We start from the raw sequence: 143167 nt of genomic DNA, 5'->3' as shown, positions 1-143167 counted from the left end.
CATGGTCTAAGGAAAAGATACTTTGACATTGAAAAAACTGTAGCAAACGAACTATACGATCTTGTGCTATGTTTAGGATTGGGTCTTGTCCATCACATCATTCTCCTAATGATGTGATCTCGTTATCAATGACATCCAATGTCCATAGTCAGGAAACCATGACTATCTGTTGATCAACGAGCTAGTCAACTAGAGGCTTACTAGGGACATGTTGGTGTCTGTTATTCACACATGTATTACGATTTCCGGATAACACAATTATAGCATGAATAAAGACAATTATCATGAACAAGGAAATATAATAATAATGCTTTTATTATTGCCTCTAGGGCATATTTCCAACAAGCTGCAGTAGTTACCTTCTTTGTATTGTTTGCATTACCTTCTTTGTATTGTTTGCATTACACACAATTTGCACTACCTTCTTTATGGTTCAGTATGGTTTATTTGTCTCCGCTGGCGATTCGAGCGTCTTTGACCGCTCGGAGTCAAGTTCTTCATCGGCTCCAGCATTGGGCTAAGGCGTACATTGTTCCGCCACCACCGCTCTGTTTTCTATAGGGTTCATTCCACTATGGGGTTCGATGGATGTTGAGTGGCTGACATGGCGGCGACGATAATTTTTGTCGACAACCGAAGGTTTGCATTACACACAGTTTGCCCTGATCGAAATAGTGGATCTTCACATAATGTGATAGCAGGTGATGAAGCTTTGAAATGCATCCTTCCTTGCTATGAAAAATCTAGGCATGCTAGGAACTTTGTGATTCCTTTCTCAAGCTGTATGAGGTCGCGAATAATATGATGTCAGTGTTTACTTGCGATAATACCAAAGGGAAGCGAATGTTCGATCTATTCGGCTGTATACAAATTTTCCGACAATACAATTCGTCTCATCTCCGAAATTAATCCTACTGGTTTTAAATCTTGTCATTGTGGATGTTCTTTTTCTGCTAATATATATTGTCAAGTAAAAACGTCAGTTGTTTGTCCCAAGCAACTGGGCGCTGCTAACTAGGCAAGTTGAGTGAGTAATGTCCTGAACACTATAGAACTGACGTCAGTTCTATATTGACCCTGTGTGAACGCACTCTGCGCCCTCGGATGCATCGCATGGATCTTGGCGCGAGGATCACCATGTGAGGCATGGAAATTGTTCGCGCTAACTGTCGGCTGAGCGAACGTTCCCTATATCCCCCTTCCTTGCTCCACTAACACCAGTCCTCCATCTTTTCCTACCCCGTCTCGCACTCCACCCCGCAAGTTATTCAGTATGGTTTCTTTGTCTCCGCTGGTAATTCGAGCGTCTTCGACCGCTCGGAGTCAAGTTCTTCATCGGCTCCAGCATTGGGCTAAGGCGTACACTGCTCCGCCACCACCGCTCTGTTTTCTGTAGGGTTCATTCCGCCATGGGGTTCGATGGATGTTGAGTGGTTGACATGGCGGCGATGACATTTTTTGTTGACAACCGAAGGTTTATCGACACAGCGTCGCAATTGCAGTCATCGCGGTGGTGATTTGCGGTGTTAGGGTAGGGTTCCCAAGATGTTGGAGTTGTCTCGATGGGGAGGGCCGTAGTGTGCTTGGGATTAAGTGCGGCGAGCATCGTAGCCACGGTCATAGTAGGGTGCAGCGAGCGTCGTGGCCGCGGCCGCAATAGGGCCATGGGCATTGGCGCGTTCGATTTTTGCGATTTTGTTGGGGTTGTGAGGAGTTTGGTTTTTACAATTTACTTTGTTTCTTAATTCTTTTCCAGGCCGCAGCCCAACCACTTATGTTTCTATTTTTTTTTCTGCGTCCCTTCCATTCTCATGGGCCTGCAGAGTGAGAGATTGTTTTCCTTCTCTTCCTCTGCCTTTCTACGCCCTCGCTTACATTGCAGGGGCTGTATCTCGCTTATGCGAGTCTTCCTTCGATCTCACCTAAAGCACGTCTATAGTTTCGGGCCGGCCCATTCACACTAAAATAAATACACAGAAAAAGGGTCACACAGGAATCAATCCCACGATGTCCTAGCTGTAGTGTTGCACTGCTAGCCAATTGTCACGACCTTCTTTAAATAAAAAGCGTTGGATTTTCACTGGTTTTTTTGTTTTTTTCACCGTTTTCTTCGTTTATTTTCTCTATTTTACTCTTTTTTTATTTTGTTAGGTTTTCATTGTTTCTTTTTTCGTTTTTCACTAGCTTCTTTCTTCTCTTTATTTTGTGGGCTTTTGTTTGTTTTTTCCGTTTTTCATTGATTCTCTTTTGTTTTAATCTCAGATTCTCATTGTTTTTCTATACACATTTTCGGTACAAGATTAAGATTTATTGAATACACGGTCAACATTTCATCTAATATGCAGTTAACAAATTTTAAATGCTTGATTAAGATTTTATAAATACCCAATAACATTTTTTAATAGGTCAACGTTTTTTATGTACACATTTTACACTTTCTTTCTTCAAATCCCTGATTAAATTTTTTTAATAGAAGTTTAATATTTTTTTCAATACATGGTCAACACTTTAACTACATACATTTAATTTTTTTTCAAATGCTTGATTAATATTTTTTAAATATATGGTCAATATTTTTTCTGTACAGATTTAACATTTTTCATATGCTTGATTAAAATTTTGCCATGGTCAACATTTTTGTATACACATTTAATAATTTCTAAATGCTTGTCTAACATTTTCTAATTACTTGTTTTTCAAAAAAAATGCTTGGATTAATATTTTTTAATTACATGATCATTTTTACACATGTTATTTTTTTGTATACATTTATAGTATACATTAGAAACTTTTTCTCTATGTACATTTAACATTTTTCAAATGCTTGCTTAGCATTTTTTTAAAAAATTTATGTAAAATAATTTGTAATATATTTATTTAGAATATTCGTTAAGTATAAACGAACATAAAAAATGAAAACAAAAAAAAATGAAAAACATGAAAAAAGAGGCAGTGGCCTCCCGCACTCTGGGCCGGCCCATACGCTCGGGCGAGTCAGAAGGATACCTCACTATAAGTGAGTTATAGCCATGCCCTACTTAGATAAGGGAAACATACATCCATATGATGGAAAACCCTCCTTACTTAGATAAGGGAAACATACATCTATATGATGGAAACCCCTCCTATTACTCCCTTTAATTCGAGTAAATAGCATAAAACTACTACAGTTCGGGCTAGGTTTTCAAAAAACTACTGATTTTATTTTTTCGCTGATAACTACCAACTTTGGGGTCGACTGTTTCAAAACCCCCAAATGACCACGTGCTGCTGGACATGAGCCATCTGAGGCCCCATTGCTGACCGCGCCATGGGGGAGCCGCCGGCCACGCACCCCTAGTCAATGTCCTGGAGCTCAGCCTCTTCAAGTCGCCGGCTGGGGAGGGGATGGAGGGGAGTGGGCGGCGTTTCTAGGGAGAGGACAACGGTCAGTTGCGGGAGAGACGCCGAGATGGATCAGCCCAGGGACCTGATTTACAAGAACTTGGTTGCTTTTTTAAGGAAATTATAGGGACTTGGTTGCTTTTTTGAAAAATATAGGTACTAAATTGCTTTTTATAAATAATTGGGCCCCACCTGTCATAACCAATGATTGATCAACCTAACGGTGTTAACTTTTATGCCATGTGGACCTGACGGGTGGGCCACAGGTGTCAAACAAACAGTTTGAAATTTAAACACTCGGTCATTTGGGTTTTTTGAAACAGCGGACCTCAAAGTTGGTAGTTATTAGCGAAAAAATAAAAATCGGTAGTTTTTTGAAACCCTAGCGTATCTTTTTATTTGATAGAAGAAGAGAGAATGAGTACAAGTGAGATACGACGCATGCACGAACACAAGGCGTGAACATGGTGCCCAAAATAGAAAAAAAGAGAGACAAGGTGCTTGGCCCGAACAAGCAAACGACATAGCTAAGCCCATTGACTAAAGAGGCAGTCCAAACCAACGTAACCATGAATCCAGCACAGGGACGCTGGGAGCACCAGGGGATACTCTAGATCGGACGGCAATGGCGCCACAGCATTTTCCTTCCAATGTAGGAAATCATGCAGTTATTAATTATTACCGACAACTTATTAGCATTGGTTTTTCCCGTCGCAGTTTACACCATATGATGTGTCAGATAATAATTGTACTTTCAGACTTGCAACCCCGGTCCTAGATCATCTTGACTATTCTCACATCACAGCTCCCTGCTCTCCTACCCTACGTCTGCGTTGCACACGCATCTTGGCTTTGCACTGTTGCTCAATGGTGACACGCCAAAGACTCAGCAGGTCAACATATATATTCAGTTCATATAGCCAAGACCCGGTAGGCAGGTCGCGCTGATGCACTGTGTTCAGTTCATATACCACAGGCAACTGATGTAGCTCCTGTAAGTAAGGCCAACTCCAGCGCACGACCCCAAATGGACGTCCGTTTGGGCCGAATTCTGTCCGTTTTGGGCGGGCAATTGGGTCGTGTCCGGACCATTTCTGGGATGCGGTGGCCGTGGCATCCTTCAGCCGCATCCTGTCCGCCTCCTTTTTCAAATGCATGTTTTCGAATAAACCACGCCCTAGTTCATGCCAGCGGCCCTAATTCATGCTGGCAACACAGCTAGCCTTCAAAATGAATAGGTTTCCCGCCGGCACCCATGCACGCCTCCAAAAAGAACGGCCACGACCGAACAGACCACCTAGTTCAGGCGGGGCATCGGCCATGGACGGGGAGGGTGGTGGGCGGGGTGTGGGAGGGTTTGGGGTGGGGGGGGGGCATGGCGCGAAATGGGGTGCCGGGGTGGTGCTTTGTGCCACCGACGGGCGGGCCAGGGGAGGACAAGTGCGCGCGTCCCGCCCGTTCACGCGCTGTCCGTTTCATCTTAAAAGCGGCCCAAACTTGGGTCGGGGATGAGTCGAAAGTGGACATAAAACGGACAAAAGTCCGTTTGCGCCCGCGCGCTGGGCTATCTGGTTTGTCCGTTTTGCCCCAAACATACGCACTCGGACAAGATGAGGTCGCGCGCTGGAGTTGGCCTAAGTGGTGCACCAAGTGTAGCAAGTGTTGCAGCAACTACTATGAGGTAAACTGCTATTTGAACTACAAGTCACAACTAATTGATTTATATGTCAAATTATTTCGTTACTAACTAGTCTCCATTTAAAGAAAAAAGGCACCCAGACCATTCAATTAATCAAGCTGTGGGTGGTTTAATTAATCTATTCCATCTCCCTGTGTTTTCTTATTCATCCTTGGTCTCATCTCAAACCTAATAGACTGAAGTCATGTTTCAAGACATAAGTCATCATTCTGAATTTGGAGAACCTATGCAGCCCACCTTCAGCTTCTCTGGTAGTATTTTTTTTGCGGGTATCTCTTATAGTATTTCATATCAGACAAAAATAGGAGAGTCACTAGGAGAACAATAGCAGAGAAACACATTTGTCTTTATGATCTAATCATAAAGCATTGGTTCATTTGTGAGTGCTATACTCAGAATTTCCAAGGTTTAGGATTATTCAGATGAGAAGAGACTCATTTTTTTTAGTGTGTTTGGTTGCGATTAAAGAAGATGAGATCTATGGTAATGTTTTTTCATATATTTGTTCGTTACATCTCTAGACTATGAAGGTACTATATGTTTTTTACCATTACATTTTTTTTCCTTTCATCATTTTTCACTTATGGTTCCCCTTCTGTATGTTTTACAACTATAGTGAGTAATCATAGTGGAAAATGAGAACTTGTTGGAAGTGAATAAAAAAATGACCTAGACTATATATCCGAAATAGCCATCCGATCTATCGTCCCAGCCAACCGAGGACCTTTGCAATAGCTCCCGAAAAAGAGATAGGGTTTCTGCCTCCCGCCACCGCCGCCGTAGATCCGCTCCTCTCCGGTGGCCCTAAGGCCATGGGGGCATGGTGGATCTCGGCAAGGGCCAGCGGGAAGGCGCCGTTTTTGGTTGTTTCTTTCAGTTTCGCTAGGGTTTGCGTCCTGCTCAGGAAGACGAGACGGCAAAGACCACACGCGTCCATGTGGTCGCCGACGTCGGCATCCTCCGGCGCGAGGACTACACGCGGAGGCGCATGGAGCGCGTGCGCGCCGCGCTGGCGGGCATGATGGCGGAGCTGTGGCCCGAGTACCACGTCGCCATGGAGCTGCGTCTGCCGGAGCCCGTGCACATGCAGTGCGCGGATGAAGCTGAAACCGTCGACGGCGAGGACACGGATTACTGCGAGCGGCTGAAAAAACGAAGGAAGATTGTCACGGAGGAGGGCGCCGAGCAGGAGTGCCCCGTCTGCTTCGATCCGCGTGGCCCGGGGGCTCCTTGCCCCACGTCTTCCATGGCGCGTGCCTTGAGGAGACGCTCAAGGAGAGCGAGAAGTGCCCCATCTGCAGGCGCAGGCTGTCGGCTCTGGATAAACAGGTCTAGGGTTGCAGCCTGGATCATTCTTCATGTTGAGTTCTGTTTGATCTGAAAGGCTGCAAAAGGATTGCATTCTTCTTCAGATTCATGGATCATGCCTGTTCTTTCTGACAGGACTGCATTCTTTGGATTCATGAATTATATGCCTATTCTGCATCGTATTTGGGCTGGAGATACTACATGGACGAAAATTCTTGTGTTTAATCCATGCAGAAATAATGTACGTTGGATTATGCAGCTATGCATCCACTTTTACTTTTGTGGTGATGATGCATGGAAGCATTGCAGTACACACAAGTAAAGGAAGTAGTTCTCGGTCCATAATATTTCCTCCGTCCTCAAATAAGTGAGTCAACTTTGTACAAAGTTAGTGCAAAGTTGAGCCATTTATTTTGTGACGAAGGGAGTATAATATAAGACGTTTTTGGACAATACACTTGTTTCGTAATGGGGTATCGTGTTCAAAGGCTGTCCATGTCACCCAAGTTTACAACATACAACCTCAATTTCAAAATAATTAAAGTTTGAGTTTGTCCTAAGTCAAACTTGTTTAAGGTTGACAAAATCTATAGAAAATATATTAGCAACACCCAATTAGTCTCATGAGATTATTTGTGAAAAAAATTTGGCCATCATGGCTAGCTATATTGAAATCAAAATAAAGTTATATAGTCCGCAAGCTTACTTCATAACAAAGACAGGAGGCTTATCCAACCAACTAAAAAAAGACTTATTACAACAACTATAGTTTTCTAGCACATGAGCCGTCTGATTAGCCGAACAAAAACTATTCTTAAATTTGACACCCAATCATTGTAGTGGTATCCATGCACTCGGTGAATTTAGTCGATGCCGTATCCCACCATCTGGTTTGCCCAATGCAAAAATTAAGCACTTGAAGAGACTTAGATTCTGCTTCAATCCGGTTGTAGCCAAGATAGTTAGCAAGTTTCAGAACATCTCTTATAGCCATTGCTTTTGTGGTAATTACGTCGGCAACATACATGATAAATTTGCATTGAGCAGCCAAGAAATTATCTCTATCATCTCGTAAGGTAGCAGCAGTTGCGCCCACTGCTTCATCCAAAAAGAATGCAGCATCCACATTTAGATTATTTATGAAATACTACCTCCATCTCAAATTAAGTCTTTTATTTGAGGCGGAGGTAGTATATGTTTGTACTATGTGTATTATGTGTCTTACTATATTTTTTATAGAGTTGGTCAAACTGAAATAAGTTTACTTAGGACAACCCTAGAGCTTCGATATTTTGAAACGGAGGAAGCACTACATACACATCATACACAACCCTGGGAGTATATGCAGCCCTGGGCATGTACAAATGAAAGAATGTGATCTGTAAATTGCTAGAAGATCTTTTTTTCAAACCATACAGGAGAGTTGCATGTACTATATTAAAGATAGAGGGAAAGTACATACGGCCGATACAACCAAACAACACGACGATACAAGGACGAATCTCCACAAGAAGTACAACCCCAATTTAACTACACTTAAAGGGACCAAACTCGCTTTGGCCTACTACCTTGCATCAGATTTGACTTAATCTATTACTCGATGTAACTATGTGAAGGAATTGTCCAAGATTCGGCCATTTTTTCCTCCAAATGCTCCAGATGATGAGAGGCGGAAGAGTGTTTAGGGTATTCTTATTATCAGCCTAACATCATGCCATCAATCCTTGAGCGAATAGAAGCATGCTAAACGACCTCGCTCAAGCCAACCCACTGGAGCAGCGTACTTCACGAACTAGAATTGATGTTGTATAGACATATTTTGTCGAGAAAGTTCCTTTAGAATCCCAGAACCAGATCCATTTGTCCTTCACGTCTGGCATAACATGGATTTCAGGGATGATTTTCCACAAAGTCAAAACCTGATAGAAAAAGTGCTAGAGTATCTTTCTTCTAAGAGCATCTCTAACCGATCCTCTATAATTTAAAGGATGGTATGGCCAAGTATCTTTACAGGAGGATAATTACCCTTCTTTAACGGTTGCCAGACCTAACAGATCCCCTGTATTTATAGGAGAATATTTTTTTCTCAATTCTTTTTGCAGAGCCACATACATTTCAAACAATTGCACACTATATAATCAATCATTCAAATATTTCAAAATAAGCATTCACAACATATAAACCACGAACACACATATAGTGCACGGATCGAGTAATTCAAATTAAAACATGCAAATAGTTCATCTAAATGGCATCACATCGATCAAGTTTGATCGAAAATCATCACAACATAGCATGTTTTATGTCACGGATCAAGCCCAACAAAACGCGTGCAACACAAACTCAAACACCGTCCTCACCAAATAAATCATGACCACCTCCATCATCACCACCACCAAGGCCACAACCATCTCCACAGCCACCACCCCCATCTACGCGGCCGCCACCACCACCACCATCACCACCACCACCACCACCACCACCACCATCAACAACATCCACACGGCCACCACCACCACCATTCCGAAGAGAGACCTCTGCGTGGGTCAAGATCTCTCCACAAGTGAGCTCAGAAAACTTTATTGTCGTGCCATCCATTGTGGTTGGGTTGATGAACATAATAGCATGTTCTTCGGCCTTCCTTTCATTCCCATTTTTTAGAGAAAATGCATACACCCGACTTTATAGATAAAGCCACTAGGCAGAGTAACAGCAGAATAGAAGTAGCAACGCCCACAAAAGGACCAAGTTTAAGCGATATTACACAGGCCAACAGGCCAAGATAACCGGCACGTAGGCCAACAACCTAACATGCCTAAAGCAAACTATGAAAACATAAGAGGAACGGAGCCTCATGAAACGTCATGTTGTTGCACCAGAGAAGAAGCCAACGCACGCATCCTTGAGATCGGCTCCTCCAAAGCATCATGATCAGCCTCCTTAGTCAATAATTTCCACGATTGCAAGAAGATCAACATTTTAAACAAGCAGTCAGCCGGCCTATTAGGGAAAATATGCTCAATAGTGAATTTGTTTCTAGTGGTCCACAATGCCCAACAAAGCACCGGGAACCCAACCCAGTAAATCCATTTCCTTTGCCCAAACAGGTCAGAGGCTAGAGGCTGAAGCTCAGAAAAAGAGGATGGGGCCCAAGACACCCCCATCCACTCATGAATACAAGACCACGCCAGCTTAGCCAGGACACGGCGAAAAAAATATATGATTAGAGTTCTCCAGGTCATTACACAGGGTGCAACGATCGGACACCGACCATTCCACTTGCGGATCTGGTCAACTGCCGACAGTCGTCCTCTGGTAGCTTGCCACATAAAGATTTTGATCTTAGGTGGCACCCTAGCAGGCCAAACAGCCTTGAACTTATTCGTGGGACCTCCAGAAATGAGACGGACATATAGCGACTTGACAGAGAATCTACCCGAAGAGGTGTGAGGCCAAACCATAGAATGATCCTCCTCCGAGAGAACAGGGAAACGAGCAGCAAGAAGCTGCCATTCTCCCAACTCTTTAGAGAAAGGGTTCTCCTGAAACCCAAAACCCAACCCACACGAGAGAGCTGAGAGATTGAGATCTCTGAAGACGAGCAGTACAAAAAAAGAGTAGGGAAGGCAACAACTAAGGTTGAATTGCCACACCACCAGTCTAGCCAAAACCAAATAGAAGACCCATTCCCTACGCTTTCGTGGATGTGTTTTCTCTTTTCAGCTACCTTTTCTTGTGTGTCACCAGTTAGTTTGAGAAAAAAAAACTTGGTATTTAGTATTTCTCTTGACGCGAATGCAGTGCATGTTTAATTATTATCTTTCTCATTGATCCCAAATTAATGTCTTAGTCTCTGCTCATTCACCATGCTTCTTCCTTGCATAGTATGGCAGTTGTGAACCATTTTTTAGTGAACTTGTTTCAGTTTTGTAGCATGGGGCTCTAGTAAGTCTGTTTCTAGATTCAGTTCATGACTTTAGACACCTTAAATGGACACATATATATACAGGTAGTCGGTGCATCCTCAGTCCACTGCTCCGTGCCCCATCGACTCTCAACAAACATGGTGCTGAAGAGCAAGGCAATTGCAGAATAATCTTGTATATATTTGTTTCCTTTGAAATGAGGAATCTCTGGAGCATGTTGTGTTGTGTTTATGAATCTTGACACCGTAGCCCTGCGAGATTTCTCTTCAACGAGTCTGTGTTAATTCCGGACGAAGGAAGTAGTATATTATTGTGCTTGCTAGAAAATAAAGCAAACATCAGGTCAGCTTGTGTTTTCATTTGATCAAATGTAGTTTACTAGTATTAAATAACGCATCTTGTAGCTAAGTAAAATGCTATGTTTTAATGGTACAGAAGTTCTTGACCCCATGAAAACATTATGTTTTTTTCTTTACATAAGGCACTTCTAACGATTCATGGGTGATTGAAATTGCCTCTATTCTGGTTAAGCCCAATGGCCTTTGCTCCGTGTGCTCATATCTGCTATTTAGAGTTCCCTGACTTCCAGGAGGACTATAATATCTTCAAAGGTGCCAACAAGGAGAATAAGCCAGAATGAGGGTTATTTTGTTGTCACGACAAGTTTTCTATTTGCATGCACTTGCCTTTTTGAAATTATGAAGTTTGTAGTACTGTAGGATATTGGTCAGTGCAATTTTAGCCACGAAGGCATGTACAAAATGTTTATGTACACCGTAATTAGGCCAACAATAAGATAACAGCTCCATAACTCTTACCTCGAAATAGGCTTTTGTCCTGCTTTATGTATAAAGCAACACCCAAAGAAGTACACAGCGAAACGATATAAGATGGTGAGGTAGCCCTTTTACAAAGCCGATCCCAAGATAGCCGGCACATGTAGATTGCATGCGACTACGCTACCAACAACGAGCACCGGAAGACCTAAACATCCTCACGCTACGACCTCGCTAGCACACCTAAGCTTCACGAAAACGCCCCCAAGAAGGAATACGGCGCAAAACGCCGTCGTTGCCGAGTCCACACCGACGCATAACTCTTATCATTTTAGACTAATTCTATAATTAGATTATTGATTGCTTATGTTCTGGTAGTAGGTTATGTTCTTCACGTACTTAGGATTCGGAGCTCAATTTGTTTTTTCGAAAAGGAGAGCTCGATTTGGTGCTAGCCAATTTAGTGTCCAGTCCACCTGTATTACCTGGGTGTGCAAGTGTGGCTTCTCCATGCTGGCATCGGCGACAAAAGCAATAGAAAGAGTGCTCACCTACCTGGCACCGCAGAAGAACCGACTCAAGCGGCGCATCAGGGGTGCGCCTTAACCACTAGTCAAACATCAAGGAGCAGGTTGCACGACCTACAAAGCATGTTTCCTCGTTGAACTCGCAACTGGAGAGAGAGAGATAGAGAGAGAGAGAGAGAGAGAGAGAGCTTTCGCAAAAAAACAAAATAACCAAGAAAGATGATAAGCCCGATAGTGAGTGAGCGATGTAAAAGGAAGGCGGAGAGTGGACTTTTTATATTAGACCCAACTATTACATAATTACTAATCCTCTCAACACGTTGGTGAAACATTAATCACTACTCCCTCCGTCTGAAACTAGTGAAGTAGTACTTTTTTTTTGTCTCCTACAAGTCTATAAATGGAGATACACAGATGGGTTTTTTCTCTCCAAATTGACCCATTCGTAGCATCTTTCAGCTCGAGCTTGCACTTTAGGTCCGTGAAAACTTGTCCACACCACCACCTTTCTAGTTTGCAAGTGGAAGCAGGAACATGAGGATGAGAAGTAGTAGTACTTGAGCAGCATCGATGTATGTATGAATGGCGCTTGCGCGGAGAAAATACTTGAGAAATAGGATGCATCGAGAAGTTAAGTTAATCCTTAGGATGGCCGCTCCGTGGCATGGCGATGGCTCAGGAGAGATAGCCATAACGGCCGGTGCATGAATGTTGCCACTTGTAGAGTTCAACGTTGGCAGGATGTACTGGAAACGTCAGAAGTGCGGGAAGGGAGCTACGCGGAGAACGGATGTTTCTGCCTTGTGGTGACTCCGATTTTTAGGGGACTGCTGGTTGATCTCTTGGGCTATCTCTGCTTTAGCACCATCAGATTTGTTTGAGAAACCAACTGTTTTTTAACATATACTACTACTAGAATCGTGTATTGTAGAAGTGCATGCTCTAGCCACCCTCAGGCCTAGACGTGGATCGAAAGTGGGCTGCAATTTAATTGCGCCAGCCGGGTCTTGAACTCAAGACCTATTGGCTTTGATACCATGTAGAAATGCATGCTCTAGCCAATGCAACCAAAAGACCGATTTAATGAAAGAGACTATGCATCACATTATACGTCAACATGTATGTTTTTGGACGCAAATGTAGTCTTGGTTTAATTTTGTTCACGTTGATTCCAAACTCATGTATATTTTGTGACGCAAATGCAGTGCAGGTTTGAGAAACCAATTCCTACATGCATGAGCGGCTCTATCCGAGACCGACCAGGAGCCGCTCGCCGTCGCTGGCGCTAAAAACAGAGGCGGCCACACGGGACGGGCCACAGAGCGCAAGATCCTGCCCCGCGGAGACGAAAATTGTTGTCATGCTGTGTTTTCTATTTGCATGCACTTGCATTTTTTTTAAAACAAAGATGCCAGGGGCATCCGGCTTTAAATTAATAAAGCCCTCAACATAGGCAGCGTAGCACAATCACATAACCCATACTTTGCAACAGACCAAAAGCGAAAAAGTCCAGGAGAGCAAACTAAACCGGAGACGGAAATAAGTACGATACAGGGCGCGACCGGCCTAGCGAAACGAGCACGCAGGCTCGGCTGAAAGTAGAACCAAAAGGGGTTGCCCATCCCTATGAGCCAGCAGACGACACGGACGACGGGGCGCGGGACTCGGCGTAGACAGAGCGGAGGCGGTTAATCGCATGACGATGAAGATCAGAGTCCTGTTGCCTTCCCAGCGGTGTCCATTGCTGCAAGAACACGATGCATTTGAAGATAACGTCAGCAGGGTGCGAGGGAAAAACACCCTCAATGATAAATTTGTTACGAATATGCCAGATAGCCCATAACATGGCCGCCGCACACGTCCACATGACCCGTCGCGACGAGCCATGAAGCGAAGATAAGGAAGACACCAGCGCGGCACGGGAGCGGGGGTCCCAATCCACCCCCGCGGCGTCGCGAACCGCACTCCAAGCGAAACGCGACAGAGGGCACCGGAAGAAGGCGTGATCCGCATCTTCCGGCACCCCACACAAAGCGCATGGGCCAGAGGCGGGGCCATTGCGCTTGGCAAGGTTGATCGAGGTAGGAAGGCGATCTTGGCAAAGTTGCCATAAAAAGACTTTGATCTTTAGAGGGATTTTAGCCTTCCATAGCCCCATGGCAGCCGAAGGAACCTGGCCGCGGGTAAGCTCTCTGTATAAGGACTTGACAGAAAATTTGCCAGAGCAAGAAAGCCTCCAAGAGACCGTGTCCGCGGAGTCAGACAGGGGAACATCCGCAATCAGCGCCCGAAGGCGATCCCACTCCGCCATCTCCGGCCCCGTTAGTTCTCTCCGAAAATTGATGTAGGGTGGGGATGAGCTAAGGGCCGAAGCAACCAATTGGTTGGGCTCAACAGCAATGGAGTAGAGTTGGCGAAATTCGGACCAAAGGGGTTGTTGGCCAATCCAAAGGTCAAGCCAAAACCGCGTGGAGCGTCCGTTGTTAACCCCGAACTTCGCACCCCTGGCGAAGAAGGGTTTAAGGGCTTGAATGGAGTTCCAGAAGGGGGACCCACGAGGGGCCGCCTCAAAGAAACTCCCATTCGGGAAGTATTTCGCACGGAGAAGGTCGATCCAGAGGCCAGTCTCACCCTGAGACATCTTCCAGATCCATTTGCACATGAGTGCAATGTTCATCAGTTTGGAGTTGATGATCCCAAGGCCCCCCTGGGCTTTAGGTCTGCAAACGGCCTGCCATTTAACCATATGGTATTTCCGTTTAGACCCGCTCCTTCCCAAAAGAAGCGGGACCGCGGGGTATCCAACTTAATGTGTACCCCGTCCGCCAGCATGAACAAACCCATGGCAAACATAGGTAAGGATGAGAGGCTGGAGTTGGTTAAGATAAGTCTAGCCCCTGAAGACATAAATCTCCCTCTCCACGGACACACCCTATCCGCTACCTTGGAGGTGAGAGGTTCCCAATCAGCGATCGAACACTTCTTCGCCGCGATCGGGAGGCCGAGGTATGTGAACGGAAATTGGCCAAGTTTGCAATTGAGCAAGTTGGCAACCCGCTGGCTCTCAGCCATGTCCATCCCTATGGACATTACTTCACATTTGTGAAAGTTGATTTTTAGCCCCGACATGAGTTCGAAACACAGCAGAATGGCTTTGACCGTTGCAATACTGTGAGTGTCGGGCTCGAAAAGGAGGAGTGTGTCGTCCGCATATTGCAGGTGAGACACCCCCCCCCCCCCCGGGATCAGGTTGCCCACCACTCCCCTGATGTGGTCAGCCCTACGGGCTTTGTCTAGCATGGCGCCCAAGGCGTCAACCACAAAATTAAACAGCAACGGAGAGGCTGGGTCCCCTTGCCGCAGCCCACACTTGTTGCGAAAGAAGTTCCCTACTTCTCCGTTCACCGCAATCGCCGTTTGGCCTCCCGAGACCAATTGCATCATACGGTGAACCCAAACCGACGAGAATCCCCGGTCCAGGAGAACCTGTCGGAGAAACTCCCAGTTCACACAGTCGTAAGCCTTTTCGAAGTCCAGTTTCAGTAGGATCGCGGGCTGACGAGCACGTTTAAGGGAGTGCACAATCTCATTTAAGGCCAGCGGCCCTTCCAAGATGTTGCGCCCCCGAATAAAGGCCGATTGGTTCCTACTAATAATACGGTGAGCTACCGGAGTCAGGCGGGTCGAGCAAGCTTTCGCACAAATTTTAAACGGGACATTAATCAACGCAATAGGACGAAAGAGCCTAATATGATCCGCGCCCGGAACTTTGGGGGTCAGAGAGAGAACCCCAAAGTTTAGGCGAGAGATATCTACCGTTCCCCGCATAAAACCATTGCAAACATCAAAAATAGGCTCTTTGAGCACTTGCCAGAACCGTTTGAACATCGCCACCGGCCACCCATCCGGCCCGGGAGCGGTGTCCGATTTCATTCCCAGCGTCGCCTTGTCAATCTCTTCCGGGGTGAAGGCCAGACCCAGGCCCTCATTTTCCGCATCCGTGACCCGCAACGCAGGGTCCCACACGTCCGCCCTAAGCCGGGCACGGGATTCCTCCCTGGAACCCATGAGATGGATGTAAAAATCGTAAATGTGCCGTACGATATCCTGTTGCCGCAAAATGAGCCCCTGCTCAGATTGCAAGCGCAGGATTGCACATTTGCGACGACGGCCATTTGCATAGGCGTGAAAATACTTGGTATTCGCGTCACCCTTGAGCGTCCACTTGATTCCTCCACGTCTACGCCAGTACTCCTCCTCAGCCCGGAGGAGGGACTCAACCTGGGCCTCAAGTGCGTAGCGCTGAGCCCAATCTTGCTCCGAGAAGGTCTGCACGTCCGCCACAGCGTCCATCTGAGCAAGGTCTACAATCAAACGCGAGCGAAGCAACTTATCGTCGCGCCCTTGGTTAGCCCCCCACCCTTTAAGGGCCGCACGCAGGCCCGCGCCTGCAGCAATCCAGAACTCCATCGGCCCGCGTACGCGCCCGATCCGGGCGACGCAATTCTCCCAATTCGATAGGAAGATTTGCTCAAAGTGCGGAGACTCTAACCACGCGGTTTCAAAGAAGAAACGAGGACTGCGTTTTAGCCTTTCCTCCCCCGAGGAGAGAATGAGGGGGACGTGGTCCGACCCTATCCTCGTTTCGGCGTGCAAGGAGCAAAGAGGAAACAGCGCCTCCCACTCCGGGGACATAAAAACCCTGTCCAAAACCGACCGCACCGGCGTAAGTTGTTTGTTGGTCCAGGTATAGCGTGCCCCCACGCGAACCACTTCCCTGAGGGCCATAGCTGCAATTGCACTATTAAACATGGACACCCTTGTCCAATTAATAATACCATTGTTTTTATCCGCTCCCGAACGGATTAAGTTGAAATCCCCTCCCACAAGCAGAGGAAGGTTTCTCGTGCCCAAAGACGCAACCTTTGCCTGGAGTTCTCCCAAGAACTCGAGCGAGCGCGAGTGATCGGCCGGGCCATAAACCACAATCACCTCCCACTCGCGGAGAGTTGCACGGTGGCGCACGTGGGCCGACAGAAAGAAGCGGCCAGCATCCCATGCCACCACCTCCAGGCAAACTAGGTTGATGCCTAGCAACATGCCTCCCGAGTGCCCGACCGCCGGCACCCAATGCCAAACAAAACACTCCAGCGGGTCAACAGTTAGCAGGTCCCGATGATTGAAATCGGTCTTGATGGTTTCCTGCAAGCCAACTATGTCGATCGCCTCGTTTCGAATGAACTCTTTTAGCTGGGTCCGCCTCCCAGCGTGGCCGAAGCCCCGGATATTCCAAAATATGTAACGCATTAGATAATGCGATTGCGGAGGCGGATACCGCGAGCGGTCACCGCTTTGGCCACGCGCCGTGTCTTGGCAAGACGACGGTTGGAGGGGGACGACGCAGCCCCTGCTGCTCTGTCCTCCTGATCGGGCCGCGCAACAGTCACCAGAGAAGCCCCTGCTTCTTCTGCGACTGGCGCAACGCGGGCCAACGCTGCCTGGGCGAGCGCGGCCTGCGAGATTTCCTTAGCGCGGATAAGAGAAAGAACTTCGCGCGCTTCCCCCTCGTCAGACATCCTAACACCACTATCCGCTCAGATACCCCCCAAGCACTCATCAGAATAATCGTCAAAGATCGTAAAGCGGGGCACGGGATTACCTTCAGTTTCCAGGTTCTTCTGGGCCTGCAGGAGTTGGGCGCGTTGGAGGGCAGGCAGGTTGCCCTTGGCACCCTTCGGGCGGGAGCTCGCCCGCTCCTGCGTCGCCGTGGACGTCACCACCGCCTTGGAGCGCTTGGCCGTAGAAACGGGCGCCACCTTTGCCACCTCCACTCGAAGTGCATCAGAAGCGGGAGGGGAGATGACCGACGGAGAACCACCCACCGGACCCCCTGGAGAGGCCAGCGCCATCACCACCGGCCGCTGCGGGGCAGGCGTGCTCCCACAGCCCGAGGGTGGGCTTGCCGGTGCCACGAAGGGAGTCTTGCGGCCCGCCGGCTTCTTGTGGAGCCGCGTCCCACCGACCCCGAGGCCTGACGGCGCCTTGGGAGAGCGCTCCGCGGTAGCCCGAGGCTCATCCACCACCGTAGCCACCGGGGAGATGAGCATCGAGCGGCCCTCCGAAGCGCAGGACAAGTTGGAGCCGTACTGATTGAAGCCCAACTCGTTGCTGCCCACCACCACCTGCCGTTCCTCCTGGTCCATTGCCGCGCCCGCCGCCGGCGGCGCGTCCTAGGAGTCCTTGTCCTTGAGCCCAAGCTTGTCCCAAGTGGCGGTGTCGATGGAGTCGTCCCCCATGCTCGTGTCGAGGTCCCTGTCCTTGTCGTTCGGACCCTTGTCCACGTTGGCTGGTGGCGGGGGAGGGGGAGCCGCGCCCTGCAACTCGCCCTCCTCGGCCTCCAGGCGAAAGGTGAACCCCTCGCTGTTGAACCAAACTTGAACGTAGCCCTTGAGCTTGGCCGGCGCACGACACGCGAAGCGCATCCGTATCAGGCCGAGCCCCGGCAGCGACGCTGGATCCACCTCCATGGGCCGCCCAATCATCACCGTCCCGGCCATAAGGCGGTCCCCACGGCGGTGTTTGGGTGGCACCCCCCACAACTTGACCCACACATCCGGCATAATCTCGGCCTTGGGTTCCTCCTGGCACTGTTCCTTGATGTCCGCCATGATGTCGTTGAGGGAGAGGTAGAGCTTTTCGCTGCGGGTCGCCATCCATAGCATGGCCTTGTTGGGGAAGACGACCGAGAACTGGTCGATGTCGATGGCCGACACCTGCCAATCCCACTCCCCTTCGAAGAGGTGAGGGAGCTCCGCCTCCAAGATGGGGATCGACAGCGTGCCCGGCGCCGCCGAGATGATCGCCGCGTCCGCCACCAACGGGGCCCGGACCTCCTCGCCCTCCGTCTCCACGAAAGGGAGGCAGAAGAAGCCCTCTCCCGGAATGGCGTTGCCCATGACCTGCAGCATCAGGGGCCGACCCCGCGTGGGGCAGTATGCCGACGCGTGCCCTTCCTCGTGGCAGACGACGCACAGGGGCTTGTATTGGCACGTGTTTTGGTAGTGCCCCACCCTGCCGCACTTGAAGCACTCCGGCCCGTCGGCCTCCTCCACTGGGATCGGGGCGTCAGCCGAGCCCTTCGAAGCCACCGGCTCAGCCACCAGCTGCAGCGGCGCCGAACCCCCCTTGTGCTTCTGCTTCTTGGCCAACGGGTCTCCGCTCCGCTCGCCGCCCGGAAGGGACTGAGACTCCTTCCTCTTGAGCTCTTTCTTCTGCTCCAGCCCCCGGCGCCGGTATTCCTCCTTCTTCTTCTTTTTGCGCTCGCGCTCCTCTTGATGCTTCCGCTCCTGCTCCGCAATCCACCATGGAGGCGGCGGCCCCCAGCCCCCGTCTTCCACGGCCTTCGCCGACGCCTTGGAGAGTGCCTTCGCCCGAAGCTCTTGCTCGCGCTGTCGATCCGCCGCCGGAATCGGGGTGACAGGGGAGGCTTGTCGCTGCGACGGGAGCCCATCTTCACCACAGCGGCGAACGAGCACGAGAGAGGTGGGGGAGGGCAGAGCGGATAAGGCTATGAGCAAGGTGCCCGAAACGCCGCACCTGAGAGTGGGAGGCAGGAAACCCTAGCGTTAGATCTAGGGTTCCTTTTGGCACCCACAGCCACCTATTAATAGGAGCGGGCGCCCGCGCGGCCACCTCCACGTTGGGCCCGGGCCGCTGCGCAGGCTCGCGACAGGTCGTCGGGCCAGGCTGGACAGGCCCAAGCACGGAGGGGAGCCCCTGCACCCCCCCACTCGAAGAAGCGGGCTGAGCCGCCAATGGGCCCCCCGGCCCAATTCCTGGGAGGCTGGGCCACGCCTCCTGGCCCAGCGGGGAAACGGGCCCGTCCGTCCTCTCCCCGGAAACCCTAGCCACAATCTGTGGTTCCCCGACCCGGGCGGCCACGCCGTCGCCGCCGCCGACCCCTGTCAGCTCCGACGAACTCGCCGAGGCCAGAGGAGGCCCCGCCGGCGCCACCTCGCAGCGGCCCACCGCCGCCAGAGTGCACGAACGACCCTCAGGGTCCGCATCCACCCCCCGCGGCGGACGCCAGATCCGCGGCGCCAGGCGGCGACCTCCTTGCCCACCAGGAGCGAAGGCACGCCGGCGTCCGGCCACGAAGGAGCCCCCAAGCTCCTCCGCACGGGCGACAAAGTCACCCACCGAGCACCCCGCCCGGGGCCTCGGCGAACCACCACCATCACTTACCTCGCTACTTACCTCGTCGTCGTCGTCATCGGAGTCGACCCCCTCCAGAGCCCAGAACCTGCTGCCGGAGAGGGGCGGGGCGAGGAGCCGCGCCCCCGCCGGCGCGTTCCGCCACGCGCACCCCTGGTCAAGGCGCACCACCGTCCAGCCATCCGCCTCCGCCGCGGGGCCGCTAGCAACGTCGCCCGCGGAATCCCCTCCCCCCCCCCCCCCCCCCCCCCGAATCGCCTCCCCTCCTAACCATCACAGTCTCTACATCTCGCATGCACTTGCATTTCCGAAATTATGAAGTTTGCAGTACTGTAGGATATTCCTCTTCAACCAAATGCTTCGAGTGAAGTTTTAGCCGCGAAGGCATGTACAAAATGTTCATGTACACTGTGATTATGCCAACAATAAGATAACAGCTCCATAACTCTTATCTTGAAATAACTTTTGTCCCATTTTATATACGAAGCAACACACAAAGAAGTACATAATCAAACAATACAAGATGGTGAGGTAGCCTTATTACAAAACCGATCTTGAGATAACCGACACACGTAGAAAGCACCAGAAGGCCTAAACATCCCCATGCTACGACCTAGCTAGTACACCTAAGCTCCACGATAACGCCCCAAGAGGGAACACCAGCGTGAAACGTCGTTGTTGCTGAGTCCACGCCATCGCAAAACATCGCCGTTGCCGAGTCCACGTTGGCGCGAAACGTCGTCGTTGCTGAGTCCACGCCGGCGCAAAACGTCGTCGTTGCCGAGTCCACACCGGTGCAAACCATCACTGTTGTCGGCGCATAACTCTTATCATCTTAGACTAATTCTATAATTAGATTATTAATGCTTATGCTTTGGTAGTAGGTTATGTTCTTCACATACTTACGATTCATTAGCTGAATTTGGTGCCGGCCAATTCAGTGTCCACCTGTATCATCTGGGCGTGTAAGTGTGACATTTACATGCTAGCATCGACAGCAAAAGCAATAGAAAGAGCGCTCCACCTGCCTCGCATCGCAGAAGAACCGACTCAAGCAACGCGTTAGAGGCGCACCCTAACCACTGGTCAAACATCAAGGAACGGGTTTGTACGACCTACAAAAGCATGTTTCCCCATTGAACTCACAACAGGGAGAGAGAGAGGGGGAGGGGGAGAGCGCTTTCACAAAAAAAGAGGAGCAAGAGAGATGATAAGCCCGACAGCGAGTGACCTATGTAAGGGCGTGTTCTGATCTCATCCGGCTTCACAAAACTTCACAAAACCAGCTTCTCTTTAGCAGCTTCTACTCCATGTAGCGATTCCAGATTCGTTCTGCTGCATCGGCAGCTTCTCCAGCGTTGCAGCCCAACTGGGAAACTGTGGCCTGTTCGGGATAATATTGGGCCGCCTGGAGGCAGCCTAATTAGGCTAGCGAACACACCAATTCGAGGGGAAGTGGGTCAGCGAGACCAGAGGGATCGCTACAGTAACCAAAGGTTCTATTTTACTGAGAGGGAGAAGCGAACCGGTATCTTTGGCAGTGGCATGCTCTCGTAAATAAGGTGAACTCCAGCCTTTTCAATCCGTGAAGCTGGGCCGAGCTCGCTTCAGATTTTTGCACTACGGACTGGCTTCGCTTCGAGAATCCAGCTTCTTGGAGCCCAAGCGTTCGGGTCAAAATCATTTGTGAAGTTTTTGAAGCCTGGAGCTGGAGGAGTTCAGAACAGGCCCTAAGAGGAAGGCGGAGAGTGGACGTTTTATGTTATGTTCAACTATTACATAGTGCTATCTTCGTCTTGGTTTATTAGTCCCCTATGTAATTTATGCTAAATTTTAATCAAAGATTTAACTGACAAAATATTAGTGCGTGTCATAAAAAATTATATCATTCAAAATTATGTTCAAATACGAATCCAACAGTATAATTTTTATTGACATGCACTAACATTTTATCAATTAAATCTTTGATCAAAATTTAGCACAATTACGTAAGGAACCAATAAACCGGGATGAAGGTAATAGTTACTACTCCCTTCATCCCAAATTAGTGAAGTAGTGGTATTCCTTTTGTCTCTTGCTAACTACTACTCCTACAAGTCTATAAATAAAGACATAGAGATGAATTATTATTTTTCTCCAAATCGACCCATTCGTAACATCTTTCAGCTCGAACTTGCACTTTAGACCCGTGCAAACTTCTCCACTCCATCACCTTTCTGGTTTGTAAAAGTGGAAGTAGGAACAAGAGGATGAAAAGTAGTACTTGAGCAGCATCGATGTATGTATGGATGATGCTTGCACGGAGAAAATACTTGAGAAATGGGATGCATCGGGAATTTAAGTTAATCCTCAGGATGGTCTCGTCGTGGCATCGCGATGGTTGAAGAGAGATAGCCATGATGGCTAGTGCATGAATGTTGCCACTTCTAGAGTTTGATCTTGGCAAGACGTAGCGACAAAGTGCATTTTTTTTTTGGAAAAGGAGGTTATCCTCCAGCCTCTGCATTAAAACGATGCATACGACCATATTAGCCATATTATTGATAAACAAAAGATTTGAACAAAATCTTCAAATCTCAAAAAGTAAAAAGTAAAAAAAAAGGCTCATATAGAGCATAAACAAAAAAGCAGGATAGCCACAACCAGCAGGCATAAAAGAAGATAGGAAACTAAACACCTATCATATTACATGACCGCCATCTAAACCGGTTGAAAATAGCCCGTGCTATCGTCTTCCACCGGATAGACCCAGTAAGGCAGTAATCAAACGCTCCCTGGCATCCGTCGGAGTGAATAGCGACCACATACGGATCAGTGCAGTGCCTCGGAAAATAACCTGCAAGAAATGAAAATTTGTTGTTCTGTTAAAAACCAAATCGTTTTTGTAGTTTCAAACTGCCCATAATAAAGCACATACTCCTACACGGATCTATGTCGCCGTTTTTGAATCTATCCCATCTAACCACGTCCCAAATAAGGTGTTGATAGTATTCAGATAAGTAATATTAACTTTCATCTCACCTGATCGGGCTGCTGAGAGAGGTGGACATCCATCAATCTTCTCACAAGATGGAGCCAAACTTCCCAACGATTTCCCGCTAACTGTTGGGGAACGTAGTAATTTTAAAATTTTCCTACGCACACGCAAGATCATGGTGATGCATAGCAACGAGAGGGGAGAGTATCGTCCACGTACCCTCGTAGACCGTAAGCGGAAGCGTTATGAGAACGCGGTTGATGTAGTCGAACATCTTCACGATCAGACCAATCAAAGTACCAAACGCACGGCACCTCCGAGTTCAGCACACGTTCAGCTCGATGACGTCCCACGAACTCCGGTCCAGCAGACCTTCACGGGAGAGCACGACGGCGTGATGACGGTGATGATGTTGCTACCAACGCAGGGCTTCGCCTAAGCACCGCTACGATATGATCGAGATGGATTATGGTGGAGGGGGGCACCGCACACGGCTTGGAACAATCAACTTATGTGTCTTTGGGCCCCCCCGCCCCCGTATATAAAGGAGCAAGGGGGGAGGGTGGCCAGCCTTGGTGCGCCCCAAGGAGAGGAGGAATCCTCTCCCTAGTAGGGAGAGGATTCATCCTTTCCTAGTCCAACTAGGAAGAGGGAAGGGGGAAGGAAAGAGAGGGAGAGGGAGAGGGAAAGAGGGGTTGCGCTCCCTCCCATAGTCCAATTCGGACTCCCCATGGGAGGGGGCACGCCACCTCTTGGGCTGCAGCCCTCTCTCGCCCCTCAGGCCCACTAAGGCCCAATACTTTCCCGGGGGGTTCCGGTAACCCCTCCGGCGCTTCGGTTTTATCCGAAATCATCCGGGACACTTCTGGTGTCCGAATATAGCCGTCCAATATATCAATCTTTACGTATCGACCATTTCGAGACTCCTCGTCATGTCCGTGATCACATCCGGGACTCCGAACTACCTTCGGTACATCAAAACACATAAACTCATAATACTGATCATCACCGAACTTTAAGCGTGCGGACCCTACAGGTTCGAGAACTATGTAGACATGACCGAGACTCGTCTCCGGTCAATAACCAATAGCGGAACCTGGATGCTCATATTGGTTCCTACATATTCTACGAAGATCTTTATCGGTCAAACCGCATAACAACATACGTTGTTCCCTTTGTCATCGGTATGTTACTTGCCCGTGATTCGATCGTCGGTATCTCAATACCTAGTTCAATCTCGTTACTGGAAAGTCTCTTTGCTCGTTTCTGTAATGCGTCATCCTGCAACTAACTCATTAGTTGCATTGCTTGCAAGGCTTATAGTGATGTGCATTACCGAGAGGGCCCAGAGATACCTCTCCGACAATCGAAGTGACAAATCCTAATCTTGATCTATGCCAACTCAACAAGTACCATCGGAGACACCTGTAGAGCACCTTTATAATCACCCAGTTACGTTGTGACGTTTGGTAGCACACAAAGTGTTCCTCCGGTAATTGGGAGTTGCATAATCTCATAGTTATAGGAACATGTACATGAAGAAAGCACTGGCAGTAAACTAAAACGATCAAGTGCTAAGCTAACGGAATGGGTCAAGTCAATCACATCATTCTCCTAATGATGTGATCCCGTTTATCAAATGACAACTCATGTCTATGGTTAGGAAACAAAACCATCTTTAATCAACGAGCTAGTCAAGTAGAAGCATACTAGTGACACTCTGTTTGTATATGTATTCACACATGTATTATGTTTCCGGTTAATACAATTCTAGCATGAATAATAAACATTTATCATGAAGTAAGGAAATAAATAATAACTTTATTATTGCCTCTAGGGCATATTTCCTTCAGTCTCCCACTTGCACTAGAGTCAATAATCTAGATTACACAGTAATGATTCGAACACCCATGGAGCCTTGGTGCTGATCATGTTTTGCTCGTGAGAGAGGCTTAGTCAACGGGTCTGCAACATTCAGATCCGTATGTATCTTGCAAATCTCTATGTCTCCCACTTGGACTTGATCGCGGATGGAATTGAAGTGTCTCTTGATATTTTTGGTTCTCTTGTGAAATCTGGATTCCTTTGCCAAGGCAATTACACCAGTATTGTCACAAAAGATTTTCATTGGACCCGATGCACTAGGTATGACACCTAGATCGGATATGAACTCCTTCATCCAGACTCCTGCATTTGCTGCTTCTGAAGCAGCTATGTACTCCGCTTCACACGTAGATCCCACCATGACGCTTTGTTTAGAACTGCTCCAACTGACAGCTCCACCATTCAATATAAACACGTATCCGGTTTGCGACTTAGAATCGTCCGGATCAGTGTCAAAGCTTGCATCGAAATAAACATTTACGATGAGCTCTTTGTCACCTTCATAAACAAGAAACATATCCTTAGTCCTTTTCAGGTATTTCAGGATGTTCTTGACCGCTGTCCAGTGATCCACTCCTGGATTACTTTGGTACCTCCCTGCTAAACTAATAGCAAGACACACATCAGGTCTGATACACAACATTGCATACATGATAGATCCTATGTCTGAAGCATAGGGAACAATTTTCATTTTCTCTCTATCTTCTGTAGTGGTCGGGCATTGAGTCTTACTCAACTTCACACCTTGTAACACAGGCAAGAACCCTTTCTTAGCTTGATCCATTTTAAACTTCTTCAAAACTTTATCAAGGTATGTGCTTTGTGAAAGTCCAATTAAGCGTATTGATCTATCTCTATAGATCTTGATGCCCAATATATAAGCAGCTTCACCGAGGTCTTTCATTAAAAAACTCTTATTCAAGTATCCTTTTATGCTATCCAGAAATTCTATATCATTTCCAATCAACAATATGTCATCCACATATAATATGAGAAATGCTACGGAGCTCCCACTCACTTTCTTGTAAATACGGGCTTCTCCAAAAGTCTGTATAAAACCATATGCTTTGATCACACAATCAAAATGTTTATTCCAACTTCGAGAGGCTTGCACCAGTCCATAAATGGATCGCTGGAGCTTGCACACTTTGTTAGCACCCTTTGGATCGATAAAACCTTCAGGTTGCATCATATACAACTCTTCTTCCAGAAATCCATTCAGGAATGCAGTCTTTACATCCATTTGCAAATTTCATAATCATAAAATGTGACAATTGCTGACATGATTCAGACAGATTTAAGCATCGCTACGGGTGAGAAGGTCTCATCGTAGTCAACTCCTTAAACTTGTCGAAAACCTTTCGCAACAAGTCGAGCTTTGTAAACAGTAACGTTACCGTCAGTGTCAGTCTTCTTCTTGAAGATCCATTTATTCTCGATGGCTTGCCGATCATCGGGCAAGTCAACCAAAGTCCACACTTTGTTCTCATACATGGACCCCATCTCAGATTTCATGGCCTCAAGCCATTTTGCGGAATCTGGGCTAATCATTGCTTCCTCATAGTTCGTAGGTTCGTCATGGTCAAGTAACATGACCACCAGAACAGGATTACCGTACCACTCTAGTGCAGATCTTACTCTTGTTGACCTACGAGGTTCGGTAGTAACTTGATCTAAAGTTTCATAATCATCATCATTGGCTTCCTCACTAATTGGTGTAGGTGTCACAGAAACCGGTTTCTGTGATGGACTACTTTCCAATAAGGGAGCAGGTACAGTTACCTCATCAAGTTCTACTTTCCTCCCACTCACTTCTTTCGAGAGAAACTCCCTCTCTAGAAAGGATCCATTCTTAGCAACAAATGGCTTGCCTTCAGATCTGTGATAGAAGGTGTACCCAACAGTCTCCTTTGGGTATCCTATGAAGACACATTTCTCCGATTTGGGTTCGAGCTTATCAGGTTGAAATTTTTTCACATAAGCATCGCAACCCCACACTTTAAGAAATGACAACTTTGGTTTCTTGCCAAACCATAGTTCATAAGGCGTCGTCTCAACGGATTTAGATGGTGCCCTATTTAACGTGAATGCAGCTGTCTCTAAAGCGTAACCCCGAAACGATAGCGGTAAATTAGTAAGAGACATCATAGATTGCACCATATCTGGTAAAGTACGATTACGACATTCGGACACACCATTACGTTGTGGTGTTCCGGGTGGCGTGAGTTGTGAAACTATTCCGCATTGTTTCAAATGAAGACCAAACTCATAACTCAAATATTCACCTCCACAATCAGATCATAGAAACTTGATTTTCTTGTTATGATGATTTTCCACTTCACTCTGAAATTCTTTGAACTTTTCAAATGTTTCAAACTTATGTTTCATCAAGTAGATATACCCATATCTGCTCAAATCATCTGTGAAGGTGAGAAAATAATGATACCCGCTGCGAGCCTCAACATTCATCGGACCACATACATCAGTATGTATGACTTCCAACAAATCAGTTGCTCGCTCCATAGTTCCAGAGAATGGCGTTTTAGTCATCTTGCCCATGAGGCATGGTTCGCAAGTACCAAGTGATTCATAATCAAGTGATTCCAAAAGTCCATCAGAATGGAGTTTCTTCGTGCGCTTTACACCAATATGACTGAGGGAGTCCTGGATTAGGGGGTGTCCGGATGGCCGGACTATACCTTCAGCCGGACTCCTAGACTATGAAGATACAAGATTGAAGACTTCGTCCCGTGTCCGGAAGGGACTTTCCTTGGCGTGGAAGGCAAGCTTGGCGATACGGATATGTAGATCTCCTACCATTGTAACCGACTTTGTGTAACCCTAACCCTCTCCGGTGTCTATATAAACCGGAGGGTTTTTGTCTGTAGGACAACATATAGAACAACAATCATACCATAGGCTAGCCTATAGGGTTTAGCCTCTCCGATCTCGTGGTAGATCTACTCTTGTACTACCCATATCATCAATATTAATCAAGCAGGACGTAGGGTTTTACCTCCATCAAGAGGGCCCTAACCTGGATAAAACTTTGTGTCCCTTGCCTCCTGTTACCATCCGGCCTAGACGCACAGTTCGGGACCCCCTACCCGAGATCCACCGGTTTTGACACCGACATTGGTGCTTTCATTGAGAGTTCCTCTGTGTCGTCGCCGTTAGGCTTGATGGCTCCTACGATCATCAATAGCGATGCAGTCCAGGGTGAGACCTTCCTCCCCGGACAGACCTTCATCTTCGGCGGCTTCGCACTACGGGCCAATTCACTTGGCCATCTGGAGCAGATCGAAAGCTATGCCCCTTGCCGTCAGGTCAGATTTGGAAGTTTAAACTACACGGCTGACATCCGCGGGGACTTGATCCTCGACGGATTCGAGCCACTGCCGAGCGCGCCGCACTGCCACGACGAGCATGATCTAGCTCTGCCACCGAACAGTGCCCTGGAGGCCGCACCCGCATCGGCTTCCACCCTTAATTCAGAGCCAACTGCGCCGATCGAGGATGGGTGGTTGGACGCCGCCTCAGGGGCTGCCATCACAATGGCGATCGAGCCGAACACCAGCCCCGCACTCCGTGAGACTCGTGACTCCAAGGAGCCGGACTCCTCTCCGGACTCCGAACCCTCCGCGCCCCTGCCGATCGAATCCGATTGGGCGCCGATCATGGAGTTTACTACCGCGGACATCTTTCAGCACTCGCCTTTCGGCGATATTCTGAAGACACTAAAGTCTCTCTCTTTATCAGGAGAGCCCTGGCCGGACTACGGTCAGCAAGGTTGGGATACGAACGATGAAGAAATTCAAAGCCCACCCACCACCCACTTTGTAGCCACTGTCGACGATTTAACCGACATGCTCGACTTCGACTCCGAAGACATTGACGGTATGGACACCGATGCAGGAGACGATGAAGAACTAGCGCCTATTGGGCCCTGGAAAGCCACCTCGTCGTATGACATATACATGGTGGACACCCCAAAAATACGGTGATTCCAGCACGGGAGATAATAATACTCCGGAGAGTGCCGAAGAAAACCCCCTCCAGCAAGATTCGGCACAGGAGGACGGAGAAGCCAGCCCTCATGAGAGAGCGGCAGACAGAAAGGTCGAGGACGATAATTATATGCCTCCCTCCGAAGACGAGGCAAGCCTCGACGACGACGAATTCGTCGTGCCAGAGGATCCCGTCGAGTAAGAGCGTTTTCAACGCAGGCTTATGGCCACGGCAAGAAGCCTTAAGAAAAAACAGCAACAGCTTAGAGCTGATCAAGATTTGCTAGTTGACAGATGGACTGAAGTCCTTGTGGCCGAAGAGCATAAACTCGAACGCCCCTCCAAGAGCTACCCAAAGCGCATGTTGCTACCCCGATTAGAGGAGGAAGTACTTAAACCTACATCACCAGCACTTGATACGGCCGACCGGCCACCTCGTGGCCGTGACAGAGAGGCCTCTCGGCCCTCCACTCAAGCCGCACCCCATACCAAGGCACAGGAAAATGCGCCAGACCTGCGAGATATGTTGGAGGACAAGGCAAGGCAAACAAGATCGATCTACGAATCGCGTGGGCGCCCCACGACTCGAGACGGTAACCGTCACACCGGACACAAATCCGGTAGGGCCGAACACAGTAGACAAAGCTCATTGGAGCTACGTCGTGATATAGCCCAGTATAGAGGCGCCGCACACCCACTATGCTTCACAGACGAAGTAATGGATCATCAAATCCCCGAGGGTTTCAAACCCATAAACATCGAATCATATGATGGCACAACAGATCCTGCGGTATGGATCGAGGATTATCTCCTTCATATCCACATGGCCCGCAGCGATGATCTCCACGCCATCAAATACCTCCCACTCAAGCTTAAAGGACCAGCTCGGCATTGGCTTAACAGCTTGCCAGCAGGATCAGTCGGTTGTTGGGAGGACTTGGAAGCCGCATTCCTCGAGAATTTCCAGGGCACTTATGTGCGACCACCGGATGCCGATGACCTAAGCCACGTAATTCAGCAGCTAGAGGAATCGGCTAGGCAATTCTGGACATGGTTCCTAACAAAGAAAAATCAAATAGTCGTCTGTCCGGACGCAGAGGCCCTAGCAGCCTTCAAGCACAATATCCGTGACGAGTGGCTTGCCTGGCACCTTGGACAGGAAAAACGAAAATCTATGGTAGCACTCACGACACTCATGGCCCGCTTTTGCACGGGAGAAGACAGCTTGCTTGCTCGTAGCAACAATATGACCAAGAACCCTGGTAATTCGGATACCAGGGACAGTAGTGGCAAGTCGCGTCGCAACAAGCAGAAGCGCCGCATTAACGGCGACAATACTTAGGATACGGCAGTTAATGCCGGATTCAGAGGCTATAAATCCGGTCAGCGGAAAAAGCCATTCAAAAGAAATCCTAGGGGCCCGTCCAGTTTGGACCGAATACTCGATCGCTTGTGCCAGATACATGGCACCCCCGAAAAGCCGGCCAATCACACCAACAGGGATTGTTGGGTGTTCAAGCAGGCAGGCAAGTTAAATGCCAAAAATAAATACACGGGGCCGCATAGCGATGACGACGAAGAGCCCCGGTCGCCGAAAAACAGTGGAGAGAAGGGTTTTCCCCCACAAGTGCGGACGGTGAACATGATATACGCAACCCACATCCCCAAGAGGGAGCGGAAGCGCGCGTTAAGGGATGTATACGCGGTAGAGCCAGTCGCCCCAAAGTTCAACCCATGGTCCTCCTGCTCGATCACCTTTGATCGAAGGGACCATCCCACTAGCACCTATCATGTCGGATTCGCCGCATTGGTTCTAGACCCAATCATTGACGGATTTCATCTCACTAGAGTCCTTATGGACGGCGGCAGCAGCCTGAACCTGCTTTACCAGGATACAGTGCAAAAAATGGGCATAGATCCCTCGAGGATTAAGCCCACCAAAACGACCTTTAAAGGCGTAATACCAGGTGTAGAGGCCAACTGTACAGGCTCAGTCGCACTTGAAGTGGTCTTCGGATCTCCGGATAATTTCCGAAGCGAGGAGTTAATCTTCGACATAGTCCCATTCCGCAGTGGCTATCACGCACTGCTCGGGCGAACCGCATTCGCCAAGTTCAATGCAGTACCGCACTACGCATACCTTAAGCTCATGATGCCAGGCCCTCGAGGAGTAATTATGGTCAATGGAAACATTGAACGCTCTCTCCGAACGGAGGAGCACACGGCGGCCCTTGCAGCGGAAGTACAAAGCAGCCTCTCCAGGCAGTTCTCTAGTCCGGCCATTAAACGTCCGGACACCGTCAAGCGCGCCCGGAGTAACCTACAACAAGACCACCTGGCACGTTCCGAGCAGGCATAGCAATGTGGCCCCAACCCCAGCCCTCGCAAAAATGCGACACTAGTACTTCGCGTACATAACTACGCTCTAGAAATACCATGGGTACAGGGGAGGGGCACCATCACGGCACGCCCGAAACACGGCTTAAACCGCACCAGGGGTTGTCGATTTTTTAATTTTCTCTTACTTTCAGGACTCCACTCTTTGGAAGGCCTGTCCGGCAGTTCAATTGCCGCACAAACGATGCAAGAACCAGGGAAGCAGACAAGCCATGCCGCATCACGGAACTCCCAGGTGGTCTCTATCACGAGCAGTATACCTGTTTCGCATACCATTCCGCAGCCTGCCCCTGGAACTGACATGTTAAATAGTCCAACCTTTTTCTTATCACATTATTTGTATTGTTCTGCTTTGATCGCGGCCCTTTTTAATAAACAATGCATAGCTTTTGTCTCTATTTGCATTACTCTTTTTTTTACAAATATATGTTCCTTAACGACATGTTGCACCCGTACACTTTGGTACGGCCAAAATACGCCAGGGGCTTTAGTACCCCTCAATATGGTGTGAGAAGTCCGAACACTTTAACAAGTGCGGCACCCCGAACTTATAGCATTATATGCATCGGCTCCGAATCATGTCTTGGGTCAATAGTTGGGTTTGCCCGGCTCCTATGTTTTGGTGCCTTACGTTCCGCTGTGTCGGCTAAGGTAGCACTAGGAGAACTACTGCGATTGTGCCCCAGTTGAGCTGGGTCGAGCACCTCAGTAGAGAAAGCTAAAACTGACTGTCATGATGAAGCGAGAGCTGGTCGCTGTTCGAGAGGTTTTTCGAGTCCCTAAAGACTTATGCCGCTTAGAGCGAGGAGTCGGCTCTGTCCGGCCAAGGCGTGGATAGCGCCCCGAACTCGGTCTTCCGAATACTAGGGGCTTCGCCGAAATTTAAAATTATAGAATTCTATGGCTAAGTGAGAGTGTTCACGCATTATAGTCCGATTGCCTTGTTCGCTGTGCTGAGCGCCTCCCTCGAAGGACCCAAACATGGGAAAAAGAGCGCTCAGGTTTATCCCCAAACACCCCAGCACTAGCGGCACGGGGGCAGAAGCCGACGACTCGCCATCTCTCAGAATTGATAAACAGCCGCACAGAAGTTAATATTTTAAATTCCAGCAGCATTGCTTAGCGCATATGAACAAGTTTTCAGCGCACAGGACAAAACGAGCGAGTTTTACTCAAAAATTACATCCCTGGAACATTCATCCACCACAAGGCGGGCACCCTTCAGAACATCCGTATAATAATTCTCGGGCTTGCGATGCTCTTTCCCCGGCGGTGGCCCGTCCTTCACAAGCTTCTCAGCATCCAGCTTGCCCCAGTGCACCTTAGCACGGGCAAGGGCCCTACGGGCACCTTCAATGCAGACGGAGCGCTTGATGACTTTGAGCCTTGGACAGGCCCCCACCAGCCGCCGCACCAGCCCGAAATAGCTCCCAGGCAGAGCCTCTCCAGGCCACAGCCGAACTATGAGGTTCTTCATGGCCTGTTCGGCCGCCTTGTGGAGCTCGACCAGTTGCTTCAGCTGGTCGCTCATGGGCACGGGGTGTCTGGCCTCAGCATACTGAGACCAGAACACCTTCTCTGTCGAGCTGCCCTCCTCGGCTTGATAGAATACGGCGGCATCGGACACGCTACGGGGAAGATCTACGAACGCTCCTGGAGAGCTCCGGGTTTGGGTAAGTAACAAGTAACTCACGTTTATGTGTTTGCTTTGCATAAAGAATGCCTTACCCGCCGCTATCTTTTTCACCTCATCCAACTCCTGGAGGGTCTTCTGGGATTCGGCCTTGGCAGACTTGGCATTTTCAATAGCCATCGTGTGCTCGGACGCTCGCGTCTTTGAGTCAAGCTCCAAACTCTCATGTTTTTTCATGAGAGCCTGGAGCTCTTGCCGCACCTTGCCAACCTGGGCCTCATACTTCTCTCGCTCAGTGCGCTCTGTGGCCGCCCTCTTCTCGGCCTCGGACAGCGCTTGCTTAAGGGTCGCCACCTCAGACGTGGCCCCTACAATAGCCACGATAATCCTGTCATTTTTTGCAATTGCACTTTTTTTATATATATTTAAAACAAGGTATTTCTAACCTTCCTTGTCCTCGAGCTGCTTCTTGGCACGCCCGAGCTCTTGCTTGGACTGCTCGAGGTTCTGCTTTAGCGTGTCCACTTCCGCAGTCAGTGCGGCGGACGCCAGCAGAGAAGCCTGCATACGCATATTGACTCCTTTTTGTTAGACTCCTACGAATTTTATTTGATCCTCTATTCGGCTTTTCTTCCTGAACGCCAAACAGAGCATCAGGGGCTACTATCTATGCGGTAATATTATTTACACATTCTTTACTTACCTCAAAGCCTCTTAAAAGGCTAGCACAAGCTTCAGTCAGTCCGCTCTTGGCGGACTGAACCTTCTGGACCACCGCACTCATAATGGTGCGGTGCTCCTCGTCGATGGAGGCGCCTTTGAGCACCTCCAACAGATTGTCCGGCGCCTCCGGTTGGACGGGGGTCACCGGCACGGTGTGCTTGCTCCTCTTGGAAGGAGGTCGCCCGCCGGACTCTGGAACCCTTGAAGGTTCCGGAGCGGTGTCCGGCCTAGGGCCGGACTTGGAGCCCTGGGGGTTTTTATCCCCTTTACTCCTGGAGTCCGGGAGGTCGCCTTGCGGCGCCTCCAGGACCACCTCCTCCTGGCTTGGAACCTGTTGGGACAATACTTCGGCGTCGTCCGTAGGGCTCGGGGAGGTGGCCGTCGAAAGCGAATTCACATCCGACGAGTCCAGTGAACCGCTTGACGACGCGTCGAGCCGGTCTTTGGGTGGGCTGCATAATCATATTCGACATAAGGGAAAGCTGTGCAATAAAGGAATACTATGAATTACTCCGGTATCTGGATACTTACGATTTCGCCAGGGGCTTGTCCCTGAGCGGCCACTCCTCTCCGCCGTCGTCGGCATCGGTGGAGTAGTCCGAAGGAAGGGTTTTCCCCTTCTTGGACCCATCGGCCTCCCCAGTGAGGGCGGCCTTCCTTTTCTTCTCTCCCCCCGCTGGAGGGGGAGAGGTCTCTTCTTCCTCCTCCTCGTCTTCACGGGAGGAATGCGCCTTGGAGCCGTCGGATGATGAACCCGACACCTCCTGGCGCCGGACACTTTTTCGAGTCCCCGTGGCCTTCTTCATGGCCTTCTTCTCCGGCACCACATAGGGTGCCGGAACCAGCAGCTTCGCCAAGCGGGCATCGGCTGGGTCTTCGGGCAAAGGAGCCGGACAGTCGATCTGTCCGGACTTCGCCTGCCAAACCTGTCAAAGGTAAGGGAGCTTAGATCCCGCATAGAGTTAAACTATGAAAAACTAATACCCTGTAAAAGGTACAAACAACTTACCGTGCTAGCGTGACGCTGCGTGCTGAATCCGCGATCCTCGGTAGCGGATGCGGGAGCCTCGGCGCCCTTGAAAAGCACCTTCCAGGCATCTTCGTACGTCGTGTCGAAGAGCCTGCTCAGAGTTCGGTGTTGCGCCGGGTTGAACTCCCATAGATTGAAGGCCCGTTGTTGACACTGGAGGATCCGGCGGATGAGCATGACCTGGACTACGTTGACAAGCTTGAGCTGCTTGTCCACCAGGGTTTGGATGCATGTTTGCAGTCCAGTCACCTCTCCTTTGCTGCCCCACGACATGCCCGTCTCTTTCCAAGACGTGAGCCGCGTTGGGGGTCCGGACTGGAACTCGGGGGCTGCGACCCACTCAGGGTCGCGCGGCTCAGTGATGTAAAACCACCCCGATTGCCACCCCTTCAGGGTCTCCACAAAGGAGCCCTCGAGCCATAAGACGTTGGGCATCTTGCCCACCATGGCGCCTCCGCACTCCGCGTGGTTGCCGCGCACCACCTTCGGCTTGACATTGAAAGTCTTGAGCCATAGGCCGAAATGGGGGCGGATGCAGAGGAAAGCCTCGCACACGACGATAAACGCCGAGATGTTGAGGATGAATATCAGGGCCAGATCATGGAAATCCAGGCCGTAGTAGAACATGAGTCCTCGGACGAATGGGTGGATAGCAAAGCCCAGTCTGCGGAGGAAGTGGGGAAGTAACACTACCCTCTCATGGGGCCTTGGGCTCTTCGGGAAGCCGGTACGCGATGTCGTTAGACAATATCCGGCCTTCCTCAGTTTTTTGATGTGTCCCTCCGTGACGGAGGAGACCATCCACTTGCCTCCCGCTCCGGACATGGCTGGACAAGGTTGAGGTAGGGAGTGCGGTTTTGGGCGCTGGAGCTCGAGTGCGCGAAAATGGATAGGCAAAGGAGGAGGAAGGCATATGTGAAAAGGTGGATCCTTATCCCCTTATATGGGTGGACGCAACTACGTGTCCCCACCAGCCTGGTAAAACTCGCTTATCTCCAAGCTTCGTAATCAATGGCGCGGTTGGGTTACCCACGCCCGTATTGATGAGAATCCCGGAATAAGGGGATACGATCTCTGCTTTAACAAGACATGCCAAGGAAACCGCCTCGCATGACGTGCTGAGGTGGGATAATAAAAGATTCGAATAAAGGCTTGGCCGTGGTGCGTCACACTACGGAATACGTCAGCAGATTAGATTTGTGTAAATATTATTCTCTCTATGGCAATATGTGGAAACTTATTTTGCAGAGCCAGACACTATCTTTGTGTTCAAATCTTCTATGAAGTACTTGGAGGAGGAACCCGCCTTGCAATGTCGAAGACAATCTGCGCGCCAGACTATACCTTTAGCCGGACTCCTGGACTATGAAGATACAAGATTGTAGACTTTGTCCCGTGTCCGGAAGGGACTTTCCTTGGCGTGGAAGGCAAGCTTGGCGATACGGATATGCAGATCTCCTACCATTGTAACCGACTTTGTGTAACCCTAACCCTCTCCGGTGTCTATATAAACCGGAGGGTTTTAGTTCGTAGGACAACATACAGAACAATAATCATACCATAGGCTAGCTTCTAGGGTTTAGCCTCTCCGATCTCGTGGTAGATCTACTCTTGTACTACCCATATCATCAATATTAATCAAGCAGGACGTAGGGTTTTACCTCCATCAAGAGGGCCCGAACCTGGATAAAACTTTGTGTCCCTTGCCTCCTGTTACCATCCGGCCTAGACGCACAGTTCGGGACCCCTACCTGAGATCCGCCGGTTTTGACACCGACAATGACCTAAACGGCAGTGCCACAAATAAGTTGCACTATCATTATCAACTCTGCATCTTTTGGCTTCAACATTATGAATATGTGTATCACTATTATCGAGATTCATTAAAAATAGACCACTCTTCAAGGGTGCATGACCATAAAAGATATTACTCATATAAATAGAACAACCATTATTCTCTGATTTAAATGAATAACCGTCTCGCAGCAAACAAGATCCAGATATAATGTTCATGCTCAACGCTGGCACCAAATAACAATTATTCAAGTCTAAAACTAATCCCGAAGGTAGATGTAGAGGTCGCGTGCCAACGGCGATCACATCGACTTTGGAACCATTTCCCACGCGCATCGTCACCTCGTCCTTAGCCAATCTTCGCTTAATCCGTAGTCCCTGTTTCGAGTTGCAAATATTAGCAACAGAACCAGTATCAAATACCCAGGTGCTACTGCGAGCTTTAGTAAGGTACGCAGCAGTAACATGTATATCACATATAGCTTTGTTCACTTTGCCATCCTTCTTATCCGCCAAATACTTGGGACAATTCCGCTTCCAGTGACCAGTCCCTTTGCAGTAGAATCACTCAGTCTCAGGCTTAGGTCCAGACTTGGGTTTCTTCTCTTGAGCAGCAACTTGTTTGATGTTCTTCTTGAAGTTCCCTTTCTTCTTCTTCCCTTTACCCTTTTTCTTGAAACTGGTGGTCTTGTTGACCATCAACACTTGATGCTCCTTCTTGATTTCTACCTCCGCAGCTTTTAGCATTGCGAAGATCTCAGGAATCGTCTTATCCATCCCTTGCATATTATAGTTGATACGTCTCCAACATATCTATAATTTTTTATTGTTCCATGCTATTATATTATCAACCTTGGATGTTTTATATGCATTTATATGCTATTTTATATGATTTTTGGGACTAACCTATTAACCTAGAGCCCAATGCCAGTTTTTGTTTTTTCCTTGTTTTAGAGTATCGCAGAAAAGGAAAATCAAACGGAGTCCAATTGACCTGAAACTTCACGGAACTTATTTTTGGAAAGAAAGCAATACAGGAAACTTGGAGTGCACGTCAAGGGATCAACGAGGAAGCCATGAGGTAGGGGGCGCGCCCACCCCCCTGGGCGCGCCCTCCACCCTCGTGGGCCCCTCGTGCCCCCCTGACGTATTTCTTCCGCCTATATATATATCCATATACCCTAAAATGATCGGAGAGCACAATAGATCGGGAGTTCCGCCACCAGAAGCCACTGTAGCCACCGAAAACCAATCTAGACCCGTTCCAGCACCCTGCTGGAGGGGGGATCCCTCTCCGTTGGCCATCTTCATCATCCCGGTGCTCTCCATGATGAGGAGGGAGTAGTTCTCCCTTGGGGCTGAGGGTATGTACCAGTAGCTATGTGTTTGATCTCTCTATCTCTCGTGTTCTTGATTTGGCACGATGTTGATATATCGCGAGCTTTGCTATTATAGTTGGATCTTATGTTTCTTCTCCCCCTCTACTCTCTTGTAATGGATTGAGTTTCCCCTTTGAAGTTATCTTATCGGATTGAGTCTTTAAAGATTTGAGAACACTTGATGTATGTCTTGTCGTGTGTATCTGTGGTGACAATGGGATATCACGTGATTCACTTGATGTATGTTTTGGTGACCAACTTTCGGGTTCCGCCCATGAACTTATGCAGAGGGGTTGGCACATGTTTTCGTCGTGATTCTCCGGTAGAAACTTTGGGGCACTCTTTGAGGTTCTATGTGTTGGTTGAATAGATGAATCTGAGATTGTGTGATGCATATCGTATAATCATACCCATGGATACTTGAGGTGACATTGGAGTATCTAGGTGACATTAGGGTTTTGGTTGATTTGTGTCTTAAGTTGTTATTCTAGTATGAACTCTAGGGCTGTTTGTGACACTTATAGGAATAGCGCAACGGATTGATTGGAAAGAATAACTTTGAGGTGGTTTCGTACCCTACCATAATCTCTTCGTTTGTTCTCCGCTATTAGTGACTTTGGAGTGACTCTTTGTTGCATGTTGAGGGATAGTTATGAGATCCAATTATGTTATTATTGTTGAGAGAACTTGCACTAGTGAAAGTATGAACCCTAGGCCTTGTCTCCTAGCATTGCAATACCGTTTACGCTCACTTTTGTCATTAGTTACCTTGCTGTTTTTATATTTTCAGATTACAAATAGCCATATCTACTATCCATATACCACTTGTATCACCATCTCTTCGCCGAACTAGTGCACCTATACAATTTACCATTGTATTGGGTGTGTTGGGGACACAAGATACTCTTTGTTATTTGGTTGTAGGGTTGCTTGAGAGAGACCATCTTCATCCTACGCCTCCTACGGATTGATAAACTTTAGGTCACCCACTTGAGGGAAATTTGCTACTATCCTACAAACCTCTGCACTTGGAGGCCCAACAACGTCTACAACAAGAAGGTTGTGTAGTAGACATCAAGCTCTTTTCTGGCGCCGTTGCTGGGGAGGTGAGTGCTTGAAGGTATATCTTTAGATCTTGCAATCGAATTTTTTTGTTTCTTGTTTTAGCACTAGTTTAGTTTATAAAAGAAAACTACAAAAAAATGGAATTGAGTTTGTCTCGTATGCTTCACCTTTTTAATATCTTTCGTGAGTATGATGGGAAATAAAATTGTGCCAGTGTTGGAAGAAGAATGCATTAAAATGTTTGGCACTAAATCTTTTAATGATGAGCATGATTGCAATGTTGTTAGTATGAACTCCTTGAATATCCATGGTAGTAATGATGATTGCACTAGTTATGATGAAAATGTCTCCTATAAACATGTCAATTTTTGTGGAGTGCATTGGGTTTGCAACTACACACCAAATAGGGAAGATAGATATTGCAAGAGGCATAAGTACTTAGAAACTAAATTGTTGCAAGAAAGGCTAGATGTTTGTGCTGAAGATTTAAATTTTCTTGGCCGTACTTGTGGACTTTTCAATGAAAGTGGTCGTTTAGCTATCCGATGCAAATTGTTTCATGATCTAATCGTGTCCAAAAATTGTGATGAGTTGATTTCCCTTGCACATTATAATGAACTTAGCTTTCTTATGGGTTGCGAAGAAATGAAACATATAACTAGGCATCTTCCAGAATTTGCCCGTTATAAACTTCTATGTTTTTATCTAGAAGAAATTTATATGTATTGTGCGGTGAATTGCATTGAAAATCCTTATATTGCCAATTACATAAAGAAAAGAAAACAAATAGAAGATGAAGAGAATACTAATGAAAGGGAATAGACTTCCCAATACCATCCTATTATTTCTTATGATGAATCAGGTAACGAGGAGGATCCTCCTATTCAACCAATCTTATTAATAAGGCGCTCCAAAAAGAGGATTGAACCCACACATGATGTGGTGAAGAAGAAGAAAAGAAAAAGGAAGAGAGGTAAAAACATATCTCCCCCAAATAATGCTACTCCTATTACTATTGTGCCCCATGAAAATATAATTGTGGAAGATAATGATAATTCTTATGATCTTGAAAATCTTTTTGGCACTTGCTTGGAAGAATATGATAATTGCTATACTATTGGTGCTATCCATACTATTAATGATGAGAGTGATTATGCTTATGATATGAAAAGGCCCAAGCTTGGGGATGCTATGTTTGATGAAGATGATGTTTTTGAGAATATATTTGCTGCAATTAATGTTTGTCCCAAGCTTGGGTATGCTATGTTTAATGAATATGATATTTTTAGTCTCCCAAGTTTTGATATGCAAATTTATAATGATGATAGCATGGTTCCTACTTATGATGATTATTGTGATGATACTTATGCTATAAAAAGTAGTGATTATATTTATAATACTTGTCATGATTATGATTACCCTTTTTCTGAACATTACTCTTTTAATATGGAAACAATTTATAGTATTTGAGTTTCTTATGATACTCCCACTATTATTTATGAGAAGAATTTTGCTTGTGTTGAGAGTAATAAAATCTCTATGCTTGTAGATCATGAAAAGAATGCTTTAGGTGCTGGTTATATTGTTTAATTCATTCGTGATGCTACTGAAAATTATTATGAGGGAGGAATATATGCTTGTAGGAATTGCAATAATATCAAGTTTCCTCTCTATGTGCTTAAAATTTTGATGTTATGCTTGTTTTACCTTCCTATGCTAATTGATTATTGTTTCCATAAGTTGTTTGCTCACAAAATCCCTATGCATAGGAAGTGGGTTAGACTTAAATGTTCTATTTATATTCTCTCATGATGCTCTCTTTATGTTACAATTCTTATCTTTTATGTGAGCATCGTTGAAATCATCATGCCTAGCTAGGGGCGTTAAGCGATAGCGCTTGTTGGGAGGCAACCCAACTTTATTTTCATTCCTTGATTTTTGTTACTGTTTAGTAATAAATAATTTATCTAGCCTCTGTTATGGTCGTGTTTTTTGTGTTTAATTAGTGTTGGTGCCAAGTAGAACCTTTGGGAAGACTTGGGGAAAGTCTTTGCGATCATGCTGTAAGGAAACAGAAACTTTAGCGCTCACGAGAATTGCTGTCATTTTTTATTGGAGAGTAATATTTAGTTAATTCTTTTTGCAGATGATTAATAGACAAATTACTCACGTCCAAAAATTTATTTGAGAATTTTATGAGTTCCATAAGTATTCGTTTGATCCATATTACTACAGACTGTTCTGTTTTTGACAGATTCTGTTTTTCATGTGTTGTTTACTTATTTTGATGAATCTATGGCTAGTAAAAGAGTTTATAAGCATAGAGAAGTTTGAATACAGTAGGTTTAACACCAATATAAATAAAGAATGAGTTCATTACAGTATATTGAAGTGGTGTTTTGTTTTCTTTCGCTAACAGAGCTTACGAGTTTTCTGTTAAGTTTTGTGTTGTCAAGTTTTCAAGTTTTGGGTAAAGATTCGATGGACTATGGAATAAGGAGTGGCAAGAGCCTAAGCTTGGGGATGCCCAAGGCACTCCAAGGTAATATTCAAGGATTACCAAGAGCCTAAGCTTGGGGATTCCCCGGAAGGCATCCCCTCTTTCGTCTTTGTTCATCGGTAACTTTACTTGGAGCTATATTTTTATTTACCACATGATATGTGTTTTGCTTGGAGCATCATTTTATTTAGTTTTGCTTGCTGTTTGAATAAAATACCAAGATCTGAAATTATTCAATGTTAGAGAGTCTTCACATAGTTGCATAATTATTTGACTACTCATTGATCTTCACTTATATCTTTCAGAGTAGTTTGTTGTTGCTCTAGTGCTTCACTTATATATTTTTAGAGCACGGTGGTGGTTTTATTTTGAAGAAATAGATGAACTCTCATGCTTCACTTATATTATTTTGAGAGTCTTTAGAACAGCATGGTAGTTTGTTTTGGTTATGAAACTAGTCCTAATATGATGGGCATCCAAGAGGGATATAATAAAAACTTTCATATAGAGTGCATTGAATACTAAGAGAAGTTTGATACTTGATGATTGTTTTGAGATATGGAGATAGTGATATCAAAGTTGTGCTAGTTGGGTAGTTGTGAATTTGAGGAATACTTGTATTGAAGTTTGCAAGTCCCGTAGCATGCACGTATGGTAAACGTTGTGTAACAAATTTGAATCATGAGGTGTTATTTGATTATCTTCCTTATGAGTGGCGGTCGGGGACGAGCGATGGTCTTTTCCTACCAACCTATCCCCCTAGGAGCATGCGCGTAATACTTGGTTTTTGATGACTTGTAGATTTTTTCAATAATTATGTGAGTTCTTTATGACTAATGTTGAGTCCATGGATTATATGCACTCTTACCCTTCCATCATTGCTAGCCTCTTCGGTACCGTGCATTGCCCTTTCTCACATTGAGAGTTGGTGCAAACTTCGCCGGTGCATCCAAACCCCGTGATATGATACGTTCTATCACACATAAACCTCGTTATATCTTCCTCAAAACAGCCACCATACCTACCTATTATGGCATTTCCATAGCCATTCCGAGATATATTGCCATGCAACTTTCCACCGTTCCGTTTATTATGACACGCATCATCATTGTCATATTGCTTTGCATGATCATGTAGTTGACATCGTATTTGTGGCAAAGCCACCGTTCATAATTTTTCATACATGTCGCTCTTGATTCATCGCAATCCCGGTACACCGCCGGAGGCATTCATATAGAGTCATATCTTGTTCTAAGTATCAAGTTGTAATTCTTGAGTTGTAAGTAAATAGAAGTGTGATGATCATCATTCATAGAGCATTGTCCCAAAAAAGGCCAAAAAAGGGGCCAAATAAAAAGAAAGGCCAAATGAAAAAAAGGAAAGGCCAAATAAAAAATATTAAAAAATATTAAAAAAATTAAAAGGGACAATGCTACTATCCTTTTTCCACACTTGTGCTTCAAAGTAGCACCATGATCTTCATGATAGAGAGTCTCTTGTTTTGTCACTTTCATATACTAGTGGGAAATTTTCATTATAGAACTTGGCTTGTATATTCCCATAATGGGCCTCCTCAAGTGCCCTAGGTCTTCGTGAGCAAGCAAGTTGGATGCACCCCCACTTAGTTTCTTATGTTGAGATTTCATACATTTATAGCTCTAGTGCATCCGTTGCATGGCAATCCCTACTCCTTGCATTAACATCAATCGATGGGCATCTCCATAGCTCATTGATTAGCCTCGTTGATGTGAGACTTTCTCCTTTTTGTCTTCTCCACATAACCCCCATCATCATATTCTATTCCACCCATAGTGATATATCCATGGCTCGCGCTCATGTATTGCGTGAAGGTTTATAAAGTTTGAGATTACTAAAGTATGAAACAATTGATTGGCTTGTCATTGGGGTTGTGCATGATGAGAGCATTCTTGTGTGACGAAAATGGAGCATGACCAAACTATATGATTTTGTAGGGATGAACTTTCTTTGGCCATGTTATTTTGAGAAGACATGATTGCTTAGTTAGTATGCTTGAAGTATTATTATTTTTATGTCAATATTAAACTTTTGTCTTGAATCTTATGGATCTGAATATTCTTGCCACAATAAATAGAATTATATGGATAAATATGTTAGGTAGCATTCCACATCAAAAATTCTGTTTTTATCATTTACCTACTCGAGGACGAGCAGGAATTAAGCTTGGGGATGCTGATACGTCTCCAACGTATCTATAATATTTGATTGTTCCATGCGATTATATTATCAACCTTGGATGTTTTATATGCATTTATATGCTATTTTATATGATTTTTGGGACTACCTATTAACCTAGAGCCCAGTGCCAGTTTCTGTTTTTTCCTTGTTTTAGAGTATCGCATAAACGGAAAATCAAATGGAGTCCAATTGACCTAAAACTTCACGGAACTTATTTTTGAAAAGAAAGCAATACAGGAGACTTGGAGTGCACGTCAAGGGATCAATGAGGAAGCCACAAGGCAGGGGGCGTGCCCACCCCCCCCCCCCCCGGCGCGCCCTCCACCCTCGTGGGCCCCTCGTGGCCCCCCTGACGTATTTCTTCCGCCTATATATATATCCATATACCCTAAAACGATCAGAGAGCACAATAGATCGGGAGTTCCGGCACCAGAAGCCTCCGTAGCCACCGAAAACCAATATAGACCCGTTCCGGCACCCTGCCGGAGGGGGAATCCCCCTCCGGTGGCCATCTTCATCATCCCAGTGCTCTCCATGACGAGGAGGGAGTAGTTCTCCCTCGGGGCTGAGGGTATGTACCAGTAGCTATGTGTTTGATCTCTCTCTCTCGTGTTCTTGATTTGGCACGATCTTGATATATCGCGAGCTTTGCTATTATATTTGGATCTTATGTTTCTTCTCCCCCTCTACTCTCTTGTAATGGATTGAGTTTCCCCTTTGAAGTTATCTTATCAGATTGAGTCTTTAAAGATTTGAGAACACTTGATGTATGTCTTGCCGTGCGTATCTGTGGTGACAATGGGATCACGTGATTCACTTGATGTATGTTTTGGTGACCAACTTGCGGGTTCCGGCCATGAACTTATGCATAGGGGTTGGCATACGTTTTCGTCGTGATTCTCCGGTAGAAACTTTGGGCACTATTTGAGGTTCTATGTGTTGGTTGAATAGATGAATCTGAGATTGTGTGATGCATATCGTATAATCATACCCACGGATACTTGAGGTGACATTGGAGTATCTAGGTGACATTAGGGTTTTGGTTGATTTGTGTCTTAAGGTGTTATTCTAGTACGAACTTTAGGGCTGTTTGTGACACTTATAGGAATAGCCCAACGGATTGATTGGAAAGAATAACTTTGAGGTGGTTTCGTACCCTACCATAATCTCTTTCTTTGTTCTCCGCTATTAGTGACTTTGGAGTGACTCTTTGTTGCATGTTGAGGGATAGTTATGAGATCCAATTATGTTATTATTGTTGAGAGAACTTGCACTAGTGAAAGTATCACTACAAAAAAAATACACTTCCGTGATGATACGTGTTTGTCACAGTAGGTCGCATTTTCTGTCATGCATGTACATCCATGACGATTTTATGATAGAATCAAGATAGTCATACATGTGTTGTCGTAGAAGTGTTCCATGACATTACCAAAATTATCATCACGGAAGTGTCCACTTCCATGACGATAAATCCCGCGTCACAAAAGTGCTTTCGTCAAGGGTGACCGACACGTGGCATCCACCGTAACAGAACGCCGTTAAGCTATCGGGTCGGGTTTTGGATCCGGTAACCCGTTAACAGCCCCGACCAATGGGGATTTTCCACGTATAAAATCATCATTGGCTGGAGGAAACACGTGTCGGCTCATCGTTGGGACAGATGTCATCCACTCACTAGACAGAAAGCGCCTATGATACGTCGACACATGGCATGGCCCAACAGAGGTCCATTCCTGTGAAAAGGCCGGCCTGTTTGACTTGGTCAAAAGGTGGCGGGTTGGCCTATGTAAAGCCTATTAATGGCTTGTTCGCATATAGCCCATTTACAGCCTGCTAACCCAAGGCCCGTTACGCCCTATCCGAATTAAGCCCAGTAGCGTCATCTGGGCCACCCAATATGATTCCAGCCCATTTTCACTTCTGGCCCATGTATGGCCCATGACGTCTTTCGGTCCATATGAGGCCCTATGTAACCCTTGGCCTATTAACGGCTCGTGGTGAAACTGGCCCGTAATGAACAGTGTATCACTTTACACCCATTAATGGCCCATGGTGAAACTGGCCCGTAATGAACAGTGTATCACTTTATACCCATTAACGGCCCGTTATTCCGTTGGGCCGTTTCCAGCCCATGTTATCTTTCGGACTTCTCAGAGCCCATTTATTCTTGGGCTCATTTCCAGCATTTGTTTACTTACGGCCCATTACTGTCATTTTCTGCTTGTGGGCCAAATTCAGCCCATGGTTACAGTCGGCCCGTTTGTGGTCTGTTAATACGTTGGGCCGTTTTCATAGCATCATCAAATACAGACTATTAACGATGGCCCGTTATGGTTGGCCCATGAACGGACGATTCCAACTCTAGCCCATTTACGGCCATAATGCGGTCTGTTTGGCCCATGTTTGGCCAATCGATCATACGACCCGTATAAGGCCCATTGATGATACGACCCGCAGAAGGCCCATTGTTTCTACGGCCCGTAGAAGGCCCATTGTTTCTATGGCCCGTAGAAGGCCCACTGTTTCTACGGCCAGTAGGAGGCCCAGTGTCACTACAGTAAATATTAGCCCATGGTTATTGTGTCCTAGTTTTAAAAATAGGTTATTGCAGCCACTAGCTAACCGCGGAAAAAGAACTGCAATGACTACAAGCAAACAAATAAACAAGACAACAAGGAAATAAATAAGCAAGCAACTAACACTAGGCTATCATGGCTATTACACATATTACATCCACTGGGCATCAAGGTTCGCCACCAGTGCAAATATAGGGAACAAAGCAGCATATCATATACACCGGTTGTCAAAGTTGGCGACCAGCACAAATAAACGCCACAGCAAAACAAATCCAGAACTAAAACCACTTCAGAAGATCTCAAGAAACAATATCCTGGGTACCCATAATGCTGGCAAGATGCTTAGCAAGCTTATTAACTTTCTCTTGTTTGGCGCTTAAATCCTCCAGCGCTTGCTGTTGCACCAAAAAATATGCATCTGAATTCTGCAGGGACTTCCTCAGTCCTTCAGCTTCCTGTCGCAGCACATCTAATCGATGTCTTTTAACTTGAAGTTGAGACTCAAGAAGACGAACTGATTCAGGTAGCGAGTTCGAAGAGCTTGTGTCAGCAGTATTGGCCAGTAACTCAAACACTACATCAAGACAGGACTTTTGGGTTCCCTCACTGTCGTCAAGAGTTTTTATCAGCTTTCTTGGAGACCAACAGGGATGTCTCACTATCTTGAACCTTATCTGCATTACTTCCTTTACCATTGGATAACGCGGTACTGTTCTCCAATATTTTGTCCGCATTCTAAAAGAGAGACAAGCAGACACATCACGTGTTTACCATGTTGTATATGAAACTCATTTTGGTAAATGAGTTCAGTAGTAAAGTGGACAGGATAACAGTATGAAACAAACATATATCTATGTACCATGGTCACTTTATGGTCTATATCATTCTAGTTTTTGTTGCCAAATCAAGACAGAGACACAGTTCAAATAATATTTGTTCAAGACAAAGAAGAATAGACAGAATATACGTGTGGGTAACTATAGAGCAATAACAACACTTGTAATGTGCATGACATGAGAACATAACTGTTTATTCAATTGAAACTGAAATCAACATAGAGCAGGTTACAACAGCAAACCAGTTAAAGAAACAGGTTTAAAACATACCTATTGCGCCATTGGAGTTTCAATTCCATCCTTCAAATTTGAAAATAGTTTGTATGAGTAAATACAGTAATGCAAGAGCAAAGGAGTATGAACCATAGCTACAGAACCTGACCCGAGAACAAATCTTCTTCTCCTTTAAGCGTTGAGTTGGGATTCAGAGTGGTGGTCCTCGTGCTTTGGTCACTGCAGTTCCCTTACTAACTGCTCGTGTTTGGGTGCTCTGTGGTGGAGACGGTGCTGTGTCAACTGGAACTGGGTTGCTATCTGCCGGGGTTGGGGTTAGAAGGGGTGTAGCTGGTTCTCTGTCCAACTGGGTAGGGGTACAATCTGCGAGAGTCTGGGTTATGTGTGGTGGATCTGGTCCTTGGGCAAGTACAACCATGGTTCTATCTGCATCAACTGGTAGCACTATCTTTTATGAAGACCATGTTGTTACTCCCTTAGATACTGCCATCACGATGTCCAATTCAAATGGCTGATAAACAAGAAAAGTAATTGAAAGTATAGACATTGTATGATAGAAAGGTGCAATGGATAGTGGGGAATAAAAGAGGGCATGAAATAATTCATATTTATGTTGTCTAACCAAACAGGATAGCATGACACAATTTCACATATATGATGGCTAACTAAACAGGATATCATGACACAATTTCACATTATGATGACTAACTAAAAAAGATGGAAAGACATAGTTCAAAATATGAGACTATGTAAATAGGATGACATGACATAACTATATAATGTGTTTATTAAATAGGTTGGCATGCCATAATTCACATACATTCACGGATAGAATGCCATAATTCAAAATATGATGACTGTAAACACTAAACAGGATGAGATGATATAACCATATGATGTCTTTATTAAATGTGTTGCCATGCCATAATTCAGATAGATGATGTGTATGTACTATGTAAACATGATGGCATGATATAATTCAAATATATGATTTATATAGTAAGCAAGTAAGCAGATGGCAATCCATATATGATGTAAAACTAAGCAATGCAAGACACAACATGCATGACATGGGTAATATAACCCTGCCAAGTTTGAGCATAGACCTCAGGGGGGAAATAGGACTGGTCATCAGTCTCTGATTCCTCCTCTGAGGAGCTCTCTGTAACCAGCAAGATGTCTGCTTCAGCAGGTAGCATTGTCTGCTCTGAATACCTTGTTTTCACTCCAGATACTTCCATCACCGCGTCAAATGGCTGATGCACAGGAAGAGTAGTTGAATATACAAACGTTGTCGACAAATGGAACACGTAATACAAAAAAATGATAGCATGATATAATTCACATACATGATGATTGGCTAAATAGCATGGCATTGCATAATTCACATATATAATGCCTTTGCAACAAGATAGCATTGTATAATTCACATATATAATGTCTTGCAACAAGATGGCAATGCATAATTCACATATATGGTAATTAGACACTGAATATGTGGCATTCACACAAAGCATGTCCAAACTAATCAAATGACATAGCAATGTGAGACACCATACGCACGATATGAACAACATAACCCTGCCAAGTTAGAGCATACACCTCGGGGGGAATAGGACTGGTCATCTGTCTCTGAATCCTCCTCTCAGGAGCTATCCGTAACCAGCGAGATATGCGCTTCGTCAGATAGCATAGTCTGCTCTGAAGACCTTGTTTTCACTCCAGAATTTGCCATCGCCGTGTCAAATGGCTAATGCACATGAAGAACAGTTGAATGTACTAAAATTGTTGACAAATGTAATATGTAACGGAAAAAAAGGATGGCCTAATATAATTTACATATAAGATGACTGGCTAAGCAGGATGGCATTGCAAAATTCACATATATGATGTCTGGCTAAACAAGATGGCATTACATAATTCACATAAATTATGAATAAACTAAACAGATGGCATTCGCACAAAGGATGTCTAAACTAAGCAGATGACATATTTGATGTATAAAGTAAGCAATGCAAGACACCATATGCATGATATAACCAACATCAGCATGCCAAGTTAGAGCGAAGACCTCAGGGGGTAAATAGGAGTTGTCTTCTCCTTCTGAATCCCCCTCAGAACAGATATCTTCCTCTCGATTACAATCCGAAATGCGTGGAGGGGGGCTGCCTTTACGCCTACCATGGAGCGACATCTGCATGAAATTTTATTGCCACGCAAGGCTCGTCTCTTTTGCTCTACATGTTCAGTTCCATTGTTTACAATAAGTGTCATGCATAGGAATAAAACATAGTGATATTATGTAAGGAGTGCATGCAGAAATCCAGAGTGATGGTAGCAACCTGTGGATAGAGCCAAAACCAATAATAGCAGGCAGATAATGGCTTCAGTAAAAAAATACAGATAATGGCTTCTTTACTGTTTGTTTCCAACCCAACATGAAACTCTTAGTAGACACCGGAGATTAACCAGATAGTAGATAGATACTATTGATAGCGGCCCCGATATGTACCCCACAACCATTTAAAAATTCAAGTTTGACCATTGGTTTGGAGCTGACTTAGAGTCTAATTGGTGAACAGGACGATAAAGTAGCATGTAATATTAAGCGATGCATAACGTAAGCAGACACGAAAGAGTGCGACCTCTCTTGCAGACCCGTGTGGTCCTCGAGGTCATCTGTTCGGTTGATGATGGTAATGCAGTTTTCATGGCTGCCAGCGGCGGGGAAGAAGATCTGAGGCGGCAAAAGACAGTCTGGAGGCCGGATCCCTGCTGTGCTGGACCCTTCTGTCGTTGGAGCAGCTGAGTTGGGGTGGACGATGGCGCAGCAGGAGCGGGACAAACCACGCAAGGTTTTCTTTGACAACTATCTGCAAGAGAAGTAATTCTGTAAGGGCTTGTTTGAATTGGAGGATTCCAACAATGCATGGATAGGAAATAGACAGGAATAGGATAGGAATGCACGGGCAAAATAGAGAATTTAAAAACACGGGATTTCAGCCAATCTGGGTGTTTGATTCACAACAATTGGAAGATCACAGGATGCAAAGAAGCATGGTGAGATTAAGTCAAACCACAAGAAAATGTACGGTTATAATGCTATTATGCTACTATCTCTTAGTCTTGTGCTTCATGAATAGGAATTTGAAAAGGAGGACAAGTGAAAATTAAAATTCCTACATTTTTTCTTTCAAGGAGACACTAAAGGAACAAATCCGTGTGCTCAATGGACAATATATATAACATGTAGAGTAAAAAGAGATGCAACAAGTGTATGCTACCTCTTGAGCTTGTGTTGGATTTCCCTGAAGAGGAAGGGATGATGCAGAAGAGTAGCGTAAGTATTTCCCTCAGTTTTTAAGAACCAAGGTATCAATCCAGTAGGAGGCCACGCTCAAGTCCCTCGTACCAGCACAAAACGATAGCTACTCGCAACCAACGCGATTAGGGGTTGTCAATCCCTTCACGGTCACTTACGAGAGTGAGATCTGATAGATATAATATTTTTTGGTATTTTTGGTATAGAGATGCAAAGTGAAAAGTAAAAGGCAAAGTAAAAAAGCAAAGCAAGATTAAAGTGATGGAGATTGATATGATGAGAATAGACCCGGGGGCCATAGGTTTCACTAGTGGCTTCTCTCAAGAGCATACGTATTCTACGGTGGGCGAACAAATTACTGTTGATAAATTGACAGAATTGAGCATAGTTATGAGAATATCTAGGCATGATCATGTATATAGGCATCACGTCCGTGACAAGTAGACCGAAATGATTCTGCATCTACTACTATTACTCCACTCATCAACCACTATCCAGCATGCATCTAGAGTATTAAGTTAAAACAGAGTAACGCTTTAAGCAAGATGACATGATGTAGAGAGATAAATTCATGCAATATGAAATAAACCCCATCTTGTTATCCTCGATGGCAACGATACAATACGTGCCTTGCTGCCCCTTCTTTCACTAGGAAAGGACACCGCAAGATCGAACTCAAAGCTAAGCACTTCTCCCATGACAAGAACTATCAATCTAGTTGGCCAAACCAAACGGATAATTCGAAGAGACTTGCAAAGATAACCAATCATACATAAAAGAATTCAGAGAAGATTCAAATACTATTCATAGATAGACTTGATCATAAACCCACAATTCATCGGTCTCAACAAACACACCACAAAAAGAAGAAGATTACATCGAATAGATCTCCACAAGAGAGGGGGAGAACTTTGTATTGAGATCCAAAGAGAGAGAAGAAGCCATCTAGCTACTAACTATGGACCCGAAGGTCTGAGGTAAACTACTCACACTTCATCGGAGAGGCTATGGTGATGTAGAAGCCCTCCGTGATGACGGCCCTCTCCGGCGGTGCTCCGGAACAGGCCCCAAGATGGGATCTCGTGGATACAGAAAGTTGCGGCGGTGGAATTAGGTTTTTGGCTCCTGTTCTGATCATTTGGGGTACGTAGGTATATATAGGAGGAAGGAGTACGTCGGTGGAGCACCGAGGGGCCCACGAGGCAGGGGGCGCGCCCCCCACCCTCGTGACTGCCTCTTTGAATCCTTGGAGTAGGGTCCAAGTCTCCTGGATCACGTTCGGTGAGAAAATCACGTTCCCGAAGGTTTTATTCCGTTTGGACTCCGTTTGATATTCTGTTTCTCCGAAATACTGAAATAGGCAAAAAAATAGCAATTCTGGGCTGGGCCTTCGGTTAATAGGTTAGTCCCAAAAATAATATAAAAGTGGAAAATAAAGTCCAATATAGTCCAAAACAGTAGATAATATAGCATGGAGCAATCAAAAATTATAGATACGTTGGAGACGTATCAGGCATCCCCAAGCTTAATTCCCGCTCGTCCTCGAGTAGGTAAATGATAAAAAGAGAATTTTTGATGCGGAGTGCTACTTGGCATAGTTTCAATGCAAATCTTCTTAATTGTGATATGAATATTCAGATTCAAAAGATTCAAGACAAAAGTTTATATTGACATAAAAATAATAATACTTCAAGCATACTAAGAAAGCAATTATGTCTTCTCAAAATATCATGGCCAAAGAAAGTTATCCCTACAAAATCATATAGTCTGGCTATGCTCTATCTTCACCACACAAAGTATTTAAATCATGCACAACCCCGATGACAAGCCAAGCAATTGTTTCATACTCTAACTTTTTCAAAACCTTTTCAATCTTCATGCAATACATGAGCGTGAGCCATGGATATAGCACTATAGGTGGAATAGAATGGTGGTTGTGGAGAAGACAAAAAGAGGGGAAGATAGTCTCACATCAACTAGGCGTATCAACGGGCTATGGAGATGCCCATTGTCGGTGTCAAAACCGGCGAATCTCGGGTAGTGGGTCCCGAACTGTGCGTCTAGGCCGGATGGTAACAGGAGGCAGGGAACACGATGTTTTACCCAGGTTCGGGCCCTCTTGATGGAGGTAAAACCCTACGTCCTGCTTGATTAATATTGATCATATAGGTAGTACAAGAGTAGATCTACCACGAGATCAAGGAGGCTAAACCCTAGAAGCTAGCCTATGGTATGATTGTTGTATATGGAGTTTATTGCCTACGGACTACAACCCTCCGGTTTATATAAACACCGGATAGGGTTAGGGTTACATAGAGTCGGTTACAATGATAGGAGATCTTGAATATTCGCATCGCCAAGCTTGCCTTCCACGCCAAGGAAAGTCCCATCCGGACACGGAACGAAGTCTTCAATCTTGTATCTTCGTAGTCCTGGAGTCCGGCTGAAGGTATAGTCCGGCTACCCGAACACCCCCTAATCCAGGACTCCCTCAGTAGCCCCTGGACCAGGCTTCAATGACGACGAGTCCGGCGCGCAAATTGTCTTCGGCATTGCAAGGCGGGTTCCTCCTCCAAGTCCTTCATAGAAGATTGTAAACACCAAGAGTAGTGTCCGGCTCTGCAAAATAAGCTTCCACATATTGCCATAGAGAGAATAATATTAACACAAATCAAATCTGCTGACGTATTCCGCAGTGCGTCATCACACTACAGCCAAGTCCTTCACTCGAATCGTTTTCACTTTTCCACCTCAGCGTGTTTTGCGAGGCGGTTTCCTTGGCACGTCTTGTCAAAGCAGAGATCGTGTGCCCCCCTTTTACGGAATTCTCATCAATACGGACATGGGTAACCCAATCGTGCCCGTTAGCATGTTTTCTTGATTAAAGGTGAGTCCCAAACGGTTACGGGGAGGGCTCCCGGTATTCAACCTCTTATAAAGAGACCAGGGCCTTACTCCTTTTCTCCAATCCCAAAACAAGTTCGCCCGTCGCCTCGAGTTCCAACACCCTAGGCTCCAGATTTCGGGCGCCCCAGACCTTCGACAATGTCCGGTTCTGACCTTCAAGGCCGATGGATGCCCTCCTCCGTCACGGAGGAGGACGTGCTAAAGTTGAGAGAGGCTAAGTTCTTGACCGCCGAAATTTCGCACAGGTTGCCTGCTCAAAGGCAGGCTATCCCCAGTCCCCAGCCCGGTGAGAGCGTAGTGTTCGTGTCTCACTTCCTTCGGGGGTTAGGCTTCCCGATGGACCCCTTTGTGAGGGGACTGCTGTTTTATTATGGGCTGGAATTCCACGACTTAGCTCCGGAGTCCATCCTCCATATCTCCTCGTTTATCGTTGTATGCGAAGCGTTCCTCCGTGTTACCCCTCACTTCAGATTATGGCTCAAGACTTTCAAAGTGGAGCCGAAGATGATCAAGGGATGGCACGCAGAGTGCGGAGGCGCTGTTATAAGCAAAAATGCTGATGCTCCATGGCCCGAGGGATCTTTTCAAGAGGAGCTAGGCTTGTGGCAACGAGAGTGGTTTTATATCACCGCTTCCCGGAGCACAAAGTGGGTGGCGCTTCCTGCCTTTCGCTCGGGTCCCCCACCACGGCTAGCGTCATGGGTTAACAGAGGGTTAGATTGGGGTTTGCCCAAAGACGTACCCTTGTTACAGGGCCTAATTAAGGATCTCTTGGAAGGAGACCTCAGCTTGGTCAAGGTGACGCAGGTCATGCTGATTCGCCGAATATTGCCCGGCAAACGTCGCCCCCTTCGCCTGTGGGAGCTTAATCCAGAGGGACCGCGAGCTCTCCAGAACTTTATGGGCGCAACGCCCACGGAGATGTATAAACTGTTCTTCGGATCACAAGAGATGTGTCCGGATTTAACCGAGGACGCAGGCCTAAGCTGCAATCGCCCGAATACTCAAGTAAGCAACCTTGTGCCCGGACCTTCTATCCATATAATTGTCATAAACTTGCCCCAAAAAGAGCCGTCCTTTTAAACAGGAGTGGATAGCGAAGGCGAAGCTGATCAGGTGTCCAGCTCCCCTTCCTGAAACCAGGCCGGATCCCGTGCTGGTCAGGATGCTGGAGATAATGCCTTTGGAGGGAGAGGACAAGGAAGCTATGGCCTCCTCAAAGGAGGCTTCTCCGAAGGGAGGAACCGACAATTCCTCTCCTAAGGGGAAGAAGAGAGCCGCCTCTAACGACCCGGAAACCGTGGCCTCGAAACGGGAGAGAAAATCCTCGTCAGAGGGTCCGACGCCGGGGAGTAACTCGGCCGGACTACGCCCTCAAGGGGATCAGCCCTCTAGCGAGCCGTAAGTGGAGAAAAGATTTTCCTTTTGAGGGATGAGGGAAGTCCTTGATTTATATCTAAGAAGATTAACCAAACCTTTATCTTGTAGCTCGTACCCCAGCCCTTCTCAGCAGAGCTCGTCTTCGGGGGATCTCCTTCCGGAGATGATGGAGAGCGGGACGCCTCCCCCTGCCGTGCCGCCTAGCGAGGCGGGCGACCCTGAGGTGTCGTCGCGGAGGGTTTCTCCAAATCTGGCAGGGGCGGAAGGTGGCTATGCGGCCCCCCGAGGTTCTCCGTGTCCGGCCTTCGAAAGAGGTCATGGGACGAGCCCGGCACCGTCTGGTGCTCGGCCGGAGGAGCTAAAGATTCTGCTGGGGCGAGCTTCTATCTCAGAGGAGCACCGCGCATTGATGGGCACGGTGATTGAAAGGATTTCATCCGTAGAGAGCGGATTGTATGAGGCCGTCAAAAGTTTACTGATGGGTTTCGAGGTACATTAGATAATGTATACTTTTGTCAGTTGCGCGGGAATAAGATGCGCCCTTGTAGATAGTAGCCCCTGAGACTCTGCGCGTCGTCAAGAAATGACGGCACGCGGAGGATCATAATCCCAGGTCTAAGATGTCGCCTTTGAATGTAGGCGGCAGGGTGTCCGGAATCGAGCCGAACTGACGATTTTGCCGAACTAAAGCGGCAACTGGACGTGGCAGATGCCGACATCACGCTTGTCGATAAGCGACTTGATGAGGCTCAAGGTATGTAATTCCTCGGGCGGCATCAGGTAAGAACAGTTTTATGCCTGTGTCTTATGATGTGTGTGCTTGACGCAGATGGTGCGGCCGCCGTGGAGAGTCTTAGGGCAGAACTTGCCCGAGCTAAAGAACAAGCCAGCGAAAGTGATGCGGCCACCAGGAAAGCCCTTGAAGAGCTAAGAGCCGAACAGGCTGCTCATCGCCGAAGCAAAGAAGAGATGGCCGAGATGGCCGAAAAGTTAAAAAGCGCTACAGACCGTTGCAGACTTCTTGAAAAAGAAGACCAGGCGAAACAGACGGACTTAGAGAAGGCCGTTGCCAATGCCAAGGACACGCGCTCTGTGATGAGAGCTGTGAAGGAGGAGCTGCGTCGGGCCGAACAGATTGCGGCTGGAAAGCCCTTTATGCTGCAAAGGAAATTTTGTGATCCGAAGTTTGCTCCGTTGGACCGGATGTGGAGTGTGGAGGATACCTATCTGGACTTGGCAGCGAGTGCTGCTGATGCGACCGAACACTTTCGAGATCAGAAAGATCGCGAAGTGGAAAAGCTTTTCTGGTTGCAATTTCACAATCCAGAGCGTCCACTGGCAGTGGATGATCGTTTGGCTCAATGGGCCGAACTAAATAGGTTGTCTGGACTCGCCATGAAGTACATCATGGGTCACCTGTGGCCGGGGAGATCGGAGCCGAAGAGTTATTTCAGCTTGGTGTAGCAATTCCTTGACGCGGTGCCGCGTATAAATGCAATGAAGAGGTCAGCATGCATAGAGGGCGCTAGGATGGCTCTTGCCTGTGTTAAGACATACTGGGCAGAGATGGAGACCACCGTTGTTGCGTCCCGAGATTCAGACAAAAGCCGAGTACCCTCCGAGCACTATTTTCAGGAAGTTCTTGAAGGCGCTCGTGTAATAGAGATGCAGTGCCCGAAAGATGCTATGTTATGATAGCATATGTAATTATAAAGTAATATTTTGATAAACTGTAGTGGCCTTTATACTTGTGCCTCCAAGTATTGGGAACACCTCCTGTGCGGCCGTTTTAAGATATATATATATATATGTATAGAATCTGAAAGATGGCAGTCGTTGGCTTCAGCCCCCACGCACATAGTGCGGGGGTGCTCGCAAAAGACGCATTTTCACACTTAACCCAACGTCTTGGTCCTACAAAGGAGGTGATAGCGCAGCGGGCCAGGCAACCGGACTATAATGCTTTAACACTTTCACTTAGCCATAGGAGTTTGACAGTGAGACTATTTAGGTAGCCCCTTGGTGGCAACTGCGCTTGTCCGAGTTCGGGCGCGTATGTGCCTGACCGGGAAGCGGCCCTTTGTTAAAGCGGAGGAATCCGATAGATTCCGATAGGTCATCGAGTGGCTGACCAGTCTCACGCTACATCATGACAGTCAGTTTTCGGCTTTCTCTACTGAGGTGCTCACCCGGCCGAACCGGGGCACAATCGCAGTAGTTCTCCTGGTGCTACCTTAGCCGATAGAGCGGAACGTAAGGTAGCCGAACTCAGCAGCCGGGCAACCCAACATTTGACCAAAGACATGATTTGGAGCTGATGCATATAATGCCAAAACTCGCGACGCCGAACACTCCCTAAGGTGTTCGGTCTTTATGAGTGCGAGCGAAACAACACTCTTTATTAAAAAAGCCCCTAGTGTCCAGGTACATGCAAAAATTCTGACGTGGCCACATGCCAAGACGCCAGCCTCCTCCTTGGTTATATCAGAAAGAAAAAAACCAGGGGATGTGTAGCAACAAGAGACAGTAAAAAAGGTTTACGCAGGGTCTTAATCTAAAAAGAATCCTTTAGGACGGGTCCCTACTGCACGTCTGCGCCTGTGTCTTCGTTGTGCCGTATCCTGGACGGGCGCCGCACGACGTTCATCTGTAAAAGAGAGGAACTGAGTTGAAAACGGGTTGTGCCGAAAAAGTTTAAAATAAGCAAAGTATAAAGTAAGATATATAAGATTGAGCTTTATTGTCTCTTATTGTATATGCGTGGAGCCCCTAGTGCGGGGGTATATGGCTTCTAGGCCTGCATCAATGATGATTTTGCACCGAACTCGTCTATCCGCGTTTGTGGTCTTGAATGACCTATTTCAAAGTTTTTTTGGCCAGTGAGGCCATTTTGCTGTGGGGCTGTCAAAGCGGCCGCACAGTCCTCCGCTTGGGGAGACGCACTTTAGTGCTTCCCCTTCAAAGAGATGATGCCTCGTGGACCGGGCATCTTAAGCGTAAGAGATGCATAATGCAGTATTGCGTTAAAGCGAGCGAAAGCTTCGCGTCCCAGTAGTGCTTGATAGCGACTTAAGAACGGGACGACATGGAAGGTCAGCTTTTCGCGGTGGAGGTTATCGGCAGAGCCGAATATGACTTCGAGCCGGAGAAAACCCATACAATGGGTGTCCGGACCAGGTATTACCCCTTGAAAGGAGGTTTTGCTGCGGCGGATTCTTGCTGGGTTTATCCCCATGTGCTGGATTGTATCCTGATATATCAGGTTTAGTCCACTGTCGCCGTCCATAAGGACATTTGAAAACTGGAGTCCACCAATTATTGGATCGAGTATCAAGGCAGTCCAGCCTACATTCTTGATATTCCTAGAATAATCTAGCTGATCGAAGATGATCGGTTTTGACAACCAGTGGCAGGACCCTTTGGGGGTGGGCCGTGTGGTGCGTACCTTTACGGGCACCACACGTTTTGTTATGTGAAGTGAGTTCACTGTTTTTACTTCTTGTGGGATGTTCTTTTGTTTCCTGGTGCTCTGCTTTTGGGGTTCGTCCTCGTCTTCGCTTGGTGTGTCGAGCCCCTTGTGTTCGGCATTGAGTCTGCCGGATTGTTTGAAAACCCAACAGTCTCTGTGGGTATGGTTAGCAGGCTTCCCGGGAGTATTGTGTATCTGACATATCCTGTCCAGGACTTTATTTAGGTTGGATGGATCGTCCCTGTTATCCTGGGGGGGGGGGGGCGATTTTTCCTGATTTTGTCGTGAGCCTTTGAATCCGGCATTGACTGTCGTGCTCTTCGGACTTTTATCCTTAGTCCAGCGACGGTCCTTGTTGCGTCGCGGTTTTCCGTTTCCATCCCTAGTTTCGGATGTACTTGGGTTGCTGGGGCTGCACCTTGCCAACCAGCTGTCCTTCCCTGCACAAAAGCGGGTCATGAGGCTTGTTAGTGCGGCCATTGTTCTTGGCTTTTCTTGGCCGAGGTGTCTGGCGAGCCATTCGTCTCGGACGTTATGCCTAAAAGCTGCTAAGGCTTCGGCGTCCGGACAGTCGACTATCTAATTCTTTTTAGTGAGGAATCTATTCCAGAACTGCCGAGCTGATTCTCCGGGTTGTTGAGTTATGTGACTAAGATCGTCTGCATCCGAAGGGTGGACGTAGGTCCCTTGAAAGTTTGCTCGGAAAGCATCCTCGAGCTCTTCCCAGCTTCCAATTGTGTTTTCGGGAAGGCTTTTAAGCCAATGCCGGGCTGGCCCTTTAAGCTTAAGGGGTAGATATTTTATGGCGTGGAGATCATCTCCTCTAGCCATCTGTATGTGGAGGATATAATCCTCGATCCAAACTCCAGGGTCTGTTGTTCCATCATATGCCTCTATGTTTACGGGTTTGAATCCCTCTGGGAATTCATAGTCTAGGACCTCATCGGTGAAACATAGGGGGTGTGCGGCGCCCCTGTATTTGGGTGTACCGGATTCTGATGATGGCTTCATAGCGTTGCTTACGAGATCTTGCTTTCTTGGCCCATAAATGGACCTGACCGGGCCATGATGCAAGTCCTTAAGTGGGTCTCATGCCGATTTAGGTGCGGCGCCGCTTGCCGCTTTATGGGGTCATCTATCCGACCGTGTGGCTTTTTCATTTTTTGAATATGAGGGCTCTAGGGCCTCTTCGTCGAATTCATGCAGTAGCTTTCTTTTCGGATAGCTTTTAGTGCGGCGACTGTCGCCGTACTTATCTGTGGTATTGATTACTTTGCTCCATCTAATCCGGAGTGCATCTTCCGCTGTTTTTAGTTTCCACTTCTGCTTTTTTAGGCTGCGTGCAGTTGCAACGAGCCTCTCGTGGAGATTCTTCTGCTCCATAGGTTTATTCGGCGTGAGGTCGTCCGGAATGCCGTTTTCGCCGGAGGAGGGATGTTCGGTTTCTCTATCCGTGTTGCCCTGTTCGGATGGTTGCTCTAAGGCCAGCTCGTCGTCTACCGGCTCGTCCTACTCTATGGCTGGGTTTTTGTCGAGGCGGGGCTTGGGTCGGCGTTTACGCCGACGCTTTGATTGCTTTTCGGGGGGGTCGATCTCCCGTCCCATCCCCTTTTTCCTCGTTGTCGCTTCCTTTAGGGGTATCCACCATGTACACATCGTGAGATGAGGTGGCTGTCCAATGCCCTATGGGCATTGGTTCCTCGGTATCTCCTGCATCGTCATCCATGCTGTCGATGTCTCCGGAGTCGAAGTTGAGCACGTCGTTTAAATTGTCGGCAGTGGCTACCAAGTGGGTGGTGGGTGGGCTTTGAATTTCTTCATCGTCCGTATCCCATCCTTGCTGACCGTAGTTCGGCTAGGGCTCTCCTGATAAGGAGAGAGACTTGAGAGAGTTCAGGATATTGCCACAAGGCGAGTGCTGAAAGATGTCTGCGTCGGTGCCCAATCGGATTCGATCGGCAGGGGCGTGGGGGGTTCGGAGTTCGGAAAGGAGTCCGGATCCTCGGAGTCATGGATCATGCAGAGTGCGGGGCTAGCGTTCGGCTCGATCGCCTTTGAGATCGAAGCCCCCGAGGTGACGTCCAACCGCTCATCCTCGATTGGTGCAATAGGATTCGAGTTAGGGGTCGGAACCGATGCGTGTGCGGCCTCCAGGACACTGTTCGGAGGCAGAGCTAGGTCATGCCCCTCGAGATAGTGCGGCGCGCTTGGCCATGGCTCGAACCCGTCGAAGATCAAGTCTCCACGGATGTCAGCCGTGTAGTTTAAGCTTCCAAACCTGACTTGATGGCCAGGGGCGTAGCTTTCGATCTGCTCCAGGTGGCCGAGCGAATTGGCCCGCAGAGCGAAGCCGCCGAAGACGAAGATCTGTCCAGGGAGAAAAAGTCTCACCCTGGACCGTATCGTTGTTGATGATCAAAGGATCCATCGGGCCTAAAGGCGACGACACAGAGGAACTCTCAGTGAAAGCACCAATGTCGGTGTCAAAACCGGCGGATCTCGGGTAGTGGGTCCCGAACTATGCGTCTAGGCCGGATGGTAATAGGAGGCAGGGAACACGATGTTTTACCCAGGTTCGGGCCCTCTTGATGGAGGTAAAACCCTACGTCCTGCTTGATTAATATTGATGATATAGGTAGTACAAGAGTAGATCTACCACGAGATCAAGGAGGCTAAACCCTAGAAGCTAGCCTATGGTATGATTGTTGTATATGGAGTTTATTGCCTACGGACTACAACCCTCCAGTTTATATGGACATCGAATAGGGTTAGGGTTACATAGAGTCGGTTACAATGATAGGAGATCTTGAATATTCGCATCGCCAAGCTTGCCTTCCACGCCAAGCAAAGTCCCATCCGGACACGGAACGAAGTCTTCGATCTTGTACCTTCATAGTCTTGGAGTCCGGCTGAAGGTATAGTCCGGCTACCCGAACACCCCCTAATCCAGGAATCCCTCACCCATCAATATATATCAATGTGAGTGAGTAGGGATTGCCATGCAACGGATGCACTAGAGCTATAAGTATATGAAAGCTCATGAAGAAACTAAGTGGGTGTGCATCCAACTTGCTTGCTCATGAAGACCTAGGGCAATTTGAGGAAGCCCATCATTGGAATATACAAGCCAAGTTCTATAATGAAAGATTCCCACTAGTATATGAAAGTGATAACATGAGAGACTCTTCACTATGAAAATCATGGTGCTACTTTGAAGCACAAGTGTGGTAAAAGGATAGTAACATTGTCCCTTTGCTCTTTTTCTCTCGTTTTTTTATTTGGGCCTTTTCTCTTCCTTTTTTTATGGCCTCTTTTCTTTCTCTTTTTATTTGGGCTTCTTTGGCCGCTTTTATTTATCTTTTGTCCGGAGTCTCATCCCGACTTATGGGGGAATCATAGTCTCCATCATTCTTTCCTCACTTGGGACAATGCTCTAAAAATGATGATCATCACACTTTTATTTTTCTTACAACTCAACAATTACAACTCGATACTTAGAACAAAATATGACTCTATATGAATGCCTCCGACGGTGTGTCTTCGTACGTCGTGTCGAAGAGCCTGCTCAGAGTTCGGTGTTGCGCCGGGTTGAACTCCCATAGATTGAAGGCCCGTTGTTGACACGGGAGGATCCGGCGGATGAGCATGACCTGGACTACGTTGACAAGCTTGAGCTGCTTGTCCACCAGGGTTTGGATGCATGTTTGCAGTCCAGTCACCTCTCCTTTGCTGCCCCACGACATGCCCGTCTCTTTCCAAGACGTGAGCCGCGTTGGGGGTCCGGACCGAAACTCGGGGGCTGCGACCCACTCAGGGTCGCGCGGCTCGGTGATGTAAAACCACCCCGATTGCCACCCCTTCAGGGTCTCCACAAAGGAGCCCTCGAGCCATAAGACGTTGGGCATCTTGCCCACCATGGCGCCTCCGCACTCCGCGTGGTTGCCGCGCACCACCTTCGGCTTGACATTGAAAGTCTTGAGCCATAGGCCGAAATGGGGGCAGATGCAGAGGAAAGCCTCGCACACGACGATAAACGCCGAGATGTTGAGGATGAAGTTCGGGGCCAGATCATGGAAATCCAGGCCGTAGTAGAACATGAGTCCCCGGACGAATGGGTGGATAGGAAAGCCCAGTCTGCGGAGGAAGTGGGGAAGTAACACTACCCTCTCATGGGGCCTTGGGCTCTTCGGGAAGCCGGTACGCGATGTCGTTAGACAATATCCGGCCTTCCTCAGTTTTTTGATGTGTCCCTCCGTGACGGAGGAGACCATCCACTTGCCTCCCGCTCCGGACATGGCTGGACAAGGTTGAGGTAGGGAGTGCGGTTTTGGGCGCTGGAGCTCGAGTGCGCGAAAATGGATAGGCAAAGGAGGAGGAAGGCGTAGGTGAAAAGGTGGATCCTTATCCCCTTATATGGGTGGACGCAACTACGTGTCCCCACCAGCCTGGTAAAACTCGCTTATCTCCAAGATCCGTAATCAATGGCGCGGTTGGGTTACCCACGCCCGTATTGATGAGAATCCCGGAATAAGGGGACACGATCTCTGCTTTAACAAGACGTGCCAAGGAAACCGCCTCGCATGACGTGCTGAGGTGGGATAATAAAACGATTCGAATAAAGGCTTGGCCGTGGTGCGTCACACTACGGAATACGTCAGCAGATTAGATTTGTGTAAATATTATTCTCTCTATGGCAATATGTGGAAACTTATTTTGCAGAGCCAGACACTATCTTTGTGTTCAAAATCTTCTATGAAGTACTTGGAGGAGGAACCCGCCTTGCAATGTCGAAGACAATCTGCGCACCGGACTCGTCGTCATTGAAGCCTGGTTCAGGGGCTACTGAGGGAGTCCTGGATTAGGGGGTGTCCGGATGGCCAGACTATACCTTTAGCCGGACTCCTGGACTATGAAGATACAAGATTGTAGACTTTGTCCCGTGTCCGGAAGGGACTTTCCTTGGCGTGGAAGGCAAGCTTGGCGATACGGATATGCAGATCTCCTACCATTGTAACCGACTTTGTGTAACCCTAACCCTCTCCGGTGTCTATATAAACCGGAGGGTTTTAGTTCGTAGGACAACATACAGAACAATAATCATACCATAGGCTAGCTTCTAGGGTTTAGCCTCTCCGATCTCGTGGTAGATCTACTCTTGTACTACCCATATCATCAATATTAATCAAGCAGGACGTAGGGTTTTACCTCCATCAAGAGGGCCCGAACCTGGATAAAACTTTGTGTCCCTTGCCTCCTGTTACCATCCGGCCTAGACGCACAGTTCGGGACCCCTACCTGAGATCCGCCGGTTTTGACACCGACAATGACCTAAACGGCAGTGCCACAAATAAGTTGCACTATCATTATCAACTCTGCATCTTTTGGCTTCAACATTATGAATATGTGTATCACTATTATCGAGATTCATTAAAAATAGACCACTCTTCAAGGGTGCATGACCATAAAAGATATTACTCATATAAATAGAACAACCATTATTCTCTGATTTAAATGAATAACCGTCTCGCAGCAAACAAGATCCAGATATAATGTTCATGCTCAACGCTGGCACCAAATAACAATTATTCAAGTCTAAAACTAATCCCGAAGGTAGATGTAGAGGTCGCGTGCCAACGGCGATCACATCGACTTTGGAACCATTTCCCACGCGCATCGTCACCTCGTCCTTAGCCAATCTTCGCTTAATCCGTAGTCCCTGTTTCGAGTTGCAAATATTAGCAACAGAACCAGTATCAAATACCCAGGTGCTACTGCGAGCTTTAGTAAGGTACACAGCAGTAACATGTATATCACATATAGCTTTGTTCACTTTGCCATCCTTCTTATCCGCCAAATACTTGGGACAATTCCGCTTCCAGTGACCAGTCCCTTTGCAGTAGAATCACTCAGTCTCAGGCTTAGGTCCAGACTTGGGTTTCTTCTCTTGAGCAGCAACTTGTTTGATGTTCTTCTTGAAGTTCCCTTTCTTCTTCTTCCCTTTACCCTTTTTCTTGAAACTGGTGGTATTGTTGACCATCAACACTTGATGCTCTTTCTTGATTTCTACCTCCGCAGCTTTTAGCATTGCGAAGATCTCAGGAATCGTCTTATCCATCCCTTGCATATTATAGTTGATACGTCTCCAACGTATCTATAATTTTTTATTGTTCCATGCTATTATATTATCAACCTTGGATGTTTTATATGCATTTATATGCTATTTTATATGATTTTTGGGTCTAACCTATTAACCTAGAGCCCAATGCCAGTTTTTGTTTTTTCCTTGTTTTAGAGTATCACAGAAAAGGAAAATCAAACGGAGTCCAATTGACCTGAAACTTCACGGAACTTATTTTTGGAAAGAAAGCAATACGGGAGACTTGGAGTACACGTCAAGGGATCAACGAGGAAGCCACGAGGTAGGGGGCGCGCCCACCCCCCTGGGCGCGCCCCCCACCCTCGTGGGCCCCTCGTGCCCCCCTGTCGTATTTCTTCCGCCTATATATATCCATATACCCTAAAATGATCGGAGAGCACAATAGATCGGGAGTTCCGCCACCAGAAGCCTCCGTAGCCACCGAAAACCAATCTAGACCCGTTCCGGCACCCTGCCGGAGGGGGAATCCCTCTCCGTTGGCCATCTTCATCATCCCGGTGCTCTCCATGATGAGGAGGGAGTAGTTCTCCCTTGGGGCTGAGGGTATGTACCAGTAGCTATGTGTTTGATCTCTCTATCTCTCGTGTTCTTGATTTGGCACGATCTTGATATATCGCGAGCTTTGCTATTATAGTTGGATCTTATGTTTCTTCTCCCCCTCTACTCTCTTGTAATGGATTGAGTTTCCCCTTTGAAGTTATCTTATCGGATTGAGTCTTTAAAGATTTGAGAACACTTGATGTATGTCTTGTCGTGTGTATCTGTGGTGACAATGGGATATCACGTGATTCACTTGATGTATGTTTTGGTGACCAACTTGCGGGTTCCGCCCATGAACTTATGCAGAGGGGTTGGCACACGTTTTCGTCGTGATTCTCCGGTAGAAACTTTGGGGCACTCTTTGAGGTTCTATGTGTTGGTTGAATAGATGAATCTGAGATTATGTGATGCATATTGTATAATCATACCCATGGATACTTGAGGTGACATTGGAGTATCTAGGTGACATTAGGGTTTTGGTTGATTTTTGTCTTAAGGTGTTATTCTAGTATGAACTCTAGGGCTGTTTGTGACACTTATAGGAATAGCGCAACGGATTGATTGGAAAGAATAACTTTGAGGTGGTTTCGTACCCTACCATAATCTCTTCGTTTGTTCTCCGCTATTAGTGACTTTCGAGTGACTCTTTGTTGCATGTTGAGGGATAGTTATGAGATCCAATTATGTTATTATTGTTGAGAGAACTTGCACTAGTGAAAGTATGAACCCTAGGCCTTGTATCCTAGCATTGCAATACCGTTTACGCTCACTTTTATCATTAGTTACCTTGCTGTTTTTATATTTTCAGATTACAAATAGCCATATCTACTATCCATATACCACTTGTATCACCATCTCTTCGCCGAACTAGTGCACCTATACAATTTACCATTGTATTGGGTGTGTTGGGGACACAAGATACTCTTTGTTATTTGGTTGTAGGGTTGCTTGAGAGAGACCATCTTCATCCTACGCCTCCTACGGATTGATAAACTTTAGGTCACCCACTTGAGGGAAATTTGCTACTGTCCTACAAACCTCTGCACTTGGAGGCCCAACAACGTCTACAAGAAGAAGGTTGTGTAGTAGACATCAAGCTCTTTTCTGGCGCCGTTGCTGGGGAGGTGAGTACTTGAAGGTATATCTTTAGATCTTGCAATCGAATTTTTTTTGTTTCTTGTTTTAGCACTAGTGGGTACCAAGTGGGTGGTGGGTGGGATTTGAATTTCTTCATCATCTGTATCCCATCCTTGCTGACCGTAGTTCGGCCAGGGCTCTCCTGATAAGGAGAGAGACTTAAGAGAGTTCAGGATATCGCCACAAGGCGAGTGCTGAAAGATGTCTGCGGCGGTGAACTCTATTATCGGCGCCCAATCGGATTCGATCGGCAGGGGCGTGGGGGGTTCGGAGTTCGGAAAGGAGTCCGGATCCTCGGAGTCACGGATCATGCAGAGTGCGGGGCTAGCGTTCGGCTCGATCGCCTTTGAGATCGAAGCCCCCGAGGTGACGTCCAACCGCTCATCCTCGATTGGCGCAATAGGATCCGAGTTAGGGGTCGGAACCGATGCGTGTGCGGCCTCCAGGACACTGTTCGGAGGCAGAGCTAGGTCATGCCCCTCGAGATAGTGCGGAGCGCTTGGCCGTGGCTCGAACCCGTCGAAGATCAAGTCTTCACGGATGTCAGCCGTGTAGTTTAAGCTTCCAAACCTGACTTGATGGCCAGGGGCGTAGCTATCGATCTACTCCAGGTGGCCGAGCGAATTGGCCCGCAGAGCGAAGCCGCCGAAGACGAAGATCTGTCCGGGGAGAAAAAGTCTCACCCTGGACCATATCGTTGTTGATGATCAAAGGAGCCATCGGGCCTAAAGGCGACGACACAGAGGAACTCCCAATGAAAGCACCAATGTCGGTGTCAAAACCGGCGGATCTCGGGTAGTGGGTCCCGAACTATGCGTCTAGGCCGGATGGTAATAGGAGGCAGGGAACACGATGTTTTACCCAGGTTCGGGCCCTCTTGATGGAGGTAAAACCCTACGTCCTGCTTTATTAATATTGATGATATAGGTAGTACAAGAGTAGATCTACCACGAGATCAAGGAGGCTAAACCCTAGAAGCTAGCCTATGGTATGATTGTTGTATATGGAGTTTATTGCCTACGGACTACAACCCTCCAGTTTATATGGACATCGAATAGGGTTAGGGTTACATAGAGTCGGTTACAATGATAGGAGATCTTGAATATTCGCATCGCCAAGCTTGCCTTCCACGCCAAGGAAAGTCCCATCCGGACACGGAACGAAGTCTTCAATCTTGTACCTTCATAGTCTTGGAGTCCGGCTGAAGGTATAGTCCGGCTACCCGAACACCCCGTAATCCAGGACTCCCTCACCCATCAATATATATCAATGTGAGTGAGTAGGGATTGCCATGCAACGGATGCACTAGAGCTATAAGTATATGAAAGCTCATGAAGAAACTAAGTGGGTGTGCATCCAACTTGCTTGCTCATGAAGACCTAGGGCAATTTGAGGAAGCCCATCATTGGAATATACAAGCCAAGTTCTATAATGAAAGATTCCCACTAGTATATGAAAGTGATAACATGAGAGACTCTTCACTATGAAAATCATGGTGCTACTTTGAAGCACAAGTGTGGTAAAAGGATAGTAACATTGTCCCTTTGCTCTTTTTCTCTCGTTTTTTTATTTGGGCCTTTTCTCTTCCTTTTTTATGGCCTCTTTTCTTTCTCTTTTTATTTGGGCTTCTTTGGCCTCTTTTATTTATCTTTTGTCCGGAGTCTCATCCCGACTTATGGGGGAATCATAGTCTCCATCATTCTTTCCTCACTTGGGACAATGCTCTAGAAATGATGATCATCACACTTTTATTTTTCTTACAACTCAACAATTACAACTCGATACTTAGAACAAAATATGACTCTATATGAATGCCTCCGACGGTGTACCGGGATATGCAATGTGACAATTATGAATGTGTCATGATAAACGGAACGATGGAAAGTTGCATGGCAATATATCTCGGAATGGCTATGGAAATGCCATGATAGGTAGGTATGTTGGCTGTTTTGAGGAAGGTATATGGTGGGTGTATGATACCGGCAAAAGGTACGCGGTATTAGAGAGGCTAGCAAAGGTGGAAGGGTGAGAGTGCGTATAATTCATGGACTCAACATTAGTCATAAAGAACTCATATACTTATTGCAAAAATCTAGAAGTTATCAAAGCAAAGTATTACGCGCATGCTCCTAGGGGGATAGATTGGTAGGAAAAGACCATCGCTCGTCCCCGACCGCCACTCATAAGGAAGACAATCAATAAATAAATCATGCTCCGACTTCATCACATAATGGTTCACCATACGTGCATGCTACGGGAATCACAAACTTTAACACAAGTATTCTTTAAATTCACAACTACTCAACTAGCATGACTCTAAGATTATCACCTCCATATCTCAAAACAATTATCATGCTTCAATCTTTTCTTAGTATTCAACACACTCAAAAGAAAGTTTCACAAATCTTGAATACCAAGCATATTATTACTAAGCAAATTACCATGCTATTTAGAGACTCTCAAAATAATTTAAGTGAAGCATTAGAGATCAATAGTTTCTTTAAAACAAATCCACCACCGTGCTCTTAGAAGATCTAAGTGAAGCACATAGAGCAAAATTATAACACTCAAAAGATATAAGTGAAGGACATAGAGCAAAACTACATAGCTCAAAAGATATAAGTGAAGCACATAGAGCAAAACTACATAGCTCAAAAGATATAAGTGAAGCACATAGAGTAAAACTACATAGCTCAAAAGATATAAGTGAAGCACATAGAGTATTCTATCAAATTTTAATTCATGTATGGCTCTCTCAAAAGGTGTGTACAGAAAATATGATTGTGGCATACTAAAACACAAAGACACAAATAATATAAGACGCTCCAAGCAAAACACATATCATGTTGGTGAATAAAAATATAGCTCCAAGTAAATTACCGATGGAAGTGGACGAAAGAGGGGATGCCTTCCGGGGCATCCCCAAGCTTTGACTTTTTGGTGTCCTTTGATTATCTTGGGGGTGCCATGGGCATCCCCAAGCTTAGTCTCTTGCCACTCCTTGTTCCATAATCCATCAAAAGAATTCACCCAAAACTTGAAAACTTCACAACACAAAACTCAATAGAAATCTCGTGAGCTCCGTTAGAGAAAGAAAACAAAAGACCACTTCAAGGTACTGTAATGAAATCATTCTTTATTTATATTGGTGTTAAACCTACTGTATTCCAACTTCTCTATGGATTATAAACTATTTTACTAGCCATAGATTCATCAAAATAAGCAAACAACACACGAAAAACAGAATCTGTCAAAAACAGAACAGTCTGTAGTAACCTGTAACTAACGCAAACTTCTGGAACCCCAAAAATTCTAAAATAAATTGCTGGACGTGAGGAATTTATATATTAATCATCTGCAAAAATAATTAACTAAATAGCACTCTTCAAATAAAAATGACAGCAGTTCTCGTGAGCGCTAAAGTTTCTGTTTTTTACAGCAAGTTCAACAAGACTTTCCCCAAGTCTTCCCAATGGTTCTACTTGGCACAAACACTAATTAAACACAAAAAAACACAACCAAAACAGAGGCTAAATAAATTATTTATTACTAAACAGGAGCAAAAAGCAAGGAATAAAAATAAAATTGGGTTGCCTCCCAACAAGCGCTATCGTTTAACGCCCCTAGCTAGGCATAAAAGCGAGGATAGATCTAGGTTGTGTCGTAGTAATAAGATAGATCGGTGAAACTCATTTCATATTCTCTATGTTCGGCGGCAAGTTTTCTTTGAGGCAAGCAAAATTAATCAAAAGGGCTAAATTTAATAGGATAGAAGTCCCCAAGATCAATTTTAGGAGGCATAGGTTCCTCTTTCGGCCCTTCGTATTGTACAACCAATTCATCATTATAAGCATTCTTTTGACAGAACCTTGTGAGCTTAAACTCAAGAGAGCATCCTAGCTCATTATTTCAAATAGCCAAATCATCATTAAGTTCAGAGATTCTATCAATTAAAATATTGATTGGCACCTTTTTTCTAACGTTTTCATTAAAAGCAACATAGTCAAGAGATTGAAAGCGCATAATTTCTTCTTGATCGAAGAGGATAGATTCTATGGGAGGACGACCAGCGTCCACCCTATAGTGCACAAAGATTTCTTTGGCTTCTTTTATTATAAATCTGAATTCATGAGCCAAAAAGATAGTAGCGGCACTCTTAACAGAAGAATGCTCGATATTAGAAAATTCTAGGAAAACTCTGTGTATAGATGGGTGCATATGCATAAATTGCCTTTCAAGTTCAACGATAGGCATGGCAATAGCGTCTGCAAGACTACTAGTTCTATGGAGAATAGAACCGCCCATAGAGGGCAAAGCACCAGCACAAGTAAATAAATCTTGAATAACTCATTTTCCAATAATATTACCACTACCGATTCGAAATCTTTTTGTATAGTAGGTAGGGGGTTCTTCAGTAGGAGCATCAGAATTTTCCATGATATTGTTATCGCCCATATCGGTGATAACTTCCCCAATTTCAGACATAGCGACAAGCAAGCAATCCAACACACGAGCAAATAAAAGGCAAGTGGAAAAAAGGGAAGGAGAAGGAGAAGGAGAGAGAGGGCGAATAAAACGGCAAGGGTGAAGTGGGGGAGAGGAAAACGAGAGGCAAATGGCAAATAATGTAATGCGAGAGATAGGGATTGTGATGGGTACTTGGTATGTTGACTTTTTGCGTAGACTCCCCGGCAACGGCGCCAGAAGTTCTTCTTGCTACCTCTTGAGCTTGCGTTGGATTTCCCCGAAGAGGAAGGGATGATGCAGCAGAGTAGCGTAAGTATTTCCCTCAGTTTTTGAGAACCAAGGTATCAATCCAGTAGGAGGCCACGCTCAAGTCCCTCGTACCTGCACAAAACGATAGCTACTCGCAACCAACGTGATTAGGGGTTGTCAATCCCTTCACGGTTACTTATGAGAGTGAGATCTGATAGATATAATATTTTTTGGTATTTTTGGTATAGAGATGCAAAGTGAAAATTAAAAGGCAAAGTAAAAAAGCAAAGCAAGATTAAAGTGATGGAGATTGATATGATGTGAATAGACCCGGGGGCCATAGGTTTCACTAGTGGCTTCTCTCAAGAGCATAAGTATTCTACGGTGGGTGAACAAATTACTGTTGAGCAATTGACAGAATTGATCATAGTTATGAGAATATCTAGGCATGATCATGTATATAGGCATCACGTCCGTGACAAGTAGACCGAAACGATTCTGCATCTACTACTATTACTCCACTCATCGACCGCTATCCAGCATGCATCTAGAGTATTAAGTTAAAAACAGAGTAATGCTTTAAGCAAGATGACATGATGTAGAGAGATAAATTCATGCAATATGAAATAAACCCCATCTTGTTATCCTCGATGGCAACGATACAATACGTGCCTTGCTGCCCCTTCTGTCACTAGGAAAGGACACCACAAGATCGAACCCAAAGCTAAGCACTTCTCCCATGGCAAGAACTACCAATCTAGTTGGCCAAACTAAACGTATAATTCGAAGAGACTTGCAAAGATAACCAATCATACATAAAAGAATTCAGAGAAGATTCAAATATTATTCATAGATAGACTTGATCATAAACCCACAATTCATCGGTCTCAACAAAAACACCGCAAAAAGAAGAAGATTACATCGAATAGATCTCCACAAGAGAGGGGGAGAACTTTGTATTGAGATCCAAAGAGAGAGAAGAAGCCATCTAGCTACTAACTATGGACCCGAAGGTCTGAGGTAAACTACTCACACTTCATCGAAGAGGCTATGGTGATGTAGAAGCCCTCCGTGATGACGGCCCTCTCCGGCGGAGCTCCGGAACAGGCCCCAAGATGGGATCTCGTGGATACAGAAAGTTGCGGCGGTGGAATTAGGTTTTTGGCTCCTGTTCTGATTGTTTGGGGGTACGTAGGTATATATAGGAGGAAGGAGTACGTCGGTGGAGCACCGAGGGGCCCACGAGGCAGGGGGCGCGCCCCCCACCCTCGTGACCGCCTCTTTGACTCCTTGGAGTAGGGTCCAAGTCTCCTGGATCACGTTCGGTGAGAAAATCATGTTCCCGAAGGTTTTATTCCGTTTGGACTCCGTTTGATATTTTGTTTCTCCGAAATACTGGAATAGGCAAAAAAACAGCAATTCTGGGCTGGGCCTCCGGTTAATAGGTTAGTCCCAAAAATAATATAAAAGTGAAAAATAAAGCCCAATATAGTCCAAAACAGTAGATAATATAGCATGGAGCAATCAAAAATTATAGATACGTTGGAGACTTATCAGTGTACAACCTCTTTGGCGAAGCCATCTCGATCTCAGCATGATTGGGTTGGCCGGTGAGGATGCTCCAGCTGACTTTGTTGTCGGAGGAGAGGACGAAGATCTTAGGCGTCTGGAGATGGAGCCAGAGGTACTGCTCCGCTGTGATGGAGGGTTTCGTCGTTGGAGCAGCTCCGGTGAGTTGTACGACGCCGAGGCTGAAGCAGGACAAGAGAGACAACGAACAACGTTAACGTGAGTGGAATTTTAATAGCATCTCCAATACATGACGTAAAATACATAACCACAAAGTGCTAGATGTAAAATACATCAGCCGCTCATCTCTGAACTTAACTGTCGAAACTGAACTTAACTGTTGAAACTGAACTTAACTGTCGAAACTGAATTTTGCTGTCGAAACTGAATTTTGCTGTCGAAACTGAACGCACTAGCAAGGTGAGGCTACACGTCGGTCGACTGACTTTTTCATCTCTGGTCAGTCAATTTTGCAGACGTTGGATACGAAATCAAGGGCCTGCGGTTCATCCTCAACCTCCACCCCCCCTGAGACGCCAGCTACCACCAGCCAAACAGCAGCCCCCTGCCGCCCGCGGCCGGCGGTGCGCCGCCCCGCCTGCCCCGAAAACACTCCCCACCGCCAGTCCACCGCCGCCCCGGCCATCCCTCTAGGCCCCCCATGCCGAGCTTTTTCTCCGGCGATCCCCACGCCACCGCCCCGCCACCGCCGGCGACCATCGCCCCCCTCCTGAACCCTAATATAGACAGTGGGGTACCTCTCCGGCGAGCCCCCCTCCCCGCTGCGGCTGGTTCTTCCTTCACCCCGGCGAGCCCCCCCCCCCTGAAAATCGACTAACCCAAAAGTCGATTCAGTCGACTGAAGTGTAGCTAAATCGGAGCAGCATCGCAAGCAAGAGCAAGAGCGAGAGCAGCAGCGTGAGAAAGAGCAATAGCAAGAGCAGACAAGGCAGGGGACCGAGACCAAGAGCAGAGCAGCAGCGCAAGCGAGAGCTAAAGCAGCAGCTCCTACTGATGTGGACGTAGCCGCCGAGGGAGCGACGCCGCGAAGGAAGTGGCCGGCAACGCCGCCGTGGATGGAGCCGCGCCGTGTCGGCTCAGGACCGAGCGCCAGTAGCACCGTGAGATCGAATCAAGAAGAAAATGCGGCGATTAGTGTACAACCTCTTTGGTGGCACCGATTAGGCCGCAGCTTCATCCGAGGAAACGGTGATGACGATGCTCTTCCGGTGGTGCAGGTGAAGACGGCGGTGTGGGAATGGAGGTGGCGCGAAAGACGAGGGGAACGTCGGGGCAGCTCCTTGGAGGTGGAGGACGGGGTGGCTGAACCGGCGGGACGATGAGATCGACAATGGATCCTCATCCGGTACGGTGGATGAGGGACGTCAAGGTGTTGTTGTGGACGACGTCGTCGGGGAAGAGGCTCCGGCTGGGTGGCGGACAGAGCAAGTTGTGGGGTTTCGTCACGGGTTTTCGCGGCCTCGGTGTACGAATGGGTGGGCGGATGGGATGGCAGTGGGGAACCATGGCTTAGAGACGCGCTTGTCCGAAATGTGGGGTAAGTTACGAAAGTACCCCCACCGATTTGAGGCGGTTCTTTCGGTTCAGGGGTACCACGGGCATTTCGCGTGTCGGGATTTCACGGGAGGTGGGAGTTTTCGCGCGCGTTGTAATTTCGGAATAGCAAGGCACGGGTTGAGATGGAGGGAGTTGTCGGAGCACAACGAGACAAAGATATATCTTAAATATTTCGGGCTAACAAGGCGCGGGTTGAAATTTCCGGACAAGCCTAACGTGTACTGTACCAAATCAATGCACACTACAAATGTCATTCAGAACTTTGAATTCATGTTATGTTCAATTAAAATATTTCGCTATGTTTATAATGCATGCAACCTACTACTCAAATGAACATTTTAGTGCATTCCAAACGTATATACTACCGCTTCAATATGAACTAAATTTGAATTCGTTTCTCTATTTGAATAAGATCTACAGTAATGATTGTTGTGAATTCAAAGCATTTGAATTCATTTTTCTATTTTAATAAGATCTACAATCATCATTATTGTCAAGTTAAACCATCGTTATGTATTATCTTCACAGCACACCACATGGTTAGTCTCGAGTTACATATGAACTATGTGTACTATATGAACTCGAACTAGATTTTTTGAATCCACTTTATTTTGATTTCAAGTCACATTACATTTCTAGCTCTAGCTAGATCTTCATAATCTAAACCATGTCTCATATGTATAATGTGTTTATCACATTATGTATGGTGCCCCGCCCCCGACGCCTACAAGTATTTAGATGTGAGTTGCAAACACCACACATTACCACAAATTCAAATAAAATGTGAGAATGTTCGATATATAGTATTGTTTAGATTGTTCGATATTTAGTTGTAAGCTGCAAATGCCACACATTATCACAAATTCAAATAAAATGTGAGATTGTTTGATGTATAGTATGGTTTAGATTGTTCGGCATTTAGCTGTGAGTTGCAAACGCCATGCATTATCACATTATGGTATAACATGTGCACAACACGTGTATCACCGCTATATTCATGCATGCAATGTTTAAAACACTATGATCTCCTATTCAAATATATGAATCCGCTTTCATATCAAATTATGATCTTTGTTAGTCTCTTACACCCACACAATCCTATAACCTTTGTAGCAACCCACTACTAGGGAAAAGCCTATACACAGAATCTTACCAGCAGCGCGCTATAAAATCAGGCGCTGTTGCTAAGTAGCAGTAGCGCGGTCTGTGGAAACTTGCTGCTGAAACAAGTTTATCAGTAGCACGCGCACTTCAAGTGGCGCTACTGCTAAAATTCCCACGACGCCGCCGCGAGGCCAGTTATAGCAGCAGCGCATTAAAATAGACAGCGCTACTGCTACGTAACATAGCAGCAGCGCATTCAGGCAATAATCGCTACTGCTAAATTAACTACAGATCTCACTATAGCCTCATCCACAGATCACACTCACACACACTCACGGTCTCCTCCTCACCCCCCGCGCCGCCGGTCCTCCCCCATCGCCCCTCCCCCAATCTGCGCCGCTGTCGCCTCATCCTCCTCGCTGGACTCGGTACCGGCCTCCTCCTTCGTCCTCCCTCCACTCGCCGCTGGCCGCCCCTCCTCGCTCCGCCTTCCTCCTCGATCCGTCCTCCCTCCACTCGCCGCCGGCCGGCCCCTCCTCGCTCCGCCTTCCTCCTCCGTCCTACTATCTTCTCCCTCCTCGAGTCGCCCCTCCTTGTCCCTCCTCCCTGATACATTTTGATTTAGTAGGCTTTCATATGTAAAATTTTGATTTAGTTGATTTAGTATGCTAGTGGATTTAGTATGCTAGTTGATTTAGTCGATTTAGTTGATATGATTCAGTTGATTTAGTAGGCTAGTTGATTTAGTTGATTTAGAACATTTTGATTTAGTTTATTTAGTAGGCTAGTTGATTTAGTTGATTTAGTAGGCTAGTTGATTTAGAACATTTTGATTTAGTTGATTTAGTAAAATGGCGCCACCACCAGCACCACTATGTCGACTGTGCAAGTCAAGGTGCGCCAGCAGCCTTGCAACTGGCAAGCTGTTCAGCATCTACTTCCATCCGAGTTTTCGTCATGCGGCGGTAAGAAATTAGATGAAATGTAACAACTATTTTATTTTTAGTGTTGGCATTACTGCATTGTGTCATTTTGCTTTTCTTACACAGATCGTACCATGCAATGTGAGGTTGAAATTCAACAAGCTGACAGGAGACACTGTGACATTTGAGGCTCCTGGGGGGCCGTACACTATGGAGGTCGAGAAAGGACGCAATATGTCGCAGATTGGAGGAGATGGATGGGCCCGTTTCCTCGCTCGCATGCGTCTTACTGGTGGTGAGTTGATCGGATTCTCCTTCAGAGCAGAAAGACCCAAGCTGGTTGTCATTTATATCAACCTGGTGGAAGATGATGAAGATGACGAAGATGATGAAGATAATGAGGACCCACTCAATGAAGATGATGAGAACCCACTTCATGAAGCCATCATAGCTCAAAGAATGAGGCTGAGCGAGGAGGAGGTGTGCAACCTATGGGACATAATTCCGCCACGTGATGACTTTGTCGGGGTGCCATTCGTGACCCTCCTGACAAGTACCATGGTCGATCGGCATGAAATGGTATGTTATATATATGTGCTTTATTGTTATACTTACAAATGCAAATTATTAGATTATATGCTTAGTGAATCCGATGATATGCTTAGTGTAGAGTCCAATGATATGCTTTGTGGAATCTAGTCGATGATATACTTTAGTGTAGAGTCTGATCACATGCTTAGGCTATTTATTAATTGATATGGTTTTCTTATTCAGAGATTGCCAAAGAACCTATCTGTGAGTTGTGGTATCGAGCCTGATGAAGAAGGCTCAGTTGGACTACGCCTTACCGCAAGGGGCTCCATCACCACATGTACTTACCGCATGGGCACAGATGGTCGCACACACTTGAACTCGGTTGGGTGGAAGAGATTCCTCGTTGGCACGAATCTTCGTGCTGGACAGGCCATCCTAATTACTATCAGGAACACCCACCGCCCAGGCTTGAGGATGATGATCGTCGTCGATATCATCTAGAACTACATATGTGTATGTAGCTATATCATCTAGAACTACATATGATGATCGTCGCATATCATGTAGAACAACATATGATGATCGTCGTCGATATCATCTAGAACTAAATATGATGATTGTCGTCGATGTCACCTTGTACTGCTTGAGGATGCATGTTGAGTATATATGAAATTTTTATCTAGTACTCCCTCGGTTCCAAATTACTCGTCGTGGTTTGAGTTAAAATTTGAACTAAAACCACGACGAGTAATTTCGAACCGAGGGAGTACTACCTAGTACCTATAATGCTTTATGAAATTGATATCTAGTAGTACCTAGTATCTGGAAATTGCAATTTATCGAAGCCGGAATGGGGAAATGGTGAAAGATATAATAGTAGCGCTGGACCGGGAAATCGCTACAGCTAAGTAATAGCAGCGTGTTCCTGAAAAGCGCTGCTGCTATAGTCAATAGTGGTAGCGCGGGTACAGCCAGCGCTACTACTAAGAGTTAGTTGTAGCGCCTTATTGGTAGCGCGGGTACCCGCGCTGCTGATAGGCCTAAAACCCGCGCTGCTGCTAGCCTTTTCCCTAGTAGTGACCACTAACTTTCTCTCTTGCATGCACACGCCCTCCTCGCCCTCCCCCTCCCTCGGCATTCTATACACCGGGCACATTCATTTTTTTTCTTTAGGTCGTTCTCCCAGAGTCTCCACCACTCCTTTCCGACACACACCGATCGATAAATCTCTCCAGCGATGCCTGCCTACAACATACACACACCTTCAATCTCCTCCTTTATGTGTCCCTGCCTCGTGTCTCTCATATGTCCAGACACACGTGTAAACTCTCACCCCTCTTTTCATCGATCTCACAACCGCACACTCCTCCCCATATCTAGCTAGTAGTTGGGCCTCTCGCACCACCTCCTAACTCCATTCTCTCTGTCTATCCGTCTCGCTGGGCCTTATTTGCCTCTAACAAATGGACGTACACCGACCGATCTCTCGCTATACATATAGCTAGCTAGGTCCTTATAACTCGTTTTTACCCACACGTCAATCGATCTACCTCATTAGTTGTGTCTCTCCCTTCCTCCGACAAACAACAATTGATCTACCGATCTAGTTAGGTTTGCTTAACAAACACATGGTTCCCCTTCATCATCCATGGATGCGTCCCGACAGATCTATCACGCACAGGCACACACAGAAACACATCCCCACTCTTATTGATAACATTGCAGTTCCACCCTCAGTTTGTCTAGTAGGCCTCTCCCACCATCTTCGAGAAGCAACTCCATCACCCATCCAGCACTCTACCCCTCTCCCTCCCTCTCCCTCCCTCTCTCTCTCCTCTCTCTCTCTCTCTCTCTGTCCCATCATATTTCCCGTCCTTTAGTTATGTATGGATGTCGACCGATCTCCCTCAAGACATAGCTGGGTCTCTCCTTCTCAACACATATACGAGTCGTTCTATCTCTATAGTTAGGCCTCTGCCTACCCCTCCCCCCACCCCCCCTGCCCCCACACACACCGATACATCGAGCGCTCTAGTCATGTCTCCCTGCCACACACAAACTTGACATGTGCCCTCTAACGTTCCGTTAGGCCAGTCGCCCTATATCTTTGACTTGCACACACACACAATTTCGATGGCTCTCTTCATCGATCTCGCACCCACCCACTTGATCCTCTCTTCGACTCTACCGATAGCTATGACCCCTCCCTCTCTTCTCGTGGATTGCCCGACCATCTATGTATGATATGGATAGGCCTCCATTTCACACACATTGCATGCAAAAATTTGTTTGTGATGTCATCGACACATATTCCCACAAATAATTCATGAAATCAACCCCCACCCCAAAACAAAAAACACTCACGAACGCGGTTTGTATCTCTCACACACACCCATGTAGGTGGGGGACGTGCACGAAGAGAAGAGGTGCATGCACGGCGCACGTACTCCCGTCTCTTTCCCAACCACACCCACGCGGGTACACTGTGGAGCTCATTTCTGTATGAAAAAGGCAGCTCACGTGGTAATTTGGCATATGTACTGGTTGTCCACTTGGTGGAGGGAGGATCGTCTACCATGGTGAACAAACAAATTGCGACTTGACGTGTTATGTTAAAAAAGAGGCAAACCATGTGGGGCCTACCTTAGAGGCAAGGCTCTATACACTGGACTACTTTTGATGTGTCCCGTCAACTCTCAGAACGAGGAGAAGCTTTCTTAGTACGCCGTCTCCTCCCGTTCCTAAATATAAGTCTTTGTAGAGATTTCACCATGAACCACATGCGGATGTATATAGATGCATTTTAAGTGTAGATTCATTCATTTTGTTCCGTATGTAGTGGAATCTCTACAAAGACTTATCTACTAGTAATAGCTAGCCCCCACTACTAGGAATTCTCTATCCTCTCCTTGAGCCACATCATCAAAATTGATGTAGCCGTTAGATGAAGTAAATCAGTCCATAATAGCCGTCTGATCTAGACGTTGAGAGGCTCCGCACTAAGCCACATGCAAGCATGCAGAAATACCGTGGCACATGCATGTGAGTGGGTTTTAAATCACATCAACATGTCTGCATGCAAGCATGCACCGGTAGCATGCATGTAAGTGAGCTTTTAAGTCCCATTAACATGTCAAAAAGAAAAATATAATGCCCATTATGCAGTAGGAGTTGGCTGATCTTTTTTCCCTTACGTGGGATGATCTAAATGATGATGGGAGTTTATTTAGTTTGGCTACCACATTTTTCATGCGGTTATAGAGTTTTTTTAGTTCTATGAAATCGATAACTTTGCGCAGAGAGATATACCGCTGTTCCGCGGCAATGCACGGGGACTCATCTAGTAATATTTAGGAACGGAGGGAGTACTATGTAAAGAGTTAGGTGTCGCACGGTGATAGTGTGAGGTGGGCCATGTAATCACTGAGCCTGCATGTTTTCACTGCTCTTGCACGCCTCCGCTGTAAGAATGGAGAAAATTGTAATCTAGTAGTAGTACCTCCTTTCGCCGAAAGCGTGGGACATCCAGCAGTCCTACCACCTTAGTAACAAAGACCAATGAGCCGTCAAATCACATAGACCCAGCAGTAACCATCACTCTTGCGCCAGTGAGAGGTCGCGTCCGCTCTACCCGGGCATGAATGCGACACCGATTCTTTGGACCGGCGCTGACCGTTTCGGGCGGGAAGCGCGCGCGGGCGATGGAGGGGTTTTGGGTGGGCCAGGCTGGTCAGGAGCGGGCGTGGCAGTTGTCCGCATGTCCCTACCGGACACGCCCGGAAACGAGAGGATGCATTGACTCTCACGGCTAAAATCATACACTACACAACATCTCTCTGTAGGAGTAGGTCGATCTGTCGCTCTCTCTAACACACACACATGTTGTTAAACACACACACACACACACATGCACACACACACACACGCACGCACCTTGGTCCCGTTGCACCTTCTAACTTGAGGTCTCGGGTTCGATAACTACACTTGAGCATAATTTGTGCCAGGAGGATTCTTTGACTGGTCAAAATGTTTTCTAGGGTTTGCACGCTTCACACTCTCTCTCCAGTATATATATACACGCTGGAGCCTCGGCACTTGTAGTTGCTCTCTTCACACTCTCTCGCCCTCTCGCCCTCTTCCTCCATTCCGAATTACTTGTCGCATGTATGGATGTATCTAGATGTATTTTAGTTCTAGATACATCCATTTCTTCGACGAGTAATTTGGAACAGAGGGATTAGTTTCTCTCTTCACACTCTCTCGCCCTCTCCAGATCTAAACAAGACTTCGTTGGCCTCTCTCCCCTCACTGCTGCTCAAAGAGCCAACAGGATCCGTTCGCCGGGAAGGGAAGGAGGCTTAACGCTGTCGACGTCGGCAAGGGACTACCGGCGCAGCTGTTCACTTTCCACCCAGCGGCGGCGCGGGAGGGCCTCCGACCCCTTCTTCTTCGCCGTCATCCCGTCGCCCACCGAACCACGCCCCAAGAACCTTAAGGTATAATTTACTTACTCCAAATGCATTGCTCTAGCTGCATGTATACCATGAACCTAGGACGTGGTTCAAAGAGGAAAGGAGTGGGGGAAAGTAGTGGGAAAAGTTGTATATAGCATGAATCTAGGACGTGGTTCAAAAGGAAATGAAGGGGGAAAGTTGTATAGCATGAATCTAGGACGTGGTTCAAAGAGGAAAGGAATGGGGGAAAGTAGTGGGGAAAGTTGTATCGCATAAATCTAAGACGTGGTTCAAAGAGGAAAGGAAGGGGCGAACGTAGTAGTTCAAAAAGGAAAGGAAGGGACAAGGCTGTAGAGTTTGAGAAGGACTAGATTTGCTGCGCTCACATAGGGAAAGGTGTGTAAAGATAACAAAACTGGAACCAACACAAATATGCTCCTTGGTTGTTTGTTCTTTGTTGCAACAGACTGTGCATGACCACAGTACATCGGTAGATGCACATGGTGCTGGTGCGTCCACTGTCCCGTGCAACTCATTAGCTGTTGTTAATCTAAGGCCCTGTTTGGTTAAAAACTACCTAGTCCCTACCTGCTTGGTTCCAGGGACTAAACATGGACTAGAGGTTATTAAATGACATGCTAAAAGACCATGTTACCCCTAGTAATGAACTAATAGAGACAAGGTGCGATGCGTGGCAGGGGCAACTGTTGGAAAAAGTCTCAAAAAGACTCCCTCGGGGTCTTCTTTCTTTAGTCCCAAATGCCCACTTTTAGTCCCTAAAAGTCCCTCCTGTTTGGTTTAGATGGGACTGACACGGAGTTTTTTAGTCCCTACACCAAAATGTCCCTGTAAACAAACAGCCTCTAATAATGCCGCTGGAAAATTGATGCAATACCACAGCTAAAAGCAAATTACATTTTTAACGAATTTTATTGTTAATATAATCTCTATGTTAATATTAATCAATGCCACCATTTGAGAAATGCTATTGTCTTGCTTTCTTGCCCATTTAGATAAGGTAAATGCTTCTTTTTGTTGGCTTCTGTGTCATCCACTGTTATTGACCACTAATTGTTTCCTTTGCACCTCTGTGTAAACAGGGTTATCTACTTCACCTCGTTGCCATTGTGACCTTTTGTTGCACTACACAAAACACTTTTGTTTTAAGAGTGTTTTGTGCAGTTCAACCAAAATGTCACATCGACAATGTTGCTTGATTGCTTGATCTTAGTGGAACTGCACAAGAGGAGATCTTACTTCCTATCAGTTAAGGCGAATTTGGTTCAGATCTTCTTCTTGTGAGTTGTTTAAATTCCGTGTCATGAGAGGTCGGTACTAGCCTTCTTTCACATGATTCTGTAGTGTGCTTTCATATGTTGTGCTACTTGTACAATAATGTTGCTTGATTTTAGTGAACTGCACAAATGGAGAAAAGACTTCCAATTTGTATGTGCACCGTAATATCCCATTGAGGTAAGATAAGGATATTTCACAACTGCTGGTCTGTATTTTGCCACTTTCATCAGAAAATTAAGTTTAGTACTATACTTGTGCTCCCTAATTGACATGCCAAACCTTACATTGAAGGTGAAACTTGTCTGTTATTGAACCAAGTGATGAAGGGGAAGAACAAGCGGAAGAAAAACAAAAATCAACTCCCGGTGATGTAATGAAGCACTGGAACTGTGATGACACAAGTAATGATATAGTTTTGCATCTTAATTTATTGCTATGGCTGGAACGAGCAATTGTTTTGCCACTGATTTGATGCCACTCTTAATGTAATATGTAATTATCTCAACTTGTGCAAACCGGGATCTTCTTTGAAGATACCATATATTTTAGTGGAACTGCACAAGAAGATGTTGGAAACATTAAACTAATCGAGGAGTATATAGTAAGCATGGCCACCACCGTAGATAGCAACAGATGGTTCCGGAGAAGTGCTTCATCTGTATGCTCTACACAATAAGCCTCCTGACAAAGGTTGGTACTCGCCCACTGATTTCATCCATATGATTGAGCTTTGTCATCTCTATTGGTGTTGTGCTACTGTTTAGATACTGTCATGAAAAAGTGGTATTGTCCTTGAGAAGTGCTTCATATGTGTTGTTTTAAATATTTTCTATCCTTTTTTCGAGCAAACAGGGATGCTAGCATTTAGTAGTCCTCTTGTCTTTGCACAACAGGATCATCTTCCTCTGAAGAAGAATATGGAGTACGTGAAGTGACTAGTTCCGATTATGCCAGGATGAAGAAGCCCTGTCTATCTTCTCATCAGAAGGAGAAGTTGAAGGATGGTTACATTACACCCCACAAGACCAAACTAACTTCAGCTCAGAAGGACTGACAAATCTCCATCTTTTTGCTATGATGCGCGAGTACAATGTTGTTCTAGGATTCTTTCTGGTGAATTCCATTTTTCTAAAAGTGTGCTCTACATGGACCATGTATGTGCCTGTTGAAACTATCAATTCATAGTACAATTTGCTTTATACTAATCACTTTTTTTGTATTTGTGCAAACAGGGGTGCTCAGCTTGATTTCAATGGGAATTGCACAAAATGTTCATGAATACATCGAATCATTCATTTCCACCACAAGAAAGGAGGTGCCGATAAGTTCAAGGCGTTGCAACATATAAGGGCGAAATCATACAAGCTACGCGCGAATTTGGTTGATTTTGGTGGAACTGCACAAAAAGAACAACTGGTTTATTTAGCACAAGGTGCCATGTCAATGTCCAAACTGATGGCAAACCCTGCCCATTCCACAATCGTAGGCATTTGATATTTTGGAATGGGACAACCTTGTCAAATTTTGCTCATTGATTTTAGCAATACATGCGTTTGATATTTTTGAATGGGACGCCCTTTGCTGTCAGCAGCGTCGATCAATTTTTTTTCTTTATTCTTTAGTTGTGAAGTAAATATTGCCTCTGACATGTGAGTTGCTGAGATGCATAATCATCGATTGTTTTGAATGTTCTCTATGAATTGCCAGGCCTGTGTGTTTGATTGCAATGTACATAAACGCTAAAAAGCTGCTCAAACTCTTTGTACTCCTTCTGTTCCTTTTTACTTCGCACATTGTGAAAGTGCATACTTTTTTGTATAAGATTGGTCAAAGTAGGGATACTTTGACTGCAGACAAAACTTGTATGCAGACTAGAAAGGACCGGAGGGAGTACATGTGAAACTGCTGCAAACGAGGTGATCACCCTGGGAATAATGCTAGTATGTATTGTTTTGCATGTTCATCCAATGCCAGTGATACAGGAATTCAAACTAATAGAAATAAATTCATTCATACACGGTCGGATTTCATATAAACATGCCAGATTTCATTACATTTCATACATTCCTCAACTAAAAAGGGGTGCGCTGGAGGTATAATTAATTAACCGAAGCTACCCACCTGTGTCCCGCTGAGCCGAACAGAAGCTTCAGTGACTTAACTGCAAGTGCAGTTGCGTAACTGAAATGTGGCTTGTTGGGCCCACGTGTCAGTCAGCCAACTACACCAGCAGTTAAGTAGAAGCAGTGTTCTTCTCCAGCGCAGCTCTCCGACTCCACGTCGCCGCCAAGAAGCTAACCGGTCGTCAATGGTCAACCCGCCTAGCTTGGCTTCAACCGGAGGGTAGCAGCGGTGGCCTTAGTTGGACCCGAGCGGCGGCGACCTACCGTGTTCTACTCTTCCTCATTTTCTGTGTGGCACGGCCTCGTTGGCAGCGGGGTGGGGCCTCGGTGGAGCTGGCGAAGTCCTCTGCCTGTTTGTTGGCGGGGCGGGGCCTTGGCGGAGCCGGCGGTGTCCTCTGCCTCGTTGTTTGCGGGGCGGGGCCTCGGCGGAGCCGGCGGTGTCCTCTGCCTCGTTGTTGGCGCCGCGGGGCCTCGGCGGAGCAGGGCCTCGTCGACGCCAGCGGAGCGGGGACTCGTCGGAGCCGGCATTGTCCTCTGCCTCGTCCTCAGTCTCGCCAAACAGCGCCTCGCTCGCTTCATCGCCCTCTTTGCTAGCCTCTTTGTAGGCGGCCGCAGCCTCCGCCACCTATATGCGGTACCGCCAGCGCTCGAGGTGGCCCTTGCGGGCGGAGTGGTACGAGTCGAGCAGCGCCTCCTGCTTCGCCCGCTCCGCGGTGATCTGCTCCTCCGCCTGCAGGTGCTCCTCGAGGAGATGGTGGTTGTAGGCGGCGTCGGCCTGCACCTCCCGGAACTGCTCCTCACGCATCTGCCTCACCCTGTCCATATATTGGGCACGTGCCTCGCTGATGGTCATGGTGCAATGCACCGGCGAGGATGGCGCAGAGGAGGGGGTTGGCGCCGGATCGTCGACCATCATGTTCTCCATTGGGACGTCGTCGTCCTCCGGCTGCCTGCCGGCCAGCCGGTCGGCAGCAATGGCTTCCATCTCCTTGTGGTCCTTCATCCGCCCGTCCCGAAGAGCGTTGGACCCGAGGAAGCCATGGTGGGCAGTAGTGGTGTGGACAGGAGAAAGGGAATGGATGCGGATGACTGCGGCTATGCCCGGCGCAGCAGTTTTATATAGCAATGGTGGGCGGGCGGAGGGACGGACGTGTGGCACCGGAGTAGCCGCCTCGGCAACCGCGTATCATTAATGTGGGCAGCAGATGGACGGACGGACGACACTTGTGTCGTTTGAAGGCGGAGCAATCTCCTGCACCAGGAAGCGGGGAGGGCGGCGCTGACTATTTCGGGCGGAAAGCGCACGCAGGCGAGGAGATGACTTTACTTGGAGAGGATGACAATGGGGACCCACCAGGTCCATAGCCTCACGTACGCAATTGCCTTCTTATTTTCTATATATATATACACACACACACTGGCACATGGATTCTTAAAGGCAGAAGAAGCTCTGAAGGCTAATCGCTTGATGATCTGTATAGCCGAGGAGCAAAGACTGGTACACAGAGGCCAGCCAATTATTCACCGAGAGACAATGCCACGTGAAGAAAGAAAAGTTTCCTGAAGATTGAAGTTTGTTGGCACTCTCTCGCACTTTTCTATATTATTAGAAGGACACGCATGTAACCTAGTAGGACACGCGTGCATACTATTGTGTACTTTTCTATATTATTAGAAGGACACGCATGTACCCTAGAAGGACACGCGTGCATGCTATCGTGTAAAATAAGTGAAGGAAGACTCCTGAAGGCCTCCCTCGCGGCTATAAAAGGAGACGCTGGGCTCAAGAACACAGCAGAAGACGGAAGAGCGTGAAGCACTCAGAGCATCAAGACTCTCCACCAGAGTAGCATTTCCTTCGTAGTTTAGCCACCACCACTTCTAGTAGAATAGCCAAGAAGGCGCTTCGATCGCCAAGAGTTTGAAGGTAATTTCCTAGTTGAGTGTAATCCCTTCGGGGCCTCCCGAAAGGGAAACCCATATGTAAATTATGTTGTGGAAATGATGTAGTTTCTTGGTTCACTTGGTATTTTTATTATGAATTTATGGGACGAGTTCTTATGCTAGGGATCCTATAGGAGAAACCTCTGCGTGTGTAGTTCTCTGTGTAGCCCAGAGTGGCGTTTGAATGAGAACCTTGTGGCCATAGAGAAGTGTTCCCTTCGGGTGGAACTGCCTGGGAAGATGATAGAATTTACCCCATAAATTTGCAATTAAAACTGCTAAGTGAACGTAATTAGCTACATCTGATACAACATAATGATAAATATGGTGAGTACTGAGTAGGATTTTACACCTCTGCGCACACCGTCGGACGAATTGTTGGCCTCGCAAGCCCAAAATAGATCCTGCAACAAATACATAATCAAGTTAGAACATGAAGGTAATCATATTGAATTAAATATTGCTGTGAATAGTGAAATACTATTCCAAATAGTGTATTCAATAGTGGAGCATTATTGTGAATAGTGCCCTACCTAGTGAATAGTAAATACTATTCAAGATAAAAAGCATACCTGTCTACCACCTTCACCTAATCCCAAATCAACCTAATCACATATTAAGCTAAATAAGTTGTATTAATTTTATAATAAATTAATTTTTTCCCTATATTGTTGGTATCAGGTCCAGCGTTTAATCATTGAAAGGTTAAAATATTTAAACTTAGAAGTTAGCGCAGGTAAAGTAATAAATACTAAGGAAAATCTAAATATAAGGTGTAGAGTAAATCCCTCTGAAGAACATATCTGGCATACATCTCATAGCCACTTAAATACATTAGTCGATTTGATATATAAGTTTTACATATCTTGGGGAAAAAGACAAGATATTTAGACCAAAAATTTGAAAATTTATTCAAAGAATACCAAAAACTTGCTGATAAGTATTCAGGGTTGAATAATAAAATCGATCTAGCTTTACATAAGCTAGAGGAAGCAAAAGCAAGACAGAATATAGTTTGCAAGAATAATGATTATATTAAAGAGGAAGTGTTATCAATAAGCCATTACCTAAGTAAAGGCAAAGAGTCACTCCCACGCACTGATACAAGACAAGATTTACTTGAAATAAAAAAGTTGGTGCAAGAGGTTAAAACTTTGATTATCTCGTAATTATATGACTGAATATACTCAAGCATTAAACGAAGTAGCTAAATATCTGTCACCTCCTGTCGGGTTCTCCGATCATGACTCCCCAAAAGAAGATTCCAAAGTAATAGTAAGACAAAATAACACAATCATCCAGCTATTAATTCAAGTATTTGATAAGCTAAAAAGTGTCCAAAGCAACAAATAAATTGTGCTATCATCATCTGGAATAGTTGCCTCTACTAGAAATATTAATTCAAAAAAATGGACGTATCTAAAGGCTTCCTTAGAAGAGACAAAACTCTCCAATTAGTAAGGCAAGATTCAAGACCTCTAGCCATGAAGCATAGATTATCATGCAAAGCTGATGATATTGATAGTATTGAAGAAGTTATAGATATACAAAGAGATCTAGAAAGATACCAGAAAGATACCCTAAGAAAAATAAAACCTCAACAAGTATATCACATGGGTATGTTTGAAAGTAAGAGTGGTCTATACAAAATATCTCGAGAAGTAGAATTAAGTGTGTTAACACATCCAGTAGATTTAAGAATTGTAAGCAAAAATATTGAAAATGAGCTAAAATATTGTGGTTATAAATATATTCATCAAGGCATGTATATCATAGGAGTCAAAGGTATGACAAGGAAGAAATTAGGTGCGAAGGTTTTGATAACTTTATTAGACAGAAGATGGGAATCTGTAGACAAAGCAGCATTAGGATTTTTGGAAGGAGACATGAATGAAAATATATTAATAACCTATATAGCTCCAGACCTAATGATGCCCATAAAAGAATTTATTGAAAAAATGAGTTTTGGTTTCCAAACTAAAGGTTATGAAGATTTTAAAGGAACAAATTTGCTAGTAAGCATAGAATTTATAGGAAGGCTCACTAATAGAAGTAGCTCCAGATATAGAGTAAATGTGAATGACGTAATTGATAGTATGCAATCAAAAGGTATAAAATTTATGAATCCTCTTTAAATTGGTTCTGAAGAAAGAGCTGGAGAAGAATGGAAGATAGGTGAATTAATAGAGAAAAAAGAATTAAAGCAACCTGAAAACTACATAAGCTATCAAAATTGTGAAGGAAGTAGCAGTATTCGATTTATGAACTATAAAGCTGCATCAATAGAAGACTCTGAATCTTTTATGTCAGAATCAGAAATTAATGATGATAAAAATAAAGGTATATCTGAATGCATGGAAAAGGCTGATTTAGATGATGAAATAATTCATTGGGAAAAGAAGCTAAAGCATATTGAATGGGAATATAGTCATTCTATGACAAAGGATTGGCCTAAAATTAGAGAAAGAGAACTATTTATCATTAGAGAAATTGCAAGGTTAAAGAAACTAAAAAATGATAAAAAGTTTGCCACAAGTAGTTCAACCATGGAAGATAAAATTATAGCATCTGCAGAAAGAAAAGCAAATGCTATTATTCATAAAAATGCTATCATTAATAATAATAATAAAGATAAGAATATTGTTCAAAAAGAAGAAGTCGTTAGTGAAGAAGATCAATGGGATATCAATAATAAGTTATTATTAGAAAGTTATGAGGAGGAGGAAGAATTAATAAAAGAAATGTGGTTAGAAGATGAAAGATATGATGATTCAGAACAAAATAGTGATTTCTACAACTCACTAGATGATGTGGGACTGCATAATTTAGACAATGCAATGGAAGCCATGGAAGTAGAAAATAGTGGTAAAAGAAGAAGGGGATATGGAGAATCATCTGTAAAAAGAGAAGGAGAGAGAGAGAGACCTACTAGATCAGCTGGACAATGGCCCCCAGAAAAAGATGACTATCAACCTACGTATATCCCTGGACAATATAGATATATGGGTACTAAAAGAAGAGATTTTGAAAAACCAGTGCAATTTCAAAATTATAAGAATGATGGAGCTATATTAAACCTAGCAGCTCATGATCCAATAGATTGGCCGAATATAATCAGCATATGGAAAGGTTTAATAGTGCAAAAATATATACAAAATCAGTATAATATAGGCACTAAGGTAGAAGATATGTTAACATATCTTGAAACATTTTTAGGAGAATCTGTAAAAGTTCTATGGGAACAATGGGTAGAGTCATACCCTAGTCAATATGAAGAATTAAAAAGGGCAGGAAGTAACCCTAATAACTTTGCGAATGTTATCTCAAATATGATCATAGAAGAAGATCCAGAATTAGGACATACCTCATTACAAAATGAAAGGTTAAGAGAAATAGAAAAATTAACATTAACTAGCTGGAAAGGTATAAAAGAATTTTCCCAGCATTATTTGTATAATGCTACTACTGCTAAACAAGGTTTTAATGTAGGTGTAGTAGAAAGATATTTTAATAAATTGCCTGATCCTCTAGGTTCCATAATATTTGAGGAGTATAAAAAGGAAACAGGAGGAAATGTAGTAAATATATCCCAAGCTATAACATTTGTTTTTAAACAATTAAGAAAGGTGTGTACTAGTATTCAAGCACAAAGATCTATGAAGAAATCAGATTACAATTTTTGCAATAACATTGTCCAAATACCACTAACATATGGAGAAGATAGGCATAGGAAAAACAAATACTCTAAGCCACAAAGGAGAGATAATAGAAATTTTAGAACAAAGAAAAGATATTTCTTAAGAAGGTCAGACAATAGAGCCCCATTCTTGCATAAAAGAAATGTAAGAAGATATAATCCTAAGAAAACATATGATAAAACATGTAGGTGTTTCATATGTAACTCTCCTGATCACCTAAGTAGAAATTCTCCTAATAAAGACCAGAAAAGATACTCTAGCAAATATGAAGAACAAGAGAGAGTATTTATTTATAGATAGCGTTAATGAAAATATATTAGTATGTGATGATGAAATAAAAGACGACGAGTCAATATATTCAATTATAGAGACAGATGAACTAGAAAATGAGGCTCCAGAATATGAATCGAGTGAAGATGAAATAGACCTAATAGATGAATTAGCCGGTTTAAAAATTGAAATGATGAACCAAGTAGATTGTGAACATGATTGGATTAGAGGAAAAGGTGATTATAACATAAAATGTGCTTTCTGTATATATTACCCAAGCCAAGATAATAGGTTCACATGTAGCTTGTGTTTAAAACAAGTATGTGCCTCATGTCTAAGAACCAATAATCAAAAGTGGAGACAAGAAATAGAATTAGAACCAGAAGAACAAATATTATCCAGTAGGGTTAGCAATTTAGAAAATAGAATAAATAAGCTACAAGCAGAACTAGAAACACTTAAAGATGAGTTACAAAATAGTAATAAGAAAGACAATAATGTTGCTGAAATCACGGAAATGAAAGAGCAAATGGTAACAGTAAGGGATAAAAAAGGAGACAAATTAATACAATTGAAAGATGCAATTACTAGTTTTGGAAACAAATATATTGTTCGATTACCGTTCAAAGAAGTGTTAGGAATAAGGATCCCAGTTAAGATTGTTCTAAAGCCAAATATTTCATATAAAATACTGGCACTATTAGATACTGGTTGCACTAAGAATATCATCCATGATAAATATTTTACGAGGTGTCCCGAAATAGTTGAAACTATAGATGATAATAAAGCTGAAGTATCTACTGATATGTCAGGAATAAAGAAGATCCATAATCAGCTAGCATATAATATTGAAGCTTACATAAATGGCACAAAATATATAATAGATGAAATTACAATAAGAGATTTGTCAGTAATAAATGATGACATGATAATAGGGTTAAGATTTTTACAACAATCTTTACAAACCACAATCATACATGAAGAAGGGGTAACATTTATCCCTTATCAAGATAATGTTCCATACATATCTGAAGTTAGAAAACAAAGAAAGTCCTTGCAAAATGTAGAAATATCTAATTTAGATGATGAATATAGCACAAGTCCGGATCCCCTTGAATTCTGTAAAGACGAAGAACTTAGTAAGACCATAGAAGAATACCATATAGAAAATACATGTACAGAATGCATTGGGTTACAATCATTCTCTCCAAATTGGTATAGAGATATAAAATCTAAAAACGATATAGATAAGATTGTGCAAAGACTAGAAAGCATACAAATTATTGGAGAAATACCAATGAAACATTGGGATAAGAACTCTATAGTTTGCAAAATAAATATCATAAATCCAGATTATATAATTAAGTTAGGACCAATAGAAGCTACTCCAAAGGATATTGAAGAATTCAAAATGCATATTGAAGAGTTATTAAAGTTAAAAGCTATAAGAGAAAGTAGAAGTCCTCATCGATCTGCTGCTTTTATAGTTAGAAATCATGCTGAATAAGTTAGAGGAAAATCTAGAATGGTAATTAATTTTAAAAGTCTTAATGATAATACAGTTGATGATGCATATAATATACCTAATAAGCAGGAATGGATTAATAGAATACAAGGAAGTAAATATTTCTCTAAATTCGATTTAAAGGCGGGATTTTGGCAAGTAAAAATGGCTGAAGAATCTATTCCCCGGACAGCATTTACTTGTCCACAAGGCCATTATGAATGGCTAGTAATGCCATTAGGTCTAAAGAATGCACCTGCACTATTTCAAAGAAAAATGCAAAGTATATTTAATGAGAATCAAGCATTTATATTGGTATATGTAGATGATTTGTTAGTTTTCTCAAAATCATACAAAGAGCATATAGCCCATCTTGAAGTGTTCTTTCGAAAGGTAGAACAAAATGGACTCATGCTATCCAAAAAGAAGATGGAAATTTGCAAAGAAAAAATAAATTTCCTTGGTCATGAAATAGGAGAAGGAAAAATATATCTACAAGAACATATTGCAAAGAAAAAATTAGACTTTCCTGATAATATGAGTGATAAAAAGGTTTTACAACAGTTCTTAGGAATTGTAAACTATGCGAGAAACTACATAGACAACTTAGCAAAATTAGCAGGACCTTTGTATGCTAAATTAAGGGAAAATGGTCAAAAATACTTCAATTCCGAAGATATAAAATTAGTAAAGGCCATCAAGGAAAAGGTCAAGAATTTAAAACCCCTAGAATTGCCTCTAGAAGACAATTATTTTGTAATTGAGACAGATGCATCTAAGGTAGGATGGGGTGCGATACTAAAACAAAAACCCAATAAATACACCCCAAAAGCAGATGAAAAAATATGCAGATATGCTTCGGGAAGTTACAAATTAAAGACGGTAAATAATATTGATAGGGAAATCCTTGCAGTTGTAAATGCAATAAATGCGTTTAGGCTATATCTAGGATTTAAAGAATTTACAATGCGAACATACTGTGAAGCTATATGTCGATATTACAATAAAATTAATAGTAAGAAAAGCTCAACCAGAAGATGGGTCTTATTTGAAGACACCATAGCTGGGAATGGTTACAAAGTTATTTTTTAGCATATTAAGGGGAAGGATAATACCTTACCTGACATATTTTCTCGTGCATCAAATTTGCAGAAATGAGGAAAGGATTATTCGCCAACAAGGATGAATATCTCTTCTTTGGAGAAGAAAATAGGCTGAAAATGTTTCAGCCAAATACATTCAATTTCAAGCCAAAACCCCATATCAAGCTTGATGAAGCTCAAAGATGCATATTGGATAATTTCTGGTTCCAATATACTCTCAAGAGAGAGGGAAAAGGATATTTTTTTATCAATTCTCAATAGTTTGGCAGAATATTTTAATGAATTAAACAAAAATTTGCCAAAGCCAGAAAAGATTGAAATACCAAAAGGAGAAACACTATATCTTATATTTGATGGAAATAAACCTGGAATATATTTGGAATGGGAAAATATAATGATTGAAAAAATAGATGCAAAAAGGAAAGGACAAGATTTAACATTCAAAAGATATTATAATATAGATGATGCCTTATTCCTGGCAAGAAAGGTATTTGGAACAGATTATTATATTGACCCAAAGGCTAAAGACTATATTCAAATGAAAAGAGGCATACCTGCTTCACCAACTCCCACAAAGGGGGAGGCATCAAGCTCTAAAAATATAAAGAAGGAAGAGCCTCCAAAATATAAGACATATCAAGAATGCCTTGTAAAGGGGCTTGACCCTTTAGACAGTGAATACATAGATCAAGAAATGGATAAAATATTTCAAGAATTTTCAAAAATAATAAAGAAAGAATTGAAAGAAAAAATATTAAAAGAATTAAGGCATGAAATGGACGAAAAATTTGAAGAAATAAAGAAAGAATGCGATCAAAAATATGATTTCAGTCTGTTAAACGATGATGATGATCATATGGACATAGCAGGGCACGGGCAGCGACCTGAATAAAGCGCAAATTGCCTATATTGATATTGCTATCAATTATTCGGGCACGGAGTACTATACCCGACCCGAATATTGATAGAAATCCCAAGAATAGATATTTTAAATATTGATAAGGTATTATCAATCATATGGGCAGGGAAGACCCCCTGTAAAAAAAGCAATGTTGAATATTTAAGCGAGTTAAATTAAAAATAAATAAAGCAATGCTGAATATTTAAGCAGCCTTGGCATGTATGTACGCATACACTGGCACATGGATTCTTAAAGGCAGAAGAAGCTCTGAAGGCTAATCGCTTGATGATCTGTATAGCCGAGGAGCAAAGACTGGTACACAGAGGCCAGCCAATTATTCACCGAGAGACAATGCCACGTGAAGAAAGCAAAGTTTCCTGAAGATTGAAGTTTGTCGGCACTCTCTCGCACTTTTCTATATTATTAGAAGGACACGCATGTAACCTAGTAGGACACGCGTGCATACTATTGTGTACTTTTCTATATTATTAGAAGGACACGCATGTACCCTAGAAGGACACGCGTGCATGCTATCGTGTAAAATAAGTGAAGGAAGGCTCCCGAAGGCCTCCCTCGCCACTATAAAAGGAGACGGTGGGCTCAAGAACACAGCAGAAGACGGAAGAGCGTGAAGCACTCAGAGCATCAAGACTCTCCACCAGAGTAGCATTTCCTTCGTAGTTTAGCCACCAACACTTCTAGTAGAATAGCCAAGAAGGCGCTTCGATCGCCAAGAGTTTGAAGGTAATTTCCTAGTTGAGTGTAATCCCTTCGGGGCCTCCCGAAAGGGAAAACCATATGTAAATTATGTTGTGGAAATGATGTAGTTTCTTGGTTCACTTGGTATTTTTATTATGAATTTATGGGACGAGTTCTTATGCTAGGGATCCTATAGGAGAAACCTCTGCATGTGTAGTGCTCTGTGTAGCCCAGAGTGGCGTTTGAATGAGAACCTTGTGGCCGTAGAGAAGTGTTCCCTTCGGGTGGAACTGCCTGGGAAGACGATAGGAATGTACCCCATAAATTTGCAATTAAAACTGCTAAGTGAACGTAATTAGCTTCATCTGATACAACATAATGATAAATATGGTGAGTATTGAGTAGGATTTTACACCTCTGCGCACACCGTCGGACTTGTTGGCCTCGCAAGCCCAAAATAGATCCTGCAACAAATACATAATCAAGTTAGAACGTGAAGGTAATCATGTTGAATTAAATATTGCTGTGAATAGTGAAATACTATTCCAAATAGTGTATTCAATAGTGGAGCACTATTGTGAATAGTGCCCTACCTAGTGAATAGTAAATACTATTCAAGATAAAAAGCATACCTGTCTACCACCTTCACCTAATCCCAAATCAACCTAATCACATATTAAGCTAAATAAGTTGTATTAATTTTATAATAAATTAATTTATATATATATATATATATAACTATAATTTATTTTGCTTCCTCCTGGTTTCCTGACATCACGGTCCCACACCATTGTCAACCTATGTAGTACTCCCTCCTTTTTGGTTTATAGGGCTTATCTCAAAATTTTAGTTTTTCTATTTTATAAGGCTCAATTTGGTTGTTCCCCATCACATGTTCAGACTTTAAGGCGCATTAAATCATTGCATGCAAGTATTAAGAGAAAACTGACCAATGCATGCACTTTATGCATGCATGCATTGCAATTAATGCATTCGTAAACATAATTTTTTAAGGAAAACAAGAGCATTAATTGGGTGCTTTTGCAAACTACAAAAAATATTCCACCACTCATCATCTACCTTGGTTGGTGAGATTTTTGAATTGAGCCTTATAAACCGAAAAGGAGGGAGTAGTCAATAAATGAGAGAATTGCACAAGAAGCGGCCGACAGCTGGGACCAAGCAGCTCGAGCAGTATTTGTGTTTTTGAGGTGTGAGCACTGCAGAATTTATCGATGTTTAGCCCAGATATTAATTTTCCTCCTCTAAACAACAACGAAAACATCACTGCAGGTATTAACTGGGCGGGATGTGGCCCGTCTAGCCCAGGCCAGATATCCAGTCCAGATATTAATTTTTTTCAAGCTGAAAATGACTAGCCCAGCTATACTTTTTTTAGGAATACCCAGGCAAGGTCAAGTTGTTATTCTCCGCCCCCCTGGGCTGCAAATCTTTCCTAGGAGGGATGCATTAGGCTTAACAAGAAAATGGGCTTTAAGAAATAACAAATGGGATGTAATTATAAAAGCTGGGCACTAACTATGAAAAAATGCACCAAACACGTGATTACTTTATAAAATATTATTTTTGATATTGAAAATTTTAATTTCATTAATTGTTGCGAGCGCAATGTTTCGTTGGATTTTTACGTAATATAAATTTATATTGAAATTGTATTTAATCTGACTAGAAATTTCGGAATAAAAATATTTCAGATCCCATCAAAATATGGGAAATTTTATTGAATTCTATTTTGAACGGTTGATTGAAATGGGCTGTACTTTTAACAAACTGTAAATGGGCTGTAGTAAATTCCATTAGAATTCAAAAATGGGCTACACATTCTTACAAATCTCAAATGGGCTATAAGTTCTCTACCACACACTTCTGGCCTTACTAAGTTGACGCGTCCCCTAAAAAAATAGAGTTGACGCGTATGCAAGGCTTTGTCAACTTATAGTCAACACACGATTCTAGTAGCAGTGGTCGTTGGATGTCCATCCAACGGATGTCGTGCTTCTTCTTCAATCTCGGATATTTTAGCTTCACTCGCCCAAAAAATGATTCCTTCCCCTGACATCTGGGGCGCATCATTTCGGAAGCTGACCTGTGGGCCTACTAAGTTGATGTACCAAGGGCTTTGTCAACTTAGTCAATATAAACGATTCTAGCTGCAGTGATCGTACGATGTCCATCCAACGACCGTCGTGCTTCTTCAACCTCTGATCTTCTTTTGCTCCAGCCGCCCAAAGCAGCGCCGGTCGTGTCGCCTGCTCCTGCCTCCCATGGCCGGCTGTGCTGCCGCGAAGGCCTCACCGCCCCCTACTACTCCCACCACTGGCCAGGCCATCCCTCCACTCACCCATACCCCCTGTTATTCTGCGGCGACGGCAGCGTAGCCGAACCAGTAAACCCTCGTACTCCTCTCCGTGTGTGCATCCACTGCCGCGTCTTCCCCGACTCCGCGTCGTCCCCTTCCTAGGCCTCGCCGTCGTCCACCGCCCTGGTACTCTCGGTGCGGCATGGTCAACATGGTCAGGGAACGACTTCCATCGGACGTGGACTGTACGTGGAGAGGCTGACAACTGGGTCCACGGCAGCCGCAAGGAAGTGCCTCCTTATTATGCACAAAATAATTATTCCTCCACCTGACAGCGGGGACCCACCGGACGGGCCATCGTATTTCACGAAAAAAGGATTCGCCCCCTGACTGCTGGGACCCACGAGCTACATCTTTGCATGCAAGGAAGTGCGTCCGGGAAAAAAATGATTCGCCCCCCTGACTGCTGAGACCCACCAGCTACATCTTCGCACGCAAGGAAGTGCGTCCGAAAAAAACGATTCGCCCCCCGACTGCTGGGATCCACTAGCTACATCTTCGCACGCAAGGAAGTGCGTCCGGACAAAAAAAATGATTTGCCCCCCTGACTGCTGGGACCCAGCAGCTACACCTTCGCATGCAAGGAAGTGCGTCCGAGGAAAAAAACAAAACAATTCGCCCCCCTGACTGCTGGGACCCACCAGCTACATCTTCGCAGGCAAGGAAGTGACTGGCAGTCGGGACCCACCTGGTCGAAGCATACGTAGCGTTGTCATTCTAGTCGCAAACATGTACATACATACTGGTCAATGTAGAGGCACGCACGTGTCATAGTAGAGGCGTGCACATGTCGTAGTAGAGGCGCGCACATAGCATGTACACGTACGTACAGCGGCCAGGGTGCAGGAAAGAAATACGGCCACGTATGTGTACATACGGGCGGGGTCTCAAACGCCTACTCGCGCATACGTACGGCCAGGGCTCGTGTACATGGCTGGGTCGGAACGGAGAAACAGCGTCGTCGTCGTGTTCATGGGGAGGCAACGGAATGCGTCGTGTTCATGGGGAGGCAACGGAATGCATCGTGTTCATGGGGAGGCAACGGAATGCGTCGTGTTCATCGGGAGGCAACGGAATGCGTGGGAGCCAACCGGCTGGGTCGGAATGGAATGTGTGGTCGTGTTCATAGGGAGGGCTTGGACGGAATAGGCGATGGAAACGAGGCCTGGCGTACCGCAGAATGGAGGAAACGGACCTCCTACGGTCGAAACGGGGATCCTGTTGATCGGGAGGGGTGTGGCGTACCGCAAAACAGAGGAAACGGACCTCCTACGGTCGAAATGGAGGTCCTGTTGATCGGGAGGGGTGTGGCATACCGCAAAACGGACGAAACGGACCTCCTACGGTCGAAACGGGGGTCCTGTTCATCGAGAGGGGTGTGGCGTACCGCAAAACGGGACTCCACGGGATACTGTTCATCTCCACCGTCGACCTCCTCCAGCCTCCACGGGCTCCTGTTCATCCAGCCTCCACCGCGCGCTACTCCACTGGCTACTGTTCAACCACCCGTCCACCGTCTACTGTTCATCCACCACCCCTCCACGGGCACCCCTCCACCGTCTACTGTTCATCCAGCCCTCCACCACACCACAGGTCCTGTTCATCCAGAGGCAACGCCACCGCTCACTGTTCATCCAACCCCCCCCCCCCCACAACGCTCACTGTTCATCCAATCGATCGGCTTCAGTTAGCAGCAGTAGCGAAGGAATCGCTTGATCGGGTTCAGTTAACAGCCATCGATCGATCGCTCAGGTTCAGTAATGTGTAGCCTGCAGTGCAATCGCTCGGGTTCAGTTAGAGCCCAACGCCTCGCTCGGGTTCAGTTAGAGCCAATGCCTCGCACACACGCGCGTACTGTACGAGAGAAACGCGCATCGCTCGGCCCCCGACCTCCCACCGTAACCGGGAACTCCCCGAAATTTTCCTCGCTCTCACTTCTACCACAGTTTTTTCCGTCATGGACGGCCCAAAGAATGTCATGTAGCTGTGTCTCCGGCCCGCCCAGGACGAAAAGCCCATTTTCTGTCATGATTTTTTGTCATAGAAGTAGGAGCCCACCACATCTATGATGATACCGGGTTTTGTCACAATTATCGTCATAGAAGTGTCATATGTATGACAGAAATTTTTTTTTGTTCAGCCCAAAATGTCACGGATGTGTCTTTTTTTGTAGTGTATGAACCCTAGGCCTTGTTTCCTAGCATTGCAATACGTTTACGCTCACTTTTATCATTAGTTACCTTACTGTTTTTATATTTTCAGATTACAAATACCCATATCTACTATCCATATACCACTTGTATCACCATCTCTTCGCCGAACTAGTGCATCTATACAATTTACCATTGTATTGGGTGTGTTGGGGACACAAGAGACTCTTTGTTATTTGGTTGCAAGGTTGCTTGAGAGAGTCCATCTTCATCCTACGCCTCCTACGGATTGATAAACTTTAGGTCATCCACTTGAGGGAAATTTTCTACTGTCCTACAAACATCTGCACTTGGAGGCCCAGCAACGTCTACAAGAAGAAGGTTGTGTAGTAGACATCAATAGTTCATCACGAAGCTTTTGTAGCTTGGTGGCAGTGATTGAAGAACTCTATCAATGACACTATCAACAGGAAGGTTAACTCTCAGTTGAGTCAAGTGGTTATGGTACCCAGACATTCTGAGTATATGTTCACTGACAGAACTATTCTCCTCCATCTTGTAGCTGCAGAACTTATTGGAGACTTCATATCTCTCAACCCGGGCATTTGCTTGAAATATTAACTTCAACTCCTGGAACATCTCATATGCTCCATGATGTTCAAAACGTCGTTGAAGTCCCGGTTCTAAGCCGTAAAGCATGGCACACTGAACTATCGAGTAGTCATCAGTTTTGCTCTGCCAGACGTTCATAACATCTGGCGTTGCTCCCGCGGCGGGTTTGGCACCTACCGGTGCTTCCAGGATGTAATTCTTCTGTGCAGCAATGAGGATAATCCTCAAGTTACGGACCCAGTCCGTGTAATTGCTACCATCATCTTTCAACTTTGCTTTCTCAAGGAACGCATTAAAAATTAATGGAACAACAGCACGGGCCATCTATCTACAACAACATAGACAAGCAAAATACTATCAGGTACTAAGTTCATGATAAATTAAGGTTCAATTAATCATATTTAAGAACTCCCACTTAGATAGACATCCCTCTAATCATCTAAGTTATCACGTGATCCAAATCAACTAAACCATGACCGATCATCACGTGAAATTGAGTAGTTTTCAATGGTGAACATCACTATGTTGATCATATCTACTATATGATTCACGCTCGACCTTTCGGTCTCAGTGTTTCGAGGTCATATCTGTGTATGCTAGGCTCGTCAAGTTTAACCCCAGTATTTTTGCGTGTGCAAAACTGGCTTGCACCCGTTGTATGTGAACGTAGAGTTTATCACACCCGATCATCATGTGGTGTCTCGGCACGATGAACTTTGGCAACAGTGCATACTCAGGGAGAACACTTGTACCTTGAAATTTGGTGAGAGATCATCTTATAATGCTACCGTCAATCAAGCAGAATAAGATGCATAAAGGATAAACATCACATGCAATCAGTATAAGTGATATGATATGGCCATCATCATCTTGTGCCTGTGATCTCCATCTCCAAAGCACCGTCATGATCACCATCGTCACTGGCTTGACACCTTGATCTCCATCGAAGCATCGTTGCCATCACGCCAACTATTGCCTCCACGACTATCGCTACCGCTTAGTGATAAAGTAAAGCAATTACATGGCGATTGAATTTCATACAATAAAGCGACAACCATATGGCTCCTGCCAGTTGCCGATAACTGTGTTACAAAACATGATCATCTCATACAATAAAATTTAGCATCATGTCTTGACCATATCACATCACAACATGCCCTGCAAAAACAAGTTAGACGTCCTCTACTTTGTTGTTGCAAGTTTTATGTGGCTGCTACGGGCTGAGCAAGAACCGTTCTTACCTACGCATCAAAAACCACAACACGGTATAGTGGTTGCTTTTTTATCTTCAAAAAGAACCCTGTTCATTGAATCCTATTCAACTAAAGCAGGAGAAACAGACACCCACTAGCCACCTGTGTGCGAAGCACGTCGGTAGAACCAGTCTCGCATAAGCGTACGCGTAATGTCGGTCTGGGCCGCTTCATCCAACAATGTCGTTGAATCAAGGATCAACTAGTGACGGCAAGCAATATGTATATACCCACACCCACAACTCCTTTGTGCTCTACTCATGCATATAACATCTACGCATAAACCTGGCTTGGATGCCACTATTGAGGAACGTAGTAATTTCAAAATTTTCCTACGCACACGCAAGATCATGGTGATGCATAGCAACGAAAGGGGGGAGTATCGTCCACGTACCCTCGTAGACCGTAAGCAGAAGCGTTATGAAAACGTGGTTGATGTAGTCGAACGTCTTCACGATCAGACTGATCCAAGTACCGAACGCACGGCACCTCCGAGTTCAGCACACGTTCAGCTCGATGACGTCCCACGAACTCCGATGCAGCAGAGCTTCACGGGAGAGTTCCGTCAGCACGACGACGTGATGACGGTGATGATGTTGCTATCGACGCAGGGCTTCGCCTAAGCACCGCTACGATATGATCGAGGTGGATTATGGTGGAGGGGGGGGCACTGCACACGGCTTGGAACAATCAACTTGTGTGTCTTTGGGTGCCCCCCCCCCCCCGCCCCGTATATAAAGGAGCAAGGAGGGAGGGCGGCCAGCCTTGGTGCACCCCGAGGAGAGGAGGAATCCTCTTCCTACTAGGAAGAGGATTCATCCTTTCCTAGTCCAACTAGGAAGAGGGAAGGGGGAAGGAAAGATAGGGAGAGGGAGAGGGAAAGAGGGGTTGCGCCCCCCTCCCTAGTCCAATTCAGACTCCCCATGGGAGGGGGCGTGCCACCTCCTGGGCTGCAGCCCTCTCTCGCCCCTCAGGCCCACTAAGGCCCAATACTTCCCCGGGGGGTTTCGGTAACCCCTCCGGCGCTCCGGTTTTATCCGAAATCATCTGGGACACTTCTGGTGTCCGAATATAGCCGTCCAATATATCAATCTTTACGTCTCGACCATTTTGAGACTCCTCGTCATGTCCGTGATCACATATGGGACTCCGAACTACCTTCGGTACATCAAAACACATAAACTCATAATACCGATCGTCACCAAACTTTAAGCGTGCGGACCCTACGGGTTCGAGAACTATGTAGACATGACCGAGACTAGTCTCCGGTCAATAACCAATAGCGGAACCTAGATGCTCATATTGGTTCATACATATTCTACGAAGATCTTTATCGGTCAACCCGCATAACAACATACGTTGTTCCCTTTATCATCGGTATGTTACTTGCCCGAGATTCGATCATCGGTATCTCAATACCTAGTTCAATCTCGTTACTGGCGAGTCTCTTTACTCGTTTCCGTAATGCATCATCCCGCAACTAACTCATTAGTTGCATTTCTTGCAAGGCTTATAGTGATGTGCATTACCGAGAGGGCCCAGAGATACCTCTCCGACAATCGGAGTGGCAAATCCTAATCTTGGTATATGCCAACTCAACAAGTACCATCGGAGACACCTGTAGAGCACATTTATAATCACCCAGTTACGTTGTGATGTTTGGTAGCACACAAAGTGTTCCTCCGGTAATCGGGAGTTGCATAATATCATAGTCATAGGAACATGTATAAGTCATGAAGAAAGCAATAGCAGTAAACTAAAACGATCAAGTGCTAAGCTAACGGAATAGGTCAAGTCAATCACATCATTCTTCTAATGATGTGATCCCGTTTATCAAATGACAACTCATGCCTATGGTTAGGAAACATAACCATCTTTGATCAACGAGCTAGTCAAGTAGAGGCATACTAGTGACACTTTGTTTGTCTATGTATTCACACATGTATTATGTTTCCGGTTAATACAATTCTAGCATGAATAATAAACATTTATCATGAAATAAGGAAATAAATAATAACTTTATTATTGCCTCTAGGGCATATTTCCTTCACTAACGTCCTCCTAAATTGAATATTGAGAGGATTGGACTGTAATACTGTTGCAACGTAAGCATCTCTTCGCTGAACAATATTATAGAGAGAAGGATATTGGAGTGCAAGGGGCATCTCCCCTAACCATGTATCCTCCTAGAATCTCGTGGTAGTACCATTTCCAATTATAAATTTTGTCCTGTTGAAAAAGACTGATTTCACTCTCATCAATCCCTTCGAAAATGGTGAATCGGTCGGCCTAAAAATTACGCAGAATCTGGGCCCATGTGGCATCGATCTCTACAGATAGCTTATACAACCACTTGCTGAGAAGACATCTGTTCTTCACCTCTAAATTTTCAATGTCGAGACCCCCTTGGTCTTTTGGCCTACAAATGATATCCCATTTGGCGAGTCTGTATTTTCGTTTTAACTCGTCACTCTGCCAGAAAAAGCGCGATCTATAGAAATCTAGCCTTTTCAAACTCCAACTTGTACCTCAAAAAAGGACAAGAGAAACATAGGCATACTCGTGAGTACCGAGTTAATGAGAATTAGTCGGCCTCCGTATGACATAAGTTTGCCCTTCTAGCAACTTAGTTTCTTTTCAAATCGATCCTCTATGCACTTCCATTCTTTATTAGAAAGCTTGCGATGGTGGATTGGTATACCCAAATACGTGAAGGGTAAAGACCCCAATTCACACATGAACAACTGTTTGTAAGCTTCTTGTTCGTCTTTAGATCTTCCAAAGCAAAACAATTCACTTTTATGGAAGTTAATCTTTAACCCCGACAGTTGTTCGAATAAGCATAACACAAGCTTCATGTTTATTGCTTTTGCCAAATCATGCTCCATGAAGATGATAGTATCATGAGCATACTGTAGGATAGACACTCCTCCATCTACTAAATGCGGGAGGAGGCCACCTACTTGGCCATTATCCTTAGCTCTTCCTATTAGGATTGTCAACATGCCGACCACTATGTTGAACAGAATCGGTAACATTGGGTCTCCTTGCCTTAGACCCTTGTGTGTCTGGAAATAATGACCTATGTCATCATTCACTTTGATCCCTACACTCCCTTTTTGCGTGAAAGAATCTACCTGATTTCTCCAGGACTGATCGAATCATTTCATACGCAGGGCCTGCTGAAGAAAAGGCCATTTTACTTTATCGTACGCTTTTCCAAAATCCACTTTAAAAACCACCCCATCTAGTTTCTTTGTGTGGATTTCATGGAGCATTTCATGTAGGACCACAACCCCTTCTAGGATGTTTCTGTCTGGCATGAAAGCAGATTGAGACGGCTGCACCACAGAATGCACAATCTGCGTAAGCCTATTAGTCCAACCTTGGTGAAAATTTTAAAGCTAACATTAAGAAGATAGATCGGCCTGAACTACTCAAATCCGTACGGCCTCTGTTTTCTTAGGAAGCAATGTAATCGTTCCGAAATTCAAGTGAAATAGCTGGAACTGTCCAGAGAATAAATCATGGAACATCGGGAGCAATTCACCCTTAATGATGTGCCAACACTTTTTATAAAACTCCACCGGAAACCCATCCGGCCCCGATGCTTTATTATTTTTCATTTGTGAGATTGCCTCAAACACCTCTTTCTCTGAAAATGGGGCGGTCAAAATATCGTTCTCATCCTCTGTGAGTTGAGGAACATCCTCAACCCTCGACTCATCCAAGGATACGAAATTATCCTCAAATGGCCCAAACAGCTGTTTATAGTAATTGGTGATGTATAATTTTAGATTCTCCTGCCCTAAAATCGTCCCTTCATCTTGCTCGAGCTGAAAGATTCTCTTCTTTCGATGCTTGCCATTCGCAATCATATGGAAGAATTGAGTGTTATCATCCCCTTGGACGATTTTTCAAACTTTAGCTCGAAGTGCCCACTTCAATTCCTCCTCTCGTAGCAGTTCTTTCAATCTCATTTCCGCCTCCACTTTAGTTTCCAGCTCCCTGGTATCTAGAATGGAGGACTCGGCTTTTAAATCTAGGGATTGAATAAGTAGAAGGAGCCTTTCCTTTTCAACTTTATATATCCCACTCAAATGTTTGGCCCAACCACGTAAGAACTGTCTTAGGTGCCTAATCTTATTCTGCCATCTTTCAACATTCGACCTCCCTCCTAAATCTTTAGCCCATTCTCTTGCTATTAGATCCAGGAACCCTTCTCTTTCAAACCATGCTAATTCGAATGAAAAAGTGTTCTTGTTTCCCACGTGAGTTGCCTCTCCAGAGTTAACCAGCAATGGGGTATGGTCAGAGATCGCGCGTGATAACGCTTGGACCGTCACCAGGGGAAACTTCTGCTCCCATTCGACGCTAGCGAGGACACGATCGAGCTTCTCAAACGTCGGGATTGGTAACGTATTGGCCCAAGTAAATTTTCTACCGGAAAGCTCGATCTCTCTAAGATCTAAACTTTCAATGATTGTATTAAACATAAACGACCATCTGTCGTCAAAGTTATCATTATTTTTTTCCTTCCATCTTAGAATAATGTTAAAATCGCCCCCAACTAGAATTGGGAACTACTCGCTACCGCAAATACGGACATGATCCACCAAAAATCTGGTTTGAATTCAGGCTGCGCGGCGCCATACACCGCCACCAAAGCCCAATTAAACCCATCGGCCTTCGATCTGACCCGAAACTTAACCGCAAAATCTCCCATGACCAGATTCCGGACTTCCAACATAACGCATTTAACCCCAAGTAAAATCCCACCGGATCTTTCTCTTGGAGGTAGGCAATGCCAATCGAAATCAACACCTCCCGTTAAAGTACTAAGAAAGTACTGGGGGTAGAATTGTCCCTTCCAGTTTTGGAGAGGGCGATAAATCAACTTGTGTTCTATAGAAGCATCCGCTAGAAATCTTCTTTTAGCCAAGTCTGTAAGACCTCTGCTATTCTAAAAGTTTCCTTTCATATTTCATCATGAAATTTTTTGGTGGTCCGGATCCTAACACTTCTAGCACAGCCGAAGCCGGATAAATCTTTTGTTTCCACTTGCGTTTAGACTTGTTTTGGTCCTCTACCCGGTCCTCACAACCGAGCTCAGTGGGCCTAACCACCTGAGTATCTGCAAGAGTGGAATCCCTTGGGGAAATAGAACACTCATGAATGGAGCTACATGGAGAATGGATGTTTCTGCCTTATACCAGTGACTTCGATTTTTAGTGAACTGTTGATTCATCTTTTCGGATATCTCTGCTTGAGCACCACCAGATTTGTACTGTATAAATGTAGCGTAGGTTTAGTTTTTGGACGCTCCTACGGAGCGCACGCACGCTATGCAGGCTGATCTCGTGGCCGGCAGATAGGGAAAGTGCCTCCTGTCTGGTCCCCACCCATGTGCTAAAAAAGGCAGGTACACCTTCCCTTGTCGTTGCCACGTCCTGACACCCATCCATCCATCGATGTAAGAGGAAGGCGAAGAGTGGACCTTTTATGTTATGTTCGTTTCTAAATATAAGTTCTTTTAAAGATTTTAATAAGGACTACACCTGTCCATCCATCCATCGTGGCATTGCGATGGTTCAGGAGAGATAGCCATAATCGCTGGTGCATGAATGTTGCCACTTGTAGAGTTGGGTGTTACGAGTACGAAGTGCAGGAATGGAGCTACGAGGAGAACCGATGTTAGTGCCTTGTAGTGACTCTGAGTTTTAGGGGGCTGCTGGTTGATCTTTTCAGCTATCTCTGCTTGAGCACCACTAGATTTCTTTGAGGAACAAACTGGTTTTTTAACATATAGCAGTACTAGAACTGTGTACGTTTTTGGCCGCAAATGTAGTGTAGGTTTAATATATTTTTTGCACATTGATCCCAAATTCATTTGTATTTTTGGACGCAAATGTAGTGCAAGTTTGAGAAACCAACTACTCCTATATGCATGAGCGGCTCTATCCGAGACCGGGAGCCGCTCATTGTCGCTCGCGCTAAAAAGACTTATATTTAGGAACGGAGGTTGTAGAAGGCATCCCTTCCTTGAAATTATTTAATGTTGTGCTTGGTGTATAAATACATGCGTAAGAAGTATACAGATAAATTGTAAGAAATTTCTGTAAACATAAATCTCTGGCGCAGGCTCGGATGCTCCACACTAAGCATTGATTTTTTTAGATAAAATTATGGTGTATTTATGCCCTGCAGGAATGTAGATATTAATCAGGTGATGATGATCTAATGACGTGTTCTTTTCTCTTGTTAAGTGGGACAAGGGGTCCATAATTAACATGTTACCATCCGTCTCTTAATTTTGGATTTTTTTTGCTATTATGTTGTTTTTGTTTCCGATGTGCAATGAAAGAACAAAGACCATTTGAGCTCAGTTAAACATCAAGGAGCGGGTTGCACGACCTACAAAGCATGTTTGCCCGTTGAGAGAGAGAACGTTCATACATGTTACAAAAAATTATATCATTGCAAACTATGTTCAAATATGAATCCAGTGATATAATTTTTATTGACATGCACTAACATTTTATTGGTTAAATCTTTGATCAAAATTTTGCACCAATTGTAAAAGGCATCAATAAACCAGAACGGAGGTAGTAAGAGAAAGGCGTAGAGTGGCCCTTTCATGTTTGGTCCGACTATTACATAGTTATTAATCCTTTCAACACGTTGGTGAAACATTTCTTTTGCAGGTGACTTTGGTGAAACATTAATTACTAGTTATACTCCCTCCATCTGAAACTGGTGAAGTAGTATTTTTTTTGTCTCCTGCTAACTACTAGTAAGTTTGTACGTGCAACGCACGTCTCAACTACCAGTAAACAAGTACCAAAATAATTGTATAATTTTACATCTTTTTCGATCATTATACAAGTTTTTGAACCAATAATATTGTTTGTTGGGCTGAAAACAAAATAAATCACATGGACGAACTGAACCAATCATCACTATCATTGTCAAGTTCATGCTCTCGGTAGTCCAACAACTCATCCAAAGATGATAACTTAAGGGCTTGTAAAAAAATGTAATCTTCATTGCAAGAAAACAGTAATGTTCAAATATACAAAATCTTCCGAACATCAAAAGAGAAAAAATACTACCATATGCTCCATGTATCCATCATTTTTTTTCATGTGTACAGTGATGAACTTCCATAAAACAAAACAAATAAAAAGGAAGACTATCAACCAATAATCAATCAAAAACAGTGCCTTAATTGCAGGGTATAACCTGAGCTTTCCCTTGGTTAGTACCTACAGCTCGGTGAAAGCCACGCTCCATCCAACTAATAACTGAACAAATGAGTGTCATCCAAATCTCATGGCTCATTTTTGTGGTGCATTTATAAGCGGAAAACGTTACTTGTACAGCCACTCTTCGGTCTAAAGCAACAAGATGGGGATCAGCGCCACTATGGATCATCTAAAATGCCACAGACCCAATCTTTAGTTTAGGCTGAGGATACTTGACGTCTCTTTGTTCGGCACCGCTCTGAGCCTTACTGGATTTAGTCCTAAGATCTAAAACTAATAATCCGGGAATAATTCCTATTGGCCTAGCACCAAGAGCAAAGGCATGTGTATGTGAAAATCTTCTGAATGAAATTGATAAACTAATTTGCACCAATTAATGCACACCATGTCACAAATAAATGGTTAAGTGCCACGTCCAAAAATACCATTTGGTAGAAGTATGCCCCTAACATGAAAACACAAAACATTAGATGATATTTCTCCCAAAGCTTTTGCTTGTTTTATGAATAGGAAGTTAAGGATATCTCGAGCATGGTGTTATACCACATCACAGAACACATTTTCAAGTGCAATTTGGCACAGTTTTGTGACACCACTCAAACTGAAAGTGTAAGAAAATGCCACCAAAGTACACCACCAATGCACAATTTTCAAGAGCAATTTGGCACAGTTGTTCAAGTATAACTTTTACAAAAAACATAAGTGAATCGTCTCAATTTTTGAAATTTAAATGATGGCTCGACTAAAAAAGTGCTTCTTGATCTGGGCACCACTTCTCTGAAAATTTTCCTTTCCATTCAGCTAACCATGACATATTTGACTGAACTTGATGTCTGCAAGTAGAAATAAAGTGCATATAGGATTTAACCTTTGTGTTTGCCCTAATAAGATAGCATCATGCATCTGTTCATTTGATCAGCAGAGGGGTGTCCCTGGAGCCTAGAGCACCACGGCTGCAGCACATGTCACTGCACAAATGTAGTAGTGGTGCTGATCAGACAGAAGCATAGGCAAGGTACTGAGAAAGAGGAGGTCGAACTGAGTGAATGACGCAGACATAGAAGGTAGGAATACCTCGACCATCTCCTCCGGAATCCATCTGCCTTCCCACCATGGATCTACGTTCCCACCGTAGTGCCACAGCTGCTGGCGAAGGGGCATCGCTGCAGCCGTTGTGCTGCTAATCGGTGGCTGCCTGGTGCCCCCAACGCCGTCTCCTTCCCTCATGAGGCGTCGGCCGGCGGCAACAATGACGTGGCGGCGGGCGGTGGTGAAGCAGCCGGCACGATCTGCGGCGGGCGGGTCTCGCACGGGGATCCAGCAGAGTTGCGGTGGTCGAGGGAGGCAGCGCAGATCGCGAAACGGCAGGGGGGGCTCCGCGCCGCCATGCCGCGGGCACAGGCGTGACTGTTCGTGGGCAGCGACGGGTGGGGAGGTGCATGGCCAGGCCTGACCCGCGGTGCCGCGTGAGCGAGGAGGCGTGGCGCCTGTTCATCGGCAGGCATGTGTGCACCGCGCCAAGGGTGCTTGCTGGGCGGCGCAAACGGGGTGGCGCGTGCAAGGACGATGAGGGTAGTTGGAAGATGAGGAGAAGATAGCAGGACGCGATGACGGGATTCGTCCGGAGAAATCGCGTCCGCGGTTCCGCACTCCACAACAGCCAGATATTTGCTGGACGTCCCACGTCCATAAATCAAGGAACACTACGTTTAATCTTCACGTCCATAAATCAAGGAACATTACGTTTAATCTTTTTTTAACCACTAAATCCTCGGAAAAATAAATCCTCCTCGCGAATTCTCCGGACGCGGCCGCGCGGAACTTTTCGCTCGTTGGCAGAGTTTCGTCCGCCTGTGGTAATTGCTACAGGTACTTTCGGTGTTGGTTAGTTTTTATATTGACGGTTAGATCTAATCAAATGGGTCTAATCGTGTGGTGGTAATTCTTTTTCACTGTTCTGTGTACATGTGGTGGGATGCGTTTAACGAAGAATATGTTTGCTTGTTTAATAGTAGTAGAGAAGAGACTACTCCTACAAGTCTATAAATGAAGATACAGAGACGAGTGTCTCCTCCAAATCGACCTACTCGTAACATCTTTCAGCTCGAGCTTGCACTCCAGGCCCGTGCAAACTTCTCCACTCCGCCACCTTTCTGGTTTGTAAGTGGAAGTAGGAACATGAGGGTGAGAAGTAGTACTTGAGCGGCATCGATGTATGCATGGATGGTGCTTGCGCGGAGAAAATACTTAGAAATGGGATGCATAGGGAATTTAAGTTAATCTTGAGGATGTTTGCGCGGTGGCATCGCGATGGCTCAGGAGAGACCGCCATTATGGCCGGCGCATGAATGCCGCCACTTGTAGAGTTCGTGCCTGTCAAGACGTAGCGACAAAGTGCATGAATTCTGCCTTTGTAGTGACTTCGATTTTTAGGGAGCTGCCGGCTCATCTTCTCGGCAGTCTCTGCTTGAGCATCAGCAGATTCGTTAGAGAAACCAACTGTTTTTTTAATGCTACGTAGAATGTGTGTGCCTTTTGCGCGCAAATGTAGTGCAGGTTTAAATTTTCCTTTTCACATTGATTCCAAATTCATGTGTATCTTTGGACGCAAATGTAATGCAGGTTTGAGAAACCAACTACTCCCTCCTTTTCGGTTTATAAGGCCCAGTTCAAAAATCTCACCAACCAAGATAGATGATGAGTGGTGGAATATTTTTATAGTTTGCAAAAGCACCCAATTAATGATCTTGTTTTCCTCAAAAAATTATGTTACGAATGCATTAATTGCAATGCATGCATGCATTGGTCAGTTTTCTCTTAATACTTGCATGCAATGATTTAATACACCTTAAAGTCTGAACATGTGATGGGAAACAACCAAATTAAGCCTTACAAAATTGAAAAACTAAAATTTTGAGATAAGCCCTATCTACCACCACTATAAAAGGACGAGAGGGCGAAGAACCGAGTCATCTCATCCATTAAAGCATATGATCTGATGGTCTAAATCACTCCAACACATCAAACGTGTTTTACACTTTAATTACCCACCCTGCCACTCCTAAACTCCTCCACCTCTTCTGAGAAAAACTGCTTAGACTGATCGCACGCACGCCGCGCACCACTTCCTCCTCGCACGTTCGCATGCACAAGAGCGCTCCATCCCCAACCTCCCTCCTCTCCCGATCGGCGCCTCACCTTCCCGTCCCCGCATCCCCGGTGCCAAGCCGCCCTCCCTGCACCCGCATCGCCGCCCCTAGCATGCCGTCCGCTCCGCACGCATACCACCGATGACCCTGACCGTCGTGAACCCGATCTGGCCGGGCATCCAGGGGAACACCGGCAGTGAGGTCCTGGAGGGGGGCAGCTTCTTCCTCCCGTCGCTCTCCCACCGCTCCTTCCCGGCGCCCACCCACGCCTGGTCCAGCCGCATCTGGGCGCGCACCGGCTGCGCGATAGGCGACTGCGGCGGGCGGCTCCAGTTCTCCACCGCAGGTCTCCCTCCACCACGGCGGCAACGAGCAATCGTCCTACGGGGTGAGCGTGGTGGACGGCTTCAACGTGGGCCTCTCCGTGACCCCGCACAAGGGCCGCGACAACTGCCCCGTCTTGGCCTGCTGCAAGGACCTGACCCAGAGCTGCCCGGGCGAGCTGCCTGTGCGTACATGATGTTCATCCTTGGCTTGTCACACACGCAATCTTCTCGGCTTAATTCCATCTCTTCCCCAATTGGAAACAAATCAGCATGAGACTCAGCCTTGCCAAGGTCGAGAACGCCTCACAGATATGTATGAGGACGTCTAATCGAGATTTCCGGCTGCAGGGCGCAATTAGTGGAAGAAGGTATTACGATTTTCCAGATTGTGATTAATTGCTTCTCAACTCAATTCCCCTCTTCTATAGTCTTGTGAGATCGTTCATTCATTCATAAAGATCATCCTCATACATATCTCTTTCTCACTCTGATTTCATGTTTTGATTGGGATTCGAAAAGAGGAACTGAGATGTATGTTCGTGACTTGTAAGCAGCAACAAAATTTAGCAATTTATATTTTTCTAGCCATCCAAATATCTTGCTCCATACCTTTCTTAGAATTTTTTATTTGCTCAGCAGTGTTCTTAATTACTTGTACCCTATATATTTGTGTGCTAATTAGCAAGATTGTTAGTATATCCATCTGGTAATGAGAATGAAAACTGGCATATGACTTGACTGAGGCCTCGAAAGGAGCATAAACAATTTGTTAGAATACAGACGAGTACTTCTACTGCTAGGAATTCAGAACAACTAGCTTAGTTACTGCTGAGGAACAACCTAATGAAAAATTATAGGATGACAATATATTGAGTAAGCATGAAACTGTTACTTATTCACCTAATAAAAAACATGCCAATTGACTGCAACTTTTACTGTGAATGTTTATGAACCCACTTTTCTGAATAACTAAGATGATAAGGCAACAAAATTATAGTGTATCAAGTATTTATTTGCAACTGAAATAGAAAAACAGCATATGTTTATGTGGCCTTAGGGGTTAGGGCCCCTTTTTGTTGTCTTTCCCCAGGCCCCTAAATTCTCAGGACCAGCCCTGGCTCCAAGTCCGTGGCCAACCTGGTTACCACTGTCCGGATGTTCAAGGTGGTCGTCCCAAGAGCTCTAAGGTGTGGCCGCCACACCATCGGCTGATCCACAACGGCCAAATCTTGTAGAATGAGAACATCCTAGCCCGATACGGTGCGTGCTTTCTTATTATGCCATGACCAGTTTGATCAGTCATGCGCATGAGCTTTTCTATGAGGCCACGCTATTTGAAATTTCAAAAAGAGCATGTCTTGTTTGTTATACTACATTTCTAGGCATCCGTACAACCTGGAGGAGCTTTGTCTTTCTGTACCGAAACATCTATGGTGTGCTTTTGTCTAAATTCCGTTAACATGTAGAGCAATGGTCGGCCCTGCATTAGCATATGTAAGGAATTTTAGATGGTAATACTTTTACCACACAGACAACCTGAAATTCAATGGCTAATAATCGACTAATATCATGCGAGGTTCTAATATGTCAATGACTAATATACTCTAGAGAACTTATGTCCATGAGTATCCATCAGTATTTCCAGTGTATTGCTAAATTTTCTCAGTGTGGACTTGCCACTTTTTACCTTCAAGATCCCTGTAATTTTTTAAGATGACTTTTGTCAGTTAACTGGAGATGTTCCGTCATTCAAACATGTTGATGGCCAAGCAAAATATTCAGGTATACTGGAAACATCCGTAGCTATACGCATATACCTTAGTGGCACACTTTACTGTAGTAGTATGTTTATATGCAAAAGAATTAAAAGCTGATATACCCAGGCTATCCTAATTCATGCATGTTTGTGCCTTCCAGGTGATGTGCCCAACATGCTTCTGCACGAGAGTTTGCTATGGGAAGTAAGCATGAGGTGTGCCTGCTGGTTATGCAAAAAAATAGATGTGTCTAACAATTGCATTCTACTTTTGTGGTAAAGCCTGAATAAGTCTTTGTTGTATACTCTAAACACTTACAGCAAGATGAAGCTGGCACAGTGAGGTATTTGAACAAGATTCATAAGGATCGTCTACTACTCATGCAAGAGCAAGTCAACATCCATCTCACTTGCATGCCTGTAGGCTAGAGACGGGTCACATTTGGTCGCACATGGGAGTTGTTCTTGTGAACGTGGGTGATGAGATTGACACAAAGCTGCCGAGGAAGGAGCGGGTGACATTTGTTTCTAAAGGGTATCGAGTTTCATATGTTTTTATCTCCTTTGTTATTCTGATTACGAGTCGCATTACCAATCATTCAACAATTATAGTTTGATATTTTAGTTCCATCTCAATCATTCATTTATGCCTGATCAGCCATGAACGTGCAACTACATTAAAGTTTGCATTAAAATTTTGTTTGCAAATAGAGGTCAGCGAAGCCTTTTCTTGGCCCAGACAGACCTGCACCGCCTGCCCACCCGACAGGAGCTATAACTATTCTACATATTTAGGAGACATTTAATACTGTGTGCGGCGTGCAGGCTATTCATTTAGGCCAGATTTTGGCCAGATTTCAAAAGGTATATATTTTGGCCAGATTTTTTTTACACTGAGAGGCTTAAATTCTCTGGATATATCTCACTTTGGGGTTTGTATTTTGCTATCCTCAACCATGATAATTAATGGTATATTCTGTGGCATAGAGATTATGCCTCATGTATGTAGTGACGCAAAGGACCCGTGTACACGCGTCACATAGAGGAGGCGGCTGATAGCAGGCAAGCGTTTCCCAAATATCATATTATAGTACTAGCTTTCTAGAATTAAATGGAACTACATATTGTTTTCAACTTCTAAGCAATGTATTTATATGCCTATTTGACAAATTCCCCTTTAATCTGAATCACAAGAAACAGAGAGTATACAGAGAGTGCGTGGGAGAACTTTACGTGCCATCATGAGGAAAGAGGGAACAACCTACGGTAGTATGTTATACTGACCAGTCTAAATTGTAGTTCTATTTTCTTTTTCAACCAGATTTTTTTTCTTAGGATCAATATATGTTGTATACTGAAATCATGTTGTATTAAGAAGTATCATGACAAAATTATCTTCTCTAATTACTTGTTATGTTTGACAATGGGAGGTTGGGGGATTAATTAGTAGATTCAATGTTCTTATTTTACAAACTATCGGAGACCTAATGGATGGAACATATATATATTATTGTATTTACGCAGCAACATGACTCCACCCTCTGCTGTTCTATTTTAAAAATACATCTTAAGTGATAATTAATTTGTTGTCCCGCAAAGCAATTTTACGGGCCCGGTTGAGTCATTTTGCAAGTTTTTGTTTGAAATTCTACCGGCGCTGCAAGTTTATGTCTTAATAGTGCAATTAACTCTTTTTTTATGCCTGATGTATAAGTACAAATTTGTTATATTTTAATATTTCATGATTTTGACAACCTGAGCAACCATCATTGGTATCCACTTTCAAGAATTACTAGCATTGGTACCTGATGCTTCATCTTGTTGCAGTGCTGATTCTATATCTCGAGCAAAGCAGATTCTTACCTTGATACCTGCAAGAGCAAGAGAAGCATACAACCATAGCTAGGTAATCGTGTCATTCACAGATCATTGGTGACAGAGGCATATTTTCTTTAAAGGTGCCTCTGTTTCATAACATGTCTGATTATGTGTCGCGGGATTATATATTGGGGGCACTAGCTAGCAAAACAGTAATTCTTGTAACCCATCAAGTCGGGTTCATACCAGCTGCTGACTTCATACTGGTAATAACATTATCCTTACAATCGAAGCACCACTTTTTAGAGGCTAATGCACATGGTATATATGCTGTTTCAAATTTATCAGCATGTTAAGTTGTTCAATTCGATGTGTTGTTTATGCATGTTTCCTGATGAGAATAATGCAACAGATTCTGCATGAAAGTTTTGCCATCTTTTGTAATATTTCTCATTGGAATGTTCATGGGATAATGGGCCCTTGGTCTCTCATTTGTGCTTTATTTTTCTCATGGCACATACTCAAGGATGGTCATATCGCCCAAGATGGAAAATATGAGGATCTTCTCCAAGCTGGAACTGAGCTCAATGCACCAAGAACAAAATCAATTGAAGCAACACTTCGTGTATAATGTATTGTGAACCTTGGATTGAGCTCATGTGTGTGGTTTATGTATTGTGAGCCTTGGATTGAGGTCATGTGTGAGGCTAATGTATTGTGAGCCTTTTACTTTGTAATATGTGATAATGATGTGACAGGCTCATGGATTGTGGACACCAAATTTATGTGGCAATTCTGTAATGTGGAGTACCCATGATGACATGACAATGCCTAAATGATGCCAATTTTCTATCTAATATACTACTGATAATTATGGGGAAGTTTTACATAGATTTGAAAATACATTTAAATTTAATTCATTCCATTTTTTGTCAAATTTTGACAAAAAATGAAAATTTTCAGAACAATTTGAAATTTCTGTAAAATCAAAAATAATTGTGTATTTTTGGCTCTATGCATATGATGCTACTTGAAAATATTTTCTTGATTTGTAATATTTTTTAGTGCAACCAAACCATCTTTCTATGTATGTTATTCTCACATATATTTATATATTAAAATTAGTTGAGACGTGCGTTGCACGTGCAAGCTTACTAGTAAACCAAAAAGGATGGAATAGTACTACTAGCAGTGTACATGCATGAGCGGCTCTATCGGAGACCAGGAGCCGCTGGCTGTGGCTGGCGCTAAAAACAGAGGCGGCCACACGGGACGGGCCACAGCACAGAGCGCGAGATTCTGGGCCGGGGAGACAAGATGGTCCCTGATCTCATCTCTGACCTCACATCGTGCGGCTGCGGCTGCTACGAGCCTTCACGGCACGGCAGTGGTGGGAGGGAGGGGCGAATCGCGAATCGTGCTTTTTTTGCCGAAAAAGACGTCCAGGTTCGACGTACCCATACGAACCGGGGTCAATCCAGCGCCCCACCCGTCGCACCAGCTCCGCATCTCGGCCGCCTCCCTCCGAATAAACAAACCCAGCGCTCGGCGGCCACGGGCGAAAATCTCACCAGTCACGGACAGGTGGGGTCACGACCTACGAGACCCACTTGTCACTCGACGGCCCGGACGTGTGGCCGCCACGGACAGGCGTCAGGCGTGATGCTCGCCGCCAGTGGCCGCAGCTGATCCCGTCTTCCCCTCCCGACCCGCCTGAGCCCCGTGCATGCACCGGCATCCCGTCGGCCCACCTGTCAGTGCGTGCCTACTTTGCATAACTTGTCCGGTCTACGGTGCGCGGCGTGCACGGGAGCACATTTCCCATTACTTGTCCTGCGTGGGCCAGGGCGGGCGCGGCCTCCCCCATAAAGCCCCCGCGGCCCGCCGTGTCGTCTCGGCCCCTCGACCGACCCAAGCGCCCCGCCCCGCAGCAACAAAAAAATCTACTCTACATCACTCACGCTCGCCGCCCGCATCTCTCTAGGCTCCGACCGCCCGCATCTCTCTAGGCTCCGACCGCTCGCACCTCCGGCGATGTCGGCGGCGGTGGGCGGCGCCGAGTTCCACGGCTTCGGTGGCGCGGCGCAGCTCCCGCGGTCCCGGATGCTCGGCAGGCCCGTCAGGGTGGCGCCGCCAGGGGCGACACCCGCCGGCAGCGGGCCCTCGGCGGCCAGCATTCGCGCCGTCTCCACGGTGAGTTCTGCGGTGTGGTGGGACGACGGGTGCCTTCGGGCTTAGGGTTTATTCGTTTCTGCGGGGTTGATTCTCCGGTTCGGGCGTAGGGAATGGAATCAGTTTTTTTGGGAACATTTTAAGTCTAGTGAAATTGATGGGCCTTTTAAAAAAATTGATGCGATTAGATGTCGGTATAATAGTAATATGTTTAACCTGCGGATTTGGGTGTGAGAACAAATCAGTCCCCCTGCACAGTGTTAATTTCAATTCCCATCGCCCAGGAACACTGACTGACTGCCTCTGTCATTGATTGGAAATAAATCCATTTTAAAACCGTCTACATATAAAATGGTTTGCCCTGGTCATATACCCCTGGAATGTTGATTAGAACATAAGTTTGTGTTATACAGATATAGTTGTTCCGTAGAAAATACTATATATAATATATACACTACTACTGTTATCTGATGCTCTGAATTCTGAAACATTTTTACGTCCGTGCAGCCTCTGAAGAAGGATGCAAAAGAAGTTAAGCGAAGCAAGGTGGAGATAATCAAGGAGAAGAGCAATTTCCTTCGGTACCCGCTGAACGAGGAGCTGGTCTCAGAGGCTCCCAATGTCAACGAGACTGCTGTCCAGCTCATCAAGTTCCACGGAAGCTACCAGCAGAGCGACCGGGAAGTTCGTGGGCAGAAGAACTACTCGTTCATGCTCCGGACAAAGAATCCTTCCGGAAAAGTTCCGAACCAGACTTACTTGGCCATGGATACACTGGCCGATGAGTTCGGGATCGGAACGCTCCGTCTGACAACCAGGCAAACATTTCAGCTGCACGGCGTTCTTAAGAAGAACTTGAAGCATGTCATCAGCACTGTGATAAAGAATATGGGATCAACCTTAGGTGCCTGTGGAGACCTCAACAGGAATGTGCTTGCGCCTGCGGCGCCATATGTGAGAAAGGATATCCTTTTTGCCCAAGAAACTGCTGAGAATATTGCGGCACTTCTTGCGCCACAGTCGGGGGCTTATTATGATCTGTGGGTGGATGGAGAGAAGATAATGTCAGCGGAAGAGCCTCCTGAGGTCACCAAAGCCCGGAATGACAACTCACATGGAACAAACTTCCCTGATTCCCCTGAACCAATCTACGGGACCCAGTATCTGCCCAGGAAGTTCAAGATTGCGGTCACAGTTGCTGGTGATAACTCTGTTGATATTCTGACCAATGACATCGGTGTTGTTGTTGTTTCAGATAGTGCTGGGGAGCCTGTTGGCTTTAACCTCTATGTGAGTGCCCAAGAAACTTCTGCTCCATCTTGTACTGCATTTGGCAATGCCTGCCTTTTTGATTTATCCCTTGACATTTGGCTATCCCTATTTTTCAGGTTGGAGGTGGCATGGGAAGGACACACCGAATAGAAACCACATTCCCTCGTCTGGCTGATCCACTTGGATATGTTCCTAAGGAGGATATATTATATGCTATAAAGGCAATCGTTGTCACTCAGAGGGAGAATGGAAGAAGAGACGATCGCAGGTATAGCAGAATGAAGTATCTGCTTGACAGCTGGGGTATTGACAAGTTCCGGGCTGAGGTTGAAAAATACTATGGAAAGAAGTTTGAAGATTTTCATCCATTGCCAGAATGGCAATTCAACAGCTACCTTGGCTGGCAGGAACAGGTAATTCCATCACACTGTATTTTAGTCAGGAGTGCATAGAAAATATGAGAAGAAATAGCATATCTTGTTTAGGGGGGGTTTGCTGATAGTTTTTCAAATGTTCCCACTTTTCATAATTTGTAATTTAGTTTATTTCTCGAACATTTATATATCAATTGGTTATTTCTTGAACTCAGAGTTCCTTTTTTCCTTCTCTTTATTGTCTATTGCAGGGCGATGGTAAATTATTCTATGGAGTGCATGTTGATAACGGTCGTCTTGGGGGGCAAGCAAAGAAAACTCTGCGAGAGATAATTGAGAAGTATAGCTTGGATGTTAGTATTACTCCAAACCAGAATCTTATCTTATGTGGGGTTGATCAGGCATGGAGAGAACCCATAACTGCAGCTCTTGCTCAAGCTGGCCTGTTGGTAAGATTACTTTTGTCCATTGCATACCCCTCTCCCTGTAATCTGGAGTATACATTTTTTTAGTTGATATTAGGCCCCTTAAATTATTCTATCTTGAAATTCTCCTTGCTGCATCTGCTGTTCCAATTGATAATGTTGATCTTACTGTTACTCTTCCCTATATACTGATTCTTTCTTCTCAGTTTGAAAATTTGAAAGAAACTGCATGGTTGGTTACTAAAATAAGAAATAAAATTAATATTCCTAGGCTTCCCTATATATTGTCTGCAGTGCAAGTAAGCAGTGAGCTCCTTTTCTCCCCACTAAAAGTTGTGTATTCATGTATGTAGGAACCAAAGGACGTTGATCTCCTGAACATAACCTCCATGGCATGCCCTGCCTTACCTCTGTGCCCTCTAGCACAAACAGAAGCTGAGCGAGGGATCCTACCGATACTTAAACGAATTAGAGCAGTTTTTGACAAGGTATTCATCTGCCAACCTGTCAAAAATCATCTGAACGCTTGAGAATATGCCGTGCATAGTTTGTACCTGTCCTGTCACTCAAGAATTGAGACAATGCTGCCCACTAAACAGGTTGGCATCAAGGATGAGGAGTCTGTAGTGGTGAGGATAACTGGCTGCCCCAATGGATGCGCCAGACCATACATGGCAGAGGTTGGCTTTGTTGGTGATGGCCCAAACAGTTACCAGGTAAAACAATGCTGAAATATTCGGTCATCGTTTCTGCAACAAATCTTGCTTCCTTTTCTGTGCGTATTTCTAACTGGGTTTCTATATTTTATTTAATCTCAATCAACATTTTCTTTATTCCGATTGTAGATTTGGCTTGGAGGAACACCAAACCAGACCACGTTGGCAGAAACGTTTATGAACAAAGTGAAGCTACAAGATATCGAGAAGGTTTTGGAACCACTGTTCTCCTACTGGAATAGCACACGCCAGGAAGGCGAATCTTTTGGGAGCTTCACAAACCGAATGGTGAGTGGATTATATGCTTTCATCCAATACTATTGCAGTTTAGTTATTTGGGAAGGAACCTTTTGGACCTTCAGAGAGAAATGGCCATTTATTTTTGACGAAAAACACCGAGTGCTGATATCTGTTAATTAAGAGAAGAGCCGAGGCGGCTGAAGTACAGTATACTGGGGCACGAACCTTAGTGAAACATGTACAGCTCACCTAAGTTGGCAAAATCTTTAGTCTGGTGGGGGCCACATTGCTCCTACCAAGCCGGCGTCCTTCCACGGGTGTAGTTCTTCTGTTATCAGACAGAAATGGCCCATTTATAAGGTCCCAAGTGTTCTTCCCTGTTGTTCACCATGAGGTTGCGTAGTAGTTAGTACTACAAAACTAGCAAGATTGCTAAATTGTTGCTTTTCATTCATCAGTATAAGGGACAATTCGAACAACAAACAGAAACACTTGCGGCGCTGCTTTGTTTATGCAAGAAATACTTGGAATTTTACTCACTGTCCTATCTATGTGTTGCATTTCAGGGATTTGAGCAACTGAAGGAGGTGGTGAACAAGTGGGAGGGGTCAGCGTCAGCCGCATGAGAGCTGTCTTTGCTGGACACGTCCCAGCACCATTTTTTGCTGGGGTGAGAATCTGGTGGCGACCAAGTACTCTACGGATTATTTTTATATAAAAGCTAGGAGAGGAGGAGGAAACCTGTCAATTCCGTTGACAGGCGGACGATGAAGGAAGATCCGGGTCTGAAGAAGTTGCTCCTTTGTGTTTGTGTTGAGGTTTTTTTTTTGTGTGTACTTGTATGGATTACTCCGTTGGCCGCCCTGTTTAGCCTGAGAATAAATTCCTTGCAAAAAAAAAGAAATACCACTTGATAATAAATTTGTCCAAGGCAGCGGTGCTTTTGGTATTGTTCGGCACACTGGAAAGAATTTTTTTTTTAGAACAGGCACATTGGGAAGTTTTTTTTTTTTTTGAGGCAAGGCACACTGGGGAGTGGAATCAGGTTGTTGACGTTTGGGCCTTTTCTGCTCTAGATCTCTTTGTTGGTGGGCTTCATCAAACACCAGCCTGCCTCCTCGGTTCTTTCCTTCCTTTTCCGTGCGATTTGTCAGAGCCCACTTCCTCGGCTCCGTCGGGACAGTCGGACAGATGACGGGTAGAGCATGGCATTGCCGCTTGGCCCGCTGTATCCGAGCAGCGAGCAGTGCGCTCGAAAGCTGCGACGCGGGCGATAGGGCCGAGCCCGGCGAGCTCACCGTGCATGCCACTGCGCGCATGTCGGCGTGCGGGCGTCGCCCTTTTTACCATGCCACTGCCACTGCCGCTGCGTGCATGTCGGCATAATGCGAGCGTCGCCCTTTTCACCCGACTACGTGCGGGGGTCGAGAAACCGCGAGCTTCCAGCGAGCCGGTCGGGCCACCTCGGCTGCGGCCTCCCTGCTGCAAAGGCGCAAAAGCCGGCCCTGCCTCGGTGGCGGCAGAAAGCGCCGCAGCAAGCACGCCGGCCACGCACGAACGCATCGGGCTCGCCGCGCACGCCCCCACCCTTCCCGGCCACCAGCACGGCAGCACCAGATCCGCCGCGATCTCCCCGTACAGGTACACTGCACAAGGAGAGACGTTCCAGCGCAAAGGCCAGGCAGCACAGTCCTAGTATACCAGTATTGTACAGTACACCGTCGCACCGTGGTTGGCAGCGGCGTGCGCCCCGCCGTGCTCTGCTAAAATAATCGGGGGCGGGGGACGCGGGCACCGGGGTGGCGACAACGGCGAGCGGCCGACAGGCGGCGGGCGCCGCTGGTGCGATGGTGGGCATGCAGTGGGCACGCACCCCGACGTCGCTGGACGCTACCCTACAGTGGCCAGTGGGCGCGCGCGCGCGCACGGCGGAGGAGGGGGAGTGGCGCGAAAAAGGTGGCGGGCGGCCCCGGCCCCGGCCCCGGCCCGCGTGCCGCTGCCGTCCCCGGCCACGGCCACGCCCCCACACACGCCGCTGTCTACACGGTCTCCTCCCATGAGTCCCTACAGCTCGGCGCATTTGTTCGATTAGACGTTGCTCGTGTGCATAGCAGCCGGTGCTCGCCGATCGGCAGTTCACCACGGGCATTGAATACGCAGGCACGGATCGGCCCGTTGACGTTAGTAGTACGCCGGACGTGCCTTGGGCGTGCAATGCAGAGCGGTTGAGCCGAGTTATTGAACTGGGCGAATGCGGATGAGGAGCCATTGAATGCCCCGGCGAACCCATCGTGATGGACCATGCCATGCAACGAGGAAGAAGAAACGGCCATGGTCCATCCATGGATCGGATCGGATCCCCCAACATAAGTGGCAACTCCAGCTTTGCACAAGAAAGACCGGGGCGCAATCAATGTAGTACCAGGAAGGAAAAAGAGCAACAAAAACAAAATGCAGTTCGTTACAGAGATACCCTGGCTAGCTTAGCTTGGATTAGCTACAGTCCTCCACAAATCTACAGATTACAAGGGACATCAGACAAGGTACGCCAAAGAGCTGGGGCTAGTTTCTTCCCCGGAATACAAAATTCCAACCCGGGAAGAAGTTGCCAGCGGAATTACGTTCACCGTAACAGAACGGCTTCTAAATCTGGTTACTCCTAACTGTGACAATGGAGTACACTGATTACTTACTGAAGGGCTAGTGCAGTGTTACAGGAAGATGAAGCACTCCATGGACACCAGGGGGTTCTCCAGGGACTCCTTCCCCTCGCCCTCGCCGTCACCCGCCGCGGCGTCGCCGTCGCTGCCTTGGGGAGTACTCGTATCCTCCTGCTCCGGCGCCTGTGGCGTCGGTGGCGACGCACACTGCGTAGGAGGGCCGTGTAGATGTGGCTTTGCCGGCGCCGGTGGCTGGGGAGGCGCCTCCTGCGCACGCGGAGGCGTCGGCCTGGCGGGCACGGGCGGCTTCCGCTGCGCGCAGGAGGCCGAGCCGGCAGCGTCGCGGCGCTGGTCCTGCGCCCGCTTCGCCGCGGGCGACGGCGACCTGCGCCCGGGGTCGCGTCGGGGAGGCGGGGGCGAGGGGGACGCGCGGCCGCGCCCGCCGGGTGTGGCCGCGCCGTGGTCCCGGTCCCGCCTGGCGCGCCTGGGCTCGCCACCGGGCGCGGGCCTTCCCTGCCGGCACCTGGGCGGCTTCGACGACGGGGACCGCTCGGGCCCGGCCACCGTGGTCGCGGCCGACGACTCGGACGCGGCCTCCGACTTCTCCTCGACGGAGCGCGCGGGCCTGCCGACCCTGCCGCCGACACCACGGCCGTCCTTCGCCCTGGCGGTGCCGCCGTCCTTGGCCCTGGCCTTCTCCGCCGACGGCGCCACCACAGCGCCACCGGCGACACGCCTGGGCCTGGGCGGCGGCTTGACGCGCGGCGTCTCGGAGAGCACCTCCTTGACCTTCTCCTCCTCGGGCGGCGGCAGGTCGCGGGCCTCGACGGCCTTCCCCCCATCGGCCGCGCCCGGCGGCTCGCCGCGCTTCTTGCTGACGCAGCAGCCCATGCCTGCACCGTCCTCCTCGCTTCTACCTAGGCTTGTACTAGCAGAGCTTAGCTTAGCCAGCTAGGCGGCCATGGCTGGTCTGAAGGTGGTGAGCATGAGGAGGGACAGACAGGGGGGAGTGGGAGAGCGAGCGGAGAGGACAGTGAGAGTGGCTTTGGGTTTCCCTCCGTCGTGCTTTGATTTGTGCGAGCCGAGGAGGCCTTGGCTGTGGACCTGTGGTAGTGTGGTGGGAGACCGGGACTCAAAAGGGCTCAGCCACTGTGAGCTCCAATTAAGCTGTGTTTTTATCTGATAGTTGAGCTTAAAATACTGATCAGGGGCCATGTTCTTGCTCAGTGGAAAGTGGCGTTCACGACCTGTCCTTTTTTCTTTGCACGACCAAGTTTTGCCATGTTAGAGCATCTCTAGTGGCTTGTGCAAATGATGTCTATACCAAATTTAGACTACCACATGCTAAAAAACGTCTTCAATGGCTTGTCTATTGCGTCGTCTAAAATTTAGACAATGTCCAAACTAGCTACCCGTTGTCCACATTTGGACAACCAAGCCACAATGTCTAAACCAAAAATGTTGGCTCATGAGCTCAGCCATTCACCAATTCGGAGCAATTGGAGGACGTCGGCAGGGAGGCGGCCGCGCTGGCGCTGGACACGGAGGTCGTTGCGCCTGGACCGCCGCCTCATCAGGGTTGAACCTGTTGCTATTGTTTATTTCTCGTAAATTATATAGGGTGTTGCTAGTGTTGAACCTAAAATAATTTCGCGGCTGGTTTATTTTCTCCTTTATATGTATTGCGGATGAAAAAAATAAATGAGAACAACTCAGAAATGACCAACATAAGATTTTTAGAAAATATAGCTGCTATAAGATACTATTAAAATATATGAAAGAGAATATAGACATCATGTATATAGACAATCCGCTGGAAAACTTAGGTTGTCTAAAAGAAAATCCCATTGTGTATATGTAGATATAAACTATCAAATTTAGACAAGCCACTAGGGATGCTCTTACAATGTTTACAATTTGCACATTGTAACATGGCTGTGTCTGCAGGGTCCTTAGGTCCTTTTCGAGTCAAATATTTTCAAACAAAATGGAAATGAAGATTTGCATTTTGTTGCAAGGATTTTGCGGCAGTACACATGATTTGAGGAGTTTTGACGGGGCAACGCGCACGTGGATGATACAGGAACGAGATTTCACACGAGACAGGGTTTTACCGAGGTTCGAACTCCCTTATTCTAGGGGTAACACTGTTGCTCCTGCATGTGTTTGATCTCGTATGAACCATATACAATGTTGTCTCTAGCACTTATTTGTCCAACACTTGTGTACTCATTTGTCTATGGCCGAAGACATGTCTACATTCTGGGGTGTTTCGTCTCATGCCACAACTTGCCACACTTTATCACGCCTAAACTTAGGAAAATTTGATCAAGTTAGATGTGTGTTTGGTTCTAGTGACAACTAAGGCTAAATTTCGTGTTTTGACCCTTTTCTGAAACCTATTCGAGATTTGACCCTAGTTTGATTTTTTTTTTTAAATCTGACCCTTTTGCTACCGCCAGGGACCATGGTGGTAGGGTATAACAGCCTACCGCCAAGGTCCCTGGTGATAGGGTTGCATTCCCTACCGCCAAAAAACTCCTAAGTATTGAACACAGTGCGTGCTCGTGCCTACCGCCAAGCACCTTAGCGGTAGGGTTGTGCAGGCTATCGCCTGCCCGATTGGCGGTAGCAATGTTTCCTACCGCCAAAGTCTCTGGCGGTAGGCTGTTAGACTCTACCGCCATGGACTCTGGCGGTAGCAAAAGGGTCAGATCTCAAAAAAAATTCAAACTAGGTTAAATCTCGAATAGGTTTCAGAAAATGGTCAAAACACGAAAATTTGCCGACAACTAACACTAGAATCTTTTTATGAGTAGTAAGCCCCACATGTCATAGATACATATATAAAATGTGGCAAGATTCCCTATGAAAATCCAAAGTGTGGCGAAGAATTTGAGCACCTCAAGTAAGGCCATTGTGGCAAAATAAGGTGGCAATATGTTATGAAGATAATCACAATCCAAACAGGCCCAAGCTGACGACAACGAAAGGGTACAAACGGTTGTGGGAGCCACATTGTATTAGTGCTACCACGATAATGATAGTTACCATGAGATTTTACTACAGTACTCCCTCCGTAAACAAATATAAGAGCGTTTAGATCACTAAAGCGGTGATCTAAACACTTTTATATTTGTTTACGGAGAGAGTACAATGCAATGAAGCTATCTCGATGGCGTTGTTAGGAACGTTCGCTTTTATTGCCCACAATTGACTTGGTCAGATGGAAGCCATGGTGTAAGTTAGTCGGATGGATTTTATGATGTTGGTCCAACCGAACGATCTTCTGGTACGGAACCATTCAGACATACTCGCTCCATTTCATAATTTAGTGCGCCCGAGCTTTTTGAGATTTAAGTTTGATCATAAATTTAACCAACGTGGATGGGGAGTAAACTTTTTCACTTGTGTTTCATGTGGAGCATCCGACATATTTGGGGGCAAGTTCAAGTGGTACCCTGCCGGGTTTGGATGTCCAAATTTAACAATACATCCAGAATATAAGAACAAAATTCAATATTACATCCAAATTTATGTATTTTTGTTGTTAGGGTTTTGTATTCTGCTTGGGAAGGCGAGACGGCGGCGGCTCCCTACAGATGAAATAAGGTTTTCCTCGCCTAGCCCCCATCCAAATGGTGTGTCTAGCATCGTTAGAGGGCGTATGGAGGTGTGTCTTCGATGGATCTCGCATGATTCAATCGGTGGTTGTCTTTGGTGGATCTGCTCGGATCTGGTCTTCTTTCATCTACATTCGTGTGTGTCTTTAGGTTGGATTCTTCTGATCTACGTTTCTTTAATCAGCGGCGATTGTTGTTCTGGTGCGATGGTCCTATAGGGCCTTAGCACAACGACTTCCCAACTATCTATGTAACAAGTTTTGTCCGGCTCTAGCAAGGGGGGGGGGGGGGGGGGCGATGACAGCGTCGTGCTTTCCGCTCACTTCAGTGCTTGTAGCCGATATGTGGTGTATAGATTTGGATGTAATTTTAATTATTTTTTATGACTGCCATGATTAAAGTTGAATAGATCGGAAGTTTCTCGCAAAAAGAAAAGAAAAATATCTTAACTTATAGTGAGTTCAGCACCCTGGATTTACAAAATATAATATAAACTAAAGCCATGAATATGGTAATGTTATGGCCTATGGGTAGCCGTGATGCGACAACATGAGCATTTTGGGACTTAAATCTCTCGATTTTTGGAACAGATCACGTTTTTCACATTTATTATCAAGTTCCATAGAATGGAGTATTACATATTTATCTAGAGTATTTGAGCTACCTTAACTCATTGTGTACACAAAAATTACGGGTAGCTGAGAGGTGGCTCAAAATCCTAAGGAAGAGGAGAAAGTTAGAGCCAGGGCTCCTCCTCCTTCTCCAAGAAAGAAAGTTAGGGTTCGTGCCTCTCGTCGGCGCCAGCGCAGGTCCACCTCGTCTCCGATGGCCCTAGGGCCATGGAGGCGCGGTGGATCCTGGCAAGGGCCGGCGGGAGGGCTTCGTTTTTAGTTTTTTTTTTTCAATCTTGCTAGGGTTTGTGTCCTACTCAAGAAGGCGGGACGGCGGTGGCTTCCTGAAGATGGAATAAAGGTCTTCCCGCCTAGCCCCTGTTCCGGCGGTGCGTCTAGCATCGTTGGTGGGCGTGTGGAGGTGTGTCTCCGGCAGATCTATCTTTGGTGGATTTGCTCGAATCTCGCCGTTGCTCGTCTACGTTCGTGTGTCTTCGGTTTGGATCCTTCCGATCTACGTTATTTTTCACCGGTGACGGTTGCTGTTCTGGGGTGCTGGTCTTTTGGGGCCTTAGCACGACGACTTCCCGACTGTCTACTACAATAAGTTGTGCCCGACTCTAGCGATGGAGGGGCGATGACGGCGGCGCGCCTTCGGCTCGCTTCGGTGCTTGTAGTCGTTGTTAGGTGGTTTACAAATCTAGATGTAATTTTATTTCTGGTGTTTGTTGTACTGTCATGATTGAAGATGAATAAATTGGAAGTTTTTTCGCAAAAAAATAATCACGGATAGCTTTTTTGTGTACACAAAAATCACCCACCCGCGAAAAAAAAGTACACAAAAATCACAACTCAGAATTACACTTCTCCCGATATATTACAGTGTATTATGCGCACCCTGCACTCTTTATTGCTTGTGGCTTCAACATTATCACTTCTCATCTCCTTCGTTTAACATAACTTTGAAAAATCAAGCATGGTTGCTTGGGTAGAATTTGCTTCACCAAATCACCCTTTCAAATAGATTATAACCTTCACAGCATCTCTCAACCCTAGCCACTGCCCTCGATGAAATTTCTTCCATGCGCCTCCGCATAGGCCCCTTCCACCCCTTCGTCCGGTGGCCTCATCGACAACAAGAGCAGTGGGGACCCTTTCGTTCGTTCCCCTTTTCTCCTTAGGTTTTGTTTCCCCGACGACATCAACGAGGTGGCGACGACAATGCGCATGTTGGAATAAGGTCTCTCCGACTTCTCCCTATCTCGACGACGTCTGATCCGGAAGGGCTTGTGAGAATTTGTGTCTCCAGATTTGTTGGCTCTCCTCATATCTTTGAAGTTCGTGTATTCTCCAAGGAGATAGAGCAATTGGCTGGCCATTGGTGTGACGACTTTGACATCTTCTTCTGTGTTGTTCTACAGCATGGTCCGATTTCCTCAACACTCGGGTACCGGTGGTGATGGATTGTGAGCCTGTTTTTGCGTGGGGTGATGCTCGAACCAATGCTTCTTTAGCGATTTCTAGATCTCGCCTCAAGAGGTGAGTAGTTATTGCAATTTTTAAAGCCTGATATGGCAAAGACGTTTGTAGATGTCCCCTTTCTTTACTTTCAGTGCAATTTTTAATCTTCGGTAGGCGGCGTACAATCGAAGGAAGGAGGAGACTAGTGTATTTTGCAATGTAACTTTATATTGTATTGGTCGGTCCGCGTCCAATTGTCTTTCCAGTGTTACGGCTGTTGTTTCCTTTTAATAACTATCAGATATAAGATGCCCTTTAAGCATCTCTTTGAAAATTAAAAATAAATAAATAGATGAAACTGTTGCACCAAACACCTTGTTCAAATAGATGGAATTGTTGTCTCTCACACGGTACTACGAGAAAGAGAAGGCTCACCCTCTTATAACCTTCATCCATCCAGGATATTACTCGTGAGGCTAAGAGGGTTTGTCAAGTCATTGTATTGGACAAACTTGCTTATCACAATGGATACAAGTTGTGACTCGACTATGGCTAGACACTCGAGTCTTGCTTGAGATGAGCGATTGCTCACCAGAGCAAGATAGCATATGTAGTAGGTTGGAGAATCATGATCAGAATAAGCAGTGACCATCTTGCGGGTACGGCCCAAGCATGTGCACCTATAATGGTGTTTAGAAATCTTTCATGAAATCATGAAGAGCGTTACAAAAGGCAACCATCACCCCTCCCCTGCACGCACGGTTTGAGTCTATCGCGTACTCGTTTTGAGATCCGAATATAGTAAGCAATAAAAGGATATACGTTTGCATCTGTTTGGGTTCTAACCAAGAGCCACCTTCAAATATTTTGGTCATGACCAAAAATTTGGTTCTTGTTTGAAACATGACCAATTTTCTCGCATGTTATGCGCAAAAAATAAACAAAATTCTGGCATGGAAATGCTCCTTTGTCCACTCTAGTTCTTTTTTTTGCCAATATTGGTCAAATAATGGTCTAGCAAAATCTTTGATAATTTTTTTTACCCAAGCTAAAACCAAACACACCCATATACTCCCTCCGTTTCTAAATATAAGATATTTTAGAGATTACAATATGAACTACATACGGAGCAAAATAAATGTCTATATACATTCGTATGTAGTCCGTATTGAAATATCTAAAAGAGCTTATATTTAGAAAACAGAGGGAGTAGTCCTTATTAATACTCCATCCGTATCAAAATACTGTACTAAGGTTAATACACTTATTTTCTTTAGTACAGAGTTATATTAAGGTTAAGGCACTTGTTTTGGGACGGAGGGAGTAGCATATTTGACATCCGAATATCTACTCTATTTGCATTCGAAACGCAACAGAATACAACTTGATGAAAACTTGAACTTGTGAAGAACCCAATAGCGTAGGGGCAGGTTGTGTTAAAAAACTTGAACTTATGAAGAACCCAATAGCGTAGGGGCAGATTGTGTTAAAAAAAAAGCGTAGGGGCAGGCAGAAGGTAGCCCGAGATCTCAGTTGGCTCGCGGGCCGAAAGGGACGCCACACCGCACCGCACCAAAAAGCCGCACCAGCACAGCCCCGCACCGAGCGGCCAGGTTGGCGTCCCGCATTCCGGGGCCCCGCCTGTCAGCCTCGCCGGGCCCCACCCGCCAGCGACCACCTCGCGCGCAGCCACCGCGTCTCCCTTTCCCCGTGTACTGGACTAGACTAGAAAGCAACGCGACTAGAGAGAGAGAGAGAGAGAGGGGAGAGGGAGGCACGCCGCACGCACTTGGTCGGTCGCCACCACCACGCCGCCCATCGCCGCCGCCCGTCGGAGAAGGCGCCCGGAGACCCATGGCGGGCCGCAACGGCTTCGAGGACGACGACGTCAACCCCTTCGCCGTGAGTGCTCGCTCTCCTTCCCGTCGGCGCGAGCGCAAGCATAGATCTCGGTTCTCCTTTTTTTCCGCGTCGGCCGTGTTCGTATTCGGGACCGGCATTGCCCGGATCTGAGGCCCCTAGCGGGGGACGGGGACGCGATTTGGGAGATGCGGATTTGTGCGCTTCGGGTTGGCGATTACGCTCTGTCGGCTGTGTCGGCTGATTATTGCTCTGGAAGCGGTAGGTTAGCTCTGGATCTGTGCTCGCGTGGTGAACTAAGGCTGCGCGGTGGGTGATTAGTGGCCTGTGCTAGGTGATTTGAAGCCAGCATGAGCTACAATGTAGTTTGGTTGGGATTTGGTGTCGCAGCAGATTAAAGCAATGTGGTGGCTTTGATATCTGTGACACCCTCTTATATGACTTGGTTTCTTGTTCATTAGTTACTGAGTACTGGCGTGAGGTTGCTGGAGCTTGGTTACCACCATATTGTGCTATGTTCAACATCAGGGACTTGGACATTACGTATGGTGGAATGATGGTAGTGTTTGTCAGGTAGAGGATGAGCCACTTGCTGCCCTTGGGTTCATATTGAGACGTCACTAATTTCAGACCCACTGTTTTTGTGCTCAGTCATTCAAGTGGTTTCTAGAAATTTTCCAATGTGCTACAAGCTACATATGTCGGAACATGGTTAATGTGATACCCAATGTATGGATAGATAGGTATGTTCGTAAGACAAAAATGTATGGATAGGTCATGGATAAAAATCTTAGGTTTGAGATTTCTACATTCTAGGCTCTATGTGGGAGCCAAAGTTGAAGGACTACATGTCGCAAGCTCTTTTGTACCGTCAGATAGGATTATTCATTGATGATGTCATTGAACTGATGTAGAACAAGGCAACGTTTGAGTGTAATCTACTTAAACACACCCCGCTGCGATCACATTAAAAACTATGTGTCTATGCACATGCCCTTGAAAACTTAATGTGCCTATGCACATGCCTGCGAAAGTATGCATTGGCAGGCCATTCTCAGTAACATGCCAAAATATTTTTGTTTTTTCTCGTGCATATTTACTGATTACTGGTTATCTAAATCCGAAACCTGTGTCAAGTTCTAATAATCAAGTAACTGCGCATGCATGCAGGATGCAGCAATTCTTGCACCCACCACTCGTCATTTCTTTTGGGTATTTTTGTATTGTTAGATCTTTCATCTGATTTCCATTGTATGTTATGTTATGTTGATATTCCATACATATTCATTACATAGAAGTACTTAAAATATTGATGTTGAACAGAAGGCTAGTTGTTGGCAAAGGAAATATTATGCTATTATTAAGTTGCTCAGAGGGTTCTATTTTTGGAGCTGCCCGTTCCTAATATCTTCCAAATGCTTCATTTTCTACAGGGAGGGAGTGTCCCCCCTGCCTCCAATTCCCGACTCTCACCTCTCTCCCACGAGCCTGCGGGTTTTTATAATGTGGACATTCCTATGGATTCAACTAAGGTACGTTTAGTTTTGAGAAGTTTTTCTTCACTCAAGAAAATTGTGTCAGCTAGCTTCTTACTCTAATTGGAATTGGATAGATGTTCTCTTCGTCATTGCCATTTATCTATTCCTTATGTATCATCAAGTACTTCTTGTGAGAATTTTTATAAGTCCGATGGTCTGTTTTCCAATTTTGGTGAAAATTATGAGACATCCTAGCATAATTTTTTTTTGTATTTTTGCCATTATTTGTTTCATTATCTTTTTAAGAATATACGCATGACCAACCACGTAAAATATTCTCTCGCATATTTTGAAAACAGTTAATGGAAGGGTACTGTAGTAATTCTGTTTGGTCACTTTCTCAATCGTAAGAGATCCATGTGCCAGCTCAAAGTTTGCCTTATAAAATTGACTGAATGGGGTAAAACTGTATACAAAACGTGACAATTATTCCTTTATTTATACTGTTCATGTGTAAAGTTAGTTTTGATTAAGTCAATAAAAATGTTTGTATTGGTTATCCCTTCTGTAGTTTGTTTATATATTTATATCATGCATGTTATTATCTCATTTAGGATGTGAAGAAAAAGGAAAAAGAGCTCCAAGCGATGGAAGCCGAGCTAAACAAAAGAGAAAAGGTATGCGTGTTACAATTCCTGAGTGATTGGACTGTTCTGCTGCTCTTAGCCAGTTACAGAAATATTGATATGCTACCAGCTTTCTCACAAGTGGTGTCACATCAGATGTAAATCCAGAATCTACAACGTCGCTGTGATTTGTGATTTGGATATGATAACTGGGGCATTGCTTTATTTAGTGTTACAACCAGTGAGTCAATAAAACCTTATTTATGTTGATTTGGGATTTTCAGATCATTAGTGCTGCATATAGTAGCTATCCTAGCCCTAAAATCCCTATAGTGAAGTAGTAATAGGAAATGACAATATGGTAATTTTTTTATGGTGTGCTGGCATGAGTCTACAGAATCTGCGTGTCCTCAACCTACCAAATACTAGTTAAGCAGTTCACTGTAATTGCCACCAGAGCATTGGAATTACTGAACAGGTAGTGTGCATTGACTTAAGAGTAGGAGGTCAAATGGCTACCAGAACTATCTGTTTGGTAGTGATGCAATTTGAGGCCGAGTAATAGGGGCAGAAACATGCATCATCTTGCAGCATATAGTGGCTCTGCTGGAAAATAAAGTGTGCTTTTGCTAGTAGTTCAAACAGGCATGTGAATTTTAATGGGAAAAATAATTTTAGCACTCCTTTTTTTTTCTGATTTCTCATCAATGTAAGATAAATTTGTGCTGTGAGGAAAACAATGCGGCACTCTATCTCAGCACAAATTTATCTTAGATTGATGAAAAATTGCAAACATGTGTAACAATCATTTGTTTTTTTCTTTCTTTCTGATTACCATTTGTCCCAAGAACCCAAGAACAGGTGCAAGAACCATTTCATTTCGACGTGGTTTTGTCCCTTGGTCTTGTTATCTAGATAGGGGAATCTATATCTCAACTTCTTGCTAAATTTGGTTGGTTATGGGCTTATGGCGTCGTATATCCAGTGATGAATGGTCTATACAATTTTGTTTCCCAGTCAAAACGGTGGTTCATCTGGGAGGATCATGTTTCTTGAGCTTATTATTTAATATGTTGAATTTTGACAGTGAGATGTCATAGTATTTTAAATCACAGAAAGATTGTCTCTTTGTAGTGTATTCCATGTATGTGGATACATGTTTTATTTACCATATGAGATGTTCCTTCTCGAACTGCTGATCTGATTCCTCTTTGTTTGTCTCTCTGCCCTAGGAACTGAAAAGGAAGGAAGAGGCTGCGTCGCGAGGTACAACCCGCATTCTTTCCTTTTGCTGAATAGCTTTAATAGTTTTGTTTTGTTCACGTCTCTGGCATAAAAAATTGAAGACAGAACCATGCTTGATGAAAGCAATTTGTGCACCTGGAAGTGTGTACCAAGAAACTGTAGCCTGCCCACTCATTTTGAGAGGAGTTCACAGTGTTTCGGAATTGTTCATAAAAGGGCATCATAGACATTTAGAGTTTAGGACATGGGATGGGACATCAGGGTTATCAGTATGTCACACTGCAACCTGCATGGTTATTGGTAATATTTGCTGACAATGATCCTTTTCTTAGATTGATAATTTAGAATTGGTCATTTCAAGGCTCCAATTTTGGGATGTCCGAAAATAAACAATTGTCATTTCTTCTGGCAAGAGCAAATTTAGTTTTGTACTTTGTATGGTTTCCCTAGCAGTATGTTTGCACAATTATACTTCTCCTAATCACTTCTTTGTTTCATTTTCAGCTGGCATTGTCATAGAAGACAAAAACTGGCCACCCTTTTTCCCTCTCATTCATCACAATATTTCAAATGAGATACCCATCCATCTACAAAAAATGCAGTACCTTGCATTTTCATCATTTTTGGGTAAGCTCTGGTAATGTGAAAACTTTGGTGTTTGATATGAATATGTTGTGCTGCCATTACCTTTTCTTTTGCTGGAGTACTTTTGAATATTTTGGGAAATAATTACGTGGTGTTCCACGGGACCTCCAATCCCTTTATTGTAAGGATTACAAGTTTACATCCAGAATCTAATATGGTCTCTCAATAGATTGCGAACCTGGGTTCTCTGGTACAAAGGTTCTGTTGGGTTGTGGCCCATGTTTGCCTGCCAATAATCTGTCTAGCCAAAATTTTGGTCAAGTTTTTTGCTTGCCCATGAGTTGGCCAATATTGGCAAGAACATTGGGGGCATCGGCATGCCCAAAAGTTTTCCCACCATCCAAACAAAGACCAATCTTTTGGTCATGACCAGAAATTTGGTATGGTGCAGTTTGGGCAGTCTAAACATACCTTAATTCTCCCAACACTTCCTCACAAGATTGACATAAAATAACAACCTTGGCCATCTTTTATTTTCTAATACACTCGAAGAGACCTCTGCCTTTGCTGAGATTTGCCTCCATGCCTTGACCGCACCACCAGTACCAGCCACCATACCCACCATGATTGAGTTTCTGCTGGCGTATCAAGGACTTACGAATACTGGATCGCCATATCAAACTGTGTGCTTCATATGATGCAGAAGCCTGGAGGGTGTTCTCTATTATCACGTGAAGCACCTCCAACAACAGGATCATGTCTCCCACCTATACCAATGCAGTCCTGGCCTCCACCGCCTCTTCCTCAAACCTCCAAAGCCGGGTGCCTACCTCCTCTACTTACATGTCCCAAGCCTTGGGCTCCATCACCTCTCCATTCTCTTGGTCCTCTCGGTTTCGCTGCCTCCGGTTGTACCATCCCCAAGCCTCCACAGCAGGCAGATCAACAAAGCCAAGTAGCTGGACAAGCATGGCTAACGACCAACTAAAAGTACCAGCATAGTTAACAGCACCACAAGTCCACACCATAGATCAGATCAGCCACAGTAGTGTCAGAAGAGCCATTGTAACTTGTAAAGATCAGCCCAGCAACCTGAACTGGAGTCCAACAGCAACATGACAAAAACAGAGACACACAATGCCTCTTGATTCCCGTCGCTCCAAAGCCACAACAAGTTACTACTCCTTTCTCTCACTCCTTTCCTTCTTGCATGACCACAGCCAGATCACATGAGCAGTGAGTAGCCAGTGGTCATATTCATCGGCGATCTGCCAGTAATACTGATCCTCCTCTTCTTCCAGATCTAATCCGGCTTATCTCAAACACTAGTGATGCAGATAACATTTTCCAATTTCCCTGCAACGGGCAACATAATTGTAACACGTGTCAGTCTCTCTGCGCGGTCTGACCGGAGCTGCACAGGTGGCCACTGGAGCCTGGTGGCGCCTGCATGCCTGTTGGAATTGAATCACTCAACTCCCCCTCTTCCTGAGATATGCTTCAAGCACACACGCAAAACTACTACTAGCACTGAGGCTTTGTTGACATCACACACACACACACACACACACACATCACCAGCACTGAAACCCTCCTCTCTCTCACTCTCACTCACACTCTATCGCTATCTGTTATTTCTCACAACTTGCACAAGTACACAAGCTGTTTAGGTGACTTGCTGCCTCACACAGCAAAAGCCATTTTCTTTGTTGATACACTACAAGCTTGTGTTACACAAGATGTACCCTCCTATTTATAGGAGTTCTAGGCTGGTGTTAGTGTTCCTGGCACTACAGTAAGACGGCAGTACAGTAAGGTGGCGCTACAGTACACAGGCAGACAAAACCATTTCCATCACCTTCTTCATGAAGCCAGTCCCTGCCGACCTGCTCATACAGCTCATAGCTACCTTATCCTGGAGTCTACAGCTAGCTATTACAGCTTCTAATCTTTCTTAATTATTAAGTAACCAAAGAGAGAGGGGTTACAGGACACAAGGATTATCCTAACAATGCCGACTATCATTTTGGACATTTATTAGATCCTAATACAAATTCACTAACAAGTATTTATGTTGCAACTTCCTGTCATATTTTGCACGAATGATGTGATTATGAACATGAGAAGCAAATAAGTTTGAATTCCTCAAATACCTGCAAAGGGATCTACCATCTTCATTTGATTAGTGGACCAAGAGCTAATCTGGTGGAGAAGCAATTTGATATATAGCTTTTTTTATGGATTTTGTGTAATTTTTGTAAAATTTGGATCTCATGCAGGAATTGCTCTCTGCCTCTTCTTTAATATCATAGCGACCACAACTGCATGGATTAAGGGAGAAGGTATAGCTAAAGTGTATCTTATTGTGCACATCTGATATAGCAGTTGCTATCACTATATTAACTTCGCGAAACTAATACAAATCTCTGCTTTAACAGGTGTCATGGTTTGGTTGCTTGCCATTATCTACTTCATTTCTGGTGTCCCTGGGGCTTATGTGTTATGGTATCGCCCTCTTTATAATGCGATGAGGTAGGGTATATGCATTGAGAATTTATTGTCTATATGAAAGAAATTCACCTTTCCAAATATGTCATGTGACCATATCTTGTTTATTATAATGCCTGTCGCAGAACTGAGAGTGCTTTGAAGTTTGGGTGGTTTTTCCTATTTTACATGGTAAGATACACTTTACTAGTGGTTTCATGCGGCCACATCTTAGCATTAAATGAAAGGTTCAACCTATCCTCAACTGCACACCCTACTGATCATCTTTGTCCATTTCCAGATTCACATAATCTTCTGTGTGTGGTCAGCTGTGTCTCCCCCATTCCCTTTCAAAGGAAATTCTTTGACGTAAGTCTCATATTCTTTTCTTGTGCACCATGGTTTGCCGTGCGGGCTGTAAGTCAGTAAACGGGTATAGATGTGAGGGGTTATGCATTTCCATGGTCATAGTTTCTGTTTTGTCCGTAAAAGATTATGTGACCTTTTCATAAAAAGTAAGTTGTTTCATTGAATGGTTTGTCTGAAGATGTTGTTAGAAGTTAGAATACACAATTAACAAAGATAATCAATGAACTAGATATATAGATTTAATGTGGAACTCAAATATGGAAAGAAACAGGCACACACCAAACGTGGTTAACTACAAGCAGGGGAGTTTACACTGGCGTCAACACATCCATGCAGCTATAAAGGCTATACTTCCTCCGTCCGGAAATACTTGTCATCAAAATGGATAAAAGGGGGTGTATCTAGACGTATTTTAGTTCTAGGTGCATCTCTTTTTATTCATTTTGATGACAAGTATTTCCGGACGGAGGGAGTACATAAGTGGCATGTGAGAAATACGGGAGCAAATCCAAAAATTATATACATGAGCGGCTGTTATATACTAGTTGTCAAGTAACATGTTCCTGAACCGATTGTTTGCCTTTTTGCCTGAGTTGTGGTCAATGTTGACCTCTGCAAAGGATCATGGAAGAAGCATAATTTTTTATCCTGGAACTTAACACACAGGAGTAAAATTTTATACCAGGTACATGGTAAATTGCTAATGCAGACTGAAATTGTTGTGTTTCTTGTCATTCATGTCACTCGTAAGTTTTGCTTGGAATAAATTCTTACCCTCCATGTTATCATATTCAGATTTAGACCTTTCTACCATAACATTTACTCTTTGTTGAGAACGCATTAAAACTTTTATTTTGATCTTATTAACTAAATTACTTTGCTTTTTGATGCTGTAGTGGGATTTTGCCTGCCATTGATGTCATAACCAAGAGCCTTATTGTTGGGGTAAGTCTTCATTACAGGTTTATCCAATTAGCCTGGACTAATTTGTTTATGTAGCCATTTGCCTATATCTACGTCTTACCCAGCCCATGCTCTATATTTTAAACCAATGATTGTGCTGCTTAATTTGTTTATGTAGCAATATGCCCATATCTTCCTCTTACGCAGCCCATGTTCTATGTTTTCCCCAAAGATTGTGCTGCTTGATGCTGCCTCAGTGCCGGCAGAGTCCACTGGCTAGACAAGAAAATCCTTGCATTTTGAAACAGACATAGTGCACTATACCTCACACGCATGAGTATCAGGGGTTTACTTGGTAGATTGCATCTGGAAGTGGTTACTGGGTCTGCCAGTCTTATTTAACCCCTTACTGACATATATTTTTGTGGAATTTTCATTTGGCAGATATTTTACTTTGTTGGATTTGGATTGTTCTGCCTTGAATCACTGCTGAGCATAGGTGTCATTCAGGTGGGTGTGGTTTACCTCTATTTTTTTTGAAGATCTTACATTGCAGCTCATGTTATTCCTGTCTCTTGATCATCGACCTGTCTGACTCAACATGCAGCAAGTGTACATGTACTTCCGTGGAAGTGGAAAATCCCAGGAGTTGAAACAACAGGCAGCACGTGGTGCCCTGAGCTCTGCGTTCTGATGAAGAAAACCAGCAGCCAGAGAGTTGTAGCCAGGGTAGTGAGTGGAAGGAGACAGGATGTGTGCCGATTGGGCAGGGTAGTGCGGATTTGGATCGCTGAAATCATACAGCTATATCTTTTTGCTCTTCTGTTAATACAAATATAAAGGAGCCTTCTCGTGTGGATACTTTAAGGTGGTGTTGTTTCCATTCGTTGACATGGTTTCAGATGTGGTTGATAGCGAGGACCGACTAATATTGTTGGTGGAATATATTTGCATATGTTTGTGTGGGAGTAAAATTACTTGTTCATTTTGGTGGCAGTGTTGATGCAGCCTGCTATGTTTGTCAGGTAAGGCGATTCGCTTGCTCGAGTACCAGAGCATTTCTGTTTTCCATTTCCATTTGATTGGTCAGTGGCTACCTGTTAATTTCACACAGTTGGATCTTTTGTCATTCTTGGTTAAGATATATCTAGTATGGTCGAACTAAGCTGTTGCATTGCATCCAGTGCCTTTTGTGGCCTTAATCTTATGGTTTGAGTTTCGGTAGGGAGAAAACCTTTTTTATCCAAGCAAACAAACTGTGAGCTTTACTCTCCTGCTGCCTAGTTGCGCTCAGTACACTAGGTGCTTGTACCATAGTGTTCAGAGTGTCTTGTAAGCTGATAGGTGAGGATCAATAGATGCAAATAATCCTGTCTTCTCTCTCTAAAGTCATGATTCCATTTAACCGAGTGACATGGAGAGAATGCGCAGACTTTCTCGCACTTCACGTGTTGGAAACCTGACCATGCTTAGCTTGAGCAGCTAGATACCTGAGTGATGAAATCAACGGCTCAACGGTGGGGAGTAATCTGTGCCGAACTCAACTGGCAACGTAGAGCCGCCATGTGATCGGCATCTGCTAGTTCCACCAGTGCTGTCCGCACTCTTTTGTTTACTCGTCTCCAACTCTAAATTTCTGATGCATCCCATTCCCTGCCAGAACACGCTATGTGACCATTGGCGCATCCAAAGTGCCTATCAGTATCGCTCTCCTACACTCTGGCATTCTGCCCTAGCAACTAGACGCGATCTTGCTACATGGGGAAGCTAGATATGTATATAGAAGAACAGGGAGTGAAACGTTGTGTGTGGCAGGACATCATTTTTTCACCAGACACCACATGCCATCAATCATTGTGGCCATTCAATTCTACCATAAATGGTATAGTTGTCAGCATTTGTTGCGCTCATCACACATCTATATATGATCATGCCTAAAGCGAATACTGCTTCAAGCCATGACAAAGAAGCCACTATGAACTCAACCAACGACGGGGACGTGTTGATTGATTTCCAGCTCAGTATAACAAACGAAAGACACATCGTGACACCAGACCCTCTGTGTAACTTACCAAAAAAGTTGAGTACAAAAGATCATTGAATTTTTAATTGATTATTGATGGTCAAACGGTGATCATCTTAAGTGCGGAAAGACCATTTGATTCGATTCTCGATGATTTGCTAGTTCCAATTTTCATGGCTTCGCTCTGCAACAATTATGTCGTGAGTCGCTCTATAGATTAGACGAGAACTAGAACGATGTTCTTGCTTGGTTGCTAGGCATTCATGTTAATATCCCCTCTAGAGTGAATTTCCTGCATAAACCCTTGGAAATGCATGGAATATGACTGGTGGCCCCCGAAAAAGTCCACGACATGGCACGTTCCTTCGAATAGAACCTCACGAGCGCGACAAGTTTCAAGGCCAATGGAGGAACGGGCCCCACATCCCCTTCACAAACCGGATGCATCTCCGCACGTGCCTTCGAAAGGGGAGGCCCTAGCTAGCTCACCTTGGGGTTGGTGCGTCGAGGTGGTAGAGGTGGCCGGCAACAAAAGGTGTCCGACGACGAGGTTGTAAGGGCGGTGCTGTGGCCGCCGACGAGCTTGGGGGACGGAGCGTGCGGCGAAGGGTCCGAGCAGCCTCGGACGACGCTGGATCGGCGACGGCCGGTGGGTATAGACCCTGCGGCGGCGAGGAACCACACAGGGACAACGGCGACCTGCCCCAATCGTCAATACAATGTGAGCGGCGGCTAGGGTTTGGGTAGTTTAAATACCTCATAGATTGCGGAGTACCTATCATCGGGGTCTCGGCCAACATTGCACATGGTCGCCGGGCCGTCAGCTGCAAATGGCCGTGCCACATGGCTCATATTTGCGGGGTGCTTTCCACTAGGTTCTCGGCATACTATGCATAAGTCGAGTTCCTTTCTGTTTGCCAAGTACGTCCAACACAGGGCTCGGCAGTACTTCCCATGTGCCGTGTCCTGTCGTTTGTCGAGAACCGCACTCGGCTTACGTTGTTTTTACCGTGATCCAGTGTTCCAGTACTCGGCAAACGGAAATCAGGAAATGTACTCGGTAATGATGATTTTTCCAGTAGTGTCCATGCCCCGTAATCTCGCCAGGCTCCCGCCCATGCCGGCCGGTCTATCCTCCCGCCTCCGGTTCGTGCTGCTGCCGCTGCCGGCCGTGGAGGGGCTGCCGGAGGGCACCGAGGCCACGTCTGACCTGCCGCTCGACAAGGTCGGGCTCCTCAACAGAAGGCCATGGACGGCCTCGCCGACCCACTCGCGGTATTCCTCGCCCTCGCGTGGTCTCTGCCCCCAAAAGGGTGATGTTCTTCTTCTCGATGACTCAGCTTGCCGATGCGCATTGAGATCGAGAGGAATGGCGCAGCTCGGCGGCGGCGCACTTTTCTTTGCCCTTCTTTTCCTCTTTTTTAGTTTTGGGGTTAGGGTTCGGGGGGGGGGGGGGGGGATCTTTCTTTCTCTGTATATTCTTTGTATCGAAAAACTTAGCCCAGCATGGTCTGATACCATTGTTAGATCCCTTGGATCAGAGTAGGCTAGTGATTTCCTGTACGGAAGTACCTTTCTACACCCAGGAGCAAATGCTCCTAGTATGAATAGTAAAATTAGAAAACTAGAAAAAATATTCAAAAAATTCTGAAACTTTTTTGTGACATACTTTCACAAATGTTTGATGTGCACGCAAAATTTCATTGCGAAATCACATTGGTGGAAGGCGTGCCAAAAAAAACAAAATCAGAGCTCCAAAATGCTTTTGTAAGTAACATTTTCAGAGCATCGATTTTGTTTTTTTTACCACGCCTTCCATCAATGTGATTTTGCGATGAAATTTTGTAGGCACAACAAACATTTGTGAAAGTATGGCACAAAAAAATTTCAGAATTTTTTGAATTGTTTTTGAATTTGTTTGATTTTACTGTTCACACCAGGAGCATTTGCTCCTGGGTGTAGAAACTCCACGTCCTTTCCTGTAGTCCTACCTTCGCCTTGGCCTGAGGAGCTCCCGCCGTTGGCCATGGTGGGATGGTGACGACGGCGATGACAGGGAGACGTCGAGGTGGTGGCTGCTTTCCGTGAGCACCGCACTAACCCTAGATCGGTAGGGAGTATCGATAGGGTTTGTGGCGGTGGTGAACTTCATATCCCGTGCCCCGGCCCCCACCTCTGTTAATATAACGCGGGTCACAGGGGCCCACCAACCATATGAGGGTTGGGCGCCCCCAATCAGTGCGCGAGTCAGGGGTCCGTTCGACCCGTTGGGTTCGAACGGAAGGAGATCAACCTAACACTCGAAAGACTGGGCTCATGCTTAGCTCGACCAACTAATGTCGCCTGATGATGAAACGTAGAGCCGCTCAACTCTCTAGGATGAAATGCACGGAATTATCAACATTGAGCCGCAAGGTTTTCTTCACTTGCAAGTTCCGGTGCTCTTTCATGGATTCTCTGTTTATACATGTCTTCGAAAGAAATTGCCAACACATCCCATTCCCTGCTAGATCATGCTGTGTGACCGCGGGTGCCATTCCCCTTGCTTGCCCATAACGATTGCTCTCTCCCTATACTTCGGCATTCTCCCGTTGCAACTAAACGTGATACTGCTACATGGTGAAGCTGGTAGATATATAAGAGCAGCGAGTGAAATGTTTTGTGTGGCTAGGACATCAATTGTTCACCAAGCATCACATGCCAACTGATGTGGCCATTTAGTTGTACCGTGAGAGTGTAGTGCCAATGTTTATACTTCCTTCGTAAACTAATATAAAAACGTTAAAAATATTAAAATAGTGATCTATATGCTTTTATATTAGTTTACAGAGAGGGTAGCATTCTCTACGCATCTAGGAGTATATATGAGCAACTAGAAAGTAAATACTGCTACAAAACATGACAAAAGAAG

At 45.4% G+C, this 143167-nt stretch overlaps 4 protein-coding genes and 1 pseudogene across 16 annotated transcripts; 4 read left to right on the top strand and 1 right to left on the bottom strand.

The window, feature by feature from the left end:
* The first annotated feature begins 88362 nt into the window (after positions 1 to 88362).
* LOC147992066 (uncharacterized) lies at positions 88363 to 109484 on the top strand (annotated as a pseudogene).
* Positions 109485 to 111741: 2257 nt separating this feature from the next.
* LOC125510406 (uncharacterized) lies at positions 111742 to 115971 on the top strand. Of its 13 annotated transcripts, XR_015607966.1 has the most exons (9): positions 111742 to 111920; positions 112617 to 112812; positions 113280 to 113334; positions 113470 to 113524; positions 113630 to 113652; positions 113733 to 114172; positions 114296 to 114577; positions 115136 to 115392; positions 115653 to 115971. XR_015607966.1 is itself a non-coding variant. In XM_087527598.1 (8 exons), exons 1-5 carry the CDS (start codon positions 111823 to 111825, stop codon positions 113649 to 113651), a joined length of 333 nt encoding a protein of 110 aa, XP_087383724.1. In that variant the 5' UTR covers positions 111742 to 111822; the 3' UTR covers position 113652; positions 113733 to 113843; positions 114020 to 114172; positions 114296 to 115129. The 13 variants fall into 13 exon arrangements, 5 of the variants coding, with proteins under 5 accessions (XP_087383724.1, XP_087383726.1, XP_087383735.1 ...); XR_015607963.1 differs by having other exon boundaries at positions 114296 to 114574; positions 115136 to 115971; XR_015607962.1 differs by having other exon boundaries at positions 115136 to 115971.
* Positions 115972 to 117009: 1038 nt separating this feature from the next.
* On the top strand, positions 117010 to 121284 carry SIR (sulfite reductase). The gene is made up of 8 exons (XM_048695131.2): positions 117010 to 117319; positions 117806 to 118588; positions 118687 to 118983; positions 119196 to 119393; positions 119723 to 119857; positions 119969 to 120085; positions 120215 to 120373; positions 120892 to 121284. Exons 1-8 carry the CDS (start codon positions 117161 to 117163, stop codon positions 120949 to 120951), a joined length of 1908 nt encoding a protein of 635 aa, XP_048551088.1. The 5' UTR covers positions 117010 to 117160; the 3' UTR covers positions 120952 to 121284.
* Positions 121285 to 122722: 1438 nt separating this feature from the next.
* Positions 122723 to 124149, bottom strand: LOC147992065 (uncharacterized). Its single transcript, XM_087527594.1, has one exon. The coding sequence runs from the start codon at positions 123874 to 123876 to the stop codon at positions 123037 to 123039; it is 840 nt and encodes a 279-aa protein (XP_087383720.1). The 5' UTR covers positions 123877 to 124149; the 3' UTR covers positions 122723 to 123036.
* Positions 124150 to 130387: 6238 nt separating this feature from the next.
* LOC125530733 (secretory carrier-associated membrane protein 3) lies at positions 130388 to 139218 on the top strand. Its single transcript, XM_048695132.2, has 12 exons — positions 130388 to 130582; positions 131974 to 132072; positions 132633 to 132695; positions 133877 to 133910; positions 134394 to 134516; positions 136754 to 136816; positions 136913 to 137006; positions 137108 to 137153; positions 137263 to 137330; positions 138227 to 138275; positions 138678 to 138743; positions 138841 to 139218. The coding sequence occupies exons 1-12, from the start codon at positions 130535 to 130537 to the stop codon at positions 138925 to 138927; spliced, it is 840 nt and encodes a 279-aa protein (XP_048551089.1). The 5' UTR covers positions 130388 to 130534; the 3' UTR covers positions 138928 to 139218.
* Positions 139219 to 143167: the final 3949 nt, after the last annotated feature.

Source organism: Triticum urartu, chromosome 1A, assembly GCF_056163025.1.
Source record: "Triticum urartu cultivar PI428250 chromosome 1A, HENAU_Tu73, whole genome shotgun sequence".
NCBI lineage: Eukaryota > Viridiplantae > Streptophyta > Magnoliopsida > Poales > Poaceae > Triticum > Triticum urartu.
This window is presented reverse-complemented; position numbering and strand designations above follow the sequence as displayed.

What these genes read in the sequence shown, in the direction of transcription:
- LOC125510406 (XM_087527600.1), top strand. Translation starts at nt 111,823, where the DNA reads ATGAGACTCAGCCTTGCCAAGGTCGAGAACGCCTCACAGATATGTATG. An exon ending in TGGCCAAGCAAAATATTCAG is followed by an intron (nt 113,335 to 113,469) that starts GTATACTGGAAA and finishes TGTGCCTTCCAG; the next exon opens with GTGATGTGCCCAACATGCTT. An exon ending in CTATGGGAAGTAAGCATGAG is followed by an intron (nt 113,525 to 113,623) that starts GTGTGCCTGCTG and finishes TACTCTAAACAC; the next exon opens with TTACAGCAAGATGAAGCTGG.
- SIR (XM_048695131.2), top strand. Translation starts at nt 117,161, where the DNA reads ATGTCGGCGGCGGTGGGCGGCGCCGAGTTCCACGGCTTCGGTGGCGCG. An exon ending in TTAGAGCAGTTTTTGACAAG is followed by an intron (nt 119,858 to 119,968) that starts GTATTCATCTGC and finishes CCCACTAAACAG; the next exon opens with GTTGGCATCAAGGATGAGGA. An exon ending in ATGGCCCAAACAGTTACCAG is followed by an intron (nt 120,086 to 120,214) that starts GTAAAACAATGC and finishes TTCCGATTGTAG; the next exon opens with ATTTGGCTTGGAGGAACACC.
- LOC147992065 (XM_087527594.1), bottom strand. Translation starts at nt 123,876, where the DNA reads ATGGGCTGCTGCGTCAGCAAGAAGCGCGGCGAGCCGCCGGGCGCGGCC.
- LOC125530733 (XM_048695132.2), top strand. Translation starts at nt 130,535, where the DNA reads ATGGCGGGCCGCAACGGCTTCGAGGACGACGACGTCAACCCCTTCGCC. An exon ending in AGCTAAACAAAAGAGAAAAG is followed by an intron (nt 132,696 to 133,876) that starts GTATGCGTGTTA and finishes TCTCTGCCCTAG; the next exon opens with GAACTGAAAAGGAAGGAAGA. An exon ending in TGAGCATAGGTGTCATTCAG is followed by an intron (nt 138,744 to 138,840) that starts GTGGGTGTGGTT and finishes CTCAACATGCAG; the next exon opens with CAAGTGTACATGTACTTCCG.